Source organism: Trichomycterus rosablanca, chromosome 2 (assembly GCF_030014385.1).
Source record: "Trichomycterus rosablanca isolate fTriRos1 chromosome 2, fTriRos1.hap1, whole genome shotgun sequence".
NCBI lineage: Eukaryota > Metazoa > Chordata > Actinopteri > Siluriformes > Trichomycteridae > Trichomycterus > Trichomycterus rosablanca.
Window position 1 is genome coordinate 40,734,030 of NC_085989.1, and position 109,894 is coordinate 40,843,923.

The 109,894-nt window shown below is 40.1% G+C and overlaps 3 protein-coding genes and 1 long non-coding RNA gene across 5 annotated transcripts; 2 read left to right on the forward strand and 2 right to left on the reverse strand.

The window, feature by feature from the left end:
• The first annotated feature begins 4,963 nt into the window (after positions 1 to 4,963).
• On the forward strand, positions 4,964 to 62,700 carry prkacaa (protein kinase, cAMP-dependent, catalytic, alpha, genome duplicate a). Its single transcript, XM_063015802.1, has 10 exons — positions 4,964 to 5,642; positions 42,353 to 42,414; positions 46,393 to 46,521; positions 47,785 to 47,883; positions 52,244 to 52,326; positions 52,899 to 53,025; positions 55,049 to 55,144; positions 56,551 to 56,673; positions 58,512 to 58,676; positions 59,555 to 62,700. Exons 1-10 carry the CDS (start codon positions 5,594 to 5,596, stop codon positions 59,678 to 59,680), a joined length of 1,059 nt encoding a protein of 352 aa, XP_062871872.1. The 5' UTR covers positions 4,964 to 5,593; the 3' UTR covers positions 59,681 to 62,700.
• Positions 19,640 to 68,206, reverse strand: LOC134333691 (uncharacterized). Of its 2 annotated transcripts, XR_010015401.1 has the most exons (4): positions 68,084 to 68,206; positions 52,256 to 52,370; positions 23,256 to 23,402; positions 19,640 to 19,682 (listed from the first exon to the last, which is right to left on the reverse strand). It is a non-coding gene; the product is annotated as an uncharacterized LOC134333691 (long non-coding RNA). The 2 variants fall into 2 exon arrangements; XR_010015400.1 differs by lacking the exon at positions 19,640 to 19,682 and having other exon boundaries at positions 23,106 to 23,402.
• Positions 67,482 to 79,429, forward strand: samd1a (sterile alpha motif domain containing 1a). The gene is made up of 7 exons (XM_063015790.1): positions 67,482 to 67,891; positions 71,377 to 71,641; positions 74,229 to 74,374; positions 75,055 to 75,118; positions 75,226 to 75,307; positions 76,201 to 76,315; positions 78,898 to 79,429. The coding sequence occupies exons 1-7, from the start codon at positions 67,583 to 67,585 to the stop codon at positions 79,048 to 79,050; spliced, it is 1,134 nt and encodes a 377-aa protein (XP_062871860.1). The 5' UTR covers positions 67,482 to 67,582; the 3' UTR covers positions 79,051 to 79,429.
• A 5,270-nt stretch (positions 79,430 to 84,699) lies between these two features.
• tecra (trans-2,3-enoyl-CoA reductase a) lies at positions 84,700 to 105,565 on the reverse strand. The gene is made up of 11 exons (XM_062990843.1): positions 105,401 to 105,565; positions 101,309 to 101,360; positions 101,170 to 101,214; positions 100,971 to 101,074; positions 98,600 to 98,715; positions 97,195 to 97,300; positions 95,939 to 96,011; positions 95,796 to 95,839; positions 95,635 to 95,692; positions 95,438 to 95,529; positions 84,700 to 85,021 (listed from the first exon to the last, which is right to left on the reverse strand). The coding sequence occupies exons 1-11, from the start codon at positions 105,563 to 105,565 to the stop codon at positions 84,848 to 84,850; spliced, it is 1,029 nt and encodes a 342-aa protein (XP_062846913.1). The 3' UTR covers positions 84,700 to 84,847.
• Positions 105,566 to 109,894: the final 4,329 nt, after the last annotated feature.

The window sequence follows — 109,894 nt, forward strand, 5'->3', positions numbered from 1 at the left end:
AAAGTATCAAGTGTTACATGCAAAAAAAGATGTAATAGCAAATGAGGGAGGCTAACACTTTTTTAAGGCAGTTAAACCATGGGAATTAATATGGAGTCTCCTTACCCACCCTATTGTGGCTATAGCAGTCCCACTCTTATAGAAGGGCTATCCACATGATTTTTAAAGTGTACCTGTGAAACTTAATGTGTACAGCTTGTTAAAAGAGCATTTGTGAGGTCAAGCACTGATCTGGATTTAAAGATCTGGTTTGCAGAAATTTATCCTGAAGGTGTTTAATGAGGTACAGATCACTGGAGTGCCTCCACACCACACTTGCAAAGTCATGTCTTCATGGACCTTGCTTGTTGTGCAGGAGCACAGGAACACTAAACCTGGTAGAGCATTGTCCAAATGTGCACACAGAAGCATGTAATTTATTTTACGATTGTTCTGCACTTTTTTAAAATACTATTCATCTCTTTTCTTACTAGTCACCTTTTGATAGATTTTCCCAGCGTTGTACCAACTTTTTAATGCCATCAGCGAACAATGTTTTGGTTGAGCATGTAGCCACTGATGCAGCGCTGCTTTCACATCATCATCACATGAAAATCTTCGTCCCCTTAAAGCTTCTTTGAGCGTCCATAAAGGTGGAAATCAGAGTGTGCTATAAGCGTCTCTCTGTCTTTCAGACACAAATTACGACTCTTCCCGACCTCACCGTTTCCAACCAAAATATAAAAGTGTGGAAACTTTTTGAAGATCCCTGGTATATAATTGGTTGTACACCTGTTAGCAATGGTTGTGGCTGGAACTAGTAGTCGGGGTGTGTACATTCTTTCAGCATTGATTGATTGTTTGATTGATTTGATTGATTGACTTTATTGATCCCCGAAGGGAAATTGCGATGTAGCAGCAGCAATTACAATTATTACAAACATCACACAACGACATTACAATGAGGTAGGAAAGAAAAGAAATTAAGATATAAAATCTAATATATCTATTTATATAAATAGAATATAATAATAAAAAAAATTTAAAGATTCAGAAAATCTAATATATATATACAGAATATAATAATTTAAAAAATTTAAAGATTCAGAAAATCTAATATATATTTATATAAATAGAATATAATAATTAAAAAAATAATTATTACAAACATCACACAACGACATTACAATAAGGTAGGAAAGAAAATAAATTAAGATATAAAATCTAATATATATAATATGTAATATATATATATATATATATATATATATATATATATATATATATATATTTATATAAATAGAATGTAATAATTTTAAAAATAATTATTACAAACATCACACAACGACATTACAATGAGGTAGGAAAGAAAATAAATTAAGATATAAAATCTAATATATATAATATGTAATATATATATATATATATATATATATATATATATATATATATATATATATATATATATATATATATATTTATATAAATAGAATGTAATAATTTAAAAAATAATTATTACAAACATCACACAACGACATTACAATAAGGTAGGAAAGAAAATAAATTAAGATATAAAATCTAATATATATAATATGTAATATATATATATATATATATATATATATATATATATATATATATATATATATTATATAAATAGAATGTAATAATTTAAAAAATAATTATTACAAACATCACACAACGACATTACAATGAGGTAGGAAAGAATAGAGAATATAATAATTTAAAAAATAAGAATATAAAACATCTAACAGAACAAAAACTAAAAAGGGGGGAACTGCCTAAACGTGCAGTTTCAGACATTGTGCAATTTAAAAGCTGTGCAAATAAAACAGTACTATGTGTAAATTGTGAATCAGGTAGTATTCAGCTACGTTTTTGATTATAGAGTATTTTTGCTATATTGCCTACCTTAAAACTCACTCTACTGCTTATATTCATATGTACAGCTGACTAGAGTTGGATGTGAGGTGAAAGCATACAATGATGAATTACGAAAGTGGGATTATGAAAATCATGCATGAAATTCTAAAATGAACCAAAATACCTAGCTGCGGGCCTTACTTGCACCAGCTCACACTCGTCTCAGTGTGTGTCTGGCACAGCACAGATCACGTTTTAATATTCTAGACGCAAGGCGCCCATGTACCGCCAATTCTGACCAACTTTCTAAAAATAACCCCTCTTGACGTCACGCAACCAATCACGGATTAGCGGAGCGGGAGGAGATGTTCACTAAACCTCTCTGATGGTCATCTGTCATGGCGGATTGAACTCTACACCCGTGTGCGTGATTAAATATTGGCATTGTGACATATGGATTCCACTGTGAAATATACATATAAAGCACTCTGGTGTTATAGCACAATAAACACGTGACGTGATTTATCAGTTTGTGTACCGACAGATATCAGTTGACAAACCATGCCGTGGACGTACAGCTGTCTCATCCAATCAAATATGGGATCTTTATTACGCCATTGATCTGATGACCAATAGAAAAGTTTCAGAGGCGGGATTTTACAAAGCAGGAGTTCCCTGTAGTGACGGACAATCTGGCTCTTTTTAATGAGTCATATTAATGGAATCAAAAAGAATCGATTCTACTGATTCCCGAATTTTTTTCACGTACTTATTGGACAGTATTAAGACTCATAACTGTTTGTATTTATAAACTACATTTAAAAGTACATATTAAACTGCCTCTGAACTAACTAAATAATATATATATATATATATATATATATATATATATATATATATAAATGCTTTATAAGAAGTATACATTTTAGAATCTCACATAACATTGTAACAAGTTAGGAATACATTTAAGGTCTCAAGAAGACATGTTTCTCTGTTTCTCTGTTTTAGTGGTCCTGGGGGTTTCATGGGTGCCAGTGCCTTAGTCTATTATTAAATACTGTAAATGTGCATTTCTTTGTATTATAAATAAGGTTAAAAATACAATTAACAATGCTAAGAAAACACAATGAAATAGAATTGTTTAATTGTTGCTTGCATTCTTCCTTTCAGTCATGTAATAGGCAAACCCCAGGAGGATTTTACTCCAGTATAATCTACATCAAATTGTGTGCATTTAATACGCATATAATGTTTATTAGTCAACATTTTGTTGTTTGCTTTTACTTTCACAAGTTATGTAACTGTTTCGGGGGCAGCACGGTGGGTTGCACTGTTGCCTTAAAGCAATAAGGTCCTGGGTTCGATCCCCAGGTATGGAGTTTGCATGTTCTCTCTGTGTCTGCGTGGGTTTCCTCCAGGAGGTCCAGTATCCTCCCACAGTACGAAAACATGCAAGTGAGGTGAATTGGAGATACTAAATTGTCCATGACTGAGTTAGACATTCAACTTGTGAACTGATGAACCTTGTGTAATTAGTAACTACTGTTTCTGTCATGAATGTGTGTAAAACATGATATTAAAATCCTAATAAATAAATAAATACGGAAACATTTCAGGTGAACGGGATGAACCAGAATTGGTACTTGTTAAATACATTTAAACAAAGCAAGTGAGAATGCACTTAAAATGCAAAATCGCTAGCTTTTTACATTTCTACTGCTAGTCACATTATAGAGCCTCTTTATTTATAGTCTTTATTATAGTCACACTTAAAGCCTCAAACTCTGACCCTATCTTTTCTCTAGCTAAATAGCCTTGTTTACTAAGTAGCCATGTTTACTGTGGAAAAACCTAGCAGCTACTGTAGCTTTCACATTAACCACTGAATATTGACCCTCACTGTAAGTAAGCATCCTGATTTAATAAAAAACAAAACAAACAATAATAGTACAGATTAATACACTAAATAGACAATTTCATTTTTATGATTTACAGTAACATTAAAATATAAATTACTAATGGTGTCCATTAATCTACAGACTTACAGTATTTATTAATTAAATGGAAATTAAATGTAACCAAAGTGTGTAAAACATGATGTTAAAATCCTAATAAATAAATAAATAACAAAGTTATTGATTTAATTTTGTAATCAAAGTTTAAGATAAACAAGCTCTATGTCACCAAACTTTTGGGGTAAAAGTAGCAAAATAAAAAAATGATTAAAAACAACAAAACATTTTATCAAGCTCAATTAGATTTTACTCTAACATTCTGATTGTTTTTAGATGATCAAACTCTGTATTTTCCTTTCATGTCTTGTATTTCTCTTTAATACCTAGGGCACAATAGTGGCATTGGTAAAATGGGTGCTGCACAGCAACAATGGGCCCTGTGAACCTGGGCTTGATCCATACCTTCTACTGCCTTTGAACTTTGGGCTATCAACTGAAAATCCCAGCTCTGCCATGCAGCCACTGTTGGGCCCTTGAGCAAGGCCCTTAACACTTTCTGCTCCAGGGGCGGCGTACCATGTCTGACCCTGCGCTCTGACCCCAGCTTCCAAATAAGATAGGATACGCGAAGAAAGAATATATGTATATATGACAAATGTGCAGCACCCATTTTTTTTCCATTTAAAAAAAAAACAAAAAACCTGGTTCTAACAGGTTTCAGCAGATTTTTGTTCGACTGTTGTTTACTTAAACTTGAGAAATGAAATGTTTACTATGGAAGCACTTCTGTAAGTCGCTCTGGATAAGAGCGTCTGCTAAATGCAGAAAATGTAAATATAAATGTAAATTCTTCTTCTAATGTTGGTTTACTTCTAATAGTCTGGTTTCCAAATACCTTCTAAAAACATGTAAAAAAAAATTGGTTGCTCTAAATCGCCCCTGACTTGATACTTGATAAAAGAATAAATAAAGAAAAGTTAAAATAATAAAAATAAATAAATAACGTTTGACAATATTATTCCCAGACAAATGTTAAAGCAATTGTGTCAACAAACGACTCCTCACCGCGATTCGGCTCCAAACATTTCCCCAAAAGAGCCGAATCAAGGAGTCGAATCGTTTGCGAACGACACATCACTAGTTCCCTCTGGCTGTGGGATTAATGGTGGTCTCTGACTGTCGAATTACAAGAACCTAGGTGTTGTTACAACAATTAATCGATGCTGGATGTAGCTAAACAAGGATAAGGATCAACAGGGCTGCTTGTAATTATAAATAGCGAGCGTCAACTGCACCGAAAGGAGTCAAATAAGGTGTGTATCGCGCAGTGAGAAGGAAAGTCAAAGGCCTGGCTTGGATATAATATTAAGATAAAGCTGAGAAAGTGGAACAGATTGTACAGACACAACAGCGTCGTTTCGACTGATCGGATTGCACCAAAGGACACGGCAAAACAGGAGCACCATTGCAAAGACTACACGCAACGTTTAGCCTGTTTTGCTAGCTAGCTAGCTAGCTAGCCACCACAGGCTCGCTAACTCGCCCACCCGCCTGACTGACTTGTTCCTCCTGGAGAAAAAGTGCCCAGTGGGCTATAACGCATCTGGCAGGCTCTGAATGACCGAGTTATGCTTATAAATAGCGCCCGCACTAACCATTTCATTCCCTGTTAATCACAAATCACATCGTATGTTCAGTCGGATTTACTGCTCGGTGATATAAAGAGCCACATTGAAGGGTTTCTCTCTCCGTTCCTCCTCACCCGGCCTGCAGTCATGGGCAACGCGCCCACCGCCAAGAACAAGGGCAGCGAGATGGAGAGTGGTGAGTAAAATGTACACCACAGCGGTGTACCAAAACACACACACACACTATACTCCTATAAAGACTGTCTAAATATAGCTACACACTCCATACTACCCTGCCAAACTGTGTCTAGTATAGTATGCCACTGCAAACACACTTATCAGTGTCAATTCCTAAACTACTATCTCACTACATGCTATGTCGAGTCAAGTCAAATTTATATGTATAGCTCATTTTACAATATACATTGTCTAAAGGCAACTTTACAGCATCAAGGACCGAATGTGTTATGCCAAAATACATATACATGAGGCTCACAGACTGCCTACTGCTTAACTACATAATGTCCAAGTACATGAGGCTATGTTCCAAACATCATTCTAAACAAAGCTAAATAATGTCCAAATACTTATGAATATACCCACTGCACAGTAACGTTCTAGATTATATTCCCAATGGCATACTTCCTTAGTAAATAGCTATCCTTAATACACAGGACTATGTCATTAACCATTAACTAGTGGTTAAGGTGCTGGACCAGTGATCAGAGGGTCGCTGGTTCAAGCCGCACCACTGCCAGGTTGCTGCTGTTGGGCCCTTGAGCAAGGCCCTTAACCCTCAATTGCTCAGACTATATACTGTAACTGTAATGTAAGTCGCTTTGGATAAAGGCGTCTGCTAAATGCTGAAAATGTAAATGCATATGCATACTACCTCAGTAGTATGATAGACACTAATAGTACTATGTTAACAGATAGTAGCACACTGCTGTGGTAAGCAGTTTCCAAATACACAAGTAGAATGTGCCAAACTGCATTCTGTAGTACAAGATAGTCTTATGCATGTGTGTTTAAATGCACAAGACTATCTTGCACTATATACTACAGGACTAAAAGGCAAGCATTAGACTCTACTAGTGTGTCAGAATCAAACCTTTATTAGCAGTACAGTAGTCCCATTTTAGATTATATTCCAGATGGCATACTTCCGTAGTATAAAGCTCTCCTTAATATGTAAGACTATGTCCTTAACTGCATACTACCTTAGTAGTATGATGGACACTACTAGTATTATGTTAACAGTAAGCAGTTTCCAAATACACAAGCAGAATTTGCCAAACTGCATTCTGTAGTACAAGATAATCTTGTGCATTTGAACACACATCTTGCACTATATACTACAAGACTAATAGGCAAGCATTATGCCTATTTGACACTAATGTGTCAAAATCAATACTTTATTAGCAGTAGTCCTGTTCTAGATTGTATACCAAACGACATATTTCCTTAGAAAATAGCTTGCCTTATTACATAAGACTATGTCCTTAACTGCATACTACCTTAGTAGTATGATAGACACTACTAGTACTATCTTAACAGATAGTAGCACACTTCTCTGGTAAGCAGTTTCCAAATACACAAGCAGAATGTGCCAAACTGCATTCTGTAGTACACACATGCACAAGACTATCTTGTACTGTATACTAAAGGACTAAAATGCATAGTATGGTACAAAATATTGTATTTCAGTACATAAGTAGCAAGTCCAAACAGCCTGGATAAGTATTGAATGGCATCCGACCTTACTAGTGTGTCAAAATCAAGCCTTTATTAGCAGTAGTCTCATTCTAGATTGTATACCAAACAGCATACTTCCTTAGTAAATAGCTTGCCTTATTACATAAGACTATGTCCTTTACTGCATACTACCTTAGTAGTATGATAGACACTACTAGTACTATCTTAACAGATAACATCGCACTTCTCTGTTAAGCAGTTTCCAAATACACAAGTAGAATTTGCCAAACTGCATTCTGTAGTACAAGATAATCTTGTGCATGTGTGTTCAGATGCAAAAGACTATCTTGCACTGTATACTACAGGACTAAGGGGCAAGCTACTTCCGCAAAATGCATAGTATGATAGCAGTAGTCCCATTCTATATTATATACCAAACAACATATTTCCCTAGTAAAAAGCTTGCCTTTATACATAGGACTATGTTCTTAACTGCATACTACCTTAGCAGTATGATAGACACGAATAGTACTTCTGTGGTGAGCAATTTCCAAATACACAAGCAGAGTGTGAAACTGCATTCTGTAGTACAAGATAATCTTGTGCATGTGTGTTCAAATGCGCAAGACTATCTTGCATCGTATACTACAGGACTAAAGGTCAAGTTACTTCCCCAAAATGCCTAGTATGGTACAAAATATTGTTTTATACAACTAGTTTAGGACATAAGTAGCAAGTCCACATACCCTGGCTATATATTCAATGGCATCTGACCTTACTAGTGTGTCAAAATCAAGCCTTTATTAGTAGTACTACCATTGTAAATTATATTTAAAATGGCATACTTCCGTAGTAAAAAGCTTGCCTTAATACATAAGACTATGTCCTTGACTTCATACTATTTTAGTAGTATGATAGACAGTACTAGTACTATGTTAACAGATAGCAGCCCATTTCTGTGGTAAGCAGTCTCCAAATACACGAGCAGAATGTGCCAAAATGCATTCTGTAGTACAAGATGTTTTCTACTATACAACTAGTTTAGGACATAAGTAGCAAGTCCACATACCCTGGCTATGTATTGAATGGCATCTGACCTTACTAGTGTGTCAAAATCAAGCCTTTATTAGCAGTACTCCCAAATACCCTGCCCAGCACTGTCAGAACACTTTACTTGTGCTATAAAAATGTTACGGTACGTAGTGTTTGTTCCAAATGCACATTATGTACTAAATAGTTGACCATTTAAATAAGCCACTACCATACTAAATAGTGTCGAAATACATGGTAGGTCAGACCATTTAATGCAGTACTAAACAGAATGCCAAAGCTGTCTCAAACCACATTATATTGTCAACAGTCTGTTAAAATACTTGAGGTCATGTTCCAGACTTAATATTAATGTTAAAAATACAATTCCAGGATAAGTTGGTACATTTTTTAAATACAGTAAAAACAAGAATCTGTGGTTTTGTTATTTCAAAACAGCATACATTTATTTTATTCAATACTAAAATAGCTTGTTTAATTTGGACATGTTCCACACTGCATTACGCAGCACTAAATAATAAATATTTTATGTCGTCAGCTGTGTAGTACAGTTCTTAACAGCCTTGTTTAACATTGTTCTAAATGTCATAGTAAAATAATAAAAACTTTTTAACCTCTGAGACACAATGTTTAACTCTTCCTTTAACAACATGTCAGAGCTTAACAAGTAATAAACAGAAAATCAACACATTTGGACCAGATCAGAATCAAGTGTTTACAATACCATGTGCTTTAATAAAACAGTTGGGTCCTAAATCAAACAGGAATAGAAATAGGGAGGGGGGGGTCCATTCTTGTGTTAAGCCAGCTGATGTTCAAAGTATTTATGCTAATGTTTAACTGATTTCGACAGTTTATTGTTTGATTAATGCTGTAATTTACATTCATTTCAAAACTTGACACTTGATTTAAATGAGGAACGTAGATGCAGATATGACACACAGATATTACAAATCAGCATCATCTGACTTGGCTGACCTGACTCCTTACTTACACACATGCGCATTGATGTGCTGTTACATGCACACACACACAGACTAAGGGCTAAACATATCTTTACAGACGAGATAAGAGCACTATATAGGATGTGGGAGCCAGTGTTAATTCTGTATGTGATATATGTAGTAAGGATTTATTTGGAATACTGCATATGCTTATAAACAGTCTAGGGACACAGATTTTGCCAGTTGTATACATTTTTCCTTTTATTTTCCAATCTAGTTGTATCCGATGACCCATTTGTGTCTCCTCTACTGCTGTAGACCCCCATCCTGGCTGAGAAGGGTTGTACATAACACGTGCCCCCTCTGACACGTGTAGTGCTTCTTTTTACCGGCCTGAAATTGGTTCACACAGGGATCAGTATTGCGTATGGAGAGTCACCCACTGATCTCTCAGGCTTCTTTGACCAGCCAACAGAGGCTGCAATTGCAACCGATAACCGACAAGCTTATAGCGTCCCAATACAATATAAAACACATTACAGAGTTTCATGTCAACAAGTGTCTATACCTTATTTATTGTTAAAACGGATAGTTCCGGTCCTAAAATCTGATTGGCTGAGCCGCGTTCGAAGCCGTTGTAAAATCCCAGATAAACGCACACCTATGACCACCTCACATCATTCCATATTAATACGCCATTGAATAGAAAAAGTTAATGTTATTTTCGCCCTCATGTTGCCTAACTTCGCGTCGTGCCAAAAACGTCATCCCCGTGCTAAAATCACAGTAACGCACGGCCTCTCGTGGCTTATTGCATTAATAAACCTTGAAATATAGTCAACATGGCTGTAATGTAGAACAGTAAAAAAACTGAACTCTTATTTGTAGTTCTGTGTAGTTTTACCTTTAGATCAAACCAAGTGTCTTGCTGTTGATAGTGAACTGAAATGAGGTTTTTAACCGGCAGCATTAATCAAACAGTGCATTATTTGTGGGTTATGGGTTAACCAGTTGATCATTATCATTCCTAATACAGTAAGACTGATTGCGATCTTTGGTGTTATGCACTTGTATTATATTCGATAACATGCTGATTTAAATAATCACACTTGGGAAGGGTTAACAAAAAGACTGTAGTGCCCTTCACTGCTGAGAGCTCGGGCTATTAAGTTCCAATCCCAGGCAGTGCTATCGACCTGACTGGGTGCCTAGACAGCCATAATCAGCTTTGTCTGTTGAAGGTAATAGGTCGAATTCAGTGCCTCTCTAAATGTTCTGTCTCTGCAGTCTGGTCAAGTTGCCTGTACTAGAGATGGATACTTTTGAGCGCTTAGTATGTTTTTCCGAATACAATTTAAATCTCTGGGTGGTAGCGGCACTAATGACTAGAGATGTACCGATCTCGGGGTTTTTGACGCCGATTTCGATCTCCGATTTCTTTTCAGAGCAATCGGCCGATAGCCGATTCTGATGGGGGGGGGGATTTGGGGGTTCAACCTGTGGTTCGCGAGTGCCTGACCAGGGGGTGTGGCGGCATTGCGAGATTTTTTTACTTCTAAAACTAAAGCAATTCATTTTTCACCCACGAGAGACATATCTCATTAGTCTAACTGACCATACACACACACACGCAGGTTTATGTTATACAGTTCAGTCTGAAAAAACCTTAAAAATAGGTCTAACAGTGAAGATAAACCGGTGACAGAAGCGTTGACGTGTGTGTGTGTGTCTTTAAGAGAGACGCTCTGTTCACAGTATCGATATAAGTGATTCATGATTCATTTTATGTGAAGCGTAAGTTTCTCTTCTCAGTTATCTCTCCGTGTTTACTGTTATTCATTAATGTCGTGGTTTAAATAAACACCAGCTACTACAGAACATTTTGTGTGACTCTCCTACATTAAAAAGCTTCATTAAAAAGCTTAATTAAACTGCTATTACCACAGATCTGTAAGTCAGACTCGTTCCGTCTGTGGAGCTAAAAGTTTTCTGTCAGTCAGAGCAGATGATCCTGAACTATGTATGATGCACAACGTTAATGATGTTATTTTAGGTCATGAAGAGCTTTCACGATGGTTTCTGTACGATGGTTGATGAATGGTGATGTGATGGTTGGTGCTTTGTAGCTCAAAGTCTGGATCAATCCACTGAGCTGTTAAGCTTAACATGGTCTTTATATATCACACGATCGGATCGGCTACATTTGGGAAATATCGCCGATCGCATATTTTGATTAAAAATCGGCCAATATCGATTTATAGCCGATCGATCGTCCCATCTCTACTAATGACAGGATTAATTGAAGACAACTGGATTGGGTTCAAATACGGGGTAAAAAAGATTGCCATTATCAGAGTGATATACTAGAATGTACATGGTAAAAAACATCATAGCAAAGATCAGGGGAAAACTCCTGACACTGAATACACCTTTTATAAAAGTAAATAGATCTGACATGTTATACATGTTATCTTGATGACTTTTGAAAAATGTCCATAACATTTCAGAACTGTTGGGATTTAGATGTTTGAAGGCTTGGTATTTCCACAAGACTGACTTCTTTGTCAACAGCTCTTTAAAACTCTTCTAAAGTCACACAAAGTTAAACAATAAAAATACCTTGAAGGATTAAAAAAATAGGGCATGTAGTGTAGTTGGTTTCACTAATGTGCTGTTATCAGAAGTAACAAACAGATTAATAGTTTGTTAAAATATAATTAATTATAGTAATCAATAGGGCTGCACCTAACGATTTTTTTATTGATTAATCTAACGATTATTTTTGATTAATCTGAAAGCTAATTTATTTATTTTTCTGAAAGGGGTTATGTGTGCGCTTCATGTGCTTGTCGTACAGCTGTCATAAGCCATCTTCACTTAGCAAAGTTTACAGAGCACCATATTGTTGGGTCTCTGTCAAAAACACTCCTAAACTTTAGATGTTTGTGTGTGAGTTTTTTAGTTGCAACTTGCTCCTCAGAAAAATCCATGTTTTAGTGGGCGTGCCCATCCCGTGTCGCCCCACCCCTTAATAATCAAAATGATTCCTTTTCAAAGCTTGCATATTCACTTCTAAATTCATATTATGTTCAAATATATTTGCGCTCAATTTACCTATTATTTCCAACTGGCCAATATTTGCAATGTTCATTACCTTTCTTATATGCAATATACTGGCAGCTTTAAATTATGTCTGGAGACCAGAAGGTGAAATTAAACTTGCTAGTGATTCTTTAAAAATCAGCTGTACAGGATACATTAACATCGTATTTGTAAGTAAATTGGATTTATATATATTATTTCTAGAATGAATCTACAGTGTCCTTTTTCTGCAACACAAACCATCAAAAACAGGTCTGCTTAAAAACTAGAAGCTGCTAAAACATGGGTGACATTGTACACTGGCAAGCAAGCTTACATTAGCATGGGTTTATAAATTGCTTAGAGCCTGTAAAATACACCGATCAGCCATAACATTAAAACCACCTCCTTGTTTCTACACTCACTGTCCATTTTATCAGGTGCTATTCCTGTCCTGTGGGAATTTATGATCTGCTTTCTGATACCTGTACAGCACTTTCCATTTTTATCTTAGTCTAACATGTACGGTAAAACTAGCCCTATTTATTGGCTCATTTCTTAGTTTTAGAAAACCAGCTAAACTTGAGGGGAGATCATATACTTTTTACTGAAATGATTATATGATCCAGAAATTATGTAATCATTACAATTTTAGAATACCTTAAAATACACGTCCTTTACAACTGTATGTAAACGTTTAACTTTATTATCCAGCTTTATGTAATAGACTGGGGCTGAGTGATGTGACAATATTTGCCAATAGACAGAGATTTGACTTTATCCTTTATACTGCGATACACACAGATCTAACAGAATACAATGCTGATTGTCTTACATCGACTTTGCAGAGAAATAAGAAAGCATGAACCTGTGACACACCAGCTCAGTTATCTAAATGATGTGATATTGACTGAACAAAAACCCCCAAATCATTTCTAGCATTGTTATACCAAACATCTCGTATGAAGATATGTACCATTACCCTAATATTAAATTACATGTATACCACAGAGAATTTTGGCAACATTTTCCACACTCCACAATAGGTCTGTTGTTACTATTCATTCATTCATTGAATGCTGCCTATGAACTTGCATTTGATCTAGTTGGTAAAAGTCTGGTCAAGTGTATACAATCAATTGTAGCTGAGCAGTACGATACAGATCACATTATACAACAGTTAGTTCCGACCTTACAACCTGATTGGTTGAGAAGCGTTCTAACCGTGCTGATATTCGTGATAACAGCACGGTCTTTTCACACCACAACTGTATTACTCCGCTGACGCGTTGCCATTAACGACAAGCTTCATGCACACAAACGCGCACGCAGGCGACACAGACTTTATTCCCGATCACGTTTTAAATCCGTTATCTGATATACAATCTAGCGCACTGTGTAGGGAACATAACCAATTGTCTAATTCACTATCTAGTGCACTATGTAGTGAACATGAATGCGTTATCTGATACACAATCTAGTGCACTATGTAGGGAACATAACCAATTGTCTAATTCACTATCTAGTGCACTATGTAGTGAACATAAATCTGTGATCTGATACACAATCTAGTGCACTATGTAGGGAACTTTAATGTGTTTGTAATGCGAACAGTTAGCAGCTCCTAAAAGTTCTGTTATCACCCATATCCTTTGGTGTGTGTGAGAGGTTTTTTAATTCTTTTTTTTCCCTTCGGAGGTTCTTGCCTTTTTCTTCTTGTTGTTCTTACCTCCCTGAAATGAGTTTTTGCAACTTGGGATGTCTGCTTTGTAGTGTTAAACTTTATATTCGTTGTGGAACTACTTTTTGGCGGAAGGTATTGTCAATATTAAAGCATATTTATTATGAAATTCAGGGCTTCTTTGATTTATTTTCTTTCTTTATTTTGTAAAAACTGTTGTATAAAAGCAATAGAACACTTGAGGTTGTGTGTTATCACGAATAACATCACAGCCGTGATGTTATTCGCGATAACACACTCCCTCTCGTGTTCTATTGCTTAACTATAGCCTTTTGCAGTAACCTCTCAGTTTGTGCCCAACAAAACAGAAGGATATTAAATAAGGGACCTAATCAAAGTAGCTACCAGCAGTTGTAGTTGGGTCCCTGCTGAGTCTGGTTCCTCTCAAGGTTTCTTCCTGTAATTTAAGGGAGTTTTTCCTTGCCACTGTTGCCCTCGGCTTGCTCAGCAGGGTTTTTTTTGTCTGTTGGTCCTGGATTCTGTAAAGCTGCTTTGAGACAATGTCTATTGTAAAAAGTGCTATACAAGTTGACTAGTTGAGCGTTTGTATGCAGCAACATTTCTGTCCCCATCTTAATAATGTAATTCTGTTCAAATATCAACATTCCTGATGGTTTTTTGCAATGCTATTTGAGGCCTAGAACATTTACATTTTCAGCATTTAGCAGATGCCTTTATTCAAACAGTATACAGTCTAAGCAATTGAGGGTTAAGGGCCTTGCTCAAGGGCTTAACAGAAGCAACCTGGCAGTGGTGGGGCTTAAACCAGTGACCTTCTGATTACTAGTCCAGTACATTAACCACTAGGCTACGGCTAGAAGGTCAATTGGTCTGTTGGTCCTGGATTCTGTAAAGTTGCTTTGAGACAATGTCCATTGTAAAAAGCGCTATATAAAAAAATTTGACTTGACTTGACACACATTTAACAGTGGTTTCCCGGCCTTGTCCTACCTAGGCTGACTGTCTGGATTCCCAAAATCTTTTCAGTGTTTTGTCCAGTATATGGTAAAAGACCTAAAGTATTTGCAATCTTGCATTTAGAAATGTTCTGTTTAAATGTATTGACAATTCTCTTAAGAATTTTGACACGAAAGAGTGAGCCACAGCGTTTTTGTATGCAAAAACCTGATCCTCCTTTTATACACGATCATGATATCCTTACCTGTGAAAACATGTATCCACCTTTTCTTTACTGTTGTTAGTTAAATAAATGTTTAAGAGAATTAACAAGAAAATAATTCTCAGGAAATGTGGTTTGTAACAGTTCTTTTTTAAACCCTATGTATGCATCCATTCTTGTTTTTTTTTTTATTCTTATGTCTGGTGTACAGTAAAGTTAGTAGTTACACACATCTATGGCTCTGTCTCGATTCAGATCATAATGCACTAAATACATGACAACAATCCAGCACCATTAGTTCTTGTTACTATTTATAACACTTATTAGTACATAGCATGCAGGTTGAGTGCAGAGTTTCAGTAACATGGGACAATAATCCCCACTAGGGTTGGGCGATATTGCCGATTTTCATACCGTCTTCAAAAAATACCGCGGTATACGGTATTACCGCGTAGGGGGGAGGGGGCGTGTCTGTCTGTTAGTGATGGGTCGTTCGCGAACGATCCGATTCCATTATACGGCTCTTTGAAATGAACTAAAGGAACCCGAGTCGCGTGTTCGAAAAGCTAGGGAGCTCTCTACATATATTTTTATTTTATAATGACTGATTAATTCCGTCTACTGATGCGAAGCGGAGTGGGTGAAATACAGCCGATTAGAACTGCGCAGTTATCACGGGGAGCGACACACACACACACACACACACAGATAAAGAGAGCGCTAGTAGTATTGACAAATAATTGAGAAAAAACTCGTTTAATGATGTTAAATCTGATTGGTTCATGGCGTGTATGTTTTAAAGCAGAAACAAACATCTCTGCACAAGAGAGGATTTTTATGAAACTTAATGCAATGCAACCAGTCTGTCTCTTTCCTGTAGTTTCCTTTTAAAATAAATCTTTTTTCTCATTGAAGTGTTGTTTGAATTATGCTTACATTTAAGGCAAGGTAGCAAAATGTTCATGATCGTTCATCATTGATATTAATATCGGGGCTGTCTTATACTAAGCTAACAGTTAGCTTTTTGCTATTCAAACCAATGGGATGAGATAGCACAGTGCGCAAGCATGTCAACTCAAGCTCGATTTTGCAAATAAAAACACGTGCAAGTTTATACAAGTTCAATAATCATTTATTTACGTTTGAAAATAATTCCGTTTCTCCGCACCGTCAGCCATGTTTTAAGCCAAGGACACTTCCGATGCTCACTCGTTCTTGAAATGTTAAGATACCGAACTACAGCTTATTAAGGCGTCTAAGGTTTCAAACAGCCTCCTTCTCGGGAGCGCGCATAGGATGACGTAAAACGCGTCTATGTAGAGCGCGCACTAGTTTTTGTGTTATCACCTCAGTGAGCACCTCCACAACCAATCAGCGAGCTCCAACCGCCTACCCCTCCCACCCCTCCCTGTGGATGCGCGCATGTCCTAAAGTCTCCGTTTTTAAGGTAAACCCGAAGCAGAAATTTGGCACTTCACATTTTTTTTTTAAAATACCGTCACCATTTTTAAATACCGCGGTATACCGTAATACCGTCATACCGCCCAACCCTAATCCCCACCCACAAAATCTCCAGCAACACATTAATGTGTTTTTTGATGGATGCCAGAAATGCCCTTGTAAACACAGCCCAGTGGTTAATGAACTGTAAATGCTATTTTAAATTCGAGGTAGCTCCATTAGTCATTTTTACACATCCTTCCTCTTATGTACATAACATTGTTAGTGTATAAATGTACCAATGTTATGTCCAAGTCTGTTGTAAAAGTGTGTTGTGTTGTGTACTAATCCATGTACAAGATCATTGTATATACCTTACACAGACAAAAGTATTGGGACGCCTTATCTTCTTATTGAATTAATGTGTTTCAGCCACACCAATTGCTAACAGGTGTGAAAAATCAACTATATGAAGGGAATAATATGCTACAGGCCTTGCAGCAACATTTTAGGGAAGGCTCTTACTAGGGCTGGGTGGTATGACCCAGTATTTTTTTTGTATGACTGGGACTATATGTCTGTGGTTTATTTGACTGTCATAAGTACATAGAATATAAAACATTTTCATTTCACCATGTATATAATGAAGATTTTGAGTACTATAAGCTTTGCTTGGCCCTACAAAATGTCACAATATATGATGGAATCAGTACACGTGAAACAGGTGCAATAAATAAAATGTTTATTTAATATTTAAGTATTGTACAATTACCCTTAGCTCCCCCTTTAACAAATAAAACCACATTTGCAAACTCCACTGTACAACTTGACCACAGGTCTGTTGTAGAAATGTGGATGACTTTATATATCACCGCTTCCAGTCCACTTATAACGTTGAACTAGCGACTAACATGAAAGCTCTTTCTTGACTGTCTATAGAGAAATTGTGTCCTTGCATATGTGGATTGTTACTGCATCCCTAATGTTGTTGTTGTTGTTTGCAACTTTGTCAGGTTCTTCCAGTTCTTGGTCTTCCTCTCTTCATCCTCCATCTGTTTTTTTTTTTCACCGTATCGAGGAATTCTCTCTCTTCTGTTAACACTGTTATGCTAACTCTCAGGGCTCTAGAGTGCGACCAATTTGGTCGCACATGCGACCTAATTTCTCAATGGTGCGACTAAAAAAAATCTCAGGTCGCACCGGTGCGACCAGCCGTTCAAGGGGAAAAAAGTCTCCGCTACTCTGAAAGTCTTCCCGTGGTTCAACAACAGACACACATCAGGCCCATATCATGGTCTAAACCAATCAGAGACAGTGAAGGGCGGGACAATATTGTATCGGTGATATGTGAGCGACATTCAGCTCAACCAATCAGAATGCAGCACTGGACGTTCAGTTAGTTTAGTTTTGTATATGAGACTCGCCGGACGGCCAAAGTATAAAAGTTCGGTTTCTGGAGCTAGGCAGTTTAAAGTGTTGTAACGCTTACTGAAGTCCTGACTAAACCGTTACAGTGAAGTCTACCTTGTCGTGTGCTTTTATTCCCACACATTCATCACCACACAGCAAGAGACCCGTAACAGTGGTGAGCCGACCCTCTAGTAGCAATAGGCTAATGCTAGCGGTTAAGTGCGACGATAGCGAAAGTAAAAACACAATAATATTTTCGTCAAGTAAAATATAAAAATAACTAAAAGACAGTGAAGTGTTAGAATACATGTAATCAAAATACACAGTGAGTGCACCGCAATCGATTTTGGGAATCTGTAAAAGATCCAGTAAAGCCGATAATATAATGCACTGCATTTAAGATTACACTCTAACACTAGAGCCCCATACACACACACAAAAAAAAAAAAAATATATATATATATATATATATACAGTGCTCAGCATAAATGAGTACACCCCAACAGATTTGTCAGAAAACCTTTAGTTTCTTTACAGAATCAACATTTTCTATGGGGTACTATACTACAGAATACTCCTACAAATGTGGGCCATTGATTGCAAACAAGATTTGTTCATTTGTACACACAAAAAAAGTTATTTTCTCAACAAATTCATTCAAGACCATGTTGCAAAAATGAGTACACCCCAATGAAAGTCTTAGGAGTTTAGACTACAAAATTCTAATTAACATGAATTTAACCACATGCGAGTCTAATTATTCATTAAACAGGTGTCCAGCAGACAGTTGACAGTTAAAAGGGCATTACTTAACAAAAAAAACCCCATCCCTTTTCATGCTGTCAGCAGTGGCACCACATGGAAGAGAAATGTCACAAGACCTGAGAAAGAAAATTGTTTCTTTACACAAGAAAGGTGAAGGCTACAAGAAGATCGGCAAAGCTTTACTGATCAGTCAGAATACTGTAGCAAAAGTAATACACAAATTTAACAAAGATGGAACTGCAACCATCTTACAGAGACGTCCAGGCCATCCACGGATGTTAACACCCAAACAGGAGCGTCTTCTGATGAGAAGTGTTGAAGAAAATCGGCATGCAAGTTCACTGCAGTTAGCTAAAGAGGTAAAAAGGCAAACTGGGGTGACTTTTTCCCGTGACACAGTACAGCGTACACTGCAGAAGAATGGCATGCATGGGTATCATCCACGAAGGAAGCCTCTCCTGAAGCCCATGCACAAAAAAGCCCGCCTAGAATTTGCCAGGGCCCATGCTGAAAAAGATGAAGACTACTGGGACTCTATACTCTGGAGTGATGAGACCAAGATAAATGTTTTTGGAACTGATGGCTTCCAAACTGTATGGCGTCGCAAAGGTGAGGAGTACAAAGAAGAATGCATGGTGCCTACAGTGAAACATGGTGGTGGCAGTGTCCTTATGTGGGGCTGCATGAGTGCTGCTGGTGTTGGGGAGCTGCATTTCATCGATGGTATCATGAATTCACAGATGTGCTGCTCTATATTGAAGGACAAGATGCTACCATCACTTCATGCCCTTGGTTGTCATGCACTTTTCCAACATGACAATGATCCAAAACACACATCTAAGGCCACTGTTGCATTTCTGAAGAAGAACAGGGTGTAAGTGAATCAGTATGTCTCCTGATCTGAACCCAATCAAACACCTATGGGGAATTCTGAAGACACAGGTTGAGCATCACTCTCCATCCAGCATCCAGGCTCTAAAAGAGGTCGTTCTTGAAGAATTGAAAAAGATAGACGTTGCAATTTGTCGCCAACTTGTTCATTCCATGATTAGAAGACTTAATGCTGTCCATAAAAATCATAGTGGTCATATAAAATACTAGATGTAGTACTTTTTGATGTGGGGTGTATTCATTTTTGCATCAACTCATTTGAGTAAAACTGAATATTTTGTAATCTAAGTTATATTATTAACCTTACTTTTATGTTATGGGTTAAAGAAATGTTCTATGAAACTCAGTCTTGTCAAAATTTAGAAAATTGTTCCTGTGTTCAGTGAGATATTGATTAAAATCTTACTTTTCAAAGGGGGTGTACTCATTTATGCTGAGCACTGTATATACATACAGTGTATCACAAAAGTGAGTACACCCCTCACATTTCTGCAGATATTTAAGTATATCTTTTCATGGGACAACACTGACAAAATGACACTTTGACACAATGAAAAGTAGTCTGTGTGCAGCTTATATAACAGTGTAAATTTATTCTTCCCTCAAAATAACTCAATATACAGCCATTAATGTCTAAACCACCGGCAACAAAAGTGAGTACACCCCTTAGTGAAAGTTCCTGAAGTGTCAATATTTTGTGTGGCCACCATTATTTCCCAGAACTGCCTTAACTCTCCTGGGCATGGAGTTTACCAGAGCTTCACAGGTTGCCACTGGAATGCTTTTCCACTCCTCCATGACGACATCACGGAGCTGGCGGATATTCGAGACTTTGCGCTCCTCCACCTTCCGCTTCAGGATGCCCCAAAGATGTTCTATTGGGTTTAGTCTGGAGACATGCTTGGCCAGTCCATCACCTTTACCCTTAGCCTCTTCAATAAAGCAGTGGTCGTCTTAGAGGTGTGTTTGGGGTCATTATCATGCTGGAACACTGCCCTGCGACCCAGTTTCCGGAGGGAGGGGATCATGCTCTGCTTCAGTATTTCACAGTACATATTGGAGTTCATGTGTCCCTCAATGAAATGTAACTCCCCAACACCTGCTGCACTCATGCAGCCCCAGACCATGGCATTCCCACCACCATGCTTGACTGTAGGCATGACACACTTATCTTTGTACTCCTCACCTGATTGCCGCCACACATGCTTGAGACCATCTGAACCAAACAAATTAATCTTGGTCTCATCAGACCATAGGACATGGTTCCAGTAATCCATGTCCTTTGTTGACATGTCTTCAGCAAACTGTTTGCGGGCTTTCTTGTGTAGAGACTTCAGAAGAGGCTTCCTTCTGGGGTGACAGCCATGCAGACCAATTTGATGTAGTGTGCGGCGTATGGTCTGAGCACTGACAGGCTGACCCCCCACCTTTTCAATCTCTGCAGCAATGCTGACAGCACTCCTGCGCCTATCTTTCAAAGACAGCAGTTGGATGTGACGCTGAGCACGTGCACTCAGCTTCTTTGGACGACCAACGCGAGGTCTGTTCTGAGTGGACCCTGCTCTTTTAAAACGCTGGATGATCTTGGCCACTGTGCTGCAGCTCAGTTTCAGGGTGTTGGCAATCTTCTTGTAGCCTTGGCCATCTTCATGTAGTGCAACAATTCGTCTTTTAAGATCCTCAGAGAGTTCTTTGCCATAAGGTGCCATGTTGGAACTTTCAGTGACCAGTATGAGAGAGTGTGAGAGCTGTACTACTAAATTGAACACACCTGCTCCCTATGCACACCTGAGACCTAGTAACACTAATGAGTCACATGACATTTTGGAGGGAAAATGACAAGCAGTGCTCAATTTGGACATTTAGGGGTGTAGTCTCTTAGGGGTGTACTCACTTTTGTTGCCGGTGGTTTAGACATTAATGGCTGTATATTGAGTTATTTTGAGGGAAGAATAAATTTACACTGTTATATAAGCTGCACACAGACTACTTTTCATTGTGTCAAAGTGTCATTTTGTCAGTGTTGTCCCATGAAAAGATATACTTAAATATCTGCAGAAATGTGAGGGGTGTACTCACTTTTGTGATACACTGTACATACATACATGAATAGATATACTCTATTATTATTGTTATAATTTTTATAATAGTGTACTATAATGAGACTATAATACTATAATTAACTGTAAAGAGCATGGGAAAACCATGGCCGTCAAAATTGTATTTGTGACTGGTTCTAATACATTTTGAATTGAAAGCATGAAAAGCACAATGCATCTATAAAACACATTACATGCCGCAGTAAATGCACTGCCCATGGGTCCCCTCTCCCCACTGCCTTTCAGCGGCAGACAGCAACAAACATCAACAGACGAGGCCATGTTGACCAGACTGCTATTTAATCATTTACAAGTCAATATTGCCTATATGGACAGCGAAAAAACAAGTGAACCTGTAAAACTAAGGTGTTATCGCATTTAACACCTTAGTTTTACAGGTTCACTTGTTTTTTCGCTGTCCATGCAGTTGAAAATTAGGGTGCACCTAACTTTTGTGCTGGTGCACCTAAGAAAAAAAGTTAGGCGCACCAGTGCAACCAGTGCAAAACGTTAGTCTAGAGCCCTGCTAACGCTACCTGTCTAATATGTGAGCTGCATTTAATCTGCACAACACTCCATAGCGCTTTTAGTGGTGAACAATATTATATGATTTGCTGCCTATTAAAGCCTACAGCTGTGCATTAACTGTGCTACGGTATGGCGGTATTTGAAAAAGCCATACGGTATGAGGAATCAAAGACGGTATACCGAATGTACCATCATACCGCCCAGCACTAGCTCATACCTAATGGGCTGTGCTGGATGGGCTTGAGCTTTGTGTGTGTATGAAGGAGGGTGGCTTCTGTTTCTGATTTGCTGCCTACTGAAGCCTACAGCTGTTGTATTACCTGTACTCCGGTACAGCAGTACATGAAAAATTCATACGGTTTGAGGAATCAAAGACGGTATACAGAATGTACCATCACTAGCTCATACCTATTCCAGCATGGCTGTGCCCCTGTGTACAATGCAAGCTCTATAAATACTTAAATAAAAGCTTGGTTGAAAGAAACTCCACCCGCCTGCACAGAGCCCTGACCTCAGCCCCACTGAACAGCTTTGGAATGAACAGGAATATCAGTTGAGGCCTTCTTGACCAACATTAGTGCCCAACCAGACAAATTCCCCCAGTGTCTGTTGGCTGTTGTTATAGCCTTAAACATCACATAGAGGTCACTCTATTTTAATACCTTGTGTTTTTGAAATGAGATGTATAACAAACTCATGGTCAGGTGTTCAGATACTTTTGGCCATATAGTGTACTTTAAATAGGAAGCTTTTTCAGAGACTGCTCTGATAATTAGGGAATCTTATCTGTAAGATGCTTTTAGTTTATTCATGCCTGACCTTCCTAAGAAAGATAGATCATTTCATTATCTTAACATTATAAAGACATTTTATAATGTACTTTTTATAAGGCCATTTATACAGTAGGTTATATACTTAAATACAAATTCTGAAACAATGTGTAACAGCATTAGACAACACCAACTTTGCATTATATTCTAGACCTTGGAACAACATGCAAAAAAACTGCACCCAGTTGGCACAGCGGTCTATTTTGCTAGCTTACCACTATCAGCCAGATGAACATCTTCACAGACATGACTGGCTATGTCTGAGGAGGGGGTGGTGAAGCCCTGCAATGGATTGATGGCCTGTCCAGGGTATTCCTGCCTTGTGCTCCATGTTACCAAGTGGAACCAGACCCACTGCAACCCTAATTAAAATAAAGTGGTGGATGACAACAGTATGAAATGTTGAATAAACAAACAAAAAAACTCAACAAATCATTGCAATTACATCTAATACCCGAGGCATTTGGCTTTGTGTCTGAATAAGGGGCAAACGGGCGACACAGTGGCTCAGTGGGTTTGATTTCCAGGTGGGATGGTCCGGGTCCTTTCTCTGTTGGAGTTTGCATGTTCTCCCCATGTCTGTGTGGGTTTCCTCTGGGAGCTCCGGCTTCCTCCCACAGTACAAAGATGTGCAAGTGAGGTGAATTGGAGATGCAAGATTGTCCATGACTGTGTTTGACATTAAACTTGTGAACTGATGAATCTTGTGTAATGAGTAACTACCGTTCCTGTCATGAATGTAGCTAAGGTGTGTAAAACATGACGTTAAATCCTAATAAATAAATAATAAATAAGGGGCAAAAACCGTCTTGTAAACTGCTTCCACGCTCGTGTCATACTGCATTCATTCATTCATTCATTCATTCATTTATTAATTCATTTCCTCCTCTTCAGTAAGTGCTTCATCCTTGTCTGAGTGAGTGTTATCTAAAGCATATGGCTGAAACACTGGGGTGGGCCACCAGCCTATCACACATACGTACTGGAAGAAGTTACTGGAACAGTAGGTTTCCTGAGAAAGATACTCTGACCTTGAAGGTCAGGCTGGAGAAATGAGCTTGACATGTTTATAAGAGAGGCTGGAGTTGGAAAAGCCTGAAATGTAAACACAAGCTTGTGTAGGGCTGCTCTCTCTGTGGAGTTGAGGCTAATGGGCTGTGCTGGATGGGCATGAGCTTTGTGTGTATATGAAGGGGGGGTGGCTTCTGTTTCCACACTGGAGAAGAGGAGCTTGGGCGAACCTCTTTAAGCTAGTGCGTGACGCTCTGGAGTCTTTTGAACATCATGTGACGGCCACTGCTAAGTGCAAGATTATTTTTGTGTGGCCTCATGTTTGTGGCTTTAGGCAGTCATAGAGTTTTACCTATTTATTCTGCATGCAGAGGCTACAAGAGTTTGTTTTTTCTTTCTTTCAATGATTGCTGTGTCCTAATTTGAATCGTTAGCCCTAATAACTTATTAAAAATTGTAGTGAAAGTTTGTGTATTGACTGTGACATCTGACAACAATGTACCTCAAAGAAAAATTGGAAGGGATTTGCATATCTCTCCCTCTACAGTGCATAATATCATTAAACCATTCAAGGAATCAGGAGGAATTTCAGTGCGTAAAGGCCAAGAGCACAAGTTTAAGCTAAATGCCCGTGATCTTCGATCCCTCAGACGGCACTGCATCAAGAACCGCCACTCAACAACAGCTGATATAACCACATGGGTGAGGGATTACTTTGGCAAACCTTTCTGAGGCACTACAATACAGAGTTACATACACAAATACCACTTAAAACTTTACTGTGCAAAAAAGAAGCCTTATGTTAACCATGTCCAGAAGCGGTGTCAACCTCTCTTGGAGGCTTGGAGGCATCTAGGATGGACCATCACACAGTAGAAACGTGTATTGTGGTCAGATGAATCAGCGTTCCAGGTCTTTTTTGGAAAAAATGGACGCCATGTGCTCCGGACCAAAGACGAAAAAGACCATCCAGACTGTTATCAGCAACAAGTCCAAAAGCCAGGGTCTGTCATGGTATGTGGCTGTGTCAGTGTCCTTGGCAAAGGTCACTTAGACTTCTGTGATGGCAGCACTAATGCAGAAAAGTACATTGAGATCTTAGTGCAACATATGCTGCCTTTAAGACGTCATCTTTTCCAGGGACGTCCATACTTTTTTCAACAAGACAATGCAAAACCACATGCTGCACACATTACAAAGGCATGGCTGCGGAAGAAGAGGGTACGGGTACTGGACTGGCCTGCCTCCAGTCCTGACCTGTCCCCAGTAGAGAATGTGTGACGACCCCGTACTGTTGCACATATTTAAGACGTGTTTGCAGGCAGAATGGGACAAAATAAAAGCTGAAACACTAAATCACTTGGTCTCCTCGGTGCCAAAACGTCTTTTAAGTGTGGTGAAAAGGAACAGCAACATTACAAAGTGGTAAATGCTTTACTGTCCCAACTTATTTGGAATGTGTTGCAGGCCTGAAATGCAGGAATGGATGTTTATTAATTAATAAAATGAAGTTGAAGAGAAAAAACATGAAATATCTCAGGTTCATTCTGTCTGCAATCAAATAAAAGTCAAAGTAAATGAAAGAAACTCTTGTGTTTTTTTTTATTATTTGGATTTTTCATGCTGTCCCAACTTTTTCTGATTTGGGGTTGTACAATAAAAAAGTACTTTATTTATCTTATTCATATTTTTGTCAATTATTTCTTAGCTGGAGAGTGTCGTCTATGAGGTGGAACACCTACGTTTGAAATGAGTCTCAGCAGCCCCGCTGCTGCTCGAACTTAGGTGTGAGGAGCAGATTTCTTTTGCCATGTGACCAAATGTCATTTGAATAAGTCTGATGGATTTGCTTTGAGGAAGTGCATGTTTTTTTGTGACTAGAGAACTGAAAACTGCCATCCCTGAATGGGTTGGCAGAGAGAATGGGAGGTCTCTGGAGTTCCTGCCCATATCCTGCCTCTTGTCCTTATCAGTGGCATCTCCGTTGGCCCAACCTGATCCCCCGAGACAGGTGCAGGATTGCTGTTAGTGCCATTGAATTCAGAGGGCCATTTCTCACTGGAGGTACACACTGAAAGGACGACATGGCAGTCGTCTTTAGTGGCAGCGAGAAAAATCTTACCTAGACTGGAGTTTGTGTCGTGACCTGTGCAAGAAGTGGAAAGCTAGTAGCCATCTTGCATTTGCAAACTTTTAAGTTCTCCTCATGCACAGTTTGGACTATGACTTAACACCTTTTGTTATTCGTTGGTATCTTCATACTTCATGTCATTACCAGTCTCAAGTCCTGCCAAGTTGGATGCCTTCTGGTCAAGCTGTATGCCAACTGGAAGATGTCAGTGCTGCAGAGATTAGCGGGCAGGCTTTTCCACCGAGCTGGTCCCTGTCTCGGTGATACGGATGGTGAGGAGGGCCGCGAATTCCGGTCCCAGGATGACCAGAAAGCCTTTGTGTCCAGTGAGTGGCGCGGTTTAAGGAGTATCTTTAGAGAGGTGGAGCCAAGGCTGCTCTTGGTTGGGTAGGACTAATAGAGAAGGGGTTGAGGATGTGGGAAAATGAGATCCCATATCAAAGATTTGGCCTCCTTAAGTTTTTGCTTGATTGTTATGCTTTAAGGGCTTCTGACTTGCGATTTAGCAACCCAGGTCCTGTAGCTGAAGGACTCTAAAGCTTTAGTAAGGATTAGATCATTTTAATACACTTCTCTGCAGAAGCTCAGTGGACCGACGCAGCTCTGCCAGCACGCACACACAGAGACCTTTTTATTCACCTTCTAATGTTTGCCTTGTTGCCTGGTGTTGTCTGTGTCATGCAGGAGTTCCAGGGAGGCCGTGTGTCCGTCTCCCATGGAGATCCGTCAGTGTGTCTTGTTTTGTGGAGTCTCTCTTTCTACCCCTGCTCGCACTTCTCTTCTCTTGCCTGACAGTGTGGTGCCCATCTAGCCTCTGGTATTGCTCTTTTAAGCATGACTTCCTTAAAAAGTATGCATTCATGTAGTGATTTAACATGCTGTCAAGGTGGAGCCTTTACAGAGTCTATAAATATCTCTGGGTTACTGCCCATGACTTGCATAACTGACTCTTGTAATTTGTCCTTGCTTCATGATGATGAACGTTTTGAGCTAGGAGTTGTCTTTACACTTTTTTTTTTATATTTAGTCCTGCACACTGACAGCATTCAGAAAAATATGTAGTCTAAAACTACTCCAATCTCTGCGACACCTCGGGTATTAAATATTGGACAAAAGAAAAGATGTAGACCCCAATGGGCAAGCTGTTACGACAATTATCTCTACACCTGATTGAACTTTGACCTAGCCGCTGACCTTTTCAAAGTGCCTTCAATAAGACGAACTGTTTGATATGACGTGGCAAAATGACTCCAGCGGTATGAACAATGCTTAACGTGAACAAAGCTTGACGTGACTTATTGTGGTAAAACAACGATCGAGGAATTTCATAGGTGGAGAGAACTTATAACCAGTAATAATTGAGAGGTTTAGTGTTCCTATGTCACTCATTACGATAATTAGACTCTTTTGGAAAAGCTGATTTTTACAATTTCTCAGCCCCCCGAGCTATAACACAAGTTTAAAAGTGAAAGAGTGAATGCATATTCGTCTCATATGCACACTATGATGACGTTTTACCGCGCTGCTAAAGCCAAGCGCTGATCAAAGCAGCAGTTTGCACTTAGACTCGCAGTAAGCGAAGCCCAAAATGCTTCTTATGTGAACATGCCCTAACGCTTAGCACTTTGTTTACATCGCTCACCCCTTTGTTTTCCTGCACAGTGCGGCCTACGTGAGCCAAAAAAGGTTCTCGTATGCACGTCGAGTTTAAGGGGAACGTTGAGTTTAAGGAAAACGTCAAGTTCAAGGGTACAAATTTCTCGATGAAGAGCGTTGTTTCAAAAAGTTTAGGGAACGTCAAGTTACAAGGTACCACTGTAGTCCAACAATTTAAGAGCAGTGTTCTTAATGTATGATTGTAAGGAAAATCAGGGATTTTACCATCTACAGTTCTTAAAGTTATTAAAAGATTTAGAAAAGACATATTTTATACATCTGCTTGAAGGGCAATTTTAAATGTCTGTGGTGTTTGATCAAACAGACAGTGCTGCATTAAAACCGATATGCTTTTGTATTAAAAATGTAACCACATTGGTTCTTTTTGTCATTGTTGCCATATTTCTTTAACATCTCATTCCCTCTCAGCTCTTGTCCTCTGGCAAGAGCTAAAACACCTTGCCTGGGCGTCTTTGCAAATAAGCACAGCTTTTTGTTCTTTTATGCATGACCCTGTGTGAACTGGGATCAGTGCTGGAGTGATTTTAGCACAAGGCAGGGCTGTATATATATATATTTATATAGTATTGATAACACATGCATTATATCACAGTAGGGGATTAAGAATCAAATTAGATAAGTGCTCCAGATATGCCCAATCACTGGTAGACTGTAAGATTGTGAGTTCGATGCTTGCTGAAATAGACTTCAGGGTCAGGAGTCCAAAACAGCATAATTGTGTCTGCTCTATGGGTGTGAGAGATAGCTGTCAGATTCCTCTCACCCAGTGACTGGCACATTAGCTAATGTGTACTGAAGGTATTAGTTAGCACCCTCATCTTTCCAGTGATACTGCATAAACTATAACAATTGTGCCTAGATTTACACAGATCAGACATAACATTAAAACCACCTCCTTGTTTCTACACTCACTGTCCATTTTATCAGCTCCACTTACCATATAGAAGCACTTTGTAGTTCTACAATTACTAACTGTAGTCTGTTTCTCTGCATGCTTTGTTAGCCCACTTTCATGCTGTTCTTCAATGGTCAGGACCACTACAGTAGGTAGGTATTATTTAGGTGGTGGATGATTCTCAGCACTGCAGTGACACTGACGTGGTGGTGTGTTAGTGTGTGTTGTGCTGGTATGAGTGGATCAGACACAGCAGCGCTGCTGGAGTTTTTAAATACCGTGTCCACTCGCTGTCCACTCTATTAGACACTCCTACCTAGTTGGTCCACCTTGTCGATGTAAAGTCAGAGACGATTTCTCATCTATTGCTGCTGTTTGAGTTGGTCATCTTCTAGACCTTCATCAGTGGTTACAGGAAGCTGCCCATGGGGTGCTGTTTGAAAATGTAATGAGCTGCCTTGCTGTCTACTGCCTACATCAGTTGAGAGGAATCTTACAAGTCATCGACTTATAAGTCAGGTTCTTCAAGCGTGCAACTTAGACAGTGATTACATCAGTTTTCGCTTGCTGAGCTAACGCAGGTGGCCTCATGCCATTCAAACCAATAGGATGAGGTGGCACAACACGCTAATATCTCCCTCCGTGTACCACAAACTGTTAAAATATCACTGACAAGTCCGAATTTGCAAATAAATGACACTTGTACATCTTTATAGAAATAAAAAATCAATGATAATTTATTTACGTTTTAAAATAACTCAGTTCGTTGCTCCGCATTCGTCCACCATATTTGTAATTTGTGAGAAAAGTTGTGCCGCACTGAATGCTGGGATTGCCTTCACTGCTGAGGCAGCATCGGATGCTCCCTCATTATTCAGTCAAAATACAGTTCAAATTTAAGGTAACTTACTAGACAGCATTTAAGGTATGTAAGAATTTAGACATGCCTTCTGCTCAGTAGCGTGCGTAGGATGATGTAAAATGCTGTCTACGTAGAGAGCTTACTAAGTTTTCGAACACACCCTAAAATACAGATTGGTGACTACATTGGTGGGAGTTGGCAACAATTAAAAAACTGGGAGAACTGGTTTGGCGCTACCTAAGAACACTGGGCGAATAGCAGGAATACACCCCAGACGGGTCGACACACTCAATCACTTCCTACAGACGGTAACTGGTAGTAAGGAGCAAAATCTATATTTCCTAAAACCCACGTTGCTGATTAGCACCCACTCTCTACCAGCTTTGTCAACAGACAAAAATTGTGCTTTTCTGTCAGTAATACCAACCAATTTGATTGGTGTGGTTAGTAGTCATTAGGGCTGTCGCGCTAACCACAATTTTGAAATATCGCGGTATAGACCAGCCAACCGCAGGGCATGCTGGACAACCGCAACACCGCGGTATTCACGTTTTTTCTTTCTTTCTTTCTTCTCTTTTTTTGTTTTTTTGTTTGCAGGGTCCATCTTGTTTTATATGTTTACAATCGGGCGTAATAAATGTTAAATAAATTCATAATGAAAATGAGCTAGGAGCCATATTTTCCCACAACCTGTTCGCATGCGTTGCTGCTGAGTGTCAGGCTTTGTGTTTTAAAATGTAAATAATCACAACATTAATTAGAGGCAAGTTTATTAATGATTAAATTGAGTTCACACTCAATAAAATACTTGTAATTTAGACTATATTCAAACAGCCTCGGCGTACTAAAACACTTAATGACGGTTAATATGGCAGTGCAGCCTGCAAATATTCTCTTGCTGGAATGATTTAAATGTATTTTTTTGTTGAATAAAAATGTATTGAAACGAATAATAACTTAAAATGTAGTATATATTGTTATGTTAATTATATCTACTAAATAGATAGTTAATAGTGGTGCAATAACCAGGCTAGATTTGCTTTGATCTGTAAAGTCGCATGCAGGATCAGTACACGCGTGTATTAGTGTAACATCGGTAACGTCGGGAACATCGCTACCCCACTCAGATCCTCTCTTAACCACATCAGGTGAACATAAACTCTTTTTTTTTCGTTTCACAGTGTATATCTATCCTAGGCTAGAAGCTTAATTTAAACCTTTTTTAATAGAGAAAAGACGCGCATCCCTGCTCTGTTCTGTATTTAACATTAAACACGCATTTCATTGGTCTTAAAGCTGTTTCATCTTTGTCATTATAAAGCAATAATATATCGAGTCATAGCCTAACAATAAAGCTTGTTTATATAGCTCTAAAATCCAGATTAATTAAGTAATTTTCAAAAACAAAAAAACAAAAATGGCAATATCACCGCATACTGCGATATTGAGACGGGAAATTCCGCGACAGCCCTAGTAGTCATTAATGAATTTGCCAAAAATCTGTTTAAAAACGGCTTAATAAAATCAAATCAGCACCACTAGATCAGTTGATTTATTCAGTTCATGTCATGTTGAGGTTTGAAAGCCTGCAGATATGTCAATTGATCTGACTGATTGATCGTGAACTCCATCAAATGGTGAACAGTGGCTATTCCCAGTGTAAGAAACTGCACTGTGCTGCCATTAACACACATTCTGTACCTTCAATGAGTTGACCTGCCAGGAGCAGAATGACAGACGTCAGAAGCGGATGAACTGTTTATTTTCTGTCTCAAAGTCTCATTGGAAATGATTTCTGATGTTATACTTGCACCCTTCCTCTTGGTGACCAGGCTCCAGCTGTGATCAATATAGTTGTGCGCTTTAATGTGTGTGTCGGCGAGAGTGGCTGCTGTGTGCAGAATAAATATTGATACAAACAGAGCATGGGTCCAATTGATCTGCCCTGCTAGCATGAGTACAGCAGCGGTGCAGACGGTCCACTCCACTTCCACTGTCTGGATGCCATGAAACAAGGAGACCAGTATAAATGCATGCAGCCTGGGTTTGTATCAGGATTCTGGACATATTAAGCAAAGACTACAAAGGACATGAAGCTCTTTCTGTAAGGAATAGTCCAGTTGGTGGAAATGTCTGACCGTAAGAGTTCCAGCAGGCATTGTGGGAAGAGGGAATCCTCATCTCAAGCAGCCGAGGCATCGGTGGGAGGATCGGACAGTCTTGTGTTGCTGGTTGACGGTGAGGAAGTTAAAACACTCTCGGTAGAAGTGTGATAGGTGCTTTTGGTTGTCGTGACACACAGACGTAAAAGCTCGCTGGTCCATCATTGAAGTTGTGCCAGGGCGTGACTTATGCATGAGTGCAGAGGTACCTTAAATCCTATTTTCTCCAATTTTGGGCCATTGTTTGAAGTGTTAAAAAACACTGGCCAAAGTTTCTAGACATATAACCTTGAGATTGTTGGGCGTTCTGTTTCAAAATAATGGGCTTTTCTAAAGCATTTTCTAAGATTTTGAATTGTATCTGAGGCACCAATGTCGTAGAAGTAGACCCAGCTAGTAATTCACAGTCTAATTTACCCTGAAGGTGTTTTGTGTTTTGTATGGCTGGGGTCAGGGCTCTGTGCTGGCCACCAGAGTTTCTTCACACCAAACAGGGCACAGTCATGCTGGAAGAGGAATGGAACTTTAGCAACTGTGGTCACAATTGTGGGAAAAAAATTATTTTAAATGCCTGTTAGCAATGTTGTGGCTGAAATATGTGCTTTCACTAATTAGGATGGGTGTCCATTTACTTTTAGCCATATTGTGAATAATGGATATTGTATTTAACAGTCATTGACAAAAAACACTGTCCGTAGAATTCAGTTACACAAACATTTTCCCACATCACTGGACAACTTGCAACTCAAACCACAAGCATAATGCTTTATGTAGCAACATCACTAATGGTAAAATACTAATAAGTAATACACTGATCAGCCATAACATTTAAACCACCACCTCCTTGTTTCTACACTTACTGTCCATTTTATCAGCTTCATCTACCATATAGAAGCACTTTGTAGTTCTACAATTACTGAGAATAGTCCACCAACCAAAAATATCCAGCCAACAGCGCCCCATGGGCAGCGTCATGTGACCACTGATGAAGGTCTAGAAGATGACCAACTCAAACAGCAGCAATAGATGAGCGATCGTCTCTGACTTTACATCTACTAGGTGGACCAACTAGATAGGAGTGTCTAACAGAGTGGACAGTGAGTGGACACGGTGTTTAAAAACTCCAGCAGCGCCTGTGTCTGATCCACTCATACCAGCACAACACACACTAACACACAACCACCATGTCAGTGTAACTGCAGTGCTGAGAATGATCCACCACCCAAATAATACCTGCTCTGTGGGGGTCCTGACCATTAAAGAACAGGGTAAAAATGTATGTAGAGAAACAGATGGACTACAGTCAGTAATTGTAGAACTACAAAGTGCTTCTATATGGTAAGTGGAGCTGATAAAATGGACAGTGAGTGTAGAAACAAGAAGGTGGTTTTAATGTTATGGCTGATCAGTGTATATTTAGTACAGAATTGTTTGAATTGGGACACAGCCAAAGATGCTTGAACGCTTCAGACCTTTATCTTTATACTCTCAATCTAGTCTGTACTGGGAAAATACTATTTTAGCCCTGGCTTGGGCAGTTTTGGATGTTGCTGACTCGGCGGTCTCTCCTACATTTGCTATGTTTCTAATTGGTTAATGCATTAACTTAATGACAACTTACATTAGGCGGCAGGTGGCTCAGTGGGTAGCACTGTCGCCTCACGGCAAAAAGGTCCTGGGTTCGATTCCCAGGTGAAGCGTTTTGGGTCCTTTCTGTGTGGGGTTTGCATGTTCTCCTCTTGTAAAAGTTTTTCTACAGCGGGCTGGTACAGTGTACCATGTCTCCACTGCTGTGGAGAGAGCGGTTTGAGTCTCAGCTAGGCCACTGACCTGGTTTGGAGCTTTACAGACTCAATTGGCTTTGCTGAGAGAGAAGCCTAAACGGGGAGTAATAGAGAGAGCATATTTCTCAGTGCATGTTAAAACTCTCTGGAGGAATTTGTCGCTGGCCAGTGAAAAGAAGCATGTGCTAGCATGAGCAAGCGTAATGAGGAATTCACTACTTCTAAAATTAGGAATAAAAAATGACTAAAAGTTCAAAGTGTCAAAGTTTGGATCAAAATTCGCTTCTGTGAGGCTCTTCATGAATACACCAATAGACTGCTTTCTAAATGATTTATACATTTTAAGCTACATTCCCTGCCAAGTTGGGGCACATATTGCAGCTAATCTTTGCATTTACGACTTTCACATTATATGCAGTAAAAATGAGTGATCAGCTTGAAAACAATACACAATATTGACTGGCAGTAAAGATGGTTTATTCACATGCAGTTTTGCAAACATTGTATTTTAGTTTAAGTCGCCATTCAGAGACTTGAGAGGATAAAGGGGAAGTTGGTCAATAAAGTGTAGTTTCTTAAAAAAAAAAAAAAAGGGGTGCAATTTAAAAAAAAAAAAAAAAAAAAAAAAATCGACCACTATCAATTCAAGGATTAGTAAACACTTGCTCTCTAAAATGCATATCCGGTCTCCATATTTTCCCAGAGTGCCATGGTTCTGATTTACGAATACCTTAATTGTCAGTACAATTTAAAGCGCAATCCAGCAGTTCATGGTTTTGTTAAATAGTGAGACCAATAAGCAATATAAACAATTTTTCTCACTAGCAGTAATTTGTATAAACAAGCAGCACACTGGGTCAAAGTTCAATCAGACTGACCGGAGCAACTAGTGGTATAACCCGAGTATCGAACACGGTAAATCTGTGCGGTGCCCAAGACGAGGTAAGCAGCACTACCTGAGTTTATAGGAAACAATGGTTCAGTCAGTGCAAAAGTGGTTTTGCCGGGCACCATGTGAATGCAGCTATAGAAGAACGGCAGATGATGATGCGGCGCCACGGTGGCTCAGTGGGTAGCACTGTCGCCTCACAGCAAGAAGGTCCTGGGTTCAATCCCCAGGTGGGGCGGTCCGGGTCCTTAAAACGTAACTATTTGCCTTTCAGATCCTATTTTTTGTACTCATAACACTTTCACTGATTGCATCCAAGAAGGGGAAATTTGCCTAACGTACACTCCCTCCGACACATGCGCAGTCCACCGACTGCTTCTCATTCGCCCGTACTTTGGTGGATTTACGTGTGGGGCCAGTCTTGCACATGGAAAGTCATACACTGTCCATGCTCCTCCACTTCTCTACAGGCTTTTCTGGTTACTAACGAGGGTCCTTACACAACGTCGAAGACACCACTTTCTTTTTAGTCTGGTCTTTTTTCACACAGCAGACTAGTGTCCCATTTTTTCTGCTGCAGGTACTGTCAGTAGTACCTGCTAGAAGTTCAGAATCCCAGTGATGGTGTGCTAGTGAAATATCCTGCTGCATCACCTGGCTGCCCACAGGTCTATTCTTAATGAATCTTGATTATTGTTTAATCTGACACTGAGTACACTTGATGTTGTACAGTGTGCCAAATACTACAGTATAATAAGGTATTTTAAAATAATTTCATGTAGTGCAACAAGCAATGATCTTGGACGACAACTGAAATCTCCTGGCTTTACTTTCCTTTATTTGAGTAAGATAAGGCTGCTTCACGTACCTTGAGAAAGACATTGAAATATTAGAATATAAAGCACTCAGGTGGCCCAGCTGTAAATTATGCAAACCCATTACTGCTGAAATCCAGGGTTCGAATCCCCAGCAGTGCTATCGGGTAGTCGGACATCTAAATACAGACATGACTGGTTGTGTCTTCAATGGCCGAGGCCCTGCGATGGATCGGTGTTCTGTCTGGGGTGTGTTACTGAGTTGTGCCTAGTGAATCTGAGGGAGCCGGACCCACCTCGACCCTGACCAGGATGAGGCGGTTGTACACCATGCAAATAAAAATTTTAAAATATCGGCACTCACGTGGCGCAGCGGTAAAACACACTAGCACACCAGAGCTGACATTTCAAACTCATTGTTTTGAATCTTAGCTCTGCTATTTGACAGGCTGGGTGCCTACATGAACAACGATTGGCTGTTCATGGCCGGGTGGAAATTACGACCTCTGCTGGCTGGTTAATGGCGCCTGCACAGAGACGGGGGATAATGTGTTGATCAAGGTGTGACTCTCCGTGCACAATGCTGATCCGCATATGAATTCGCCTCATGCAGACGGCTACTGCACACGTGTCGGAGGGGGCGTGTGTCAGTCTCGGCTCTCCTCAACCAGGGCAGAGATCAACATCAGTAGAGAGGAAGCATAATGCAATTGGGTAATTGGATACGCTAAAGTCGGGAGGAAAAAGTGGAGGAAATACATAAACAAATAATAATAAAAATCCAGAATAAATGTTACCGAGTTGTGCCCAGTAAATCTGGGGGAGCCGGACCCACCGCGACCCTTACCAGCATAAGGTGGGTGTACATCTTGCAAATAAAAATTAAAAAATATGGGTGCTCAGGTGGCGCAGTTAGGGCTGGACGATATGGTTTATATTTATATCACGATATAACTCCTAATTTCGGTCGGTACGATATAATTCCGATATGAATAATACAAATGTCAGAAAAACTGCCAGAAACACCAACATTGAAAGGCTGTACCTGCAAACCTCTGAAAAATTTATTTACAAAGTCTATAAAATCTCACCCTTTACAACTACATAATATTTTAGAAATAATAATAATAATAATAATAATAATAATAATAATACAAATAAATTAGCTTTCACCTTTTACTTGTATTCAGCATTTGTATACAGACAAAACACATCATTCTCAAATAAACATAAGCTTTGACAATATATAATATAATATATTAACATATGTCTTAACCAGAGGTGGAAAGAGAACTAAAATATTGTACTCAAGTAAAAGTACTATTACTTTCATGAATTTTTACTTAAGTACAAGTAAAATTACTAGTCTAAAAATCTACTCAAGTAAAAAATTACTCATTTCAAATGTACTCAGAGTAAACTTTCCTTTGTTACTTTTTTAACAGCAGGGCGTGTCTCTTCTGTGTAATGCAAACAGGACAAGTGGATATAAATCTCACAATAGTTGTTTTTAATTCAAATATAATAGAAGAAACATGTTGATACAACATTTAAAACATTTAGGGGTGTGTAATGTGTCATTTTATTCCCATAAAACTTTTTTAAACTGTATAACCACTAGTGATGTGTCGTAGTATTATTTGAATCTATTGAACGGCTCTTTAAACTGAAATAAAGGAATCGATTCGCGCTTCTGTATATATACGGCTCTTTAAAAGGAACCGAGACAAAAGATCCGACTCCCCGTCGCAGAATTCACTGCAGCAGTTTCCCAGACGCGATTTCTTTAGCGTTTTTTATTTTACTCGGTAACGGATCTTATTTAAAATGTAGCGAATTACAAGTAAAAGTAAAATTACAGGCTGTGAAATCTACTTTAAAAAGTATAAGTACACAAAAAACACTCAGTTACAGTAACGCGAGTAAATGTAATTCGTTACTTTCCACCTCTGGTCTTAACCAACTTTAATCCACAACATGGACTGATTATTATTTGTATGTAAACATTTTCGAACAAAAGTGCTCAACCAGGATAAAGAATATAAAAAGTGCTTAAGAGTTGCTGCAGAATTTGCTGCAGCAGATGTTGTGCTTAAAGAATACAGAAAAAAGTCTTTCCTCTCTTATCAACTATTTCTACTGCTTCTTTTTTAACTGTGGATGCTCGTTCACTCACAGCTGTTGAACTCATTTAGCCGCTAATATCCACAGTGTTGTAGCGGAGTGTAATCAGAGCGGTAACGCTGAGCGCTGGCTTCATGCACTGACGTAATATATATCGATCGAATTTGTTTAAAAATCATATCACCGTTATTGAAACATTTTCTGTCGCGATATACAGTATATCGATATCGAATTATTGTCCAGCACTAGGCGCAGTGTTAAAACACACTAGCACACCAGAGCTGACATTTCGAACTTATTGTTTCAAATCTCAGCTCTGCTATCCGACAGACTGGGTGCCTACATGAACAACGATTGGCTGTTGTTCATAGAGGGTGAGAGCCGGATGGGTCCTCATAACTTATGCAATTACGACCTCTGCTGGCTGGTTAATGGCGCCTGCACAGAGACGGGGGATAATGTGTTGATCAAGGTGTGACTCTCCGTGCACAAAGCTGATCCGCATATGAATTCGCCTCATGCAGACGGCTACTGCACACGTGTCGGAGGGGGCGTGTGTCAGTCTCGGCTCTCCTCAACCAGGGCAGAGATCAACATCAGTAGAGAGGAAGCATAATGCAATTGGGTAATTGGATACGCTAAAGTCGGAAGACCAAGGGGAGAAAAAAAATCCAGATTAAATAAACACTAGAATCTGTTTAATTATTTGTTCATGAATTGTTGATTAATTGTGCTCATGCTCATTGATTAGGTTTACATTTCCATGTGCAGTATTTGTCACTTGGAGCTCTGCCTTGTGCTTTATAGATGATCTTTTTGCTGGAAGGGCTACATGAACTTTGTTCTCGCTGCTTCCCTTGCTAGACTCTGTTTGGCTCCAGTAGCTCTTATCTGGTTTGTGTAAAAATGAGAGAGAGCGCAGGCTTGTAAAAAGCACTGTGTTTGAGAGAGATAGAAACTATTCTGGTGGAGGAAAAGGCGTGGTCCGAAGAATTAAGCTGCAGGGAAAGTTAGGGGCCGAGGCTCTTCTCCGGAGCGCAGAGGAGCATGTGAATGGGAGATAATGGTAAAAACGCAGCTGCCTCCTGTCATCAGAGTGTCTTGTGCTTTCTCTTTTGAGGCCTGTACTGGGGGTGTGTGTGTACCTAAGGTTCAGCATTGGTGTGCCATCATGCAACTCGTATTCATTTTAGCACCAGATTTTAGTATTCCTGTGCAAAGTTAAGACTCTGCACACTCACAGTGGAATTCCTCCCCCCTGAGGCCCTAAAGCAGGCATAAGATCCTGTAAGCAAAGGAAGACAGTAGCATAGAGGAACGGGGAAGGGCCTGGGATTGCAGCGTTCCCACACAGCCATTAACCCAATAAAGATAAGGACATGGGGGTGGGGGTGCACTTCTGTATGGACTTCTGTATGGACTTCTGCATGCACTTTGGAGCAGCAATAGGCTAGAGAAGTGAAAGAGTGTGTGGATGTCTGTTTACAAGCAGCCACACCTAGTAACTGAATACTAATTCAAAGTTATTTTAAGCTTTTGATAATACACTGACTGCTATATAAACTGTATAACTATATTTAGATACACACTGTGCGTACACACTGAGCATACAGCGCCATCTGCTATTGATTTAAGTCTACCACGGTGGGAACAGGAAGTGTCACATAGCATGAGACCAGTTGGTTTGGTGGAAAGAGCACAGATTTATGGTTTATTAGTCTTGACAACTAGTACTGTGTGATCATAGTGCTACAGCACTTCTACAGAAATGGGCAGTTGTAGCTTAGTGGTTAAGATACTGGACTAGTAAGCAGAAGATTTAAGTGCCCAGGCTGCCACTGTTTGGCCCTTGAGCAAGGCCCTTAACCCTCAGTTGCTTATACAGTAAGTCGCTTTGGATAAAAGCGTCTGCTAAATGCCGTAAATGTAAAATGACATTTATTTGAGTGAACTTTGCACAGATTGGCTGTTTAACCCGACAGACGTCCAGTGTGAATAAAATGTAAACGGAATTTGATAAAAATCCAAACTTTGAACTTTGAGCCTGAAACCGATGTTATCAACCAACAGTCGCCGTGCTAAATCATGTTGACCACTGAAGTGATGTGTCTAAAACACTAGAATAGGATAGAAAATATAAAATCTAAAATTATGGAACTGCTACCTAAAGATATTTCAAATCTGTTCAACTTCATTGTATTTTGTAAATCTAATACACATTTAGAGTTTGATGCCTGCAAGTCTGTAAAAAGAGGCGTGTTTACTAGGGGTGGGTTTATAAAATCGATTTTTCGAATCGAATCGATCTTTATTTGAACGATCCGATATCGATTCATATGAATGCGAGATCGATCTTTTAAATACGCCCCTTTTTACGGTGTACACGGAAATCTGTTACTATGGTTACCCCCTTTAACTTCGCGTGACCAGCCACTGTTTTTTTGCGCAACGAGATCTGACCTGCACATCAGTTCAGCATGGCAGAAGCTCAAGTTATGTCTGGTTCACACTACACGATTTTTGCCCTGATTTTCGCTCGGCGACGGGTCAGCGCTAGGTTTGGGAGGAACTCGATCAATGTGAGAAACAGCGAGGGGAAACACAGGGGAGAGGTTGTAAACAGGTGGTACAGGGCCGTAATATAGTTTCTATCAGAATACATCAGCACACGAGTTTTACAGTATTTCTGACCTGATCGTTCTCTACAAAACAAAATATTTATTAACCTCCAACTCACTACAGAACAAGCCATTCTGTTCGCGTTGCCAAATCCACTCAGACTCCTTTATTTTTCTCACTTGATCTCTCGCTACATGTTTGGACGTGGTATCATTAAACCTTTCATCACTTCTCACGTTTGTTTTCGTGACAAAACGTAGTTTTGGAGACCAGAGAAGCTCGCCTGTGATTCCAGTTGGAGATAGATGGTGTAGTGTAAAACCCCCCTATCACCTGTGAGTCGTGCAGTGTGAACTGTACAGCGACCCGGCAAATCAGAAAGTCGTGTAGTGTAAACTTGGCATAAGCTGTTCAACAGCCAGGTGTATGTTTACATTACATTTACAATGTTGTAGCGTGTCAGACATATAAAGTAATAATAAAAAATAAATGTTAATGTTTTCTGTTTTCGATTAATTATTTATGTAAACAAAATACACAAATATTTTTAATAATGAAAATATTATGTACTTTGGAACATCTTTACATATTTAAACAAAACCTGTTAATGTAACTCAAATATGCCTAAATGTGTTGAATCGAAATGAATTGAATCGAATCGGAAATCAAATCGAATCGGGACCTTGTGAATCGAATCGAATCGATCCAGGAAATTAGTGGCGATACCCAGCCCTAATGTTTACCCCGTGTTCCATAAGCTTTCTGTTAATAAGATTTTTAAGCCGCTCAGGTGGCGCAGCGGTAAAAAGAAACGCGCTGCAACCAGGGCTGGATTCTGAGAAAGCGTGGTATCGAATCCAGCCTTGCTTTACCGGTTCGAAGCTGAGTGGCTATATGAGCAACGATTGGCCAGTTGCTCATGTGGGGGGTGGGACAAAGAACCGGATGTGGGTCTCTCTCTGTCAGAATGCGATTGCGTTCTCTGCCGGCTGATTGGAGGCGCTTACACAGAGATGGGAGAGGGTGCCCTTAGGGTGTGTCTCTCCGCATGCAACGCTAGGTGGCGCCAAACTCGTCAATGTGTGGGTGGCAAAGATGCATCTGGCTGCTGCTCGTGTTTCGGAGGGGATACGGGTTAGCTTCAATCACCTCCGTCAGGGCAGGGTTCGGCATAGACAGAGAGGAAGCACGATGCTAATTGAACAATTGGATGCGCTAAAAGGGGAGAAAAAGATTTTTAAATGTTTGGATCTGAGGATGCTAGTTGTTGCAGTTTTGCAAGTGGATTTTTTTCTCTGTTCTTGCTTGTTACGAGATTTCCGGTGCTGTAGAGCAGTGGTCCCCAACCACCGGGCAGCGGAGACAGAATAAATATTTAGAGATCGCTACATCAGCGATGAAAACACTACTTTTTTATGGGTGTTTTTGTTTCTAATCACCCCTAGGTGGGAGCAGCGTCTCGTTGCCTTGAAAAAAGCTCATTTGTGAGTAGTACAAGGTAGACCTAACCTTTTTTGCATCACAGACTGGTTTCATATAAGATATAATTTCACCAACCAACAAGCACAATAAAAAAAACACAAAGCACATAACAGTACTACTCACCAATGATGGAAAATCAGTGGGAACCCTGAGCTTTTTTTGCTGCAACGAGACTCTCCCACCTAGGGGTGAAAGGAGGCAATAACACCCAAAGTGTGTTCCTTATGTTCAGTCTACTCCGTTACTTTGTTTTGGTTGCTGCCGCCACAGCAAAAAATCCAGCTTCACAAAGATGGGATGTTGGAAATGGATGCAGTGTTTTCATTGCTTTTGTAGCAATCTCTAATTATTTATTCTTTCTGTGCGGCTCGGTAATAAATGACCTTGTCTGTGGCCCGGTGGCTGGAGACCACTGCTCTAGAGTCTGTGTTTACACTTGTCTGATTCTCCTTTTTATGCTGAACTATACATTTTCAATAGGAGACAGATCTGGACTGCAGGCAGGCCAGTCAAGCACACACATTCTGTTACTATAAAGCCACACTGTTGTAGCACGTGCAGAATGAGGCCTGGCGTTGTCTTGCCAAAATCTGGGGTTCAAATCTAAGGATAGTGGGCTAACGCATTTTCCCACTGCACCACTCGAGTGGCATTAGGACTACACGGTCTAGATTGTGTTGTAGCCTATTGGTCAAAAAGTCAAATGTCAATGTATGACTCACTACGTACATAATTCTAGGATACTGAAAGTACAATTTTTAAATGTAGCTTGTATAAATGTATTAAAATTTTATTTTAATCTGCACCTGGCCCAACAACATAATAAATTAGAACGTTTGTTTGTTGTATTTGTCTTTGCAGTGAAGGAGTTTCTCGCTAAAGCCAAAGAAGATTTTCTTAAGAAATGGGAGAACCCAGCACAAGTAAGTTACAGATCATTTTGTATCAGTTAACAAAAATATTGTCGGATAATTGTTGTAAAAATAAGTTCTGTGTTTATTTATTTTAAGAAAATAAATTTTTAATTTGCAATACAGGTCTTCATATTTTCATTTTCATTAACCGCTTCATCCTAATCAGGGTCACGGTGGGTCCGGTTCTAGGGCATCAATCCAAAACTGGGCTTCAGGTGTTTCCCCCTCAGACAAAGCCAATCATGTCTTAGTGGACGCTCAATTCAAACCCGAGCACCTACAGTTCTTAATACTTTCTATATGTAAAGCACAAAAATGTGGACAAGAGTAACAAATGTTTAAATACACTTTACCCAACAGTTAGCCTAGTGAATTCTATAAATATGGCTAAAGATGAGACAATGACATCTAAATGAAAAAATTCCTGCCTGCTAGTCGAACAATTTTGGGCTAACTTGATGCCCAGTGGGTAGCACTGTCGCCTCACAGCAAGAAGGTCCTGGGTTCGATCCCCAGGTAGGGAGGTCCGGGTCCTTTCTGTGTGGAGTTTGCATGTTCTCCCCGTGTCTGTGTGGGTTTTCTCCGGGTGTTCCGGTTTCCTCCCTCAGTCCACAGGCCACACGTGCAAGTGAGGTGAATTGGAGATACAAAATTGTCCATGACTGTGTTTGATATAACCTTGTGAACTGATGAATCTTGTGTAATGAGTAACTATCGTTTATGTCATGAATGTAACCAAAGTGTAAAACATGATGTTAAAATTCTAATAAACAAACAGACAAACAAACAAACTTGATGCCCAGTAGTGCTGACAGGAAAGCCACTATAGACCCCCTGTGGTAGCTTGGTAAAGCTTAGTCCAGAGTACACAACTTCAAAAGTTGTTTGTAATTGTCATATTGGAAATACTAGGAGCTTGATACATACTAAATTAATGCAACCACCACAAAGCAACAGTTAGGTTATTGTTTGATAAAAAAAAATAGAACTCTGTTTTGTTTTGTTTACAGGGTGCAAAATACCATTTAATTTACCATAAAAATCCTTGGGAAATAATAGCCAAAATGCTATACATGGAAGCACGCATAGGTCATTGGCGGTTTGTAATTGTCAGGCTTGCAGCTTATTGTTGGTTAGTGCAAAATACATGACTGATATTTTTAAACATGTTGAAGAGGACTAAAATCATCCTGCTGAGTGGACTTTACATTCCCAGTACAAGCGCTTGTGTAGTAATGTCTTACTAATGTCTTAAAGCTTCCCAAAACTAGTCTGTAAATGCCCAAGCAGGCTCATAGCCTTTATGGTCTTTTTTTGAGCATGTATTGGGCCAGCTCTGATTGGTGCAGTCATGTATTGACAGTTCATGTGCAGTATTTTCTTCTTAAAACCAGTTGCTAGGCGAATCATGTATAATCCCCATTTCTTGAAGTTGGGACACTTTCTAAAACTAAGATAATCTAAAAATCGCAATTTGTTAAATCACTTTTATTTACCTTATGTAAGTGTTGTTTTCACTGACAAGCCTAATTGTATTTTGTAAAGATAAAAAACAGTAGAATGTGACACCTGCAATACACTCAAAAAAGCTGAGCCAAAGACAATATAAGACTGAGGTAATACATGTAACACTTCTGGAAGGTTCCACAGTTAGCAGTTTAACTACAGTACTTGCATCCACTAAAGGTTTAGTCTTTGCAAGCAAGGATGGAATCATGGTTCACCTCTTTGTGCCAAACTTTGTGATATGTCATGCTACTGTGATGAATATAGCCAGGTGTACTTCGGAAAAACATCCTCTTAGCACAGACCGCCGCTGCTTCAAGAAATGCAACTTAAACCTATATTATGCAAAAAGGAAGCCAAATATTAATTGTGCTGAGTGCTTTGTGTCCGAATTAATTTGAGATTACCCAAAAGACAGAAAAAAAGACAGTGTTCTGTGGTCAGACAGATCATGTTTCCATATTTTTTATCAGGAAAAACAGACTTTGGATTGTATGTGTTAAAGATAAAAGAGACCATTCAGACTGTTAACAATGAAAGTGCAAAAAACAGCATCTGTTATGATCAATAGAATCTGTCTCCTATTTAAAATGTATGGCACATCACGAAAGGAGAATCAGACAATGGTGACCATGGGCTGTTGAGCAGCTCAGGTCTTGTATACAGCAAGAATGGACTTAATTCTACTTGCAAAACGCAAACAATTAGTATTATCAAAAATGATTTAAAATATTAATCAAAAGATGACATGTCCCAGTGGTAAACTGCCTCGGTCTCAGGTTTTTTTTTTTTAAGTTTGTTGCAGGCATCAATTTCTAATTTTGTTAATATTTAACAAATTAAGTTCATCATTGAAAATCCTTTATTTGTATTTTTGTCTCTTAAATCAAAGTCCACAGATTTCTGTTGTATTACATTTAAGAAAGTGTCCCAACTTTTCTGCAAATGGGGTTTGTAGACTGTACTAACAGTTGTAACTCTTGACAGTTGTACTCATTTGAATTGTGATGATGTATATCTGTATACTGTATAATCTAAGAATAATAATGATTAAAGCGGAATTAAATTCCTAAACCTCATCCTTAGTGGGGCTTAAAAGCACACTTAATGGTATCATGTTGAGCGCCTCTATGTGTAGGATATTATAAGGTGTGCGCGCCCCCTTCTGGACACTCTCTGAACTTCAGGGTTATATCTTGTAATTGGCTTTAGTTCTGTAATTGTTTTGCATAAAATCCTTTTCATGTAACAGCTAAATCTGTGTATCAGGTACACATGACATTTGTATATTTTGTATAATGCAGGGATGTAAGTTCTCATTTGAAACACTGGTGCTGGAAATGTGAAGTGTTGCACCATTATTACACCACTACTACTATTATGTAAAAGCGTTCTTTTTCTCCTGTACAAAGAGAGTCAAAGTCTACAAAACATGTGATGCTTTGTCACACTACACAGCCAAGCACACTACACACGCACCAAGAAACCAGACCTGCTGCTTTCCTGACTAGGATGAAGTGGTTGATGAAAATGATATGAAATTGGTTAAGGTACTGGACTAGTAATTAGAAAGGTACCGGTTTAAGCCCCACCACTGCCAGGTTGCCACTGTTGGGCCCTTGAGCAAGACCCTTAATCCTTAAATGCTTAGACAATACTCTCACAACTGTAAGTCCCTTTGGATAAAAGCAGCCGCTAAATGCCAGAAATGTAAATGAACATGTGTCTGTTTGCAGAAATCGTCTATTTGCAATATGATTTAAATACTATATCATTTTAAAATACGGTTGGACTACTGCAACTCCCTCCTGGAAGGTGCTCCTATGTCCACTATTAAACCCTTGCAGCTCATTCAAAATGCAGCTGCCCGTCTGGTTTTTAACCAGCCCAAACACTGCCACATCACCTCACTGCTGCGTTCTCTTCACTGGCTTCCTGTAGCTGCACGCATTCAGTTTAAAACACTGATACTCGCCTACAAAGCCAAAAGTGGACCAGCCCCAAGCTACCTTCGAGGCCTAATCAAACCCCGCTCTGTACCGCGCAACCTCCGAGCCACTAGTCTCGCTCGACTTGAGCCTCCACCCAGGACTAAAGGAAGACAAGCATCAAAGCTCTTCTCTGTTCTGGCACCCAAGTGGTGGAATGAACTTCCTCTGTCTGTCCGAACATCTGAGTCTCTTGCTGTCTTTAAAAAAACGATTAAAAACCTTTATTACCTTTTTACTAAACACTTAAGCTGACTTGTACCTATTTACTAACATTTTTTTCCATTTCCACAAAAAAACAAAACACTTTGGTTGTAACAGGTTTCAGCAGATTTGTGTTCTTTTACTGTTGTTTACTTAAACTAGAGAAATGAAATGTTTAATATGGAAGCTCTTCTGTAAGTCGCTCTGGATAAGAGCGTCCGCTAAATGCAGAAAATGTAAATGTAAAAATATTTTGTTTTTTTGACCTGACCCTTTCCCTCTTTCACAGAACACTGCATCCCTGGACCAGTTTGAGAGACTGAAGACACTGGGCACGGGCTCGTTTGGTCGAGTCATGTTAGTAAAGCACAAAGAAACGGGTCAGCACTTTGCCATGAAGATACTCGACAAACAGAAGGTTCGCAAAAGGCTTTAATTTTTAATTGTGAGCACTGGCCTCTGTCTTGGTGGGTCTTTCCAATGCGTAGCGATAGTACAGGACCAACTGTGTGGTATTTGGTACCTGCGCAACACTGGCACCGACAGGACCTAATGTTAGTTAGGAATGTGTCTCTTAGAAGAGGATACATTGATTGTATATTGTGTAAAATATCCTCTATGTCTGGAAGAAATTACTGGTCTACTGGTAAAGAAGTTCATGATACCAGCAGGTCCTTCAATTTCTGTATGTTGCAAGGTGCCTCATTCTACAGTGCACACGTTGAGGTGTTTGATGCACTGTGTGTTGTGACACATTTACATCATCACCAGTATTTCCCTAAACTGTGTCTGAGGAAAAGAAAGGTCAAAAGGTCATTGTTCCAGCAATTGTGGTTCTCTGGATACCTGTGAGAATCCATCTCTGGTAGGTGATAAGAGGTGGCCAGTGACTCCACCTGTGTTGGTCAGGGCAAGGGTCTGTAAAGGTGGATATGGCAGTTCTAGCCTAGCAATCGAGAGGTTGCTGGTTTAAGCCCCACCACTGCCAGGTTGCCACTGTTGGGTCCTTGAGCAAGGCCCTTAACCCTCAATTGCTCAGACAGTATAGTGTCACAGTGCTGTAGGTCTCTTTGGATAAAAGCATCCACTAAATGTCGAAAATGTAAAGGAGAAAGTTACAATCAGGGAATCAGCCATGACTAGATTGGGAGGAAAACAGGAAAAGATAGAATTGTACCAGGCAGCATAGCCTTAAAGTCATTTATAGCCATCAGTGGGTCTTGGCCACCCAGTAACCTGTTGGTGGTTCATGGCATGTCCCTGATTGCACCACTGTCAGTCGGTGGGTAGTCACCACAGGTTCCTGTGAGCACCCCATGCTTTTTTGGAGATAACTAACCGAGTCATCAGGTTATAATGATTTGGCACTTATGATAGTCACTCAGGTTTTAATGCTGATCATATCTGCTGCATTCAACACGTGAACTATGAGTAACTACCATCAGCTATCTCTATGTCCGGGACATGTGTGACTGCTTCAAATTATGCGTAGCCATGTACATTTTTGAGGGGTGGTTTTAATATTTTGGCCCATCAGTGTATAAACAAATCAGAACCAGTCCTAAAACATGTCAAGACAGTGACACTTGTGAAATGAACTGGTAGTGTATAAAGAGTGTATAGCTGAATCGATGTTTTGTGTTAATGGTTTGACTGATTCCCTGTTTGTCATGTCTTTCAGGTGGTCAAGCTGAAACAAATAGAACACACACTGAATGAGAAACGCATCCTACAGGCAGTCAGCTTTCCCTTTCTTGTACGATTGGAGCACTCCTTCAAGGTGTGTGTGCGTGTGTGTTCATTCACGTGAGAAACGTTTTGTGCTTTAAGCCTCGATGCAAATCACAGATTCGCTCAGCGAACTTGGCGGTGCGGTAAAACGTCATCAAAGTGCAACACGACACGAAAAACCATTTGTGTGAAATAACCATCAAATCTACTCTGAGAGCATTCACATGTATCTAAGCTGTATTTTCATCACTGTGTGGTGGTTTCACTTTTAAACTTGTGTTATAGCTCGGGGTGCTGTAGGAAAGTAAAACGCTTAACGTGAAAAAAGCTTAACATGGCTTATTATACTAAAAGAACGACACAACCACTAAACTTCTCTTAATCATTACTGCTCATAAGTTCTCTCTACTATTGAAATTTCTCACTCGTTGTTTTAGTACAATAAGTCACGTTAAGCTTTGCTCGGACCTCCTCGAGTCACTTTTACTGCGTCACATCAAACAGTTCATTTCATTGCATCTACTGTTTTTGTGTGTTATAAAATACAACTAGTACACCGATCAGCCATAACATTAAAATCACCTCCTTGTTTCTACACTGTCCATTTTATCAGCTCCACTTACTATATACAGGGGTTGGACATGGACTATATACATGGCTAAATTGGACCAGTCTGGTGGCCAATCTTCATTAATTGCACATTGCACCAGTAAGAGCAGAGTGTGAAGGTTCAATTAGCAGGGTAAGAGCACAGTTTTGCTCAAAATATTGCAATGCACACAACATTATGGGTGACATACCAGAGTTCAAAAGAGGACAAATTGTTGGTGCACGTCTTGCTGGCGCATCTGTGACCAAGACAGCAAGTCTTTGTGATGTATCAAGAGCCACGGTATCCAGGGTAATGTCAGCATACCACCAAGGAGGACAAACCACATCCAACAGGATTAACTGTGGACGCAAGAGGAAGCTGTCTGAAAGGGATGTTCGGGTGCTAACCCGGATTGTATCCAAAAAACATAAAACCACGGCTGCCCAAATCACGGCAGAATTAAATGTGCACCTCAACTCTCCTGTTTCCACCAGAACTGTCCGTCGGGAGCTCCACAGGGTCAATATACACGGCCAGGCTGCTATAGCCAAACCTTTGGTCACTCGTGCCAATGCCAAACGTCGGTTTCAATGGTGCAAGGAGCGCAAATCTTGGGCTGTGGACAATGTGAAACATGTATTGTTCTCTGATGAGTCCACCTTTACTGTTTTCCCCACATCCGGGAGAGTTACGGTGTGGAGAAGCCCCAAAGAAGCGTACCACCCAGACTGTTGCATGCCCAGAGTGAAGCATGGGGGTGGATCAGTGATGGTTTGGGCTGCCATATCATGGCATTCCCTTGGCCCAATACTTGTGCTAGATGGGCGCGTCACTGCCAAGGACTACCGAACCATTCTGGAGGACCATGTGCATCCAATGGTTCAAACATTGTATCCTGAAGGCCATGTATCAGGATGACAATGCACCAATACACACAGCAAGACTGGTGAAAGATTGGTTTGATGAACATGAAAGTGAAGTTGAACATCTCCCATGGCCTGCACAGTCACCAGATCTAAATATTATTGAGCCACTTTGGGGTGTTTTGGAGAAGCGAGTCAGGAAACGTTTTCCTCCACCAGCATCACGTAGTGACCTGGCCACTATCCTGCAAGAAGAATGGCTTAAAATCCTTCTGACCACTGTGCAGGACTTGTATATGTCATTTCCAAGACGAATTGACGCTGTATTGGCCGCAAAAGGAGGCCCTACACTAGGGCTGGGCGACATGGATCAAAAATTATATCTCTATATTTTTTTCTGAATGGCGATATACGATATATATCTCGATATTTTTTTATCCCATAAGGTAATAACAAAAAGACACTTCTGAGACAAAGCTACATGTTCAAATCTTTTTTACAGGCACTTTTATTAATATTCATGCTAAGGAAGCTTCACACAAGAATTATTTTTCCTTAAAAAAAAAAAAAAAAAAGCTATTCTAAGAAAAAAAAAAGTTGTTTTCTAAGGCATCTCCTGTCGTGTAATGTGAATTACAAATATATTGTCTGGCCCTTTAAGAATGTTAAGTGTACTATAGGGCGCAGGGAGCGAGTGTGTAGGGAACATGTTGGAATGACACGGTTTCCGGCTGAGCTTGTGTGACATTAAAAGTAAAACCCCGTTAAAGTAAACCCCTCGTTAACCCCCCACCCCCCCATGTTTGGACTTTATACATTATTTTATGTATATGTCGCCACAACATTAACATTTACATTAATATTTTCTTTTACTGTATAGAACTCAGTTCTGTAATACAGGCAGAACTAATCGTTCATGTTACTGTGTAACTATTACAACATTTAATGCATTTTAATCAGCGTTCTTCTTCATGCACTTTATTATTATTTAACAGCTTTATTTGTTGTTTAATTGCTGTTTGCTCCTTGTTTACTGCAGAGTTAGTTCATGCAATTTAATAATGTTTGGTTGTTTATTGGCCGACAACAAGAAATACTATAATAGAAGATAAATAAATAAATGACGTGTCGGACGTCGGGCGATCGTCCAGTATAAACTAACACGACCACGTACAACATCCAGTACAGAAATCCCCATAATGTTTGTTTTTACAGATAGAGCAAATATATGTACATCACATATACAAACACAAGAGTCAGAACAACAGGAGACGCACCGCTACGTTATTATTACTTTCTCAACACTTAATGTGAAGTAAATACGTGCATGTCAGCGCGTGCATGCGCTTGTGTTGGTTTTTGAAACGAATAACGACTCGTTTTCTTCTTTTTTAACTTTGGGATTTGAAGTGAAAACGAATGACCAAAGGTACACGGAGCTGGAACCTTTTATCTGGACTTGTTTTCGGCGTTCTCTACAGAATACATTATTCTGCTGCTCATCTGACACTTTGAATTCGAACCATCTCCAAATAATTCCAAAAAGAGTCATTATTTTTCTTTTTAGTAAGCAGCTCCTCTTCGATAGCTTCTGTCACGTCTTTATCCGTCTCCATGCTATCGCTGCCTGCAGGACTTACTGGTGAAGCGGTGGGGAGGGGCGAGTTGTGTTCAGTGAGGGAGAGGGGCGGGGCAGTGAGGGAGAGGGGCGGGGCAGGTGAGGGAGAGGGGCGGGGCAGGTGAGGGAGAGGGGCGGGGCAGTGAGGGAGAGGGGCGGGGCAGGTGAACATGTGCAGAGACAAACTGGGAGAAGAGAAAGTCGAACTGTCGGATCTAACTGGAACGCAACATCTATATCGATATATGCGATATTGTCTTATCTTATATCGCGTATGAAAATATATCGATATTTTATAAAATCTCGATATATCGCCCAGCCCTACCCTACACCATACTAATAAATTATTGTGGTCTAAAACCAGGTGTTTCAGTTTCGTTGTCCAACCCCTGTAGAAGCACTTTGTAGTTCTACAATTACTGACTTTAGTCCATCTATTTCTCTGCATGCTTTGTTAGCCCCCTTTCACCCTGTTCTTCAATGGTCAGGACTCTCCCAGGACCACCACAGAGCAGGTATTATTTAGGTGGTGGATCATTCTCAGCTGACATGGTGGTGGTGTGTTAGTGTGTGTTGTGCTGGTATGAGAGGATAAGACACAGCAATGCTGATGGAGTTTTTTAAACACCTCACTGTCACTGCTGGACTGAGAATAGTCCACCAACAAAAAATATATCCAGCCAACAGCGCCCCCTGGGCAGCGTCCTGTGACCACTAATGAAGGTCTAGAAGATGACCACCTCAAACAGCAGCAATAGATGAGCGATCGTCTCTGACTTTACATCTGGAGGACCAACTAGGTAGGAGTGTCTAATAGAGTGGACAGTGAGTGGACATGGTATTTAAAAACTCCAGCAGCGCTGCTGTGTTTGATCCACTCATACCAGCACAACACACACTAACACATCACCACCATGTCAGTGTCACTGCAGTGCTGAGAATGATCCACCACCTAAATAATACCTACTCTGTAGTGGTCCTGTGGGGTCCTGACCATTAAAGAACAGGGTGAAAGCAGGCTAAAAAGGTATGTAAAGAAACAGATGGACTACAGTCAGTAATTGTAGAACTACAGAGTGCTTCTATATGGTAAGTGGAGCTGATAAAATGGACAGTGAGCATAGAAACAAGGAGGTGGTTTTAATGTTATGGCTAATCAGTGTATATTCTGTGTTTTAAAAATACTGGTTTCGACAGTGTGGAGTGTGTCAGGATACTGGTGTTTTCTCAACACCTGATGTACTGGTACAACAATAAGGCTGCACAAGTCTGGGGGTCTGAGAGCTGGGCTTCATCTTTGAAGCTTTAAAATTTCCTCTTTGTTTGAATTTCACAGGACAACACTAACCTCTATATGATAATGGAGTATGTTCCAGGAGGAGAGATGTTCTCTCACTTGAGGAGAATCGGCAGGTTCAGGTAAGGTTCACTGACTTCTGTTCCTTGTTGTGAATAGGGATGGCCTAAAAGAAAAGCAAATTGTACAATCGGTACCAGGATTTCTATCCAGTCTATAGTAGTGAAACCAGAAATGCTAACATTGATATCAGGGACTAAAATCATGTCCATGCTTGACAGCACTGTTATTGTTATTAAGTGTTAGCTTTACCCTTTATTAGTCTGCGGCACGGTGGCTTGTGGGTAGCACTGTCGCCTCACAGCAAGAAGGTCCTGGATTCGATTCCCAGGTGGAGCTGTCCGGGTCCTTTCTGTGTGGAGTTTGCATGTTCTCCTCGTGTCTGTGTGGGTTTCCTTCGGGAGCTCCGGTTTTCTTCCACAGTCCAAAGACGTGCAAGTGAGGTGAATTGGAGATACAAAATTGTCCATGACTGTGTTTGACATTAAACTGATGAATGTTGTGTCACCAGAAATGACCTCTCCTGTCATGAATGCATGACGTTAAAATCCTAATAAATAAATAAATACATTTATATCCTTTATCAGTCAAGCGTTTTATGGTCTTCTATCACTCTCTTTTTTTTTTTCTCTAGTGAGCCCCATGCTCGCTTCTATGCTGCCCAGATAGTTCTGACCTTTGAATATCTTCACTCGCTGGACCTCATTTACCGAGATCTGAAGCCTGAAAATCTTCTAATTGATCAGCAGGGCTATATACAGGTAAACACATGCACACAGCAAGTGTAATGTATAAACAGCAAAAACATTCCAGGGCTCCTGTTTTAGAGCATGTAGTGACCCTGGAGTGCTGTCAGATACATTCTACATCATGTTTTAGTGCTTTTAATTAGCCATTAGTGTATATGCATCACATTCAGTACAGTGGAATTTCAGGGCTGGAACTAAGAAAGCCTGATGCACTTCAAGTGATCAAGGAGCTCTGTCTTGTATCTGATAGACTAATCTGTAAGATAGCTTATATGATTAAAAATATGTAGACAACCTTTGTATTTTTTTAATATTTCAAGTGAGGTCCTTGAAGAGATAGTTTAATTAGTTTGGTGTGGAAAACACTTAGTAATGACCATGGTTTCAGAATAGAATAGAATAGAATCTTTAATGTCAGTGTACATAGGTGCAATGAAATTTGGTATTGCATCTCACCAGAGGTGGACAGATTACTAAAATATTGTACTCAAGTAAAAGTACTATTACTTTAATGAATTTTTACTGAAGTACGAGTAAAATTACTAGTCTAAAAATCTACTCCAGTAAAAAGTAACTCATTTAAAATGTACTCAGAGTAAACGTTACTTAGTTACTTTATTAACAGCGGGGGGGGTGTCTCTTCTGTGTAATGCAAACAGGACAAGTGGATATAAATCTCACAATAGTTGTTTTTAATTAAAATATAATAGAAAAAAACATGTTGATACAACATTTAAAACATTTAGGGAAGTGTAATGTGTTATTTTAGTACAGACCATCCCATAAAACCTTTTCAAACTGTATAAGCACTGAAGTTGGCATTAATTGTGGATTCTATAGACCAGCCTTCTTTTCATCACTAACAAATACCAAACAACAGTCAAACTGCAAATCTCATAACTCAAAACAAGTCAAGGTTACAGGTGTTGTGGCTTTCACTAAATGACCCAAAGAAAACCTTCAAGATGTAAGACAAAACTTTGCCATTCTTTGACATCAGACTATGTTATCAAATAACAAAACATTAAACTCCAAACATGTTAAACTTTTAAAAATCGCCCTTCCCTACTCTACCTAGATTACAGCTCCTTTATTTTAGCACCGGTTTATTTTCCATTGCAGAATTCACTGCAGCAGTTTTCCATAAGTTTTTTTTTTTACTCAGTAATGGATGTTATTTAAAATGTAGTGAATTACAATTCTTAATACAAAACATACTTAAGTAAAAGTAAAATTACTGGTTGTAAAATCTACTTTAAAAAGTACAAGTACACAAAAAAACTACTCGGTTACAGTAACGCGAATAAATGTAACTCGTTACTTTCCACCTCTGCATCTCACCAATAGAGGTAGTAGCAGCATAAGAGAAAAAATAGTACAGTAAAAATCACAAACAATTATTTACACTCTGAAAAATAAAACAGAAAATTTACAATCTGCATGAGTAAATGTACATATGTATTTATAAATATTAAATATTGTAAATACTGTGTGCAAATGCACACATATCCAACAAGCTCATGGTCAGGGGTTCAAATACTTTTGGCCATTTAGTGTGTTTTTGGTTTGGATATCATAAATATAAATAAAATGGTGACAAGTCCAGTCTAGCAGTCAGCATGCTACATTGACATTTAGCATAAAGGTCCTGTTACGCATAATGTGAAGTAAGCAGTGATTTATGTTTGCATGTTTACTCTATTTAACAGGGCTTTCTTAGTGCAGGTGATATTTCTTTTCTTTTATTTTTCATGTTCATCTTTGTCTTGAATGTTTAGTGTTGCTTTGTATGTTTATTTTTAAAAAAGTGCTAAGGTGGTGCAGCGGTCTAACATGCTAGCACACCACTGCAGAGAGTTTAAATCTCAAAGGTCATTAAGATGACCTGGCGTCCACACAAACAAAGTTAGGTGTGTGTAAGTGAGGAAAAGTCGGACAGGGTCACCCAGACGCCCATCTCAATACTCATTGGATAATTTTAGCACACAGATTTTAATTAACTGGCATTTTTTTTCCTTTTACCCCTATGTGACAGGTTACTGATTTTGGCTTTGCTAAGCGTGTAAAAGGCCGGACCTGGACACTGTGTGGCACTCCTGAGTACCTGGCACCAGAAATTATCCTCAGTAAAGTAAGTATCAGTGTTGGTGGTGCCTATTGTAGTACGCACAAAAACAGAGAGGATTTTAAATCTAAAACATTGACACAACAACATGCTAATTAGACATAGTGCGCTGTAGTGGGGAGGTGTTTCCTAAGGTGTTTGCCATATATAAATAAGAATATGGCAGAAAAAATCTATCTATTCAATATTATGTTTTGTATTCTTACTCACAAATGATGATCCATTATGATGAAAAATGAATGAGTTAAAGCCTTTATGAACCACAGTACAAATTTAATATTTACATTTTCAGCATTTAGCAGACGCTTTTATCCAAAGCGACTTACACAATGAGCTGAACACGATGAGCAATTGAGGGTTAAGGGCCTTGCTCAGGGACCTAACAGTGGCAACTTGGTGGTGGCGGGGCTTGAACCGGCAACCTTCTGTTTACTAGTCCAGTACCTTAACCACTGAGCTATCACTGCCCTATGTACAAATGTACTGTATGTTACTACCCTAGATGGTCGACAACAACAACTGGATCTCTCTACTCAGCCTGCCGGCTCCTGAGCAAACAAACCTCATTAAAATGGCTGAACAGAACTTAAAAGAAAAAAAGAATTTTTCAGTTTCCCAATTTTGGATATACTCAGCTCCACTGTTAACTCCTCTGACCTTTGTCAGTGGCATAAACACCCTTTCTGGCTGAGGAGGGCCACAGCCTAACACCTTTTTTTTTTTTAGCATTCCTGAAGCCGCCAGTTGCTTCATGTGAAGCAACACAGACGATTAACACATTCACACCTTGTAAGTGGGGAATATCCCCCACTCTGATACCTGCAGAATAGCTTTCTATTAAACACATACTGACTGAATGTACTAAATACTTACATGAATGACAATCTCTTGCAATACCAGAGACTGTGACAAAAATCCTCAACCAAGCCAAAATAAAAACAATCCCTAATTTCTTTAAAAAAAAAGTTGGTATAAAAGAGCACATTTGAACAACAACATAAGAACAGCACTTGGCAAGGATTATATTTGGATCTGACATGAGACATGTACCCTTCCTGCAGTTAATATAACCATGGTGTAAGCACGGCGTAAAACAATTAAATAAAGAAACTTCATTTGAGACCAACATGCATAACCCAGCCTATTTGTCGATTTTGCACAGCTTTCTTATTAATTTTGAGAGAGAGAGAGAGAGAGAGAGAGAGAGAGAACTGTGTGTTTTTAATGATTTGTAAGGTTTTTATTTAAGCTTAAAGGTTTTTGTATAGTATGTATATGTGTAGTGGCACTACATGCACCTGGCTTTACATGTGTAATTATGTGTGTGTGTGTACAGACTTAGAGGGGTGAAGGAAACAAGTCTGGAAAAAGTTACACATTGCTATAACTTCCCTACGTTTCTTTTTTTGTAGGGCTATAATAAAGCCGTGGACTGGTGGGCTCTGGGGGTGCTGATTTATGAAATGGCTGCCGGTTACCCCCCATTCTTTGCTGACCAGCCTATTCAGATCTATGAGAAGATTGTCTCAGGCAAGGTGAGTGAGCATGAGAACCAGATGATGAAATGATAAATCGCAGAATACTTTGAGTATGTTAAAGGTTTACAAATGCATTTATGGTTACAAACCTTCTATATACATTATAATGTTATCAACATTATTAATTAGATAATTGAGAAATTGTATGCAGTTTAATCAAGTTTATCAAGTTTAATATAATTGTATTAATTATATTTCAAATTAAAGGTTTACATACACCTGTAAGGGGCTTGTAGGAGTATTGGTAGCATTGGTAGCTTATTGGTTAAGGTACTGGATTAATGATCAGAGGTTGGTTGGTTGGTTGGTCTTAACCATTGCCAATTTTCCACTGTTGGACCCTTGAGCAAAGACCTTAACCCTCAATTGCCTTTATTGTTTTGTTTTTTTACAATATGTAAGTCATTTTTTGCTAAGGTCAGAAAAGAAATCGAAACAACCAAATGAAACCAAGTCTGCCATTGTAATGCTGCTGGAACATAGGTGACACTGTCCACAGTCAGGCGCACTTTACATTACCATGGGCATTGATGCTAAAGCTTTTTTTTTTTTCTCTTTGTTAGAAAATAGTTTTCTATACTGATTGAGGGAGTTTTCCTATACATAACTATTTTTCCCTATACTTGAACATTGTTTGTATACACAGACATGATTGGCTGTGCGTATGTGTTTGGGGGAGAGGTGGCGGGGGTGAGTGGATTTGAAGTCAGGGCTCTGTGCAGGCCAGTGGAGTTCCTTCATACCAAACTTGTCAAACCATGTTTTATGGACCCCAGTCATGCTAGAAGAGGAAGGGGTCTTCCCAAAAGTATTGGCACAATGTTAAAAGCAATTCGTTTTATATAGTTTATTTTGTATAACGTTTAGCAAACACCTAAACTTAATCATTAGGAGGGGTGTCCACTTACGTTTGGCTTTATAGTGTAAGTTCTACAGGTAGCTCATTTAAATATGGCATGTATAGTTGTTATTTATTTGTAACATATTGGGGGTTAAAACTAGCATTTGAAAATAAATTCAGAAATGAACGTCATTACCTTATCATCATCATTTCTGTCCATTGTTTATTCCATACTAACATGGCTAAAGAATTCTCTTGGTCAACCTGGTGTACACCGAATTTTAAAATCATTTCTATTTTGTGCTTCAGTGCACTACACAGGGTACAACAGTATTTGTTTATCAACACTACATAATATTCTATGAAGCCAAGTGAAATCATTTATAGTTTGTCTTGGCAGCTGTTAGTGTGAACCAGTTTCACAGGGTCATTCTGAAGGCAGCACAACCAATAAATCAATCCATGTAAAATAGTGCAGGCTTTATGGCAGAGCTTGTGTTATGATGGGAGTGATCATTTGGATTGTCATTATTTATTTGTAATGAACATACAGTAAAGTATGCAGTGGAAGCACAATGTCTGATTGAATCATGGTCATAAACACTGAGTATTGTATTTAGTTCAAACTGTGATTTATTGTAATATTCATCTTTTATACCACCTCAAAAAGATTTGCATTTTATTAAAGTCATAAATGTGTATGGCTGTAAGATTGATGGGATAAAATGAATCAATGTGGTCTTGTATGACTTCTGTGTTTAATATAATACATTTGGGAGCATAAAAATATGCATAATTTTGATCAATGTATACAATAGTTTTGATCAATGTATACATTGTCTTTGCTTTATTGCATACTCACTGTCTAAATAGTATCATTTTGTGATTGTAGTTCTTTTTATTTATATTATTATTTATATTTATTATGTTTTACATAATGTTTTGTTAAAAAGTTTGCATTGTGCATTATACTTTTTTATAATTCTGTTTATAGGTGCGCTTCCCCTCCCACTTCAGCTCAGACCTGAAGGACCTGCTGAGGAATTTGCTCCAGGTGGACCTAACCAAGCGCTTTGGTAACCTCAAGAATGGCGTCAATGACATCAAGGGCCATAAGTGGTTCGCCACCACCGACTGGATTGCCATCTATCAAAGAAAGGTTAGAGAGGCAGCTTAATGCAGCCCTAAAGTTCTTTATGCCAATAGAAAATAAATGGCATTGGTTTTCTGAATGGAATTAATTTCATTGCTGGGTGTTCGCAAGTTTGATGGTCATAGACGTCCATGGTCAGATCTCATGGACTTGCTTTCTGATAGGACGGCATTCGTCTTGTACGTTCAAGCAACTGTAGCTCATAATAGAGGTTTGTTAGCTTAAATATATAGAATGAGTTAGTGCATACTCATGTGCTTCAATTACATTGGCTTCACTTGTCTTAAAGAAAACAAGTGTTAGAACTCACCCCTCCAGGTTGGTAGCATGATAGGGAAGACACTGCTATTTAGGTTTTTCCAGTTGACTTATTTCTGTTTGCATCACCCCTACACTGCACAAGGAGGGTCACAGACTAGCACTCACCCCCTCCACCACTTGTGAAGCTGGTATTTGCTGATTTTCCAACAGCATACATGCATCTTGTATGGAGATTAATGCTATGCAAAGAGCTCAAGTGGAAACACCCAAAACAGGATGATTTATATTATCTGCCTACACAAAAATTTTAACATGCACAAAAGGAATACGCTATGCTTTCTGTATTTCTCCATCGCTTGTGCTGACACCTCGGCTAGACAGTAAGCATTGTTGCCGCAGGGCCAAGGAGGCAACTAACAATCCAATCTTTTTTCCTCAGACATGACCAATTGTGTCCATAGAGCACCCGAGCAGGTCGCTGGCACTGCTGAGGCTTAAACCCAGATCTTATTTTATGGCCATATCAATAAGTCGTTTTGTTTCATCCCCAAATAATAATGAACCCAGTTTGATGGTCAAGCTATGGAGATCAGAACCACAGGGTTTGTGCTTGATCGTTTCAGGTGGAGGCTCCATTCATCCCCAAATGCAAGGGCCCCGGCGACACCAGCAACTTTGACGATTACGAGGAAGAGGAAATCCGGGTCTCCTTCACAGAAAAATGCGCCAAGGAGTTTGCAGAGTTCTAGTCCCAGCCAGGAGCAGCGGAGGGAGAGAGCGACGGAGCGATGTAGACGGTGGAGAGGGGGGCAGCAGAAAAGGAGAGATAATAGACTGGACTGGGCCTGTTTTCAGTAACAATAAGAAAAACAACGCTGTAAAGCCCCCACACAGACATGGCGAAATTGGGGGGGGAGGGGATTAAAAAGTCCCTCGAAAACCAGCAGTGTTGCCTTTCAAGATCGCTTATCACTTATTGATGTTATTATACTTATTCATTTTCATCTTCTCTTTTCTGATGTGTAGCAAGGGTCCTCTAGGTTGAGGTGCAGTTGTCTTGCTGTATTTGGTTGACAAAAGGCACTAAGCTTATTCTCTGGTACTGACTGGTTGGTCCAGGGGCGAGTCACTCCTGGATAGCAACTTTTTAAATGGGCACGGGCATTTCAGCCTTGTTCTCTTATTCTTTGTTTTGTTCTGTATCGGGTTTTTTTTCATCTTTTGTTTTACCCTTCCTTTGTGCATCAATCTGTCCAAGCAATAGCGTCAGACTAACCTGCCTGCTTTGGTGGTGAACAGGTGGAGGATGTGAGATTTTTTTTGTTTGACGAAACCATCCCATTAGCACTACTTTCCATTCTTTACCTCACTTTTATGAGCACAGCCTACTTGTCATTTGGTTCTGTTTTCAAACCTGGTTCAGGCCATGCTGAAGGTAACTAATCGGCCATTCAGTCTTATTGTCCCTCACTTTTCTCGTAGGTCTCACCTCTGTCAAAGCCAAGTTTTAGGTTCTTACCATCGAAGCTTCTAAGCGGTGGGTTTCACAGCAGCTCCAGTTGTGGAAGCTGATTCGTTTTGTCACTTCACTCCTAATTAGCAGTCTGACAAAGTGTGTGCGCTTTTTTTAACAGATCTAAAATCTTTTGTCTTTCCACTTGTGAATCTGACACTAAAAAGAAAATGTGAAGTGGTTTGTTTAAGCACAAAGCACTTGTTAGTTAGCAGGTTATTACTGTAGCAAAATTTTTTTAGAGAGATAAAGAAAAGGTGCGTTATATTATTCTGCTGTAAAACTTAAGAGCAGGACTTTGTTCGTGTGGGCAGGGTTACAGGTTTCTGCCCGACACGACCCTACAGGTTTTACATTTGCATTCACAGAGCCGTGCTTACATAAATCCTGAGATTTTTTAAAATTCCATCTTTAAATGCCTGTTTTTGGTAAGCAACCCTCTTAATGAAATGCAGGCATTTTTCTTTCCTCTTCTATTTTTTTCCTTTTTTTAATCACTAGTCCTTTCTGCTCTTTTTGTTTATTCACTTTTGCTTACTGTTTGTTTGTGAATTGCTGGACAAAGATGGTGGGGCTTTATTTGTGTATAATGAATTATTAACGAGCTGCTCCACCCTTGAGTTAAATATAACACTTATAACAGAATTGTTTTTGGCCTGAAAGATATAAGAACAGAAAAATATATTCTTGCTCTTTAACAATGTAGATGCAAGACAATCTAAAATCTAATATCTCAGTGATTTTCTTAGTGCCCCACCGTGTGCAATAATTGCAACACTGGTAACTGAGTCTATTTTAATCAGTCTTTCTTCTATTTATTCGACCTGTTTTGATGCCCTCATTGCTTTCGGATGGCCGTACAAGTCAGTGTTTACTACTGAAAAATTTTGCATTTTTGTGATGGAATTGAGGAGTGTGAACATTTTAACAAAATGTCTAGTGTAGTTAAATTTACTTAATGTTAAAAAATATATATATAACAATAACAAATTAGTACCAGTTCAACAATGGGTCCTTGGTGCTAAGAACTGTCTCGAGACAAGGATTGAGAAATGCTTTGTAGCGTTTTTCTTTCTCAGCATTTCCCCTTGAGGAGAATTATTGATATCTGCTGCATTCATAGCCGTACTATTTACGATGCTTGTTGGGGTTGTTTAAGTACCTTATTGGGAAGAATGTTACAGGTTTTAGGATCCTTAAAAATGAAACGCTTCAGCTTATTTTACTTTATTTGCTTTGCTTTTGAACCATGATACATGAATCACCATATAATTTGCTTATTATTGCTTATAATTTGCGTTACTGCTGTAAAGTGGTTGCCTAGGGAGAAAATTAATCAATTTCTCGGCTTTCTACGCTCATGCTAGAAATACTTTTTATCTCTATTTAACTCAAAGACTTGGGCTTAGCTAAAGAGGTAATATGAGCGGAAATTATATTACGACTTAGTACATATTCGTAGTACATGTCAAGGACGCACCAAGGCAGTTCACATAAGCACCCATGCCCAGGACCCATACTTATAAATCATATGAAACTATCATATTCCAGTGATTACAGTGGTAAGAAAAGGGAGCTAAGGGATTTACCTGGCAATCTTATACAAATAATATGACCGTGGCTGCTCGTTGGGAGAGTTTTAGTGGGTTGTTCGTGGCAACATCTAATTGTTTTCCAACAACCAAAGATTTATGGAAAATGCTCAGATTCACCACTCTGACCTCTTCTGACCGAGTATATAAGTGATTATTTTGCATCATTTGGCTAGTGTGGTCAACCTCTCCATGTCCTCTTGGTTTTCTGGGCCCAGTTCCTCTCTCGAAAACACATTTAGTGTCACTCCGTCTTCTTCTCACCCCCCTCAGTACGCCATCAATCAGCTACTTGTGCATCCAGTCCACGCTGCAGTTTATCTTTGTACACATCCAGTTTCCTACACTCTTCTATTTGCTTTTTAAATCACAAAAAAGATTGATTTACTTTTTTCATATTTTCTAAGTGTATTTTTCAGTAAGAAACTCTTTCTTCCCGACACAGGTATGGTAATGGTGTAGTCTAATTGTACCTTTTTCGGGAAACAATACTGTATATTCTCTGCCTTTAACAGTCTTAATTATTTTACCTTCTGGAGAACTTGACGGCTACCCCGTAAGACACATGGAGTATGTTTAAAAAAAAAAAGAAAAAAAAAAGAATACACAAAATATTTTGCAACATGTATCATTCCAATAAAGTTTTAATTGTTAAAATGATAAATGTGTGAATTATTGTAAAATACATTGTACAGTAGGTCTAAACGGGGGCTGGACAACACACTACTGACTATTTGCCTATTTTCTAATTTTGTTTTTTACACATTTAACTGGTTCTGCATACACACTATATTGCCAAAAGTATTCACTTGTCTGCCTTTACATGCATATGAACTTGAGTGACCATCCATAGGGTTTAATATGATGTCGGCCCACCCTTTGTAGCTATAACAGCTTCAACTCTTCTGGGAAGGCTTTCCACGAGGTTTAGGAGTGTGTTTATGGGAATTTTTGACCATTCTTCCAGAAGCGCATTTGTGAGGTCAGACACTGATGTTGGGCGAAAAGGCCTGGCTCGCAGTATCCGCTCTAATTCATCCCAAAGGTGTTCTATCAGGTTGAGGTCAGGACTCTGTGCAGGCCAGTCAAGTTCTTCCACACCAAACTCGCTCATCCATGTCTTTATGGACCTTGCTTTGTGCACTGGTGCGCAGTCATGCTGGAACAGGAAGGGGCCATCCCCAAACTGTTCCCACAAAGTTGTGAGCATAAAATTGTCCAAAATCTCTTGGTATGCTGAAGCATTAAGAATTCCTTTCACTGGAACTAATGAGCCGAGCCCAACTTCTGAAAAACAACCCCACACCATAATCCCCCCTCCACCAAACTTTACACTCGGCACAATGCAGTCAGACAAGTACCGTTCTCCTGGCAACCGCCAAACCCAGACTCGTCCATCGGATTGCCAGATGGAGAAGCATGATTCATCACCACAGAGAACACGTCTCCACTGCTCTAGAGTCCAGTGGCAGCGTGCTTTACACCACTGCATCCGACGCTTTGCATTGCGCTTGGTGATGTAAGGCTTGGATGCAGCTGCTCGACCATGGAAACCCATTCCATGAAGCTCTCTACACACTGTTCTTGAGCTAATCTGTAGGCCACATGAAGTTTGGAGGTCTGTAGCGATTAACTCTGCAGAAAGTTGCTGACCTCTGTGCACTACGCGCCTCAGCATCCGCTGACCCTGCTCTGTCATTTTACATGGCCTACCACCTAGCGAGGAAATTTCATGACTGGACTTGTTGCACAGGTGGCATCCTATCACGGTACCATGCTGGAATTCACAGCTCCTGAGAGCGACCCATTCTTTCACTAATGTTTGTAGAAGCAGTCTGCATGCCTAGGTGCTTGATTTTATACACCTGTGGCCATGGAAGTGATTGGAACACCTGAATTAAATTATTTGGATGGGTGAGTGAATACATTTGGCAATATAGTGTATCTAAATACATTATTTAATACAAGGCAAATACCATCTGACTAAATACAACATTACATCTATTTTACTTGCCCCCTTAACCCACTGCACTGCTTGTGCCCCCATAGCAGAAGCAATTGCAACCAAATGTCCTCCACATCTGGAGGAGCCTTGGCCCATTATTAATTTCAGAATTGCTTCAGTTTAGCCCTATCTTGGGCTTGTGAGCATTAACTGCACATTTAACGTCCTTCCAGATCAGAACTATAAAACATCCATTCCAAAACCATTTTTTTTAAAGCCTGATTAAGTTAGACCTGCTGTTGTGCTCTGATTCATTTCATGTTGCACAACCCACTTGCACTTCAGCTTTATATCATGGACTGATGACCAGACATTTTCCAAATTCTCAACATTTTCTGGTAGAGTGAAAAAGATGTTATCACTGCACTTCAGGTCATGCCCTCCTAATGTTTTCTATAGCTGTAGGTTTCTTTGGATAAAAGCACCTGCTTAAATAACATAAATGTTTGATTTATTCTTGGATTACACCTGGCTATCTGGACAAAATGCCTAAAAGTTTAGGTTTTTGGTGTCTAATGCACAACATCCACGCTGGCTGAGGAGAACCACAGATTAGCACACATCCTCCAACAGGTGTAAAGCCATCTTTTTTTTACCAGTCTGTGGCAGACCCCTATATGGCCGTAACATACAGAGGAACAGAGGAACTATTCTCCAAGTAAGTCTCTGCCTTCTTGTGTCAGTGCCTCAACCACACAGAAGAAGTAGCTGTTGCAGTGGCAGCATGGTGATATCCCATCTTCCTTTTTATTATTTGGACAGCCAGTTATGTCTGTAGATCATGGGTGGACTATAACCCTGGTTTCAGCAGTGGTTGGCTTGTAAAATAGACTGCTCCACCACCCAAGCACCCCTAACTAATACTATTAAGAAAAACCTTGATGATATAACACCTAGATAGGGCATGTGTCTACTAAAAGTACGTCGACACCTGATCATGAGCTTGTTGGACATAATTTGAATGAATTTCTTTACACAACATTTTGGAGGGTTCGGTCAAATAAGCAATCATGAGGTCAGATGTTGATGTTGGCCCGAGAAGACCTGGCTTGTAAAATAAGTACCAATTCATCCTGAAGATGTTTACTTGGATTACGTTCAGAGCTCTGTGCAAGTCACAAAGGGTCTTCCACAAAGTTAATAACTATTTATTTTATATTGATTGATTTGTTTGCAATGGGTATTTTTATATTAATGCAATTAAAATATAATAAAAACATTTGGATTGTAAATATGTAAACTGTAAACTTAATATTTAAATGCATTACTGTATTAAATCAGCCTATAATGAAATATATCCTTAATACTGTAAAAATGAACAAACACCAAAACCTCAAGAAAGCAAATTCATCATTTTGTCAACGTTGCATTTATTTAGTTTTGCTGACAATGTCGGTATTTGCTTTTACTGTATAGAAAAGTGTATTGATTACTCAGTGTGAAGACCCATCTCAAATAAAATAATTTATGTCCAAGCATTTTTCCCTTCACTTTACATGTGCAGTACACTGATTAAAATATACTGGTGATGTAGTGCACTTTGTGGTAGGTAAAATGAGATTTGGGATTTAGCTGCAGACATCAGCTCAATTTTAATTGGTAAGAATCATTTAAAGGACATTTTTATGGATGCTTGTAACTGCTTTACCAATAATTGATTGATTGTTGAATGTTCTTAGGCCCATAATGTGACTATTATAGTGTTATGTTTTATTACTGATGTTGTGTCCTTCACTAATGTTTATTTAATCCCTTTACTTCAAGTGGTTCTGCTGCTTGCCAGGCCACCATTGTAATAAAAGAATTCATTCTTAATGACTTGCCTGGTTAAATTAAAGGTTAAATAAAAAAATAAAAATAATGCATTTAATGCATGTAAAGAGATTCATTTTCAGCATTTAGCAGACACTTTTATTCAAAGTGACTTACAGTACTGTGACAGCATACAGCCTCAGCAATTGAGGGCTAAGGGCCTTACGCAAGGGCCCAACTGTGGCAACTGAAGTCTAATAAAGCTTAAACAATTCTCTTCATTTGCAGGTCCGCTTTAGAAGCATAATTTGTCAAAGATAAATGTACATGGCATCATGGAGTCCATTGTTAAATATCAGGACATTTTAGATGCTTTTTGCCAAGAAACTAAAGGGTTCCAACAGGAAAGTGATCCAGACGTATGTCCAAAATTACACAAAAATGCTTTACTGAACACAAAATCAAGCTTGTACCATGGCCATGTCAGTACCCTGATTTAAAGTGCATATCTTTTATACAGAATCTCTCCAAATTGTCCAGGGTCCTTTGTAAGTAAATATCACATTCAAAATTGATCAATTTATTTATTTATTAGGATTTTAACGTCATGTTTTACACACTTCGCTTACATTCATGACAGGACATGTAGTTACTTATTACACAAGATTCATCAGTTCACAAGTCTAATGTCAAACACAGTCATGGACAATTTTGCTTCTCCAATTCACCTCACTTGCATGTCTTTGAACTATGGGAGATAAATGGAGCTCCTGCAGGAAACCCATGCAGACACAGGAAGAACATGCAAACTCCACATAGAAAGGACCCAGACCGCTCCACCTGGGAATTGAACTCAGGACCTTCCTGCTGTGAGGCAACAGTGCTACCCACCGAGCCACTGTGCCTCCCACAAAATAGATCAGTTTATTTATTTATTATTTATTAGGATTTTAACGTCATGTTTTGCACACTTTGGTTACATTCATGACAGGAACGGTAAGTTATAGGTTACACAAGATTCATCAGTTCACAAGTCTAATGTCAAACACAGTCATGGACAATTTAGTATCTCCAATTCACTTCATTTGCATGTCTTTGGACTGTGTGAGATAACCGGAGCTCCTGGAGGAAATCCACGCAGACACGGGGAGAGCATGCAAACTCCCCACACAAAGGAGCCAGTCCGCCACACCTGGGGATCGAACCCAGGTCCTTCTTGCTGTGAGGCGACAGTACTACCCACCAAGCCACTGTGCCTCCCACAAAATGCATCAACGGCATTGATGCCATTTACCTCACAATGGTACAAAAAGCAAAGCAAAGCAAAAACAAACAGTGATGTGACTTTCCAACCCTATATGCAAATAAACTCTTAACGGTCATTTAATCAATCCTGCTCTTAAAATTTGACTGGGAACGGCACATTTTAAATGTTAATATATTAGAACTACACTGTAATATCGTGTAAATTGCAATAAATGTGGAAATACTTGACATTTTCACCTATATTGAAAACATTATGTCTGCGGTTTCAAAGGATTTAAGGCGGGGCGCAAAAGTCGCGCTTGTGAATCTCCACCTTAAACGAGTTGAGCGTGGCGCGCAGGCGCTATCTCCCCCGTTCCACCTTAAGCGCACGATGCGACCCAGCGCACGCGTCCCTTGCTTTGAGCTAATGTTTCCGTTCGTCTCTTCCACCGGACTCTCCGCCGCTTGAGGAATAATTCAACGCGTTCGACTCGTTTCTTTACGCCGCGGTTTGAAAAGGAAAACTTTTTTTGCAGCCGCCATGTCGGAGCCGCGGTACCGCGAGTGGATTTTAGACACCATCGACTCGCTGCGGTCGAGAAAAGCGCGACCGGACCTGGAGAGGATCTGCCGAATGGTGCGCAGGCGACACGGCTCGGAACCGGACCGGACCTGTTTGGAGCTGGATAAACTCATTGAAGAGCAGCTGGTGCTCAAAGTGAACTACAAGGGCTCCATTTCGTATCGCAATGCGGCGAAAGTGCAGCGGGGGAAGAGGAAAAGCGAGCAGGCGGCCAGCAAGTCTGCTGCCAAGAGAGCGCTGGGTCCCGTCGACGAAGAGGAGATGGAAGTATGTACAGCCCTGTGTTTCAGACTGCATACTAACGTACTAAGCAGTACGCCACAATAGCACGACGCCATACGCATACGGCGTACTGTTTAGTGCGGTAGTATGCGCTTTCGCCAGCTTTTTTACCTCAGCGTAAGATTATCGCGTTTCGTCAAAACAAACAAAAACTAATCATTTATAGTGTTAACTTACGCTTCTCGGTATTTTGACCTCGAAAACCTTGAAAACTGCGTCGAGAAAATCGAAAACTGACGGGGAGCGGCTCTCTCGCAAAGCTCAGCCGACACTTTTCTCCTCAAACGGCCCCAACGGTCACTCGTTCGAAGCGAACGTTCGGTTGATATTTGAATTTAAATTCAATTTCAAATTGCCTTTGATCTTTTGGGAGCCAGTACATCGCAGCACGAGATTTAAACTGCACTTTTAACTCGATTTATTCGACCTGCTACGCCGTTCGTGGCTGTTTTTTTATCGTCAGGTCGTGCTCACAAGCCGGACCCGAAGCGGTGCGGTGCGTCTGAGTAAGAAACGGACAAACGAGACGAGGGCAGCAAGCATTTGGGATACACACGGACTTCTTACTGCGTTAAAGCCGTCACAGCACGGCGTGCGTATAAACTTAGAGTGGAACTCATAAACAGGCGGTGAGAAAGGTGGAATTGTGCGTGCATTCTAGGTGAAACGCTCTGTTTTGTGATTGTCTGGGTAATGTCGGCTCGCCACGTTCGTTCAGCGCAGGTTTTTTTTTTTTTTTTTCTTACTTGGTGGCGCGCGCCTCTGAGCGCGGGTGGGCGGGGCATTCCCCCTGTGTTCGGCGCGCCTAGCCAGAGACGAGCGCGGGCTGCGTCGCGCGCCTCCTGCGCTCTGCAGGGTTGCCAGATTAGAACAAACCCTCCCTGATCAGGTGGTTAGACAAAACCAAACCTTGCTTTAACTTGGGTTTGTTAACCCCTTCACAGCAAACACAACTACGTGGTCGCAACCGACAATTAGGACATTTGCAGCGTGTATGGATGTAGCTAGAAAGTCGAAATGAAATATTTTTAGGGGTTGTAATCATCTTGTTCTGCAACGTTGTATATAATTATACGCATGTACAGTACGATGAAATTCTTTCTTCGCAAATACCAGCTTGTTTGAAAGCTGGGGTCTGAGTGCATGGTACGACGCCCCTGGAGCAGAGAGGGTTAGGAGCCTTGCTCAAGGGCCCAACAGTGACTTCATGGCAGAGCTGGGATTCAAACTCCCAACCTTTCAGTTGATAGCCCGAAGCCCTACCCATTAGGCTACCACTGTCATAAACGAAAAATCTTTTTTTCTTTCTTTTTTTTTTTAGCATGTTGCAGCTCATTTGGAAGCTGGGGTCTGAGCACAGGGTCAGCCATTGTACGGCACCCCTGGAGCACAGAGAGGAGGGTTGGAGGCCTTGCTCAAGGGCCCAACAGTGGCCGAATGGCAGAGCTCGGATTCGAACTCTTAACTTTTTGGTTAACAGCCCAAAGCTCTACCCACTAGGCCATCACTGTCCCTTAACGTTATAACCATCTAACAACTGTCTGGCAACAAATCTGACTGTTTCTAAAGCATATCAAAAAAGTTAAAACCTCAGTTCCTGCGAGGCAGGAACAATTGGGACATGGTGCCAATACGTCACAGGGGTTTGATCATTTTTACCCCACAGGCATATCCAAACAAATCTGTGTATACATTCAGCAGGCTGATAGCACCGCTGAGATTCAAACCTGGATCTCTGCAGTGAGTGGCTAGTGTAATAGAGCGCTGTGCCACCTGAGCGCCATGTAGTAGTAATAATAATAATAGTAATAATAATAATAAATCTGATTAAAACGGTAAAACACAAACATAATTAAAAAAAACCTTATTTAAATGTATATAAACCACATTAGTAGAAGGATTGGCTACCTTAAATTGCTGATGGATGTAAATAAAGGAGTAAATGAGCAAATCTTTATTGGCTTGTGATGATGATGAAACTGTGTACTAATTACTAAAGGTTATTAATGGAACTAGCCCTTGGTTAAAAGGTCAACCTGGCAACCTAGTGGCTGTAGCCGGTTTAAAGGAACGAGGACACGCGCACACGCCCAGGGTTGCCAGATCCTCAACTCTGTGAAATAATGTCACGAGTTAAACGCATCTTTTCAATACGTAGTATGATATTCAAGTCGTGTCTTGACTGTGCCAATGCCGTTACATAAGAACCCCTAAAATAATGAAATGCATTACATCGCGACTACTTTTTATTAAGTATTCTAAATAAAAGCACGATGACATTACCCATTTTAAACATACCGGCAGTAGTGTAGATTAGCAAGCCATTTAAAAATAAAACCACTCAATCTGGCAACACGTAGACACGTCGGTGCGGGCAAAGTACCCAAACCGCAATAATGGAATCATGCACACAGCTCAACAGCGCAAGTTTTATGTAGGCCAGCAATGCAGCCCAGCTTGGCTTGTGTTCAGGGTCTCTTGTGAACCACACATTGCTTCAAACAAGGTTTATAACAGAGGGTACGTCCCAGTTCGCAAACTATTAGATTTAACAATGTGCGCGTCCTTTGTGAGGCGCTGCATCAACCCCACACCGCCAGGGCCAGTTTCAGCCTAACATGGGGCATAGCTTTAGGCCTGAATATCTGCAGCAACGTAAAACTGTAGACAATAGTTATGGCTCGAATCCCGCAATTGTGTACAATCACAGAGATCAGAGATGTAAAAATGGCAAATAAGCGGTGTATCTGACATGCACGTTTATCCATGTGTGTTAACCAGTACTTTAATTGCAATGTTCTGAGTCAAACCCTGGTAAACTGCCCTCCCTAATACAGGTCATAGAGGAGCGGTGAAACTGTCTAGATGAGTTTTCAGACGTGTGTGCTGTGTATTTGTACTATAATGTAATAGTTATGATCAATGCATACAATTTAAAGTTGAAATAAATGCACATATTGACTGTAACTAACACAGTATCCATTTCTCTAATATAACTTTTAAATGAGGCCAATAATTAACTTTCAGTGTTTTGACTGGAACCATGTTTGGCATAAAAAAGACAACACAAAAAGTGTTTCCTAAAAGAGTACTATGCCTCAGAAAAACAATTGACATAGGAAAGCATGTTGATTCATACAGACTCTACAGTATATTACTCAACATGATTATACATCTTGTTTTAAAATGAAACGAGATTTTTTTAAACTAGTGGTTTAAATTGGGAAAAAATTCAACAGTAATGCTATTGTTGTCATGAAGAACTAATTTCATACAGGAAAAACCTTGAACAGGACACAGCCTGGTCGACAACACTGCTTGGATTCCAGCGGCAGTTTACCACTGCAACACTCATTAATCAGTTAATCTACCACCCAATAATCAGCTAATCTAAATAAATGTAAAATTGACACTGTCAGGATTGGTTTTAGTAAAGACATGCATCTCATTCTACTTTGGAACCGTTTCAGGATGAGCTGTCCAACCCGGCTGGCATGGACAGCAGCATGGATGAGGAAGAGGCCAGTCTAGACGCAACCTGCATGCAGATACAGAACACAGCAGACTCGGGCATCAGTCTGAGTCCCATCATCACAGACGCAGAAGTGGATATGACCAGAGCCTCTCCTGCTCCCTCACAGATCAGCTCTCTGGGCCTCAGCACACCAGAGAAGGAGAGAGACATCACATGTGTTTCTCCTGAGCGCACACAGCCTGTAGCACAACAAGAAACAGGTATCAGTACAACAACTGCAACAGGGCTAAACAAATGACTGTAATGTAAAGTGTAATGTTCACAAGAATAGTCTGCTTTGTAAAATAGAAAATCACTTCAAGCACTTATTAACAGAATATATTGATATAGCAACATAAAGGCACTGACTTTGCATAGCACCAACTAAAACAAAAGTTTTACTATAACCAAAGTTGAAACATTGCTCAAATTTCATGACTATATCCATTTGAACTGTTCCTGGCCTATGATTCACACTCACATCCAATAACCCAGAGAACGTCAGAAACTGTCCATACCTAATACAATAAAATAAATTTTCAACCAAAGTAAAGACAGTTATCAAACTCAAAGTTTTAAATACTGATATACAGTGTATCACAAAAGTGAGTACACCCCTCACATTTCTGCAGATATTTAAGTATATCTTTTCATGGGACAACACTGACAAAATGACACTTTGACACAATGAAAAGTAGTCTGTGTGCAGCTTATATAACAGTGTAAATTTATTCTTCCCTCAAAATAACTCAATATACAGCCATTAATGTCTAAACCACCGGCAACAAAAGTGAGTACACCCCTAAGAGACTACACCCCTAAATGTCCAAATTGAGCACTGCTTGTCATTTTTCCTCCAAAATGTCATGTGACTTGTTAGTGTTACTAAGTCTCAGGTGTGCATAGGGAGCAGGTGTGTTCAATTTAGTAGTACAGCTCTCACACTCTCTCATACTGGTCACTGAAAGTTCCCACATGGCACCTCATGGCAAAGAACTCTCTGAGGATCTTAAAAGACGAATTGTTGCGCTACATGAAGATGGCCAAGGCTACAAGAAGATTGCCAACACCCTGAAACTGAGCTGCAGCACAGTGGCCAAGATCATCCAGCGTTTTAAAAGAGCAGGGTCCACTCAGAACAGACCTCGCGTTGGTCGTCCAAAGAAGCTGAGTGCACGTGCTCAGCGTCACATCCAACTGCTGTCTTTGAAAGACAGGCACAGGAGTGCTGTCAGCATTGCTGAAGAGATTGAAAAGGTGGGGGGTCAGCCTGTCAGTGCTCAGACCATACGCTGCACACTACATCAAATTGGTCTGCATGGCTGTCACCCCAGAAGGAAGCCTCTTCTGAAGTCTCTACACAAGAAAGCCCGCAAACGGTTTGCTGAAGACATGTCAACAAAGGACATGGATTACTGGAACCATGTCCTATGGTCTGATGAGACCAAGATTAATTTGTTTGGTTCAGATGGTCTCAAGCATGTGTGGCGGCAATCAGGTGAGGAGTACAAAGATAAGTGTGTCATGCCTACAGTCAAGCATGGTGGTGGGAATGCCATGGTCTGGGGCTGCATGAGTGCAGCAGGTGTTGGGGAGTTACATTTCATTGAGGGACACATGAACTCCAATATGTACTGTGAAATACTGAAGCAGAGCATGATCCCCTCCCTCCGGAAACTGGGTCGCAGGGCAGTGTTCCAGCATGATAATGACCCCAAACACACCTCTAAGACGACCACTGCTTTATTGAAGAGGCTGAGGGTAAAGGTGATGGACTGGCCAAGCATGTCTCCAGACCTAAACCCAATAGAACATCTTTGGGGCATCCTCAAGCGGAAGGTGGAGGAGCGCAAAGTCTCGAATATCCGCCAGCTCCGTGATGTCGTCATGGAGGAGTGGAAAAGCATTCCAGTGGCAACCTGTGAAGCTCTGGTAAACTCCATGCCCAGGAGAGTTAAGGCAGTTCTGGGAAATAATGGTGGCCACACAAAATATTGACACTTCAGGAACTTTCACTAAGGGGTGTACTCACTTTTGTTGCCAGTGGTTTAGACATTAATGGCTGTATATTGAGTTATTTTGAGGGAAGAATAAATTTACACTGTTATATAAGCTGCACACAGACTACTTTTCATTGTGTCAAAGTGTCATTTTGTCAGTGTTGTCCCATGAAAAGATATACTTAAATATCTGCAGAAATGTGAGGGGTGTACTCACTTTTGTGATACACTGTATATATATACTGAATATACACATTTGAAGACCAACCGAACAGCATGTTATGTAATGTCTGCACAAAGACTATAGACTAAAATGTTTAAAGGGAATTACTAACATTTTGTGCCATGTATATAACCACTGGGTTAACATGGTGTTAAACATCCAAATAAATAAACAAACAAATACCTGGTCTAGTACCAGTTGCAGCAAACAGGAAATCTGCTATAATAGACCAAGCTAGATATTCACAACAGTCAGGGATATGGGATGCTGACAGAGCTGAGAGAACAACTCTGCTAATAGCTAAAATGATGTTGAGGTTAGGTTTTGTCTGAGGCACTGACCCTACATAGTCTATAAGGAGTCACCTCTTTAGGATTTGTGGAAATATTTAAGTCTATACCCATAACAATATAGCCATCATTGCAAGTCACTGCATCTGATTAAAAGTGCATGTTTACATTAGTATGCAGTATACTAACACAGTATGCAGTGCTTTAGTGTTGTGTTGGGTTTATAATGTCTATAGAGGAGCTGCAGCATGAATTGCAGACCTTCTTATAGCGTATGTATCTAACTTTTTTTCAGGTTCCCTGGAGCTGGAAGGAAACTTGCAGCCAGCAGCTATCTGTCCCTCGGCCCAATGGAGCACACTGACCCGGGAGGAGGAGTCGCGAGCTGAAGAAAGTGTGCTCACACCTGATCAGTTGCTGTCCAACCGCACAGTCTCTCCGGTGAGCATCATCAGGGGTTTATTACTGCAGCTTTTGCAACAGTAGAGTTAGTCCTGGCCTGCACTGTATTTAATTAATGGCTAGTTCTGTCCAAGATTAGGTTAAGCTCTGGCAAGGGACTGATAAAATTGCCTTTGTTTTTAGAACTAGCTTTTTTATTACTTGAATTAGGCTGCATTCACATGATACAGAACTTAAGGGCTTTTTTGTGCAGCTGTGCCATTGTTTCCTACAAAGTGACGCGTGCTGCCCACCCTGGTGCTGTGCACAGTGCAGATTAGCAGCACGGTTTTTACTGCTTGTTGCCACACTCAAAGTGTATTCTTAATGAACTTTGACTCAATTTGCACCTGACCTTTCAAAAGCACTGCCAATGAGATGAATTGTTTATATGGCATAGTCAGAAGGAAAGCACAGGCATGATTCTCACTGTTTCACTGTTGTATTTCATTTTCAATTCAAAGCATGGTTTTGCTACATATTATATGAAAGTTTTAAACAATCTGGTAAGCAGCAAAATGCACCCAGCGTTGTGGTGAATGAAGCCCTAAATGAATACAGTTTTAGATTTCCAACTGATGTTGTTTTTCAAAAGCCTACCAAATTGCAGTAATCTCTTACTGGTGCTTCACTTGGTGTTGGAAAAAATGGCTCTTATTGTGTGTATTTTTGCCCTCCAGCACCAGGATGAGGCAGTGGGCTCTGACGGAGCACCTCACACAGGCTCTGACCGCCAAGAGGAGGGTGAGTAATTTGATTATGCAACCCTTTCACATGCTGGCCCAAAATACGAGCAACCATATCAGCAAACAAATAAGTTTAAACTGTTTATTTTATTATTATTTTTCCAGATAAAAGGTGTGATAAAGGAGAAGATGTGTCTCGCTTACAAAAAACAGAACCAGCTAAAAATGGGGAGATAAAGACAGTAGGGTAAGTGCTGTACTGAAATTTATATTAGTAAATAACCTTTAACTGTGGCATTTAGGTCTGCACTAATTCATTATATTTCTATTAGGTCAGGATGTTTAGCTTTCTGTTTTATTTAAACAGAACTGACTGCAGTATCTAAACAGTGGCCCAGTGGGTAGTGCTGTCGTCTCACAGCAAGAAGGGCCTGGGTTTGATTTCCCGGCCGGACTGCAAGTGTCCTTTCTATATGGGGTTTGCATGTTCTCCCTGTGTCTGTTTGGGTTGTCCCGGTTTCATCCCATAAATAATTGCCTGCAACGTGTGTGTCTGCCCTGTGATGGCTGGCAGCCTGTCCGGGGTGTTTCCTACCATTCGCTCAATACATTAGACCCACCGTGACCCTGACCAGGATAAAATGTTGGTAAAACAGACAGTAAATGAATTAATGACCACAGTATTGGTAAGCTTATCGGCTAATGTCTGCCGGTCTTAATTTAGTTTAATAAAACAGTTTTTTAGGGCTGCCACAGTTCTGATTTTGGTCATTACTGTTTCATCCTGATTCTAATACCTAATCCTCGAATATCAGTAAATATTTGCCTAAAAAACCTAATAATTATGCAATGCATGTTGATTTGTCATTGTTGTGCAGCTGTAATGTATTTTTAACTCAGGCCTCCCCCAGTGTAGGATTTAAACAGTTGGATTGCATCACAGCCACGCTAGGATTAACTGAGTTTACTGAGGTGTGGTCCCCTGACATTGTTTTTGGTGATAGGGCTCTAATGCAAACATTTGCAGGAATACTTTTCGGGTGGCCAAAAAACTCAAGAACAATAGATCATTCCCGAAAAAATGTAAACTACTGTGGATTGATATCAGGTGTGAAGCTGTTTCATATTGTTGGTTTGCAGCTCAGTGAAAGCTGAGGAGATTGCCCAGGACCTGTTACAGTGGAGTGTGGCAGATGTCGTGAGCTACTTCACTGCGGTGGGATTTCCAGAGCAGGCAGTGGCTTTCAGAACACAGGTCAGTACCCGGCAGCACTGTTTAAAACAGCAGCTTACACATGGTGTAATGTGGCTTGAGCTACTGTATATAGGATAAAGCCTCCCTTGTCACATTCTACTGTATGTAGTGTTACATAATGGCAATGGTATATACACCATTGAGCCAAAAATGTGTATAACAGTGCCTACTTCATAACAGTGTATGTCACAGTCAGGGGTAAATAAAAGTTTGGTCTGATGGTTCCTGTGTTGAATGCAGCAGAAATTATCAACATAAAATCTGAGTGAATTTGGTAATGGCTAAATCTTTATACCAGAATACTGGTTTGAAATATCTCTGAAACAGCAAGGGGGTGCTTGCAGGTAGCCATGGTGAGTGCTTACTGACAGTGGTCCAAGAAGGGACAACAGACCAACAGAAGGGTTACAGTAAAGTGTGCATACAATTTTAATACTAGTGAGGTGAATGTGTCACAACACAGACCAGTCAAAGTGCCAATACTAACTCCTGCCCACCACTGTAATCACCTACAAAGGGCATACAGGCTTTGAAACTGGACAGCAGTAAAATGGAAAAAGGTTGACTAGTCTGCCAAATCTTGGTGTCTCTCTGTGATCATATGGATAACCAGGCATGTAAGCATCATTTACCCAAGGAAAAGATGGCATCAAAATGCACTGATCCACTTTTCAACATACAGAACCTAAAGGACCTTCTGGTAGTATCGTGGTACTATTTACATTTTCGGCATTTAGCAGACGCTTTTATCCAAAGCGACTCACAGTATACTGTCTAAGCAATTGAGGGTTAAGGGCCTTGCTCAAGTGTCCAACAGAGGCTACCTGGCAGTGGTGGGGCTTGAACCAGCAAACTTTTGATTACAAGTCCAGAAATGCTGTAAAAATGACTTATTATGATTATTATGATTTTTATAGTATTTTTGCTGTTTTTAAGTAGTAATAAACTAACTTGTATTTTTGTAGTGATAACAAACTCATCTACATTACATAGTCTGTAGGCCAGTAACAGTGATGGTCCTCACCATTATATAAATAGTAGAGTCATATCTTTATACATCGTCAGATCACTCATCTTTAGGAGCACGGTCCAGTATACAGTGTATGTAGAGATTCACACAAGTAATTTATTCCTGCAGTAGGGCATATTTTGAAATGAACGGAGAAAGAAAAGCAATAATTTTGTCTCGTGGAAATACGACGTGACTTAATACAACAACTTTTCTGTTCATGTTTAAATCAAATTAAAGAACAAAGCACAAGTGTTTTGAGTTTAAATAAATAGCCATGGTAATTTCATTTTCTAAATCATATTTAGTATGAGAAAATATGTAAGTGTATTAGAAACGGTTGTTTGTGAGCCATGTATAAATAGCAGGTTGCGACATGTATTGTAACTGTGCTGTAGAAGTGGAAATGTAAACCCACATGGTCTCATTCATACTGAACTCATTATTGCACCCCTGATGAGAAATTGTTCTGCATTTTTTTCTAAACCTGACAAAAACATACATACGGACTTGCATACACATTTAAATGGAATGATCTCTTGTTATTGTATTTTTATGGCTTTCTGACAATTTGTCTGTGCCAAGAACTAGATAATTTACAAACAGACTTTGTATTTTGTACCTTGTATCTTTGGCTGGGCTCAGATTGTGCTATGAAACACTGTAGCCACCAGGGTGCAGCAGATACACTGAGTAGGCCTTTTAGTCCCGTCTGGAACCGGATTAAAATGCCTCATTCTTTTCAAGTTTTAGCAACCATAATCAATGCTTTAGGTGCTTTTGTATTACAATCCTGCTTTCATACATGTACCAGTAAAATGTTGCTGCGACTGTACATACAGAGGAAAACAGTCTCTTGTTTTTCTTTGGGTGTTTATTTCTTAAAAAAAAAAAAGGCTGTGTTTATATGGGGATTTGGACTATGCCTGGTGCAAGCAGGGTTTCTGCACATGCTTGGTTATGGCAGGCATCATGGGGTTTTGAGAACAGCCCTGCTCTAATTTAAATTTTGGAGGGAAGGCTGGAAAGGTCTGTGCAATATGTGATCTCTGGGACTGGACCGGATGCCTTTGGTAGTCTAGAGGTCACATGGAGCTCAGCAAAGCCATTCGTATGTGGTGTGGCTCTGCATGGGAACCTAGCTCTGGCAGGTGATAAGAAATGGCTGCAGACTGGACATGTGTTGAAGGGGGTGTAGAGTGATCTAGTTTCAGGAATAAGACGGTATATAATAAATATTTTTGAGGCACAGCCTTCACTGACTAAAATTAAAATGAATAACTTTGTTCATGACCTAAAACTAATAAAACTAAAAGGGCAGTTGTAGCCTAGCAGTTAAGGTACTGGACCAGTAATCCAAAGGTCGCTGGTTCTAGCCCCACCACTGCCAGGTTGCTGCTGTTGGGCCCTTGAGCAAGGCCCTTAACCCTCAATTGATCAGACTGTATACTGTAATTTAAGTCGCTTTGGATAAAGGCGTCTGCTAAATGCCATAAATATAATGTAAAATGAATCATTTTTTTAAATAACTCATTGCATGCGGTTAACAAACACTTATCTTTTTCTTACACAGGAAATCGATGGGAAGTCCCTCCTCTTGATGCAACGCAGCGACGTGTTAACAGGTCTGTCGATCAGACTCGGCCCCGCCCTTAAAATATACGAGCATCATGTGAAGGTGCTACAGAGGAGCCATTTTCAGGAGCACAGCAACATTGTCTCCTAACTTAAACTTGCACAAAAACTGACACAAACCCACAGAAGCCACTGTGGAGAGAGAAATGACTCTTTACCTGTTCTCAGCTGTTCCTCACTTCTGGTCCAAACCCTCCCCCAGGTCTGCAGGTTAGCACTGCACTTTGCTTCACCTCATCATCCTCCACTGAGCTGGAGATGCTTCTATCGATTTCCTCTGACACTTTTGTTCCTGGGGGAGGATCATTTTTTTCATACATCAGTATTTTCTTATGATTTACACTATGATCTGAGTAATATATATTTTTTTGCAATATTCCTTAATTTTAATATGTAAAGCAGTCATATATAGAACTGTTCATGTAATGTGGATATGTGTGAAGTTAGGCAATAAATTCCTGTTTCAGAAATGAACTTACAAGGTGGGTCACTTCTGTCTTGAAAAATCCTAAAAGACAGTATTTCCTCTTCTTGATGACATGCATTGAGTTCAGGCTAATCATGTTTTACTCGGCCAAAGGAATGTAGACACCATCCCCCATCCCCCCTCCTGGTTGCCAGGTCAGGCCCCACTACCTGCAATTGGTCACTGTTGTGCCCCTGAGCAAGGCACTTGCCCTCAGTTGCTCAAATCGTTTTCAAAACATAACTAAGTCATGTCTGCTAAATGCTGCAAATACAAAATGATTGCAACTCTTCTGCCATTTTTACCAACTCTGTTCTGACTGAGGAGGGACACAGACTAGCACATGCTCCCTTTCGACATGTGCAGTCGCCGGCATTTTCATTTAATTTCCAAACTTTGTACAAAAAGTCACCAATTGCTTTTGGTCCCCTCACCATTCCCTCTTTGGAGGAACAATTAGTTTTTGTAGGTGGTGACATAAGATTCTTTTAGTCATCTCTTAGTCACCTGTGGAAGGATGGAATAAACTATTTGAAATTCATATGAAATTCAAGTGATAACGTAAATGGGACAAACATACCCACCACATACCTTACAGGAGCCTTAATCAACTAGCAGTGGTGGCGGGCTAGTGCATTAAACCACTGTACTGCCCAAGTGCCAACGTTGCTGTATTATTGAGAAATATTGATGGTAGAATAGAGCTTGGTGACTTTAGAAAAAGGATCCTGCCTTCTATACATATCATCTTTATATACTATGTGAGGTTTGTGAATTGGGTTTTTTCATGGCTGAGCTGCCACAAGTCTAGGATCACCATGACAAATGCCATGCTGAAATAGTATAAAGCACAAGCTTTTGGACCCTGATGGTGAATTTAGGTTTGATTGATGCCAGGAAAATTCTCGCTGCATAATGCCAAATGTAAGGTGAAGGAGGAATAATAGACTGCGACTGTTTTTAAATTGCATGGACTTGATGGTTTTAGTGAATTTGTAATGCTACAGGGTACAATGTCATTTTAGAAATAATGTTTTGTGTGGTTTGACATGAATAGAAACACTGACTGTGAGCCAGCCATTGTTAGTGCCCAAACTGATTCATGTTCTTCTGGCTAAATAGGAGTGGATTTTAGCAGTACCTAGATCTAGTGTAAAGCCTTTCCTTATGAGTGCAGGTCTTTATAGCAAATGGGAACTATGTGGGAACCCATTTTGATTAGTGAAATTAGGTGCCTAAAAAGGCACAGTGACTTGGAGGGTAGCACTGTCGCCTCACAGCAAGAAGATCCTTGGTTTGATTCCCAGATGGAGTGGTCTGGGTCCTTTTAGTGTGGAGTCTGCATGTTCTCCCTATGTTTGCTTGGGTTTTCGTTTTTTCCCCCCACAAGTCCAAAGACTTCCAGTCAGGATAATTGGAGCTACTGAAATTGCCCTGTGTATGTGTGTGCCCTGTGATGGACTGGTGACCTGTTCAACGTGTTTCCTACGTTTTTGCCCAGTGAATTGTACCCACCGTGACCCTGAATAGGGTAAAATGGTATTAAAACAAACAAATCATTCATTTCAAAGCCACATCTGTTGCTTTTTTTAGGTTTATAAAATCAAATATATAAAATATATATTTCTAAATTCATGGCAACAGAGTGTGGAAAAGCCTATTTCTATTCTAGCATTACTGTACTCCTGTGCACAGGGTGAGGTCCACAAGGAGCTGTTTTTATTTCTGAGGTTTATGTGGACAGCTAGGCACAGGTGCATCGTTTGGATATGGGAGCAGGGTGCACTGTAGAATGATCCACCTCCAACATACCACATTATTAATAGCTCTGACAAAGGTCTTTATCATGTATACATTGTTTAGGATTAAGAAGAGAAGAGATTACATTCTTCTTCCCTGGAGTCCGGCCATTGTCCCACCCAGACAACTGTGACACATAGCCAATGATGTGTCTGTGTAGGCACCTGGCTGGCTGATAGCAGAGCTAACATACAAACTTGAGAGCTCGGGATCTCAGCACCGATGGGCTAGCGTGTCTCACTGCTGCACCACCCAAGCACAGGCCCCCATATTTGTTGTCATGTTTCTTCTTGCAGCATGGGCAAAAGGTTTACACATCAGATTACTAGTGATGCCTGACGAATATAAATGCCATCAAAATCCACACATACTGTTAAATATCATAACAGTAGCTCACACTTAGTAATTACCTCTAAAAGAACATGACCCTGAGTAAAAATGAGTCTGAAGAAAGAAAGTAGTCCAAGCTGAGAGCAATATAGATCCAACATTTGATGCAAGCTGTTTCAAACTAAGCAGGGTTTCCTCATAACTGTTGCAATTACAGCCTCTGCTGGCTAATCGATGACGCCTGCACAATGCACCGAGGGGATAATGGACATAAACATCCACGTTTGAAATGGATCCTCATATGAACCATCTCGGGCAGGTGAAAAAGGTGCTGCACACGTGTAAAAGGAGTGCCGAAGAGGTGACGATTGTGGCCTTCCTCGGTCAGGTAATTGGATATGACAAATATTGGCGGACCAACTTTTATTCTGGTCACCCATCTTACAACCAAAGTAATGCAAATTAGCATTTTTGGATGATTTGAATGTGAACGCACAGCATACATAGCAGACTATTTACACAGAATATTTCCTGGCATTATAACACAGAATGGGGTATCAGCACAACTTTTCAACAGTGTGGAAAATACGCTGCACCAGAGATGTTTACACATTCAGTACTAGCCTGCACCTGATAGGGAAATGCTACTCAGTGGTCGCTGTTTGCATGTCTTAACATGTGCAGTCGTATTTCAGCATGCCTCTGGTGACTCATTTGTCTAAGCTTGTGCTTTCGAAAAGGAGCTACTGCACAAACACATTTTTTGTCTCTGGTCTCGGAGGTCTAAAGACAATTCCTTTGACTTCATTGCTTGGTTTCTGCTCTGATATGCAGTCAACTGTGAGACCTTTTATAGACAAGTGTGTGCCATTCCAAATTATGTTCAATCAACTGAATTTACCACAGGTGGTCTCCAATCAAGTTGTAGAAGCATCTCAAGGATGATCAGTGTAAACTGGATGCACCTGAGCTCAATTTTAAGTGTCATAGCAAAGGGTGTGAATACTTATGTACCTATAATGATTAAATGTTTACATTTTTAAAAGATTTACAAAAATGTCTGAAAACATGTTTTCACTTTGTCATTATGGGCTATTTCATGTAGATTTTTTAAAAGAAAACTATACTCAAATCGGATTTCAAATATGTTTGTAACATAAAATGTGGAAAAAGTGAAGGGGTGAATACTTTCTGATGGCACTGTATATACAGTGTATCACAAAAGTGAGTACACCCCTCACATTTCTGCAAATATTTCATTATATCTTTTCATGGGACAACACTATAGAAATAAAACTGGGATATAACTTAGAGTAGTCAGTGTACAGCTTGTATAGCAGTGTAGATTTACTGTCTTCTGAAAATAACTCAACACACAGCCATTAATGTCTAAATAGCTGGCAACATAAGTGAGTACACCCCACAGTGAACATGTCCAAATTGTGCCCAAATGTGTCGTTGTCCCTCCCTGGTGTCATGTGTCAAGGTCCCAGGTGTAAATGGGGAGCAGGGCTGTTAAATTTGGTGTTTTGGGTACAATTCTCTCATACTGGCCACTGGATATTCAACATGGCACCTCATGGCAAAGAACTCTCTGAGGATGTGAGAAATAGAATTGTTGCTCTCCACAAAGATGGCCTGGGCTATAAGAAGATTGCTAACACCCTGAAACTGAGCTACAGCGTGGTGGCCAAGGTCATACAGCGGTTTTCCAGGACAGGTTCCACTCAGAACAGGCTTCGCCAGGGTCGACCAAAGAAGTTGAGTCCACGTGTTCGGCGTCATATCCAGAGGTTGGCTTTAAAAAATAGACACGAGTGCTGCCAGCATTGCTGCAGAGGTTGAAGACGTGGGAGGTCAGCCTGTCAGTGCTCAGACCATACGCCGCACACTGCATCAACTCGGTCTGCATGGTCGTCATCCCAGAAGGAAGCTGACGCACAAGAAAGCCAGCAAACAGTTTGCTGAAGACAAGCAGTCCAAGAACATGGATTACTGGAATGCCCTGTGGTCTGACAAGACCAAGATAAACTTGTTTGGCTCAGATGGTGTCCAGCATGTGTGGCGGCGCCCTGGTGAGAAGTACCAAGACAACTGTATCTTGCCTACAGTCAAGCATGGTGGTGGTAGCATCATGGTCTTGGGCTGCATGAGTGTTGCTGGCACTGGGGAGCTGCAGTTCATTGAGGGAAACATGAATTCCAACATGTACTGTGACATTCTGAAACATTCTGATCCCCTCCCTTCGAAAACTGGGCCTCATGGCAGTTTTCCAACAGGATAACGACCCCAAACACAACCTCCAAGATGACAACTGCCTTGCTGAGGAAGCTGAAGGTAAAGGTGATGGACTAAACCCAATTGAGCACCTGTGGCGCATCCTCAAGTGGAAGGTGGAGGAGTTCAAGGTGTCTAACATCCACCAGCTCCGTGATGTCATCATGGAGGAGTGGAAGAGGATTCCAGTAGCAACCTGTGCAGCTCTGGTGAATTCCATGCCCAGGAGGGTTAAGGCAGTGCTGGATAATAATGGTGGTCACACAAAATATTGACACTTTGGGCACAATTTGGACATGTTCACTGTGGGGTGTACTCACTTATGTTGCCAGCCATTTAGACATTAATGGCTGTGTGTTGAGTTATTTTCAGAAGACAGTAAATCTACACTGCTATACAAGCTGTACACTGACTACTCTAAGTTATATCCAAGTTTTATTTCTATAGTGTTGTCCCATGAAAAGATATAATAAAATATTTGCAGAAATGTGAGGGGTGTACTCACTTTTGTGATACACTGTATATATACATTAAAACTCCAGAAGCGCTGCTGTGTCTTTTCCACTCATACCAGCACAACACACACTAACGCACCACCACCATGTCAGTGTCACTGCAGTGCTGAGAATGATCCACCACCTAAATAATACCTGCTCTGTAGTGGTCCTGGGAGAGTCCTGCCCATTGAAGAACAGCATGAAAGAGGGCTAACAAAGCATGAGAGAAATGCAGAGAAACAGATGGACTACAGTCAGTAATTGTAGATCTACAAAGTGCTTATATACGGTAAGTGGAGCTGATAAAATGGACAGCGAGTGTAGAAACAAGGAGGTGGTTTCAATGACTGGAAATGAAGGTCCAAGAGAATTAGCAAATCATGGATTCTTTTTTATTGCATTTTACAAAATATTCCACTTTTTTTTTTTTATAATCAGACAACCAATCAATTTAATACATACAGGCTCCGCAGAGTATTTTTTTTGCTTTATATGCTTGTGTTTGTATGTTTGTTAGGCTACAGGATGAATGGCAGGATAGGTGAGCGCAGGGTCGGGTACTCTTTGAATTCCTTCAGGTAGCTGCGATGTTTGCCTCTGGCCCACACAGTCATCTGCACAAAACCAATGACGGTGAAGAAGGCAACAGGAACACACTGCGTCATCACGGTGAAGCCCAGCCAGGAGCCCACCTAAAAGGGGTAAACACAACATGGTACACTCTCATTCACCTTAATGCCAGGGTGTCAAACTCTAGTCCTGAAGAGATTGTGTTGACCAACAGAGGGCAGCAGAGGGTAATATATTACGTTTGGAATTTGGTGGCAAACAGTTAAAACTCACTCACTCACTGTCTTAACCGCTTATGCAATTAGGGTCGTGAAGGGGGTGGAGCCTATCCCAGCTTTTCAATGGGCGCAAGGCACACAGTAACACCCTGGACGGGGCACCAGTCCATTGCACGCACGCACGCACACACGGCAATTCAGTGTCTCTAACTAACTTGACTGCATGTTTTTGGACTGTGGGAGGAAACCCACACAGACACAGGGAGAACATGCAAAGTCCGCAAAGAAAGGACCCAGACTGCCCGTCTGGGGATCGAACCCAGGACCTTCTTGCTTTGAGGCGACAGTGCTACCCACTGAGCCACCGTGCCGCCCTCAGTTAAAACTCTCCTAGCTTAATTTTGCTTTAGCTTTCTTTACCAGTTTGTGCTGGCTTGCATCCACATAGTCTGTGTGGTGACATTTATGAAACTTTGGTTTTGTCAGCTGTTTTCTCTGTACAGTATAATTCAAAAGTTTGCCTACACCCATAAAGCTTGTGTGTCAGCAGTATTGAGATTACACCGATCAGCCTTAACATTAAAACCACCTCATTGTTTCTACACTCACTGTCCATTTTATCAGCTCCACTTACCATATAGAAGCACTTTGTAGCTCTACAATTACTGACTGTAGTCCATCTGTTACTCTGCATGCTTAGTTACCCCCCTTTCATGCTGTTCTTCAATGGTCAGGACCCCCACAGGACCACTACAGAGTAGGTATTATTTGGGTGGTGGATCATTCTCAGCACTGCAGTAACACTGACATGGTGGTGGTGTGTTAGTGTGTGTTGTGCTGGTATGAGTGGATCAGACACAGCAGCGCTGATGGAGTTTTTAAACACCTCTCTGTCACTGCTGGACTGAAAATAGTCCACCAACCAAAAATATCCAGTCAACAGCACCCCGTGGGCAGCGTCCTGTGACCACTGATAAAGGTCTAGAAGATGACCAACTCAAACAGCAGCAATAGATGAGCGAACGCTCGTCCTTGACGCTCGCTCTGGCTGCACGCTTTCTGTCTGCTCTCCGCTTGCTTTTAGTTTTTAGTTATTTTAGTTATTTTTTATCTTTTATTTCTAAAATATAGAGCTCAATCAGTAGACACCGACAATAGATCGGCTGGAAAGGCACAGAATTACAGAAATACATTAAACTAGACATTTAGTTAACGGAGTTTTCCACTAGCCGTCAGACTAAACTCGGGCACAGTTATCAGGACTACCATGGCTCCTATCACTACAGCGGGTTCTTCGTGCTGCTCCAACTGCTACAGACTCCTACGGAAAATCGCTGTGCTGGAGACAAAAATGCTCACAATCCTACCTGGAACGGATAGGAGAAATGGTTCCAGATCACTCGAGGTTGAGTCAAAATCTAACACAGAACAACCAGCTAAACTAAGGCTAGAGAGCTTAACAGACTTCCCGAAGCTTGACAGAATTCAATCAAAACAGGGGAACAGAAACGAACCATGTGAGAGAATAAGTCGGTGGCACAAACTTGGAGCAAATCCAAAACCACAAAAGCAGCAGGTGGCTGTCTTAATGTCTTCCATGCCAGACTGTTCATCATGGGCTCGGAAAGCTAAAACTATTCCAAAAGCTAGCACAATTGCACCCAGTGGGAAAATAGCAGGGTCGCAACAAAAACCGATCCCTTTGCTGAATAGTTTTGAACCGCTCAGAAATCTGATCGAGGTTACCCCCAGTGGTAATGGTAACGAATCAAAACCAGAGAAGCTGACTATAAAAGGGGTCTCAAAGCGGGCTAGCAAAAACACGAGGCTGAAGTTCATCAGTGGGCCTCTCCCAGCCCGAGGATCTAATATATTTTCACGGCTACTCAACCTCAACACGTGGCTAAGCAGAACCTGCAGTTTGAAAGGTATGGGTTATATTGACAATTTTAATCTATTCTGGGGGCGCAGAGAATTTTTTTACCCAGATGGCACCCACCTAAGCAAGACTGGAGTGAAGGCACTAAAGGACAACCTCCATTTTGCTCTTCGCCACCCATCTGCTTCTTGGACTGACTCGACACAATACGTGCATCCTCAACCTCCCTCACCTGCCTTCAACCATGAAGGACCATCAAACATACAATCCCCATCACTGGAGAACACGGCTCAGGCTGAGTTTCTGACTCTTGACGAAAGCTATTATGACCTTCATCATCAGGCAGTGACACAGCAGTCAACAGCAGAGACATCACAGTCATCCTCCAACTTCTCTCTCTCAACAACATCGCCTCCACATATGGATTTCACAGAGAAAATGGATAAGCTGGTGTGTGTTGGGACTAAATTCTCACACTCCATCTCAGCCAGTCCACAGGTTTCACCCAAAAAGCCCAGGGCACCCCTTCCCCTTCCCCCCCTTCCCCCCCGTGCTCTGAGGCCACTTCAGCACCGTCAGCAGCAGCCTTGTACTTCATCTACTCTGGCTGTACAGAGTTCAGAATGTTCAGCGAGTGCTACTGATAGCGGCTTCAGAATACAAAACAATGATAACTCGTTGTGATGTGTTCAGGGTCCTTGCTATAGCAGATATGATACTGACAACAGTTTGGAGAGTAAGCTTGGACCCAGTATGCCTGAAATTTTTTCTATTCCTGTGTTGATTAGAAATAGAAAGAATAGAACGCATTCAGCATATCAAGTCAACCAGTCTAACCTCTTACCTGTACCACGACAACCTCGGGCTGCCCCAGGGGCTCCTGTGGTTCCTTTAAAGCTAGCTCTGCTTAATATTAGATCTCTAGCCAACAAATCATTTTTAGTGAATGACATAATTCTATCCTACAGTTTAGATTTTCTGTTTCTAACTGAAACATGGTTAGCAGAAAGCAGCAGTGCTACTGTTCTTAATGAAACAGCACTAGCAAACTTCAGTTCTATGAATGTGTGTCGAAGTGGTAGGAAAGGTGGAGGAGTAGCTGCCTTATTTAAAGATGTATTCCAGTGCAAAGAGACTGTACTTGGCAATTTTATGTCTTTTGAATACCTCTGTTTTATTTTGAAGGGTACTCCCAAAATTTTATTTTTAACCATTTATAAACCTCGAAGATACTCTGCACATTTTATAGATGAATTTACTGAACTACTGTCAGTTATCTCCACTGAGTACAGCTTCTTCATCATAACTGGGGATTTTAACATCCACTTAGATAATAACAAGGACAATAACACCAAATAACTTTTTGGACTTTTTGACACATTTGGTCTATTGCAAGATGTGAAAGGGCCTACACATACTCGAGGGCACACTCTGGATCTAGTTATTTCTAAAGGTCTTAACATTTCTTCTGTTATGGTCAAGGACTTGGCCCTCTCTGATCATTTTTGTGTCTTCTTTGAAATGCTGATCACTCCAGATGCTCAAACTAGCTCTGTTTCTGTTAAGAAAAGGTACATAAATGAAAGTACTAGTTCTCAGTTTATGGAGGCCATAGCTACAGTGTATCACAAAAGTGAGTACACCCCTCACATTTCTGCAGATATTTAAGTATATCTTTTCATGGGACAACACTGACAAAACACAATGAACACTGACACTTTGACACAATGAAAAGTAGTCTGTGTGCAGCTTATATAACAGTGTAAATTTATTCTTCCCTCAAAATAACTCAATATACAGCCATTAATGTCTAAACCACCGGCAACAAAAGTGAGTACACCCCTTAGTGAAAGTTCCTGGAGTGTCAATATTTTGTGTGGCCACCATTATTTCCCAGAACTGCCTTAACTCTCCTGGGCATGGAGTTTACCAGAGCTTTACAGGTTGCCACTGGAATGCTTTTCCACTCCTCCATGATGACATCACGGAGCTGGCGGATATTCGAGACTTTGCGCTCCTCCACCTTCCGCTTGAGGATGCCCCAAAGATGTTCTATTGGGTTTAGGTCTGGAGACATGCTTGGCCAGTCCATCACCTTTACCCTCAGCCTCTTCAATAAAGCAGTGGTTGTCTTAGAGGTGTGTTTGGGGTCATTATCATGCTGGAACACTGCCCTGCGACCCAGTTTCCGGAGGGAGGGGGATCATGCTCTGCTTCAGTATTTCACAGTACATATTGGAGTTCATGTGTCCCTCAATGAAATGTAACTCCCCAACACCTGCTGCACTCATGCAGCCCCAGACCATGGCATTCCCACCACCATGCTTGACTGTAGGCATGACACACTTATCTTTGTACTCCTCACCTGATTGCCGCCACACATGCTTGAGACCATCTGAACCAAACAAATTAATCTTGGTCTCATCAGACCATAGGACATGGTTCCAGTAATCCATGTCCTTTGTTGACATGTCTTTAGCAAACTGTTTGCGGGCTTTCTTGTGTAGAGACTTCAGAAGAGGCTTCCTTCTGGGGTGACAGCCATGCAGACCAATTTGATGTAGTGTGCGGCGTATGGCCTGAGCACTGACAGGCTGACCCCCCACCTTTTCAATCTCTGCAGCAATGCTGACAGCACTCCTGCGCCTATCTTTCAAAGACAGCAGTTGGATGTGACGCTGAGCACGTGCACTCAGCTTCTTTGGACGACCAACGCGAGGTCTGTTCTGAGTGGACCCTGCTCTTTTAAAACGCTGGATGATCTTGGCCACTGTGCTGCAGCTCAGTTTCAGGGTGTTGGCAATCTTCTTGTAGCCTTGGCCATCTTCATGTAGCGCAACAATTCGTCTTTTAAGATCCTCAGAGAGTTCTTTGCCATGAGGTGCCATGTTGGAACTTTCAGTGACCAGTATGAGAGTGTGAGAGCTGTACTACTAAATTGAACACACCTGCTCCCTATGCACACCTGAGACCTAGTAACACTAACGAGTCACATGACATTTTGGAGGGAAAATGACAAGCAGTGCTCAATTTGGACATTTAGGGGTGTAGTCTCTTTGGGGTGTACTCACTTTTGTTGCCGGTGGTTTAGACATTAATGGCTGTATATTGAGTTATTTTAAGGGAAGAATAAATTTACACTGTTATATAAGCTGCACACAGACTACTTTTCATTGTGTCAAAGTGTCATTTTGTCAGTGTTGTCCCATGAAAAGATATACTTAAATATCTGCAGAAATGTGAGGGGTGTACTCACTTTTGTGATACACTGTATATCACCAACTTTAATTGCAGAGTCAGTTGATGAACTCCTGGATAACTTTAACGTGAAAATATTGACTGTCATGGATGTGGTTGCCCCGGTAAAAGTCATGAAAACGTTGAGCAAACAGAAAGCACCATGGCGTAACACAATGATGGTAATAGCTCTGAAAAGAGAATGCAGGAGAGCTGAACGTAAGTGGAGGAAAACTAAACTTCAAATCCACTATGATCTCTATAAGCAAAGCCTTTGTAGTTTTAACTCTGAGTTATGCAGGGCTAGACAGCTGCACTTCTCTAAGATCATTAACAGGAACATCAACACCCGCACTCTATTCAACGTGGTTGACAAGCTTACAAATCCTCCAAAACGGATCACACCAGAACTTCTGTCCACAGAGAAATGTAATGAATTTGCTCATTTCTTCTGTGAAAAAATCAAAACTATTAGACTGACCATCAACGCCACTCAGTCAAACGATGAAACCATGCCGCCCCTACAGACACCTAGAAATAACATGACTATTATGTCACAATTTAATACAATAGACCAAAAAACACTGGAGAAAACAGTTCAGCATCTTAAATCATCGACATGTTGTCTCGACATGCTGCCATCTGAATTTTTTAAAACTATTTTTAACTCTGTAAAAACTGATTTGCAACAAATAGTTAATGGCTCACTAGAATCAGGTGTTTTCCCAAACTCACTGAAAACAGCTGCCATTAAGCCACTCCTAAAAAAGAGAACCCTGGATGCGTCTGTGTTAAACAACTACAAGCCGGTCTCAAATCTTCCTTTCATAGCTAAGATCATTGAGAAAGTTGTTTACAATCAAGTCAGCAGTTTTTTGAATTCCAGTGGTTATTTTGACAAATTTCAGTCAGGCTTTCGAGCTCACCACAGCACTGAAACGGCTCTCATAAAAGTGTTAAATGATCTACGGCTGAATACTGACTCGGGTAAAATATCAGTTCTGGTTTTACTGGATCTTAGTGCTGCCTTTGACACTGTAGATCATAGAATATTGCTGGACAGGTTGGAAAACTGGGTTGGACTTTCCGGAACAGTCCTTAATTGGTTCAGGTCTTATTTAGAAGACCGGAGTTACTTCGTCACTATTGGCAGCTGTGAATCTGACAGGGTGGCTATGACATGTGGAATCCCCCAGGGATCAGTTCTCGGACCTCTTCTGTTCAATCTTTATATGCTGCCATTAGGCCAAATGCTACAGGCTAACAACATTGATTACCATAGTTATGCAGATGACACACAGATATATCTGGCTCTCTCACCAGATGATTACAGCCCAATAGATTCACTGTGTCAGTGTCTGGAGGACATCAATAACTGGATGAGCCAGAATTTTTTACAGTTAAATAAGGACAAAACAGAGATTGTTGTGTTTGGCAGCAAAGAAAAGAGGACCAGTGTCAGTGAACACCTCAGTTCCCGGGCTCTAAAAACCAAAGACCAAGTCCGAAATCTTGGTGTTCTAATAGACTCAGATCTCACATTCACCAGCCATATAAAAACCATCACCAAAACAGCCTTCTACCATCTTAGAAATATAGTCAAAATCAAGGGTCTAGTGTGCCAACAAGACCTAGAGAAGCTGATCCATGCTTTTATCTCCAGTAGGGTGGACTATTGTAATGGTCTCTTAACTGGACTTCCCAAAAAGACCATTAAACAGTTACAGCTCATTCAGAACGCTGCTGCTAGAGTTTTAACTAAGACGAAGAGAACTGAGCACATCACTCCAGTTCTAAAATCTCTACACTGGCTTCCGGTTAGTTACAGAATAGAATTTAAAGTGCTGCTACTGGTCTATAAATCACGGAATGGGTTAGGCCCAGAATACATCTCAGAAATGTTTAGAGAATATAAACCCAGTAGATCTCTTAGATCCATGGACTCAGGTCAGCTAGTTGAGCCCAGAGTCCAAACTAAACATGGTGAAGCAGCATTTAGCTGTTGGGCTGCATATAACTGGAACAGACTGCCAGGAGATATTAGATGTTCCTTAAATGTAGAAATCTTTAAATCCAGGTTAAAAACATTTCTTTTTTCTTGTGCCTATGATTGAGGTTGAAATTTTTGCTATTACCCTCATTTTACCATATTTCTTTTAGTTTTTCATGCTCTTCTAAATTGTAGTGTATATTTTACTATATTTTCTTTTAGTTTTCATGTTCTTAATTTTTTATCTCTCTTGTTTTAATTTCATATTCCCTAAATTGTAGGTTATACTTTACAATATTTTCTTTAAATTTTTCATGTCCTTAATTTTTTTTATCTCTCTTGTTTGAATTTCATGTTGTCTTAATTGTAACTAAATGTTTGCAAGAAGTCTTTCTGAGGTTTTAGATCTCAGGAATGTTTTAATGCTTTTAATAAATTTTTTTTTCCTTATGTAAAGCACTTTGAATTGCCACTGTGTATGAAAGGTGCTATACAAATAAACTTGCCTTGCCTTGCCTTTATATCTACAAGGTGGACCAACTAGGTAGGCGTGTCTAATAGAGGGGACAGTGAGTGGACATGGTATTTAAAAACTCCAGCAGCGCTGCTGTGTCTGATCCACTCATACCAGCACAACACACACTAACACACCACCACCATGTCAGTGTCACTGCAGTGCTGAGAATGATCCACCACCTAAATAGGGCCAGTGATAGCTCAGTGGTTAAGGTACTGGACTAGTAAACAGAAGGTTGCCAGTTCAAGCCCTGCCACCACCAAGTTGCCACTGTTGGGTCCCTGAGCAAGGCCCTTAACCCTCAATTGCTCAAAAAAAAAAAAATGTGTTCAGTCATAATTGTAAGTCTTTTTGGATAAAAGCGTCTGCTAAATGCCGAAAATGTAAATGTAAATGTAAATAATACCTGCTCTGTGGTGGTCCTGTGGGGGTTCTGACCGTTAAAGTACAGGGTGAACGCAGGTTGAAAAAGTATGTAGAAAAACAGATGGACTACAGTCAGAAAATTGTAGAACTACAAAGTGCTTCTATATGGTAAGTGGAGCTGATAAAATGGACAGTTATTGTAGAAACAAGGAGGTGGTTTTAATATTATGGCTGATCGGTGTATATGCTACATTTTTATTTTTAGTTAATTATTTTTTTTTAAAGATAAGACAGAAATATGCATACAGCATTTAGATCATGTATTTGGTGGTGTACTATTCAATTATAAGAAATCAGATTTGCAATTTGGAGAAAGAAATGAAGGAAATTAAGAAATGTATTACTCTAAACTGTCCTGCAGAGCTAGATTTTGCTTTAATTGAACTCTTTTATCAGTGGAATAAAACAGCAAATAAAATGAATGATGTAGTATTTTAGAGTAGCAGAATATTTTGTCACTACTGCCATGTCACAATTATTCAACCCTTATATAATATTGCTAATTTTAAAACCTATTGCAAGACTGTGACCTAAAGTTGGGTAACAACATGGTTTAACCATTGGGAAACAATAATGACCTTTAATGTGCTTCAGCTGTGATGTGTTCTATAAACACGAGTGTTCAAGGTGTGTTGCAACCATGGTGAAAACTAAGGCGCTGTTACAAAAGCTGACAGAGGAGATCATTTCACTCCACATAAAGACCTTGAACATTCTTAGAGTCACCACTAGGGGGTGTTGTCCTGAAGTTCCAAACGTATGACGCTGGAGCAAACCTGCCTGGCTTGGGGAGAAAGCCCAACATTTCATCCAGAGGCCTCAACAGTCTCATCAGGTCAATGAAGAAAACCTCTTTGTTACTACAAAAGACTTGATGACTTGATAAAGACTGACAGATGTGACAGATGTGTTAGTTGCAATGATAACATCACTTAACAACTATGGACGCTCTGGCTGGACATCATGGCACTTCAGAAATAACTGGGGAAGTTTTCACAAGAAGGGAGTCAAAATTACTGTCCGAAATCACTTATTAGAGTCAAAATTTGTTTGCATGTATTAATAAACATGAGAATAAGAAGCTGCTGGAACATTGTCCCATTGCCTAAAGTTATGCAAGCTTTACAACACTGTTAGGTTTAAATCACAATTAAAGTGATTTAGTGCAGGAAAAAAAAACAGCTTCTGTTTTTTATCCATTTGAGCATCAAACTTCTTTTGTTCCTGGCAGTCTTTAAGCCTATGGCAAGGTAAAGTTCACCTTACTGTAAACACTGTCACTATTTTAGCATCTGTGGACACATAGAAATCACTATACTTATACACCGATCAGCCATAACATTAAAACCATCTCCTTGTTTCTACACTCACTGTCCATTGACTCACTGACTGTAGTCCACCTGTTTCTCTGCATGCTTTATTAGCCCCCTTTCATGCTGTTCTTCAATGGTCAGGACTCTCCCAGGACCACCACAGAGCAGGTATTATTTAGGTGGTGGATCATTCTCAGCACTGCAGTGACACTGACATGGTGGTTGTGTGTTAGTGTGTGTTGTGCTGGTATAAGTGGATCAGACACAGCAGCACTGCTGGAGTTTTTAAATACCGTGTCCACTCACTGTCCACTCTATTAGACACTCCTACCCAGTTGGTCCACCTTGTCGACGTAAAGTCAGAGACAATCGCTCATCTATTGCTGCTGTTTGAGTTGGTCATCTTTGAGATCTTCATCAGTGGTCACAGGACGCTGCCCACGGGGCGCTGTTGGCTGGATATATTTTTGGATGGTGGACTATTCTCAGTCCAGCAGGGACAGTGAGGTGTTTAAAAACTCCAGCAGCGCTGCTGTGTCCACTCATACCAGCACAACACACACTAACACACCACCACCATGTCAGTGTCACTGCAGTGCTGAGAATGATCCACCACCTAAATAATACCTGCCCTGTAGTCGTCCTGTGGGGGTCCTGACCATCCTGACTGATTAGTGTATAGTCATAGTCAATAGGGGGCCATAACACAGCTTTGAATGCCATTATAAAACTTTCTATACTACCAAATGATCTGCTGTATGTATGTTTTGACATGTTTTAGAAAATGTACAATTACTTAAATTCATTACAGTTTTGGGGAGTTGACAGAAGTACATCTATATGATTTCATCACACAAAGAAGAACAGTTGCAAAAGTAGTAGTTTTTTGCCTCAAGTGTAAGCTTTTACATTTTAGCTACATTAATCTCATAGCTTTAATACAAAACAATCCCCTTACCTCATATGTGTAATTTGGGCATGAGACAACTGTAAAGATCCATGTAAAAGGGTTCCAGAGGGTTGGATACGGGAACTTCTTGATCTTAGAACCTTATATACAAAACACAGTGAGATTATGACACTTTGGTGGTGTTTAACCAACTTTGACTTGGTTTAACTTGGTGTGTTGGTAAGTCTTAGCATTTAGGATCTTACCGGGAGGTTTGAGATTACGCAGAGCAATGTGGATGGAGAAGTTTCCCAGCTGGCAGAACTAGTGACAAAACAAACACATAAAGGAAAAGAATATGTTCAGTCTAATAAGAAAAAAAAACAATGAACAAGATAATGAACTTTGAACACCAAGCAATGCTCACCAGAAATATTCCAAGCGCCGTATTTACTTGTTGCTCACCATAGTCTGTAATCAGACACACATACTCAGTTTAGTTTTTATGGAAATTCAAGCTGAATAAAAAGTGTAGCAGAATGAAAAGTCTTTGTGATGTCTGTTACTTACATGGCGGTGTGTAAAGTGGATGATTTATGTAGTAGGCCATCCATGCCGCAAAGCACCAGTAGTATGAACAGTTCTAAAAGAGAAAAGGTTTTATTATAAATCGTTTACATGGTAGTAAAATATAACCTTGTCACGTCATTTAAAACAAGTCCATAATAAGAAATAATTGCAATGATCAGAAATTTCAACTTCTTTCCATTATAAAACTAAAAATGTGTTTACTCAAAACTTATTTGTAATGGTTTGCAAGTTTTAGGGCAGTTTTTAGTTTAGACGTATGTATGCAAAACATAAAATGCTTTCATGAACTCCTTCCTTCAGAAATGTATATGGCATAAAATGTTACTCAGCAGCTCACTCACTCTCTTTCTTAACCGCTTATCCAATTAGGGTTGTTGGTGCTGGAGTCTATTCCAGCTTTTCAATGGGCGCAAGGCACACAGTAACACCCTGGACCGGGCGCCAGTCCATCGCAGGACACACACCCATTCACCTGTAGGGCAATTCAGTGTCTCCAATTAACCTGGCTGCATGTCTTTGGACTGTGGGAGGAAACCGGAGCTCACGGAGGAAACCCATGAAAACATGGGGAGAACATGCAAACTCCACACAGAAAGGATCCGGACCACCCCGCCTGGGGATCGAACCCAGGACCTTCTTGCTGTGAGTTGACAGTGCTACCCACTGAGCCACCGAGCCACCGAGCCACCCTACTCAGCAGATATATATATAAAATAAATATTTAAAAGCAACACATTTTACTCCTTCATTTCCATTTTCCTTTATGATTTAATTTGGATTTAAAAGGAATTTAATTATTTAAATATTCTTAAAGGACAAGCCAGTCCTGTATAAGAGAGCTAACCTTTTAACAAAAGCTCACATCTCACAGAAACTGAGCAACCAATCAGGTTCAACCTGTGTTCTGTGTTTCCTCAAAAGCTACCCAAACCTACAAGCATTTAAACATGATTGACTGGCAAAATGCATTTGCTCCAATCAATCTTTGCTGATTGTTTAAATTCTGCTTGCCACTGCTGTCTGGTTGGGAATTTTGTTTTGTTTACAAAGCCTAAAGCAATCACGGTGACTTTTACACACAATTATTTTATTCAACAGATTTGATTGTAAGCTCACAAATTGTAAGAATGTCACTCACATCTGAAACAACCACAAAAACTAACTAAAACCCCCAATGCCTTCTTTGATGTGCTTTAAAGTGACAAATTTAAATGGATAATCAGATGCTTCATCACCTTAAAAATGTTGCGCAGTGGCATGGTGCCGTGGCAAAACCGATGCACAAACAAAGTTTCCAGGATCCGCTTTGCATAATGAAAGGTGTGACACAAACCCGCTATACTAGGAAGAACAACAGAGATGTTACCAAAACATTTTTGAGAAAATGCTATTTATATAAATTCATTCATAATGGGTGTGTTCGAAAACCTAGTGAGCTCTCTACATAGACAGCATTTTACATTTACATTTTACATTTTCAGCAGTTAGCAGACACTTTTATCCAAAGCGACTTACACAATGAGCAATTGAGGGTTAAGGGCCTTGCTCAGGGTCCCAACAGTGGCAACTTGGTGGTGGCGGGGCTTGAACCAGCAACCTTCTGTTTACTAGTCCAGTATCTTAACCACTGAGCTATCACTTTTACGTCATCCTACACACGCTCCGGAGAAGGAGGCTGCTCGAAATATTAGATACCTTAAAGCGCAAAGATTTTTATTTTTATCTTATTTTTTAGTGTAAATAATTTTTTGTGATAACTACTACTGTCTTTTCTCTACTGCTGCTACTCTATTGAAAAGATGCCATTCAAAATTTCATTGTACCTGTGTATAGTGACAATAAAGATTCTATTCTATTCTATTCTATTAAAATGCTGTCTAGTAAGTCACCTTAAATCTGAACGCTAATTTGACAGAATAACGAGGGAGCATCCGATGCTGCCTTAATGGTGAAAGCAATCTCAGCATTCAGTGCGGCACAACTTTTCTCACAGAAAAATAAAAAATATGCCGTCATATATTTGCAAAATCAGGCTTGTCAGCGAATTTAACAATTTTTCGGTACACGGAGGAAGATGTTAATTGGCCTGTTAGCACGTTGTGCCACCCCGTCCCATTGGTTTGAATGGCATGATGCTAACTGTGTTAGCTTAGTAAGCGAAACCTGATGTAATCGCTGTCTAAGTAGTGCATTTGAATCATCTCTACTTAGACAACTGCCTATGTAGGCAGTAAGACAGCAAGGCAGCTCACCCAATATCTCTGAAGATCTAACAGTATCAGTAATTAACTGACTTTGATTTTATATCTACTGTTGTGGTCAAAAGATTACATACACTTCACAATCCTGCATAAATTAGTGCCCTCCAACAACAAGAAGAAGTCTGTGTTCTTAAGTTGCCTCATTTGAGTTGCCCCATTTGAAATTGATGTGTATATATTTTACCCAGCTAATTTTGTGACCTAAGAAACATTGTTTTTTTAAAATTATTTAGTCATAAAAGACGAACCTTCACAAAAATCATTAGGATTAAGACTGCCATGAGATACAAGTGTATGTAAACATTTAAACTGCATCTAAACTGTATCTACAGAGCAGAAGAACACACAGTGATCGAATAGACTCACAGTGGATACTTACTGAACGACCCAGTGCTTGCTGGTTGTGAAGTCATACTTAGGGGCATAAATAAAGGGCAACCTGAAGTAAAACATCAGATAGATGATGAGTGGCCCGACGCATTCAGCAAGGAACACCTAGAAATAGAGAGTATGAAAAAGTTGTATAACATAATTCTGAATGATGCCTCATTGTGCTAAATAGCCAATTGCTTCTTATTATTGGTTTATTTTAGTTCATATTACTTAAAGCTAGCGTATTCATTTTCATTATATCATTGATGAAGCTTAATATTGTGACCTTGAATTTTTTAAATTCTTGACAAGTGGCTGCATTCTATTTTAACACTTTTAATAGCCAGGTTTATAAATATTTTGTCTCAGAAGTCATATCTTGTTTAGAGAGTTCCTTTTGGCCTTGCAAGACTATTATTTTTAAGCTGCACTCAGCAACACCCCCAATTTTGATTTTGGTAACTCAGTCAGTCAGTTATAGGCTTACAGGTTTTATTTTAAAGCAGCACTGGCAATGTCAGTGAAAAATAGGCAAGGTTGCCAGAAAGGAGTTAGGAGCCTGCGGTAGAGGTGCAATGTGCTGAAAGAGAACATGAGGGTTAGGGATTAACATCTGGTGTGGAAACTAGGTCAGGGAGATTATCTGTACTGGAAAACAGGGTTCCAGGGAGGTGAGAGAAAATGGAGCTGAGGGCAGTGAATTGCTATTCAAGTGAATGTATGTGGCACTTTTAGAAGGTTATTTGAAGGTAGATGTTTCCTGGTTATAGTGTCGACAATTTATCCACATTCACAGTGTAAGGATAAATATTACTTAACTGTACTTTTTATGGTGCAGACACTCATTATGGATCTGTAATCTTAATAAAACATGGATTGTACCCAAAATACATACTATAAATACAGTTTTAGAATGATTTATGGCTGCCACTAACGATTAATCTACAGACTATTTTATCGATTTGTCGATTTATCTAAACAATTAATTTTCCTCCAAAAAATGTCATTCAGAATCTAATTTAAGCTTCTTTTATTTAACAACAAACTGTATGGTATAATAATATGGCACAAAACTAAATGTAAACAGGGTTTATGTTCATATTATCAAATTCTCAAGTGCTCCATATTAAACAAAGTACAACGTGTGTTTATGACATTCCGTACACAAAGCAACGTGCTTAAACTTATAGCAGAAATAAAATAGAGGTAGGCACGTCTCATAAAGTCCAACGTACAGTAACGACAGAATGAGCCCAGATTCTAATCTACACATTCACTCAAAACTTACTTCACATTCTAAGCGATGTAAACAAAGTGGTAAGTGTTTCACATGAGAAGCTTTTTGCGCTTTGAGTGCCGTGGCAACCACAAAAATCTTGAGCCCAACGCAGCAAAGTGCGCAGCGGTCTAACTGAACCTGCTAAGAAATACGGTATTCCAAGATCTCCGCAACTAAGAAGCTTAATGAAACAATATAAAAGTAAAAGTTTTGCCACGTCTCATGGGCCCTAACTGAACTTGCTAAGGAATACGGTATTCCAAGATCTCCATGATTAAGAAGCATAATGAAACAATATAGACGTGCAACATCGCGCTAGTGCTGCTGTGGTACCATCAAAGCTTTGCACAGTGTACAAACCACCTTTTTGTATAGTGCCAAGTTTGTTTCAAGTATTTACAAACTTTTGATGATTTGGGTCTTGGAAAACTTTTAGCTTTTCTTTGAAAGCCCTCTACAATCGGCCTCTGACTGCTGCAGATGGCATTTTTTAAGACTGCACTTAATGCTGGCAACCAGTGACTGGACCAAATACGACTTATGTCATGCACGCAACGCAGCAAGTAGTGCTAAGGGGAAATCATATGAATGGTTATATGAATGTAAACATAGTAGAAATTGAAAAGAATCATTTATAAGCATAGTTTTAAAAACAATGCATCGACTTAAAATATTGACGTTGACGCATTTTTAGTGTCGACATCATCAACTAGGTCGACCAATCGCGGCAGTCCTAGAATGACTGGCACTTTTTGAATACATACAATTTTTTTGCAGATGTTTGTGGTGTGGGTTTGATTTTGAATTAATATAATTTTCTATTTTACAAATCAATGTACATGTAATCACCAGTAACGACATTTTTAACGTTTTTCTATAAAAACACTGAGCTACTTGTTCAGGACCGGCTACTGCCAGGTAGCCATTGTTGGACCCTTGAGGTAAGCTCTTAACTCTCAGCTGCTTGTAAAAATTTAAATTTATTGTAGTGTTAAAGTATTCAGATGCACTCCCCCACTTGTTGAGAATGTGGTGTACTTTTTTCTTGACTGTGTCTGTTAGATTAAAGTTTACTGCTGTTTGTCTGTTTGTCACTCACAGTTCCCCAGCTTATCTGTGCTCCCAGATCCTTAAAGTAGAAGGTCGCTGTGGTTCCTACAGGAAGCTGTTGGAGGACTTCTTCATCCTTCAAGGGTTTTCCCTCTAGAATATCAAAGAGTAAAAAAATAAGCCATCATCAGCACTGACCCTGACACACTCGGCTCCTGATAAATCAGTGTGAAATAAGATCCACTCACTCGGGTCCAGGCACAGGGACTGTCTGGCAGGATACCAGCGCTGATCTGGGGTATGGAGGGATCATGAACATAACATTTTCACTACGCTATTATAGTGACAGCAGCTTAGCAAGCTTGATGACAGTATTAAAACACTTACTTGATTTGTGAAACATGGACTTAATGTCTAAAATAGTAGCAGATGGTTCTACCTACATTGAGAAAGAAAGACAAGGATAAAGGGAGGAAAAAATTAAAACATTTTATATATAACATAGGAAACATATACCTAGTAGACTTTCAATCATTTATACAAATGTTCTTTTTTCTGAATGAATCCAAACACATACTTGCATATACACTGATCAGCCATAACATTAAAACCACCTCCTTGTTTCTACAATCACTGTCCATTTTATCAGCTCCACTTACAATATAGAAGCACTTTATAGTTCTATTATTACTAACTGTAGTCCATCTGTTTCTCTACATTAGCCTGCTTTCACCCTGTTCTTCAATGGTCAGGATCCCCACAGGACCACCAGAGAGTAGATATTATTTAGGTGGTGGATCATTCTCAGCACTGCAGTGACACTGACATGGTGGTGGTGTGTTAGTGTGTGTTGTGCTGGTATGAGTGGATCAGACACAGCAGCACTGCTGGAGTTTTTAAATTCCTTGTCCACTCACTGTCCACTCTATTAGACACTCCTGTTTGTCCTCCAGATGTAAAGTCAGAGATGATCGCTTATCTATTGCTGCTGTTTCAGTTGGTCATCTTCTAGACCTTTATCAGTGGTTACAGGACGCTGCCCACGGGGCGCTGTTGGCTGGATATTTTTGGTTGGTCAGTCCAGCAGTGACAGTGAGGTGTTTAAAAACTCCATCAGTGCTGCTGTGTCTTATCAACTCATACCAGCACAACACACACTAACACACCACCACCATGTCATTGTCACTGCAGTGCTGAGAATGATCCACCACCCAAATAATACCTACTCTGTAGTGGTCCTGGGAGAGTCCTGACCATTGAAGAACAGCATGAAAGGGGGTAACAAAGCATGCAGAGAAACAGATGGACTACAGTCAGTAATTGTAGAACTACAAAGTGCTTCTATATGGTAAGTGGAGCTGATAAAATTGACAGTGAGTGTAGAAACAAGGAGGTGGTTTTAATGTTATGGCTGATCAGTGTATTTTTTCATATATTTTAAATATTCTGGGTCAAAAATATACATACAGCAATTCGGTGTGAATAACTATTGGCATAACTTCTCTATGCCCATAAAAATATTTGTAGGACTAGTTTGACTAACCCTAATAAAAAATAAGTCTATCAAATGTCCCTTGCCAAGGTTGGTAAGAAGCCCAAACCATTACCTTATGATAGTTATTTAAAAGACTTACTTTAAAAGAAAACCTAGCGCTGCAAAAAAATTGCAGAAAAAGTTCATCCTTATTTTTTTGGGGGGCGGAGGTGTCAATATTTCCAATTGCAGCTGTATAGTTGTATCCTCTTTGAGATAAAGCTAACCCTCCACCACTGAGGTACGGTGCTATAATAATAATAATAATAATAATAAATAATAATATTTATTATTATTATTATTATAATAATAATATTATTATGTCCAGATATAGCTGGACAGCTATATCTGCTGTCCAGACGTATACACAGATATGATTGGCTATGTCTGGGGGAGGGTGGCTGAAGCCCTATACTATGGATCTGTGTCCTATCCAGGGTATTCCAGCCTTGCACCTAGTGTTGGTGAAACCAGACCTGTCGCAACAATGACAAAATAAAGCGTTTGATGAAAACAAAAAAAATATTGACTAGAACAGGTGACTTTATAAACCATAAGCAGAAAACTTTGAATTCATGTGGATAATTTTTTTTTGCTATTTTGTTTATGCATTTTTTCCCCTTTTTCTCCCAATTTAGCATAGCCAATTTGTCTTCCGTTGCTGGAGACCCTGATCACGTCCAATGAGGGTATATTTGCTTGACAGGCGCTCCCTCTGATGCATTAATAGTCGACTGACCCCTTCTTATTCGCCCATACTTCGGTGGATTAGTGCATGAGGCTAGTCACCACAGACCCGCTTCTTCCTCCACCTCTGTACAGGCTAGTAACCAGGATCCTTACACAGCGATGAAAACCCCACCCTCTGTTTAGTCTGGTCTTTTGGCACTATGGGGTTGACCGGGCCCTGCTGACTGGTAGCAGAGCTGAGATTCTCAGTAAGTTAAGAATCCCAGCACTGGTGTGCTAGCGGAATATTCCATTGTGCCACCTGGGCGCCTGTGGATTGTATATTTTTACATTTCAGAATTGTCAATTTGAGCAATTTTCAAGCAACTTCAGGTTCCAAGATTGTCTTTACAAAGAACTGTCTGTAAGAAAAATGTAACAAACTCCATGTCCCAGCTTCCCCAGCTCTATGTTCTGCCCTTGGCTGAATGATCACAGCACTCTACCTCACCTGAGTATTGACACATGATGCTCATGACACACCTCATCAAGACTCCTTTATAATGGTATTCTGTTCACCACTGTTTACAAACACTTTGCACTAATGTATTGCACTGTGTTCTAGTATCATTCTTACATGAAACCAGCATGGTACAGTGATCTTTTTCAAAGGTCATATGTAATTTATATTTTTAATTTAGGAAACAAGATAAACAGATTTGCAATAATGTAGAAGCTGCTTTTACACAAGGTGTATGTATTTATATGGCCATGAACTTAGAGGTTGCCATGCAAGAAAGAAACTCCTGCTGTAAAATCACCTAAAAAACAGTTTTGTTTCCCTTGACAGAGAAAAAGCTCCAGGCATTCTGTAGTGGGACAAAACAAAGACTTGGCCACTAAGGTGTGTTAGAAAGAGAAAAGGTGAGACATTGTAACTATTTGTAGTTTTAAGGTCTTATATTGTTTTGCTTACAGTGGAACTGGTGCACAAGTTGACTGAATTGAAAACAAATGATGCAGTTGAGTATTTCAGAAGGAAAATGGCCCAAAACACCAAATAATGAGCATTTGAATGTGCTATTCCAAAGTCTTGGCCTCCACCATCTTAAGACTATGTGGACTGTGCCAGAAATCCATCAAATTTGGCTGAACTCTACAAGTTAAGTGGTTTGCTGATGTCTATAAAAAGCAGCTGATTAAAGTTAAAAGATCTAAATGACAACCATAAAGGTGTAGTATATATACCCTTTTTTATGCATTTTCTCCCCATTTTCCTCCTGATTTAGCATAGTCAATTTGTCTTCCGCTGCTGAGGGATACCTGATTGCATCCGAGGAGAGCACGCCGCTGCTCACGCCTCTTCCGACACGTGCACAGCCCTCCTCTTCTCGCCCCTGCATTCTGCACAGACGTCTCTTCCGCTAATCAGGGTCCTTACACAGCGTATGAAGATCCCACCCACACATAGTCCAGTCATCCCAACCTAGCAGATACAGTGGCCAATTAGTATCTGCTGCAGGCACTGTCAATTATGCCCGCCAGATGGTGCCCAGCCGACTGGTGGCAACGCCGAGTTTCCAACCGAGGAGTTCAGAATCTCGGCGCTGGTGTGCTAGCGGAATATCCAGCTGTGCCACCTGGGCGCCCATATATACCCTTTTTAATTAATTATTTTTCTTTGATTTAAAAAAAAAACTGTAGCTATAACTGTAGCAAAATAATGTGGACAAAAAAAGTAAATTTTGTTATTGAGTTATAATTTAAAATGAAGCCAGACAGTATTATTGATGCAACACACCAGTGTATATGCAGTGCCAGTGACTTCCCACTGTGAAACATTCCCCTAATGAATGGACAGTGGTAAAGTGCTTAAAGTATTGGATAAGTGATCAAAATGTTGCTGGTTTGAGCCCCATCACTGCAAAGTTGTCACTTTTGGGCCCTTAGGCAAGACCCTTAACCCTTAATTGCTTTCATTGTATTCAGTCACAATTTGTAGGTCACTTTGGATAAAAGGCTCTGCTAAATGCCAAGAATGTAAGTAACTATGTAAATGCATAACAAGGCAAGTTCATGAGATGTTTTACATCTAATCATTTAAACAACTGTAATAGTCCAGTTAGCTTCTTGTTACTTGTTGGTCTGCATCACAGACATACAAACAATGCCCATGATACACATATTAGATGTCATATCTATGTGTTATCACAATATTTCCCTGCAAAATTTACAATGAAACAGTGTAATACATTAAACACAGCTCCGTACATTACCTTATCCAGCAGCAACAGCTTCTCCCTGGTCTTGGCGTCCACTATCTCCACCTCAAAGTAAACAATTCGTTTAGGTTTTTTGGGTTGTTTGGATCTGGGTTTAGGTGCAGGTGCAGAACCTGACTCAGACTTTACTCCCTTCGCCTCTAAAGCCAGAACATCCATTACTGCTTCTCAAACACAGTTCCTGAACTCCACAAGAGAGAAAGTCTGAATATGAACGTGTATCCCAATAGATTCCTTTTAGAAAAAGAGAGAGGGAAAATAAAATGCTGTATCTTCTTGCTATTGCTTTTATCTATGAAAAAAAAGGTTTCAGAGCTGCTTGTCTATAGATGTGACAATGAGCAGCTTTCTTGTTCCTCCAGCCTAGCCAGGATGAAAATCCTGAGTGAACTGATACTTAAGATGTGTATTTGGATGGTAATCAGCCACAACACACCAAGAGTGAAAGGAAAATCTCATACACCTCCTAACACTTGGGGGACTGTCAAGTTCTCTGTAGTGCCCCCAGGTCCCACAAAAAGACCTCGGAACATGAAACCTGAGAGCCTCAGGACATTATCAGCAACACAGCCCTCCCCGGACTATATACTATATATACACCCTCCAATTCTTCGTATTCGAGCCTGTGACAGTGCTGACTTCAAAACAACCAAACAGAATACTTGATGTTCTTAAATCTTGTCTGAAACTAAATATCCAAAGTGTTAAATGCTAGCCAGAAACATACCAAAGCAGCACAGGACCTTCTTTTCTAAATCGCCCCCCTTTCTAATGCTGCCTTACCCATACTGTTTTCAAGATATGCTATTCATAGATCAAGTCCAAATACCTTTCAGACACTAACATAGCTGGGTTGGAGAGTGAAAGCTATGCTGTAAATGTCTGTATTACAAACTTAGGGGTCATAAACTTGAATCCCAGTTCACACAAGCAGTTACTGTTGGACCATTGGTTAAGGCATCTACACATCATAAACATGTATGCCAACTAAATAAATTTAAAAACTGCTGTGAGGTCTGTTTTATATTAACACCAAATCAGCCATAACATTAAAACCACCTCCTTGTTTCTACACTGTCCATTTTATCAGCTCCACTTACCATAAAGAAGCACTTTGTAGTTCAACATTTACTGACTACAGTCCATCTTTCTCTGCATGCTTTGTTATCCCCCTTTCATGCTGTTCTATAATGGTCAGGACTCTCCCAGGACCACTACAGAGCAGGTATTTTTGGGTGGTGGGTCATTCTCAGCACTGCAGTGACACTGACATGGTGGTGGTGTGTTAGTGTGTGTTGTGCTGGTATGAGTGGATAAGACACAGCTGCACTGATGGAGTTTCTAAACACCTCACTGTCACTGCTGGACAAGTCCATCCAACAGTGCCCTGTGGGCAGCGTCCTGTGACCATTGATGAAGATCTCAAAGATGACCAACTCAAACAGCAGCAATAGATAAGCAATCGTCTCTGACTTTACATCTACAAGGTGGACCAACTAGGTAGGAGTGTCTAATAGAGTGGACAGTGAGTGGACACGGTATTTAAAAACTCCAGCAGCGCTGCTGTGTCTGATCCACTCATACCAGTACAACACACACTAACACACCACCACCATGTCAGTGTCAGTGCAGTGCTGAGAATGATCCACCACCTAAATAATACCTGCTCTGTGGTGGTCCTGATCATTGAGGAACAGCATGAAAGGGGGCTAACAAAGTATGTAGAGAAACACAGTCAGTAATCTTAGAACTACAAAGTGCTTCTATATGGTAAGTGGAGCGGATAAAATGGACAGCGAGTGTAGAAACAAGGAGGTGGTTTTAATGTTATGGCTAATTGGTGTATATTGATTATGACTGTTATTTGGGTGTTATTGTCCAGAATAAAGAACACTGAAACTAAAAACTATTTTTTTAAAAACCCCAAGCTGGAACTGGTATCTTTGGACATGGATCCCAAACCGGAACTGGTGTCTCTGGGCCAGGAACTGGTATTGCTGGGCATGTGTTTCTCTGGACATGGAACCCAAACTGGAACTGGTGTCTCTGGGCCCTGGAACTGGTATCTCTGGGCCTGGTTTCTCTGGACATGGAACCCAAACTGGAACTGGTCTCCATCCAGGTTCTTTATGACTTAATAGCAGTCACATTGGACGTTGACTTGGCAAGGACAGACAGTTGGGCTTCCTGATCTACATGGTCCTAGTGTCCTGCGGGTCCACAGATGGATCAGGTGCGAGGTCTGGTGTTCGGCTGGTATATTAAACAGGCTGTTTCTCATCAGTTACAAGTCTACTGGCATGTTGAGCATCTGATATGAGGAATAAGGGCACATTGCTGCCACCCTTAGTTTGTCCAACACTATTGCAATACACTGGCTTGGCATTCTGTCAACACAGCTCACAGTGTGTTTATCATATTGGTTCTAACATTAAAGGTGTCTGAGGTACTACAACAACAGACTGTGTTTTTTTTCTTTCCCAACCAGAGTGTAATAAGATGCTAACTATTTAGCAGGGGAATCTGTCATATTTTTTATTTGTTAGTGGTAAAAAGTATGGTAAAGTGAAGATGTTTTCCCAATTATTTCTAATAATAAGAATAATAAAATATCGACCAGTGCACCCTTAAAGCCAATTTGCTAATATATTAAAATCATTTATAAATGCTGGCCCAGGAGCAGATGAAGTAATAAAGTTTATTTTAAGAGTGGGGTACAGCTGTCAACAAACATAGGACAACCTTTAAAACAGCAGTCTGGCTCAGCGGTGAACATTCACACCTCATTTCGAAATTAAGACCTGGAGTACCATTAGAGCATTTGAAACAGTCACAGCTTTCTGATAATTCCAACTCAGCAGTCCAAACAGGATGACATGGGTGTGCTACATTACACTGGAATTATAAGTCACAAATACAGCTCGTTTGTCTGTTCTACAATTTCAAATCAGAAAAAGTTGGGACAGTATGGAAATACAAGTGTTTCTTACATTAACCTTGTTTTTTTATTTCATTACAGACAATATGAATCCAAGATATTTCATGTTCTGTCTGTTCAACTTTGTTTTATTTTTTAAATAAACATCCATTCCTGCATTTCAGGGCTGCAACACATTCCAAAAAAGTTGGGACAGTAAAGCATTTACGTCTTTGTAATGTTGCCATTCCTTCTCACAACACTTAAAAGACATTTTGGCACTGAGGATACAAAGCAATGAAGTGTTTTAGGTGTTATTTTGTTCCATTTTTTCTGCAAACACGTCTTAAGGTTTGTTGTTGTCTCATTTCTTCTTTCAAAATGTTCCACACATTCTCTCTGGCAGGCCAGTCCAGTACACATACCCATGCCTTTGTAATGTGTGCAGTATGTGGGTTTGCATTGTGTTGTTGAGAAATGCATAGATGTCCTAGGAAAATATGTCATCTTAAAGGCAGCATATGTTGCTGTAAAATCTTAGTGTCCTTTTCTGCATGAATGCTGCCATCACAGTGCCAAGGGCACTGACACAGCCCCACACCATGACAGACCCCTTTGGACTTGGACTTTGGACATCTTAAAAAGATCTGAAATATTGTATTGCAGTGCTTGGCAGAAGGTTTGCCAAAGTAATCTCCTGCCCATGTGGTTTTATCAGCTATTGATGAATGACCGATCTTGATGCACAGCTGTTTGAGGGATCGGAGATCACAGGTATTTAGCTTAGGCTTGGGACAGGGGCAATACTGTATTTATTTTAGTTGAGACTCAGGGAGTAGGACAAAACTGGTTAACACTATTAGAACACAGACATCAAGTCAAAATCAAGTCAATTTTATTTGTATTGCACTTTTTACAGTTGAAATTTTTTCAAAGCAACTTTACTCAATCCAGGACCGACAGACCAAAAAACCTTGAAAGGAAGAAACCTTGAAAGGAACCAGACTCAGCAGGGACCTCCATCCCCTTTGGGTGGCCTGGAGAATAATTGTAATTAATAGGATTTACACAAATCATACAAAATTAGATTTAACTAAAAGTTATACCTAGCAAAAAAATATTTTTTGTCACAGTCCAAAAACATGCCGGTGAGATGAATTGGAGACACTGAATAGGAGAATAGGTGTGCGTATGTGTGTGCTATGCGATGGACTGGCACCCCGTCCAGGGTGTTACTGTGTTTGACATTAAACTTGTGAACTGATGAATCTTGTGTAACCAGTAACTACCTGTTCTGTCATAAATGTAACCATAGTGTAAAACATGACATTTATATCCTAATAAATAATAATACTAATATTCCAGTATATTGTCTTATCTCACACCAATCCATTAGACTAGCATATTTTGACTTGGTTTTACAAACATTGATTAAACCTAGTCTTGGATTTCATTTGAATATAGAAAGACTTCTTAGCTTGAGGGCTAACTTTTGGTCCTGCAAAACCAGCTGAACTGGATATTATAGTGGGATATTTTTAAACAACTAGGTTTGTACATCTGCTAGTAAT

Coding starts and splice junctions, on each gene's coding strand:
- prkacaa (XM_063015802.1), top strand. CDS start 5,594: ATGGGCAACGCGCCCACCGCCAAGAACAAGGGCAGCGAGATGGAGAGT. Junction 46,522..47,784: donor AGATACTCGACAAACAGAAG/GTTCGCAAAAGG, acceptor CATGTCTTTCAG/GTGGTCAAGCTGAAACAAAT. Junction 53,026..55,048: donor ATCAGCAGGGCTATATACAG/GTAAACACATGC, acceptor CCTATGTGACAG/GTTACTGATTTTGGCTTTGC.
- samd1a (XM_063015790.1), top strand. CDS start 67,583: ATGTCGGAGCCGCGGTACCGCGAGTGGATTTTAGACACCATCGACTCG. Junction 71,642..74,228: donor TGTAGCACAACAAGAAACAG/GTATCAGTACAA, acceptor ACTTTTTTTCAG/GTTCCCTGGAGCTGGAAGGA. Junction 74,375..75,054: donor CCAACCGCACAGTCTCTCCG/GTGAGCATCATC, acceptor TTTGCCCTCCAG/CACCAGGATGAGGCAGTGGG.
- tecra (XM_062990843.1), bottom strand. CDS start 105,565: ATGGATGTTCTGGCTTTAGAGGCGAAGGGAGTAAAGTCTGAGTCAGGT. Junction 101,075..101,169: donor GTCCCTGTGCCTGGACCCGA/GTGAGTGGATCT, acceptor TTGATATTCTAG/AGGGAAAACCCTTGAAGGAT. Junction 96,012..97,194: donor CACTGCGCAACATTTTTAAG/GTGATGAAGCAT, acceptor TTTCTCTTTTAG/AACTGTTCATACTACTGGTG.